Genomic DNA, 144179 nt, shown 5'->3' with positions numbered 1-144179 from the left:
CTCTAACTTCCAGACCCGTGCTCTTTCCACTAGACCACACTGATTGAAGTGGGCAAGAGAAGCAATTCCAAATTTTCCATGTACATTTGGATAAAGGGACCAAGAAATCTCTTTTGAGATCCCAGTAAAGCCTGGGGGCTGGGTTGGGGGGAGGCAAACCAATTCCTGTGGCTGCTCTTTCCACTCAGTGCGGAGCCAGTGGTGAGGGGAGGAAGAAGAATTTCCACAGTAATGGGGAAAATTCCAACCCCAAATTCCTTCAAGCCAGAAAGCACGGGCCCACGCTGACAGGATTCTGCTTCATGCAACCACACATGAATTCAGCTTCTTGAGAAGAATATTTGTCTTCGAAGGAAAGGGTCCATAGATGTTCACGTATGGGAATTAGGGATGGTACTTGGATCAGTCCCACATTCGTGTGAGAGCGATGAGTGTGAATATAACCACTAACTCTACAGTACCCCCGTCAGATTTTTATATGCCCACAGAGACAACGGGATGAAAGGTCAATCAAAATGACACGTGTTTATAGCCGATCGCTTTCCTGGATGTTTTCTCCATCTAGGATATGGAGTTAACACTTGCTAGATTTCAAATTATGGGTTTAAACTGAATTAAAACTGAATTAAAAACTCTGTGTGTGTGTGTGTGTGTGTCTGTGTTCACTGTGTGAGAGAAGAGGCAATATTTTGTAATTTGGAAACAGCATGGTGTAATGGACAGAGCACTGGACTGGGAGTCAGAAGGTCATGGGTTCTAATCCTGGCTCTGCCACTTGTCTGCTGTGTGACCTTGGGAAAGTCACTTCACTTCTTTGTGCCTCAGTTACCTCATCTGTGAAATAGGGATTAAGACTGGGAGCCCTATGGGGGACAGGGACTGTGTCCAACCTGATTTACTTGTATTCACCCCAGCACTTAGTACAGTGCCTGGCACAAAGTAAGTGCTTAACAAATACCAAATTGTTATTATTGTTATTAAATCAGCCATAAACATACATCAGGGCCCACCAGAAGAAAAGTTATTATATCTCCTCATGGGCTTCAGGATGCTTAGTATAAGGGAGGTGGGTGGGAAGTGCCTGAGTCTATATTAGCTCTCAGCTAGCAGAATTGACAGTAACTTTATCTCAAAGAGTAATGTAAATGGAGCTCTTAAACCACCAGGCAACCTTTTGCAGAGAATTGGACGGATGCCAGTTCTTCCTCTCAGTGTTCTCCTGCTAAATTGGATCCAGATGTTTACATAGAATAAAATATTAACAAATGTTTCCCAGGGGCAACCAATAGTTATTGAGTGAGTGCATTAATAATCTAGACCCAAATTTCTTTAAGGTGTCAACCAGGACTTAAGACAGCAGGGACATCCTGGCTATTTTATCATTATTATTATTAAATAATGCAGGCCGTATTATTCTAATTTCAGTTTTGGGTGCCATCTAAATGAAATACTTGCCTATGTTAGCAATGAAAAGGTCATGCCTGAAAACCTCTGTGAAAGCAGTCATCCTTCATGTGGTGTAAGCTTGCAGTTTGAATCTATCATTATTTCGATTTCATTAATTTGCTTCTCCCTATGTCTAGGATTCTTCCTTTGCCCCCATTCCTAACAGAAGCAGCTGAAGGTTGTGGTGAATCCCAGCCAGGACACATCCAATTGGGTGGTCCGCAGCTTACGGCCCCTGATGGAGGGACACGCTTGTGAGAGGCAGCCTGGCCCACTGGATAGAGCACGGGCCTGGAAGTCAGAGGATCTGGGTTCTAAACCTGACTCCGCCTCTGGTCTGCTGTATGACCTTGGACAAGTCATTTAACTCTTCAGTGCCTCAATTACCTCATCGTTACCTCATTCCCCAGGTTGAGGGGAATCAATCTAGTCACACTACCTTGCTCTCATGCCTCTTGCAGTCAACTCTTTGTTCTTGCCCTCACTCTTGCCTGGAATTCCCTCCTCCTTCATATTCAGCAGACCACTGTTTTTGCTACCATCAGAGAAGCGGTGTGGTCTAGTTGATAGAGCCTGGGCCTGGGAATCAGAAGGACCTGGGTTCTAATCCCGGCCTTGCCACTTGTCTGCTGGATGACCTTGGGCAAGTCGCTTCACTTCTCTGGGTCTGTTTTACCTCATCTGTTAAAAGGAGATTAAGACTGTGAGCCCCACGTGGAATGTGGACTGTTTCCAATTCGAGTAGTTGGTATCTATCCACTTAGTTTAATGCCAGGGATATAGTAAACCCTTGACACATGCCATTAAAAAAACAAAAACTCTACTAAAACACATAAAGCACATCTCCTCCAGGAAGACTTCCCTGACTGACATCCCAATTTTCCACTCGATTTTCCTTCCCTTCTGCATTATCCATGCACGAGTCCATACCCCCTAAGCCCTTTGCTACTAAACTCCCCACCCAACCCTCTGCACTTCCATCTATATCCTTATATTCTGCTGCTGTCCCTAATTATAATTAAATTGCATGTCTGACTCTCCATCTAAATCGTAACCTCTTTGAGAACAGTAGTCATGCCTATTTTACTTTTCCAAGTGCTCAGTACAAAGCTCTGCACCCAACTGGTACTCAAGAAATACCACTGATCAACTGGTTGATCTATTGAATGACCCTCACCAGCTGACCAGTTTGGTTTGAGACTTGCATCCCGCCTTAAAGATAGGAACTATTCCCTGCTGCTACAGAAGGCATTGACCTCTGCCTCTAGGTCCCTGGAAGGTTGTCCACCTGTCTGGATTTCAGCTGGTCTGCCCCCTGTCCAGTGAGGATACAGCTCACTCTTCACATTTGGCATTTTTGGTTTCAGCATCCATCCTCCCTCCAAGGGGAGCTCTACATTCTGGGGTTCCTCTGGCAGGTCCCAGACCTGGGTGCGTTTCCTTTGTGTACCAGGAACCTGGGAAGGGTATGCAAGACTCTGGAGCCAATAATAATAATAATGATAATTTTGGAATTTGCACTTTCTATATTTGCTGTTGTTGTCTTATGTTGTCGAGTCATGTCTGACCCATAACGCTGCCACTCTCTCAGAGCACCCCACTTCCAAATGCAATCATTCTGGTAACATATCCATAGAGTTTTCTTGGTAAAGATCTGGAAGTGGTTTACCATTGCCTCCTTCCGCTCAGTAAACGAGTCTCTGCCCTCGACTCTCTCCCGTGCTGCTGCTGCCCAGTAGAGGTGAGTTTTGACTTGTGGCAGATTGCCTCCCACTCGCTAGCCACTGGCCAAGTTAGGAATGGAATGGGTAGGCCTCTGCTTGACTCTCCCTCCTGCAGTCATGACTGGTAGAGTACTGGAAACTCTCCAGGTGCAATCCTGAGAGGAGCTCCAGAGCTTCGCACATAGTAAACACTTAACAGAATACCACTAGTATTATCATTATTATCTGCAGAGACCTTTCCTCTGGCCTTCTACTGTAGGGAAGCTGGGGGAGGTCAGAGGACTTGATGGAGCGAAGCGGGGAGGGGGATGGGGTCTACGAGTTGGAGTGGATAAAAGGTAATCGGTTTGGACACTCTCCCTGTCCCACTTGGGGCTCATATTCTTAATCCCCATTTTACAGATGAGGTAACAGGCACAGAGAAGTGAAGTGACTTTCCCAAGGTCACACAGTAGACAAGGGGCAGGGCCGGGATTGGAACCCAGGTCCTTCTTACTCCCAGGCCCATTCTCTATCCACTAGGCCAGCTAAGACTGGAGGGGGTCAGGGGTACCTCCAGAAAAAAAGGTCGAGGTTCTAAGGGACTTGGATGAACTTCTGCAAAATGGTGCCCCTAGCATCATTCTGTAAAGCAGCTTGCCTGATGTGATGCAGCTGATGTCACGGGCATCAGTCAATCAAACAATCATACTTATTGAGCACTTACTGTGGCAGAGCACTGTACTAAGCACTTGGGAGTGTACAACAGAGTTGGTAGACACATTCCCTGCCCACAATGAGCTTACAATCTAGAGGATCTTATTTGTAAGTCTTAGCTGTCTGTCTGCTGTCCATGATGACCACCTTTAATTCTAGCGCATCTAGGGTCCTGGGAGCCAGGAGGCCCAGGAGCCAAGCCAGAAGGCAGTGCAGTTCCCAGTTCCCTATTCCAGTGGCTAGAGTAAACAGGAGAGCCAGCTGAGGCAGAGATCTAAAATAAGAACAGGCTGATGTAAGAACAGGCTGATGTGGTCTGATGCCTTCTACATTAGAGTGTAAACTCCTTGTAGGCAGGGACCATCTTATTTTCTGAGCACGTCAGCCTGCATGAAATGGGCACTCAATAAGTAACAGTATTGGTTCTACTAGGTGAGCGAATATCCAGGCAGCTGCCCGTGAAGTCTACTGGTCCTCCAGACCTGGGTAAATGGAAATTGAGGCAGGATCAGGTTTTCTGCAATTAAGACTCACTTCACGATCCTGAGATGTCTCCTGACTGTACGCTCCTTGTGGACGGGGAATGCGTCTAGCAATAGCATGGCCTAGTGGAAAGAACATGGGCCTGGGAGTCAGACCTAGATTCTAATCCTAGCTTTGCAATTCATTGCTGTGTGACCTTGGGCAAGTCACTTTACTTCTCTTTTCCGCAGTTTCCTCAACTGTAACCTGGGGATTCAATACCTTAGACTGTGAGCCCCATGTGGGACAGGGACTCTGCCCAGCCTGATTAGCCTGTAGATTCCCCAGGTGCTTAGAACAGTGCTTGACACATAGTAAGCACTTATCAAATAATAATAATAATAATAACTCTGTTGGATGGTACTCTTCAAGAGCTTACTACAGAGCTCTGCATCCAGTAAGCACTCAATAAATACCATTGACTGATTAAGTGGTTGGACAGGCATATTTCCCAACGCATACTTTCTTCTGTAACTTTAAGCTCTACTATCCTATTTCAATCAATCCATCACTCAATTTCAACAGTTGGTCCTCACTGACCTCTGTACAGGCGGTTGCCACAACCCCAGCTATTGGTTGGGCCGATGTCATAAATTTAAGGCTTGTTCAGTGTTTACTCTCTGGCAGAACCTTCTCCTAAAATGCCCGTCATTTGACTTCGTTTTTAAATCAAAAACCTATGCAGTTAGGGCGGAAAACACAGCAGCCGCTTTAATCTGCCCTCGGCTCCCCCGTTTTAAGAAAGGATAACCACTTTCAAAGAAGGGTCAAGAAAAGAGAATTCACCTTCCCGTAGCCTCAGCGAAGGGTTAGTCACCAAGCGACACTACTTGGCTTCTCTGTAGATGAGGCTGACGTTGAACTGGACAGACATCCATCGGAATCCAGGCCAGGTTTTTGAACTACTGGAGGGGAAGAAGTTCCACTTTAAGGCTGATTCCAGGAATTGTGCCAACACGGTGCATGATGGAACTTGACTTTATTGCTTTTAGCTGGCTCTCGTAGATTCCCAGAAAGCATAGACATTTCCTGTAAAAACAGTATTTCCCAAGCCATCTTCAAGGAGACCCCTGTGTTTTGCAAGGCTGGTGAAGCCTCTATTTGTATTTCTTCATGATTTCTCCCTGCTCCCGATCTACTTCCCTCTTCGAGACCCTATGCCTCCCAGCCTCTCTGTGTTCCCCTTTAGGGAGTTTCCTCTGTTGCCCGTCTCAATTGTTGAAATCAAGACAACCTGAAAAATGTTTCCTAGGGAGGGAAAGATCTGCACCATGAGAAATTCATTCAGTTTCATCTCCTGTTAATGCGTGGGTAGAAGCTAGAGTCTCAGAGACAGGAGACTTGGTTTTCTTCACCAAATGATAATAATAATAATAATGATGATTGTGGAATTTGTTAAATACTATGTGTCAGGCACTGTACTACAAGCAAATCCGGTTGGACGTAGTTCTTAGTCCCACACTGGGCTGACAAGAATGGAGAACAGTAATCGACTGATTGAATCCCCATTTTATAGATAAGGAAACTGAGGCGACAAGAAGTTGAGTGACTCACCCAAGATCACACAGCAAGTGGCAGAGCAGAGATTAGAACCCAAGCTCCTTCCACTAGGCCATGCTGCTTTCTAAAGTGCCGCCTCTCCCGCCCCCCACCAAGGCTTCAGTTTCTCCATCTGGAAAATGGGGATGTGATAGGAGACATTGAGCGGACCTCAAGGGACTCTAAGTGTGCTAAAAAAATATCGCTTGGCGAGTCTAAGCTTGTCAGATGAGTAAACTCTGCTTGAGTATAAAACTGGCATTTTGGGAGGTACCTTAACTCTTTTGGGCCTCAGGGAATCTTCTCTGGGATGTTACATGATAGAGAGGGCACTGTGCATGTATTTTTTTGTGTGTGGTATTTGTTCAGCGCTTACTATTTGCCAAGAGCATTGTTCTAAGCACTGGGGTAGATACAAGTTTATTAGGATGGACACTCTCCCACACAGTGGAAGGAGGGGGGGTTTAATCCTCATTTTACAGATGAGGGAATTGAGGCATAGAGAAGTTACGTGACTTACCCAAGGTCACTCAGCAGACATGTGGCAGAGCCAGGATTAGAACCCAGGTCCTCTGACTCCCAGTCTTGTGCTCTCTCCACTAGGTCACGCTGCTTGTCATCACACGATGGCATCACACAGTATGGGAGAGGTGAGCGAGGGAAGGTACAAAGGGGTTGAGGCTGCATTAATGTAGAGCTGCAGATACACGGCGTTTGACTCTGTAAATCTCTTTCAAGGCCCTAGCTAGGTTGGAGAGGAGCGACGTCTCGGCTCCTGGGATTTGTTTGGCAAAGGACCGACCATCGTCCTGTTGGAAACCTCTACCCTCTCTAGTCTTGCCCCCTTTGTCGTTCCTTCTATGTGACTTCCAGTGCTGTGACTGCAACCGGGAATTTGAGCCTTTCCCACACCACCTTCCTACACCACAGCATGAAGCTAGGGCCAGCTTCAGGCATTTGGCAGCCCTGAGGTAGGGGAAAAATTTGCCCCGTCATCCTGTTTCTGGGTGATGTCATCGTGTTACAAGGGGAGAAATAGTACGGCCCAGTGGAAAAAGCACAAGGCAGGGAGACAGTTCATTCGTTCATTCAGTTGCATTTATCGAGCGCTTACTGTGTGCAGAGCACTTTATTAAGCACTTGACAGAATGCAGTATGACAATAAACAGACACATTCCCTGCCCACAAGGAGATCTGGGTCCTAATCCTGGATCTGGGCCTCAATTTCCCCCGTTGCAAAATGGGAAAGAAATATCAGTTCTCCTTCTGTCTTAGACTATGAACCCTAGATGGGAGGAGGACTGTGTTTGATCTGATTGCAGCATCTCTACCCCAGTATTTAGCATTGTAGTTGGCACAGAGTACAGGTTGAACCAAACACCGACCATTTCCAAATTACACTGGGCATGCAGCGTAACTTAATGGAATTTTATGGAAGTCTGTTCAAACTCCCAACCAAAGAGTGTTTCTCCAGATCCTCCATGCTCCAGAGTCAGTGAGTCGTTCACCCAGGTCCCCGATGACACAGGTGCAATTTCTGATCCAGGCCGAGGCTTTGCTGCTTTTAACTCCCGGTGGGTGCCACACTTCCTTGCCGATTGAAGCCCAACCAGCATGAGATTGAGGGGTGCCAGGGTCCTGAGTGAAAAGAGCCAAACTCCATGATAAGCATTCCTCTTGACCAGGTCGAAAGGACGGGGAGAACACTAAGTGGCTCTTAAAGTCAGCCACCGGATGATAACGGTGTGAATGAAGCTGCTCCCCCAAAAGGAAAGGAAAGTTTTCCCACTCATTGCAGGTATTCAAAGCCCCTTGTCTTAAAGCCTTCAAGTGGAATGGATAAAGAGTGAAAGTTGCTGTGTTTGCTTGAAGAGAAATACAGTAAAGAGAGAAAGCAGCGGTCTGGCTAATCGCCATTCCCCTCAGAAACGTGTCCTTGCTTTCTGCAGGAGTCTAAACTCACTTTTCAGCATCTGCCCACTTTCCTTTCCATTTCCCTGGGAGTGGAGTGGGGCAGAGGAAGGAAACATGAACATTCCTGCTTCTCAGAAGGGGAAACCAAGGCCCAGAGAAAGACAAACCTCCAGCCAAAGGCAGAGTAGGTCCCACCAACCAGGATTCTGGACTGTCCGGTTCAACTTCTCTGCCCTGGTCCTTAGAACCTAGTCCTTGGGGGCTTGGATGGGGGGCATGGAGATTGCGTGAAGGACAAGCGTGCATGAAGCCTGGGGATTCTGATGCTAATGGTCATTTAGTGAGTTAGGAGGTGGGCCTCTTCTTTTTTATGGTATTTGTAAAGAGCTTACTTTGTTTCAAGCACTGTCAGTCATTTAAATTCTTTGTGGCTCAGTTACTTCCTCTCTAAGATGGGGAATAAAACCGTGAGCCCCGTGTGGGACAGGGATTGTGTTTAGCCTGATTATCTTGTATCTACCCAGGACAAGATAATCGAGTTGGACACAGTCCCTGTTCCACACAGGGCTCACGGTCTAAATCCCCATTTTACAAAGGAGATCACTGAAGCACAGGGAAGTGACTTGCCCAAGGTCACATAGCAGGCAAGTGGTGGAGCCAGGATTAGAATCTAGGTCCTTCGACTCCCAGGCCCGTGCTCTTTCCACTAGGCCGCACTGCTTCCAATGCCCTCCGTAGGACAGATCGGAGCTCTCCATATCTCTGGAATGACTTAGGCTAAGTGAGAGGGAGGAAGCACAGTCTAAGGTAAGAATGGAAGCTCAGAGCTCCAGAATTACTGTGGCTCCATTTTCCAAAGGCCAACTGATACCTGGATGGATAATTTCCCAAGATCCCAGTTTGCTCCCTGTCATGCTCGAGCATGGGCTCCCAGTTTCCCCGGTTCTTTCCAGAATGCTTCAGCGCCAGTCCCTCCTCCTCCTTTTCTTCCTCCTCCTTCTCTTCCATCTGGTCTGTGCTTTTAGGACTCTCAGTGTGGTACAGCCAGGGCTTCTGTAGCTCTTGGATTTCCCTGTATTTACATGGGTGGTTTACTGGAAAATGGGGCTGAGATTTCAAGCGTCTGAAGAAAATCTTAGAACGCATATTTATCTTGCCTAGAATAGTCTACGTGGAGGCTTTTCATCCCGTCTTTGCTTTTAGTGGCTTTAGATACCTTTTCTCCAGCAGAACTTTTTTTAAGGATGGATTTGGCAGGTAACCTTCGGATATACTGCCCAAATCTGAGCTGGTCAAAGACAGAAATACTCTGGGTAGCTAAGCTTTTCAATGAGTACATCAGTGGTACTTACTGAGTGCTTACGGAGTGTCGAGCATTATGCTAAACGCTTAGGAGAGTACAATACAACATAGCTGATATACACATTCCCTGCCCAAAACGAGCTAACCGTCTAGAGGTGGAGACAACTTCCAATATGGAGAGGATTTCCCTTAATCGGCTTCTGGGAGCGAGAAGGCAAAAGGAGAATCCTCTGTCCTTGCGGGCAGGGAAAGCGTCTACCAACTGTTATATTGTACACTCCCAGGCGATAAGTACAGTGCTCCGCACACAGTAAGCATTCAACAGATATGACTGATTGATTGATCCTACCTGCCATTTTAGAGTCCCAGGACCTCTCCACCACAAACCTCCTTTCCCACGTCTCTAGACTGTAAGCTCGTTGTGGTCAGGGAATGTGTCTGTTTATTATATTATATTATACTCGCCCAAACGCTTAGTAAGTGCTCAGTAAATACAATCGACCGACTGACCGACTGCCTAGAAACCTTCATTCTTGGTCCCCAGGTTTCAGGCCTTCTTTGCCTACAGAAAATCCTCTCCTTTCCCTTTGTTACTTTATCGCTGAGGAAGAACAGAGTCTCTTTCCAGGAGGAAGAGAAATTCCTGATTTACCAGCAGGTGAGATCACCACCCCAGTAGACTGGTAACTCCCTGAGGGTAGGAACCTAGCTTTTGACTTCTACTGATGTCTCAAGCATTGCTCTGCACTCAGTAGGTGCCCCCAAAATATCAGTGAATGAAATGACTAGAAATAAGGAATGGCAGCACTGTGGGTAATGAAATTCCCAGATAATTCAATCACCTTTTTTCAGCCAAAAGCTTCGTCATCCCTCCATAAAATTCCCAGATAATTCAATCACCTTCTTTTAGACAAAAGCTTCATCATCCCTCCATAACCTGACTCGTGACAGAGACTCGGCAACTATTGATTGGAATTTCCTGTTTGTCCTCTTCCCTTACCCACCTATGGCAGGAGGTGTTCAAAGGCAGTGAGCAGGAAGACGGAGGAGGATGGAGAAGTAGGAGGAGGGAAAAAGAGGGGTCTGGATAGTGTACAATGGGAGCTGTCACGATCTGGTTGTAGGGAGGTATTTTTACCCCTGGAGTGTTAAGCTGCGTGGCTCTGATCCAGGCGGAAGGCCTCCCTGGAAATGAAGTGGCAGGATAAACGTTCCAGGCTTTGGAAGCCATTGGGGTTGACTGATAAATGCCAAAAGATGAGTGAGGATAGAGGATGGCTGCGCTGCTAAGGCAGGAGCTTGCTCTCTTTTTAATAATGTTGGTATTTGTTACGCATTTACTACGTGCAGAGCACTGTTCTAAGTGCTGGGGTAGATACAGGGGAATGAGGTCTCACGTGAGGCTCACAGTCTTCACCCCCATTTTACAGATGAGGGAACTGAGGCATAGAGAAGTGAAGCGACTTGCCCACAGTCACACAGCTGACAAGGGGCAGAGTCGGAATTTGAACCCATGACCTCTGACTCCCAAGCCCGGGCTCTTTCCACTGAGCCATGCTGCTTCTCTGCGTTTTGCTCCTGGCCACAGCCGGGATTCAAGGGGAAGATGGTTGGCGATCACCTCGTCCCCCATTTTCTCTGGCTCTGAGCGGGAGAGACGGGGGTAGGGAGTCAGTGGTGGAAGTTGAAAATCAGGACTCTCTACAAGGTAACGGGGGAAGGGAAGGACAGAAAGAGGAGGAGGAGGAGGAAGGGAGCATCTATCCACTATGCTCCTCCACTATGGGCCTCCCCTCCCCTAGGAACAGTGTGCTAAGAACAACCCTGAGTCTTCAAGGATGGGGAACATGTGTGTGGGTAGAGGGTGGAGAGGTGAGACCCCTTTCCTTTCTACCTCCTTGGGTCATGGTGTTGAGGGAGGGGTTGCATGAACAGAACCTAGCCCCTGAGTGGGAGGCCGAAGAAGCTGAGGTGTCAAAGGAGGGTGAGGGGGCTTGGAAAAGCGGGGTGAGGAGGGAGAGCATGGCAGTTGTGTGAAGGAGAATTGGGTATGAGACTGTGAGCACCGTATGGGACAGGCGTCCGATCTGATTACCGTGTATCTACTCTGGGGCTTAGAAAAGTGCCCGTGCTCTTTCCATTAGGCCATAGTGCTTCTTGAAATAAGTACCTAGGTAATTCAAAAGAAAAAACCTTTTGACCTCAGCTATCTAGCTAGGTAAGGCAAGAGAGTTTGCCAGGGGTGGTAGGGATGAACGATCTGGGGGTTCACTTCTGTTCATACTTGTCCCACCAAGACCCAGTCTATGTGTGGGAGGCAGGGATGTTGATGGGATGGGCTGACAGGGGACCCATGATATGAGAAATTGTCCCAACCTGACCCCTAGAAGAAACCCCTAAAGAAGCCCTCACCTCACCTGGGGAGGACAGAGTAGCACAGCCGCCATGGCAAGCAGTGAGGCCTGGAAGGGTGGCCACCCCAGGGGTTTCACATTTGTCCAGGTGACTTGCAGAGAAGCAGCATGGTCTAATGGCTAGATCCCAGGCCTGGGTGTCATAAGGACTATAAGCCCGTCATAGGGCAGGGACTGCCTCTATCTGTTACCGATTTGTACATTCCAAGCCCTTGGTACAGTGCTCTGCACATAGTAAGCGCTCAATAAATACTATTGAAAGGATCTGATCCCGCCTCCAAGCACCGTGGCTCAGCAGAAAGAGCCCGGGCTTGGGAGTCAGAGATCATAGGTTCGAATCCCGGCTCTGCCACTTGTCAGCTGTGTGACTGTGGGCAAGTCACTTCACTTCTCTGTGCCTCAGTTACCTCATCTTTAAAATGGGGATGAAGACTGTGAGCCCCACTTGGGACAACCTGATTATCCTGTATCTACCCCAGCGCTTAGAACAGTGCTCTGCACATAGTAAGCACTTAACAAAAACCAACATTATTATTATTATTATTGCCTACTGAGTGACCTTGGCCAAGTATGGCATAGTGGATAGATCACGGGCCTGGGAGACAGAAGGTCATGGGTTCTAATCCCGGCTCTGTCACTTGTCTGCCGTGTGACCTCGGGCAAGTCACTTCACTTCTCTGGGCTTCAGTTACCTCATCTGTAAAATGGGGATTGAGACTGTGAGTTCCACGTGGGACAGGGACTGTGTCCAACCTGATTTGCTTATCTCCACCCCATCGCTTAGTATAGTGCCTGGCACATAGTAAGCACTTAACAAATACTGCAATTATTATTTCTAGGCTCTGGGAAGTGAGTTCTTGGACCACAACCCAAGACGTTCCTATTGGATGATGATGCTGGACTTCCCAGGAACTGACCAGCCCCTCTGTGCTCACCTGAACAAGGGGTGGGCCTTACAAGAAGTGAGGAGGTGGGCATTTTCCAGGAGGTGTCTTCTATGGAGAGAAAGAGGAGTCTGTGGGGGATTTTGGAGAATGGCAGGGAGTTAGGCAGACCAGCAGTAATAATGATAATTGTAGTATTTGTTGATCACATAATATGTGCCAAGCAGTATGCTAAGTGCTAGGGTAGAAACAATATAATCAGATCAGATACAGTCCCAGTCCTACATGGGGCTCACAGATTACAGGGGAGGGAGAACAGACACTGAATCCCTACTTTACAGATGAGGAAACAGGCACAGATAAGTGACTTTCCCTAGGTCACCCAGGAGGCAAGTATCAGGGCTGGGAAACAGAAGGGAGTAGAGGGAGGAACAGATATGGGGCACGGAGAGGGTTCAGAGCTGGGAAATAGTCCATCTACAGCACCAGCATAGGGGCCAAAAAAGGAGGCAGGAATTTAAGATGGGGTATGAGGATTGCAAGAGCTGTTCTCCCTCCCAGTTAGACTCTGAGTCCTGTGAGGGGCCTGGCCAGGGACTAAGCTTGATCTCATTGCATTTTCTCTATCCCAGGGCTTAAAGTTAGCACAGAGGAATTGCTTAGCAAGCACCTCAATTAGCAGTGTAGCCTAATGGATAGAGCACGGGCTGGGAATCAGAAAGGCCAGAGTTCTAATCCCTTCTCTGCCATTTGTCTGCTGGGTTCCTTGGACAAGGCACTTAACTTCTCTGGGCCTCAGTTCCCTCGTCTGAAAAATGGGGAGTAAGACTGTGAGCCCCATGTGGGACAGGGACTATGTGCAGCCTGTTTTGCTTGTATCCACCCCAATGCTTAGTACAGTAACATGGCACATAGTAAGAGCTTAAAAAAGCCACAGTTATCAATATTATTTATTATTATGAGAGCTAATAGACCAGAAAGCCAAGGTTCAGGGTCTTTTCCACACATATTAGAGCCCTGAGCAAACTTGGGAGTCCAGCTCAAACAGCACTGGGAATCACCATCTTCATTACCCCCAAGGAGGGGGCACCTCCAGGATTTCAGAGAGGGGTTGCCATCGCCACAGAGGGTGGGCAGGATTCTCAGGGAGCCCGAAAAAACACCTGAAACAAGCGCTGTTTCTCAATGTTTTCAGTAGACAGCAGAGAGCAGCAGAAAGATGTTGTTAAAGAATGAAAAAGGAGCAGATTGAGGACTCTGCCCAAGGAGGAGAAGAAAAAGGGCTAATGCCCAGACGGCATCACAGGCCTAATTAAATTCACAAGGCAAATGGTACCTGAGGTGGCCACAGGCCCACAGAGAGAAGCCAAACAACCGCGGCTCTCGTATTAAATGGAAACACAAGGCCTCACAGCAGCCCTTCCCTCTCCCTTCCAATCTGCTCTGCCATGAAATCCGAAGCCAGAGCTCGGGAAAGCTTTTGTTTACAATGAATATAAGGGACATAGGGGTTGAAGGCCCCGAACAGTCCATCCCCGATCCAGGCTAGGTACGTGGTCTGGAGGGGAGCCAGAATACAGCAGCTGGGGGACGTTTGAGGGGGAAAAGGAGGGGAGAAGATGATTAAGGAAATGGAAAGGATGATTTATGAGGAAAGATGAAAGACACGATGTCTGTAGAGTTTGGCTCAGCGGTAGCAAAGGTGGCACAGCAGTCTATAGATATTTGGAAGGCAGAAACACGTACGAAGGGGAGAGGAATTATTTGGGCCGGTACATAATGTTGGTATTTGTTAAGCGCTTACTATGTGCCGAGCACTGTTCTAAGCCCTGGGGTAGACACAGGGGAATCAGGTTGTCCCACGTGGGGCTCACAGTCTTAATCCCCATTTTACAGATGAGGTAACTGAGGCACCGAGAAGTTAAGTGACTTGCCCCAAGTCACACAGCTAACAAGTGGCCGAGCTGGGATTCAAACTCATGACCTCTGACTCTAAAGCCCGTGCTCTTTCCACTGAGCCACGCATGGAGTGGAGGGGTCTCTGAGCATCACAGGATGAACTTCAAGAGGGAATTGAGGTTCAATGTGGTCTGACTGTAATCTTGTTGGAGGCAGAGAATGAATCTTTCACTTGTGGTGTACTCTTCCAAGCACTTTTTAATAATGTTGGTATTTGTTAAGTGCTTACTATGTGCACAGGACTGTTCTAAGTGCTGGGGTAGATACAGGGTAATCAGGTTGTCCCACGTGAGGCTCACAGTCTTAATCCCCATTTTACAGATGAGGTAACTGAGGCACAGAGAAGTGAAGTGACTTGCCTACAGTCACACAGCTGACAAGTGGCAGAGCTGGGATTCGAACCCATGACCTCTAACTCCCAAGCCTGGGCTCTTTTCACTGAGCCATGCTGCTTGCTCTGCATTCACAATAAATACCACTGATTGATCGGGAAGAAGCCAGATCAGTTGGTCCATCAGTGGGATTTACTAAGCACTTACTTTGGACAGAGCACCGTACTAATTGCTTGGGAGAGTAACTTCCCCTCTAGACTATAAGCTCATTGTGGGCTGAGAGTGTGTCTGATTATTATTATATTGTACTCTCCCAAGCACTTAGTACAGTGCTCTGCACACCGTAAGTGCTCAATAAATACGATTGAATGACTGGATATAATATAGAGTTGGTAGATGCATTCTCTGCCCATAAGGAGCTTACAGTTTAGAGGGAGACAGACATGTTCTCCCTCCTACTTAGACCTTGAGTCCTATGTGGGACAGGGACTGTGTCCAACCTAATTGATTTGTATCTACCCAGGGTTTAGAACAGTGTCTGACACATAGTAAGCACTTAACAGATACCACAGAACAAACAATAAAGCAAAACATGAAAATAAATTACAGATCTGTACATAAGTGCCAGGGGGGCTGAGGGTGGGATGAAAATGAAGCATTTAAAGAGTACATAGCGTAAGCAACACAGAAGGAAAAAGAGTAGAGGAAATGAGGGTTTAGGTGCTGGGGGTGCTGCACCTAAGGAGATGTGATTTTAATGAGGCTGTGAAAGTGGGAAGAGTGGTGGTCTGGCATATATGGATGAGCAGGGAACTCCAGGCCAGAGAAAGGATGTGGGCAAGGAGTTAAAAGAGAGATAGATTGACATGCAGTTAGTAATAATAATAACAATAATGGCATTTAAGCACTGTGCGAAGCACTGGGATAAATACAAACTAATCAGGTTGGACACAGTCTCTGCCCCATATGGGACTCACAGTCTTAATCCCCATTTTACGGATGAGGTAACTGAGTCACAGAGAAATTAAGTGACTTGCCCAAGGTCACATAGCAGACAAGTGACAGAGCCGGGTTTGGAATCCAGGTCCTTCTGACTCCCCGGCCAGTGCTCTATCCACTAGGCCATGCTGCTTCCCGTGTAGGTTGGAACTGGAGGAATGAAGCACGTGGGCTGAGTTGTAGTGAGAAATCAATGAGAAATTATGGAACCGGCCTCCTGCAGGAGAGAGGTCACCAGCATCATCTTTAGATGCTAAACTCCTCCTGTGTGCAGGGCATCTGGGGGACCCCTAGAAGCAGCATGGTCTCATGGAAAGAGGACGGGCTAGGGAATCAGGGGACCTGGGTTCTAATTTCAGCTCTACCACTTGCCTGCTGTGCCACCTTGGGCAAGTCACTTCGCTTCCTGGTGCCTCAGTTTCCTCATCTGTAAAATGGGGATTCAACACCCTATCTCTCACCCTTTTAGACTGTGAGACGTCTGTGGGACAGGGACTGTGTCTGACCTGGGGATCTGGTATCACCCCCAGCACCTAGAACAGTCCTTGGCACCTAGTAAAAGGTGAACAAATACCACGATTATTATTGATTATTATTTCATATATCATCCCTGCCCTTGATGAATCAGAAACTCCACTGAGTAAGACCTTTATAAGTGGCCTGGAGAAGGTAGCAGAGAAGTCTTGGGAGGGACCCAGGGAATGATGTCTCTGAGGCAGAGACATGGAGAGTTCTGGATCTGGGAGGATGGGAGGTAGTGGCGAGTCAAAGGAGGCAGGGAAAGAATCCGGTTCTACTTTCATTGCTAAGATCCACCCTTATCTCTCCGTCCAAACTGTCACCACATTAATGCAAGTACTTATCCTATCCCGCCTTGACTATTGCATCAGCCTCCTTGCTGACCTCTCTGCCTCCTGTCTCTCCCCACTCCAATCCATACTCCATGGATCGTTTATCAAAAAAAAGTTCAGTCCACATCTCTCCACCCCTCAACGACCTCCAATGGCTGTCCATCCATCTGCCCATCGGAGAAGGAGCGTGGCTTAGTTGCAAGAGTCCGGGCTTGGCAGTCAGAGGACATGGGTTCTAATCCCAGCTCTGCCACTTGTTTGCTGTGTGACTTTGGGCAAGCAGCATAACTTCTCTGTGCCTCAGTTACCTTATCTGCAAAATGGGGATTATGATTGTAAACCCCACGCGCGACAAGCTGATTACTTTTTGATTACCTTACTTAGAACAGTGCTCAGCACATAGTAAGCACTTAACGAATACCATAATTATTATTAGTAGCATTATCCACCTCCGCATCAAACAGAAACTCCTTACCATAGGTTTTAAAGCCCTCAAACAGCTTGCGCCATCCTAACTTACCTCACTATTCTTACTACAGCCCCCGACCCCACACCCCACTCCTCTAGCACCAGCTTACTTACCGTGCCTCGATTTCATCTATCTCGCCACCGACCCCTTTCCCACATCCTCCCCCTAGCCTGGAACTCTCTCCCACTCCTTATAATAATAATAATAATGATGGCATTTGTTAAGCGCTTACTATGTACAAAGCACCGTTCTAAGTGTTGGGGGATACAAGGTGATCAAATTGTCCCACGTGGGGCTCACAGTCTTCATCCCCATTTTACAGATGAAGTAACTGAGGCTCGGAGAAGTTTAGTGACTTGCCTAAAGTCACACAGCTGACAAGTGGTGGAGCGGGGATTAGAACCCATGACCTCTGATTACCAAGCCCAGGTTCTTTCCACTGAGTCACGCTGCTTCTCTAAGACAGGGACTTATACACCAGACCACTGTTCTCCTTCCCTGATTTAGCTCTCTTTTTCCCAGCTCGTTCTCCCTTCTGAATCATGAGTGCGTCATCTCCCTTCGTCGTCTGTTGTGGGTGCTTAGTACGGCGCTCTGCACACAGTAAGTGCTCAGTAAATATGAGTGAATGAATGAATGGGACTGCAGCTAGGAGCTGACACCTTCTAATTATGCTGGTCAGCCCAACTCCCTGCCATTCTCCAAAATCCTCACAAGCCCCTCTTTCTCTCCACAGAAGACACCTCCTGGAAAATGCCCACCTCCTCACTTCTTGTGAGGCTCACCGCTCGCTCAGCTGGGGACAGAGAGGCTGGTCAGTTCCTGGAAGTCCAGCATCATCATCAAATAGGAACATCTTGGCTTATGGTCCAAGAACTCACTCCCCAGAGCCTAGAAATAATTGCGGTATTTGTTCGGTGCTTACTATTTGCCAGGCACTATAACTAAGCATTGGAGTGGATACAAGCAAATTGGGTTGGAGAAAGTCCCTGTCCCAGTGGGGCTCATGGTTTTAATCCCCATTTGACAGATGAGGTAGCTGAGGCACAGAAGTTATTATTAATAATAATAATAATAATTGTGGTATTTGTTAAGCGCTTGCTATGTACCAGGCACTGCACCAAGAGTGGATAGCAGCAAATCAGGTTGGACAGAGTTCCTGTCCAACATTGGGCTCCCAGTCTCAATCCCCATGAGTCACCCCGACTGCCCTGGGCCCCGGCCAGGCCTGGGGTCCGGGCACATGGCTCTGGTTTCAATCGAGTCTGGCTCCCAGCCAGCTGGAGCAGCAGGTGGAGGCGAGCCCCGGGGAGTGAAAGGCCCAGACACAACACGCGATGAGTCAAAGGCAGAATGGAAACTGACTCCATTTCCATGCTTTTGTGGTCAGAGGAAGATTCTGAGAACCATCCCCCGTGACCCGGACAGATCTGCTGCTGCTGCCTGATTTTCTTTTTGCTGGCTTGAAAGCGCTGCCAGGCTTGAGACTCTTCTTTTTCAGAATATTGACCGTTCCTCCCGAATCACCCATCCCACTCCACCTATTAATGGGGGAAAAAAAAATCGGCCTTTCAGCAACCATCCTAGGGTTTACATGTTAGGCCATAGGGTCACCTTCCCTAAAAGGTGGTCTAAAGGGAGAGAGCAGGATAAAGAATGAGGATACCTGGGGGCTGTGGATCTGAGGCAGGGATGGGAGCTGGCAGTGTCTGGTCATCCAAGGAGAGCTCCTGAAGAGAGAGCACTGGGGTTCCCACTCTTTTGACATGGTGGTTTTAGGCAGTTATGCCCAAATATTGTATGGTCAGAACCAATTTTCCTATAGGAAGAATGTTACAAATTAGGTATCGGTTTCTGAATCAATAATCGGGAGAGGTTGCAGTAATGGTATATATTGAGACCTACTGAATGCAACGCACTGCCTTATAAGTGCTTGAAAAAAGATCGGATATACTGTTTAACCAAACGCCCCGGGATTGTGTTTTCAAAAGAGTACAGGTGAGTAATATAGCTACATTCACGTTCAGCATGTATTTTGAGTCAGAGAGCTTCCACGATTGAGTAGCCACCATTTACATCACTGAAAGTAAAATGGGCATGTCGCCCCTTCCCGGTGACTCCGCTTGGCAGTCTGGTAGCCTCTTTCCCTGTCTCGACATTCTCCCCCCTCGCCTCTCCCCTCCTGCCCCCTATAAACTTCCCCCTCATTTCTCTCACAACCGTGGGATTTAAAATGGTTTCTCCTTGGTTCCCGTGTTCAGGGCCATGTTAAGAGAAGCTCAGGACCGGCGCTCACCCATTTTACAAGACCTCCACGTGACACGCGCTACAGATGACGTCACATGCGCCACTGTGTGAAATCATACATGGCATGGCTGGATCGTGTCATCGCGTGGCAACCTGCTTATCATCATCATCAGTGGTATCGATTGAGTGCTTACTGTGTGCAGAACATCGTACTAAGTGCTTGGGAGAGTACAACAGGGATGGCAGGTATGCTCCCTGCCCACGATGAAATTAAAGTCTCTCCACACAACCTCCCTTCAAATCCCACAGACCACAGCTCTCCCCAACTTCAAAACCCTACTGAAAAAATAAAAGCTTACACACACACACACAGCTCCATGTATTTTAGCATTGGTGGCAACATGAGTAGCATGGAGAGGGGAGGAAGGGAGGCTCTCCAGGCTGCAGCTGGAGACGCTGAAACTCTGAGCCGCGGTGGTTGGATGGGAGATGTTGACAGAGGAGACAGCATTGATGGCCCTGGCGACCAGCAGTGGCAATGGGAAGCCGGAAGGTGACCACGGAGGCACCATGGGGGTGAAAGACAGTGATGGCAGCAGAAGGCACTGGGAGGCGTTGGAAAGTGAAGGTGGGAGGCAAGTAGTAGGTGGTGGTTGGAAGCATATGCAGTATATCCCAAACCTCCCTATTTTTTTTAATGGTGTTTATTAAGCACTTACCATATGCCAGGCACTGTACTAAGCGCTGGAGTAGATACAAGCTAATCAGGTTGGACGCAGTTCTTGTCCCACTTGGGGTTCACAGTCCCCATTTTAAAGAGTAGGTAACTGAGGCCCAGAGAAGTTAAGTGTCTTGCCCAGGGTCACCCAGCAGACAGGTGGTGGAGCTGGAATTAGAATTCAGGTCTTCAGACCCCCAGGCCCACACTCTGGCCACTAGGCCACTTCCCCATAGCAGCAGTGTAACGGCAGAGGGAGGGGCTTCCAAATCCCCTGGAATTAAGCTTGCAATCATCCAGCCCTGCGCTTGGGTCCCTCCTGACCACATTACCCAGGCCACCGGGACCAGAGTTGTAAAGGAGGCTAATGCTGTAAAGCCCAAACCAATGTGATGCAAAGTTAAAATAGGGTACAAACTTAGAAGCGCTTTTCGTGCCGCTCATCTTAACTCAAGATCTCTTAAATTCATTTATTAAATCGAGGACTGCACCACCGTGTGAAGTCATACATGGCCTGGTATGATGCTGTCACCTCATGGCAATGTACCTCTCACCATCATCTTCATCATAAATGGTATTGATTGAGCGCTTACTGTGTAAAGAGCCCTGTACTGAATGCTTGGAAGGTGGGGGCTTACATAAAACCTAGTGGGAAAAGCAGAGGCCTGGGAGTCAGAAAGTCCTAGGTTCTAATCCCAGCTCCACCACATGTCTGCTAGGTGAGCTTGGGCGAGTCACTTCATCCCTCTCTGCCTCAATTTCCTCATCTGTAAAATGGGGATTAAGAGCCTCATGTGGAACAGGAACTGTGTCCGTTGTGATTAGCTTGTATCTACCCCAGTGGTTAGTACAGTGCCTCGCACATAGTAAGTGCTTAATAAAGACCATAAAAAAAGAGAACTCTTCCTTGATTTGGATGTCTCGCACCTGGACTCCTTCTTAGCTGACCAAACTCCAGCCCGCTGGAATGCAGATATACACTGGTTTCAATTTCCAGCCATGTGGGAATTTAGATGAGAGACTTCACCCTAAGGGCCTTAGTTTGTCAATCTGTAAAATGGGAGGTAGTAACCCCCAGGGCTCCGCCAGGGCTCATTAGGGTTTCTCCAAAGCTTCTGGGCACATGAGTGAAAGTGCTAACTTTGCTTTCCACTGGAGCTGGGTACTGGGCCCATTTTCCAACTGGAGCCTTTAGCCAGGAAAAAGAGACATCGGGGCCACCTGGGTCATTTTGGGTGGAGTGGGTGAGGAAAGCCACCTGGAAATTAGCAAATGCACATCAAAGCTACTGCTGGGGAACAAACATTGCTTCTTCAACAACTGTTGGTGCCAAAGTCTCACTGGCAACCAAATGGATCCCAATTTGGCAAGAAAAAAACCCCACTGACTTGATCAGAGGTGATGGGAGAGAAATTAGAGTTCCAGGGATAATGTCTTGGAGAAGCAATTAGAACCACCAAAGAGTAGCAGTTGTTCTTTGATCTCAGCAGCCCCAGTAGAAAGAGTAACACGGGCCACACCAGAGATTCCTTCCCAGTACCCCTCAATGACCTGACTTGAAAAGCCAATCCCCCCTACCCTGGCCACTTGGGGAAACTGTGGTTTTTGTCCCCAAAGTACAAGAAATTGCCTTTTACCTGGAGGAGAAGCAGCATGCATTTACCTCATCTGTAAAATGGGGATTAAGACTGTGAGCCCCATGTGGGACAACCTGATTCCCCTATGTCTACCCCAGCGCTTAGAACAGTGCTTTGCACATAGTAAGCGCTTAACAAATACCAACATTATTATTATTATTATTATTCACTCCATCCTTGGCCCCACAGCACTTATGTACATATCTAGAAATTAGTTATTTATTTTAACACTAATATATTTGTTACACACTTACTATGTGCCAAGCACTGTATTGAGTACTACTAATAATAATAATAATAATGTTGGTATCTGTTAAGCGCTTACTATGTGCAGAGCACTGTTCTAAGCGCTGGGGTAGACACAGGGGAATCAGGTTGTCCCACGTGGGGCTCACAGTCTTAATCCCCATTTTACAGATGAGGGAACTGAGGCACAGAGAAGTTAAGTGACTTGCCCACAGTCACACAGCTGACAATTGGCAGAGCTGGGATTCGAACTCATGAGCCCTGACTCCAAAGCCCGTGCTCTTTCCACTGCGCCACGCTGCTTCTCAGTACTAGGGTACTAGGGTAGGGATGAGATAATCAGAACCCACATAGGGCTCACAGTCTAAGTAGGAGTGAGAACAGGTATGGAATCCTCATTTTGCAGATGAGGGAACTGAGGCACAGAGAAGTGAAGTGATTTGCCCATGGTCACACAGCAGGTTTGTTGCAGAGCTAAGTTTAGAACCCAGGTCCTTTGACTCCCAGGCTCATGCTCTTTCCAGTAGGCCAGAGTACTTCTCTATCTTCTATCTATATGTCCTCCTCTAGACTATTAATGTCTGTCTCCTCCTATAGAATGTAAGCTGGTTGTGTGCAGGCCACATGTGTACTAACTTGGTTGTAGTGCACTCTCCCAAATGCTTAGTTCAGTGCTCTGCACACAGTAAGCACTCAATAAACACTACTGATTACTTGACTGATGGATTAGCGGGAAGAGCACGGGCCTGGAAGACAGAGGACCTGGGTGCTAATCCCAGCTCTGCCACTTGTCTGCTATGGGACCTTGGGCAAGTCATTTGACCTCTCTGGGCCTCAGTTTCCTCATCTGTAAAGTGGGGTTAAAGTGGGGGTAAAGTGGGAGTAATCCCAGCTCTGCCACTTGTCTGCTATGGGACCTTGGGCAAGTCATTCAACCTCTCTGGGCCTCAGTTTCCTCATCTGTAAAGTGGGGTTAAAGTGGGGGTAAAGTAGGAGTAATCCCAGCTCTGCCACTTGTCTGCTTTGGGACCTTGGGCAAGTCATTCGACCTCTCTGGGCCTCAGTTTCCTTTGTGTAAAGTGGGGGTTAAATGCCTGTCCTCCATCTCCACTGAGACATGGAGAATGTATCTGGTACAGTATCTGATTATCTTGTATCTACCCCAGCCCTTAGGACAGTGCTTGGCAAGCAGTAAACGCTTAACACATGCGGTTATTATTATTCTTTGCAATAAAACAGTCTCTTTAACCCTACAGTTGGGTTTGCATTAGCACCCGTGACACCTCTGAATTCTCCCAAGTATGGTCCTCTGCACACAGTAAGTACTCAGTAAATATATTTGGTGGATAGATTAATTGATACAACAGAGTTGATAGACATATTCCCTTCCCACAAGGAGCTTACTGTCCAGAGCAGGAGACAGATGTGAGGATTTTAACTTGTACCTACCCCAGGGCTTAGAACAGTACCTGGCACACAGTAAACACTTAACAAATACCATCATTATTATTATTATTTATTACATCAAGCATAGATCCGTAAATGCTGTAGGGCTGAGGGTGAGCGTCAAGTTCTTAATAATAATGTTGGTATTTGTTAAGTACTTACTATGTGCAGAGCACTGTTCTAAGTGCTGGGGTAGATACAGGGTAATCAGGTTGTCCCACGTGAGGCTCACAGTTAATCCCCATTTTACAGATGAGGTAACTGAAGCACCGAGAAGTTCAGTGACTTGCCCACAGTCCCACAGCTGACGAGTAGCAGAGGTGGGATTCGAAGCCATGACCTCTGACTCCAAAGCCCGGGCTCTTTCCACTGAGCCACATTCCTTCTCGAGTGCCTAGATAATGCAGAAAAGAGAGGGATTAGGGGAAATGAGGGTCTAGCTGGGGGAAGGCCTCTTGAGGAGATGTGATGTTAATAAGGGTTTTGAAGGTGGAGAGAGGGGTGATCTGTGTCATATATGATGGGGAGGGAGTTCCAGGCCAGAGGGCGGATGTAGGCAAAGGGCTGGTGGTGAGACAGACAAGATCGCAGTACAATAAATTGGCTCTTTTTCTCTAACTGAACTCCTTCTTCCTATATTGTAAATTGACCTATGCTGCTCTCCTCCATCCTGGTTCCTTTAACAATAACAATAATAATCAGGGTATTTGTTAAGCGCTTACTATGTGCCAAGCACTGTTCTAAGTGCTAGGATAGACACAAGATAAACAGGTTGTCCCATGTGGGGCTTACTGTCTTAATCCCCATTTTACAGATGAGGTAACTGAGGCATGGAGAAGTTGAGTGACTTGCCCAAAGGCACACAACTGATAACTGGTGGAGTCGGGATTGGAAACCATGACCTCTCACTCCCAAGCGCGTGCTCTTTCCACTAAGCCATGCTGCTTCACTGTACTAAGCGCTGGGATGGATAAAAGCAAATCGGGTTGGATATGGTCCCTGTCCTATGTGGGACTCTCAGTCTTAATCCCATTTTACAGATGACGCAACTGAGGCACAGAGAAGTGAGGTGATTTGTCATACGGCAGACATGGTGGATCCGAGATTAGAACCCATGACCTTCTGTCTCCCAGATCCATGCTCTGTCCACCATGCCATGCTGTTTCTTGGTCAATATCTCCCTTCCTAGGTCAATACCTCTTTTCCCTTCTACTTGGACTGTGTGTCTGACCTGATTATCCGGCGTCTCCCCCAGTGCTTCTTACAGTCCCTGGCACATAGTAAGCGCTTAAGAAACACCCTTTGTTATTATGATTCTTAAGTATTTGTTGGGCGGGGCCGTCTTGAGAGAGAGATGAGAAATCCAAGGTGTCCATCGTGACTCATCCCACACCTATCCTTCACCCCTCCCCCGCCCCATTCTCCTATTGCCCCTGGGGAGTTTTTGCGCAAGCACTGTGCCAAATTCCCACTCGGTTAATGAGATTCCGCCTCCTTTCAACCCTCCAACCTGCTCAGATGGGCGAGACGGTGATGATATCCTCGGCTTCCTTCTGGCCAGCCTGAAAAAACCAGGAGAGAGTGAAAGGGGTGGAGGGGGAGGGGAGCTGATTTCTCTGCCTGAAATGCCAGCTCTTTGTATATGGGGAAGGGTCTTCCTGTTTTCGCTCTCAATAATTTCTCAAGGGCTCTTTGGCTATAAAGTGGTAATCACGTCTGAAATCATCAGAGGTGGGGCAAAGGAGTTTGGGGAGAGAAGGAGAGAAAAAGACTGAGTTTCTCAAGGATTCTTCAGCAATAAAATCATGATGGTGTCTGAAATCATCAGAAGTTGGGAAGAGAAGGAGAGAAAGACTCCCGCAGGGTTCAGACCATCTAGGGAATCTCTACCCGCAAGACAGAGTCTTGCCATTTGAAGAAACTGATGGGTTTAATAATCTGGAGGACCACCAGGTGCCTTCTCTGCTGCAGGGCTCTTAGTCTCTGGGCTTGGATTCAGATTTTACACTGCAAGAAAAGGTCCCGGCCACACAGTCGCGCAGCCACAAGGCCACGCGTTTATCACCGTCCCCCAGGGAGCAAAGTCTTTCTGGTCTCTTTGACTGGCAAGGCCATAAGGGCAGAGGATCAAAATTGTGTGACACTGGGCATCGCTCACACCAGCGCCTGGACCTGGCGTTCCGTCTCCCCCGCGGGGAGGAAGCCGGACGGTCAGCCCTTTTCCACTCGGATGAAGCAATCGGGTAAAATGAAAACAGCCGTGGGGAGGAGCTCACCGCTGGAAGACTGCAGAGCTAAAGGCCGGGGGCCAGGCAAGCAGCAGTGTATGAGTCTCTTGACTCATATTCATGTCTGTGACTCTCTCTAGACTGTAAGCTCATTGTGGGTAGGGAATGTGTCTGTTTATTGTTCTATCGTTCTCTCCCATGTGCTTAGAACAGTGCTCTGAAAATAATAAGCACTCAACATGATTGACTGACTGGCTTGACCTGGGGATCACGAGCCCAGGAGTGCCATGGCAACAGAAGCCATTGTGGAAGGGTTATGGCTTCTCCTGAAGGGATTCTTATGAGGAAGGGCCAAGTTTGTTCATTCATTCATTCGTATTTATTGAGCACTTACTGTGTGCATAGCAATGCACTGAAAACTTGGGAATATATGATATATAGTATAACAATAAACAGACACATTCCCTGCCCACAGCTAGCTTACAGACTAGAGGAGGAGCCTGGATACAAGCAAACACTTAGTGGTCTTCATTGAGCATCTAATGAGATGGAAGAAAACAACACACTTGGGAGAGAACACTAGAAGCAAAACATTCCCTGCCCTTAATGGGGGAGGTACAATCACAAATTCCAAAGCCCACAATCAAGACACACTGGTTCTTCATACGGGGTGCCAAATTTTCTTCTAGGCAGGTCAAGCTGGTTCTCCAGATGTAAGCTCGTTCCTAGATTGTAAGCTTGTTATGGGCAGGGGACGTGTCTGCTTATTGTTATATTGTATTCTCCCAAGCACTTAGTTCAGCGCTCTGCACACAGTGAATGCTCAATAAATATGACTGACTGACTGAGCAGGGTACAGTGGCTACATCCCCGGGATCCATTCATTCAATAGTATTTATTGAGTGCTTACTATGTGCAGAGCACTGTGCTAAGTGCTTGGAATGTACAATTTGGCAACAGATAGAGACAATCCCTGCCCAGTGATGGGCTCACAGTCTAAATGGTCCACTCAACAGCAAGGTCACAGCTGAAGCAATGTACTTTAAAAGGTTTTCAAACTAGGCCTGGCAGGAGAATTGTTGGGGCAGAAGCAGAAGCATAAAACTACAGTCCTCATGAAGCAATGGGGCTGGTTTCACCTTTGCTTTCCGGAAGCTAACGGGGCATTCTGGGAGGGGAACGAATCCTCTGCCAACAGTGGGAAAGCCCTGCTATTCCTGGGAGAGGCAGGCTCGAGGATCTGCCGGGGAGTTTCACAAGACGTATTTCTATCTGTATAACCTCTGAAGCTAGGGTGTGAGATGCTGTCCTTAGGGGCATCAAGGGCAGAAGACAAGCAGCAGAACTGAGTTTTCATTCATTCATTCATTCACTCATTTATTCATTCAGTTATAATTATTGAGTGTTGCAGAGCACAGTACTAAGTGGTTGGAAGAGTACAATACAACAATAAACAGTCATATTCCCAGCCCATAATGGGCTTACAGTTAAGAGTGGGGAAGACAGACATCAATACAAATAAATAAAACTGCAGATATGTAGCTAAGTGCTGTGGGGCTGGGATGGGGAAAGAGCAAAGGGAGAAAGTCCGGATGATGCAGAAGGGAGTGGGAGATGGGGAAAAGTGGGGCTTAGACTGGGAAGGCCTCCTGGTTGAGATGTGCCTTCAATAAGACTTTAAAGGGGGGAAGAGTAATTATCTGTCGGATTAGAGGAGGGAGGGCATTCAGGGGTCGGTGGCAAAACGGGCAAGATCGAAGCGCAGTGAGAAGGTGAGCGCTAGAGGAGAGAAGTGCATGGGCTGGGTTGTAGAAAGAGAGAACTGGGGTGAGATATAAGAGGGGAAGGTGGTGGAGTGCTTTAAAGCCAGTGGTGAGCAGTTTGACTCATCAGTAGCTTAATCCATTACAAAAAATGATTAATTTTATAAAACATATCATTCATCAGTGGTAGTGACTGAATGCTTAGTGTGTTTACAGAGAATTTAACTAAGCACTTGGGAGAGTATAATCGACACGATCTCTGCTCTCAAGGAACTCTCTATCTAGCGGAGAGTGGGGAGAAGTAAGAGGGAAGAGTTAATCAAGGAATCCTAGCAAACTGACAAGACACAGAGGAGGGGGGGAGTTGAACACCTCCGGGAGAGGTGTGGGGCCAACCTTCGACAGGGCCTTGTTTGGGCGGGAAGGGAGAGAGGAGACATCCTGTCTGCTGGGAACACACCAAATTGGCCTTTCTTCCTGTGTCCTCAAGGAATAATAATAATTATGGCATTTGTTAAGCACTTACTATGTGCCAGGCACTGTACTAAGCGCTGGGGTGGATACAAGCATATCAGTTCCTGTTCCATGTGGGGCTCACATTCTCAATCCCCATTTTACAGATGAGGAAATTGAGGACCAATGAAGTGAAGTGACTTGCCCAAGTCACACAGCAGACAAGAGGTGGAGAAGGGATTAAAATTCCTGACTTTCTGGCTCCCTGGCCCATCCACTACGCCACTTGATTGGGGGTCTTGGGTCTGGAGACTCTTCAGGCAGGCCTACTCCTTCCCCCAGCCCCAGATTGGGTACAAGGGTGATGGTGGGAAATGAACCCTCAATCACAACTCCCACGGGCCCTCCTTATAATGTGAGGCTCCCTCAGTTTCTACCGACTCTACTGTATTGTAATCCTAATAATAATAATGTTGGTATTCGTTAAGCGCTTACTACGTGCAGACCACTGTTCTAAGCACTGGGATAGATACAGGATAATCAGGTCGTCCCACATGAAACTCACAGTTAATCTCCATTTTACAGATGAGGTAACTGAGGCACCAGAAGTTAAGTGACTTGCCCACAGTCACACAGCCGACAAGTGGCAGAGTTGGGATTCGAACTCATGACCTCTGACTCCAAGGCCCGGGCTCTTTCCGCTAAGCCACGCTGCTTCTCGCTGCTTACCCAGCCAAGCACTTACTACACTGCTCTGCACACAGTAGGCGCTCAATAAATATCATCAATGGATTGACTGATAAAGCCTTCAGTGACTGGCTTACCGGCCACTCAGGGAAGTGACAGCCCAGCTGGCTCAGAGGCTAGCGACTGACAGGGCACAAGACTTGCTTCTGGCCTGAGGGAGAAGCCAGCTTGCTGTCCCCATGCTTCTGAGCATCCCCATGAGTGGACATCACTGCCTGATCCAATAATTATAAGAGTAATTGTGGTATAGAAGCAGTGTGGCTCAGTGGAAAGAGCACAGGCTTGGGAGTCATGGGTTCAAATCCCACTCTGCCACTTGTCAGCTGTGTGACTGTGGGCAAGTCACTTAACTTCTGTGTGCCTCAGTTACCTCATCTGGAAAATGGGGATAAAGATTGTGAGCCTCACGTGGGGCAACCTGATTACCCTGAGTCTACCCCAGAGCTTAGAACAGTGCTCTGCACATAGTAAGTGCTTAACAAATACCAACATTATTATTATTATTATTATTATTTGTTAAGCGCTTACTACGTGCCAGGCACTATACTAAGTTCTGGGGTGTATACAAGCAAACAGGTTTGGACACAGTCTCCCTGTGTTATGTGGGGCTCACAATTTCAATCCCCATTATACAGATGAGGCAACTGAGGCACAGAAAAGTGAAGTGACTTGTCCAAGGTCACACAGCAGACAAGTGACTTAAATTAGAACCCCTGACCTTCTGGCTCCCATGCCAAGCTCTATCCACCATGCCATGATCTCTGCTGAGGACCCACAAACTCACTTTCAGGAGGTTCTGACAGCACACCCATTGTGTCCTCTGTGGAGAAGGGCAGGGTTGGTTGATCGTTTCTATGACTGTCTCCCTTTCTCCTTGCGTCCCCATCTGTCTCTTCCTCTTTCTGCTTCAATGCCTGTCTCTATCTGTGTGCAACTATTTCCCTTTCCTACCTTTTTCTCCCCGTTTTTAGCCCGAGACCATTTCCCCTTCCCCTCCTAAAAACCTTGCTCCCATCCCAGGTTGAGTTCCGGAAAACAGGACGGCTTTATGTTACAGTTAAATTTCCTCTTCCATCCCCCAAGTTGGAGATCCTCCAAAAGGAGATTTCTACATCGGATGACTCTGCGGTAGCACTTTTTACCCCGGAACCAGTGAGCAGAACTGGGCATCGGTTCCATGTTCCTGAGGGCAGAGTTCCTCTCTGTGAGACCTCATCTGGTAGGGAACTCCAGGGGTAATGATAATTATAGTAATTTGGCATTTGTCAAGCGCTTATTATGTGTCAAGCAATATTCTAAGCGCTGGGGTGGATACGAGTTAATCTGGTCGGACACAGTCCTTGTCCCACAGGGACACACAGTCAAAGAAGGAGAACAAGTATAATCTCCATTATACAGCTAAAGAGATTGAGTAAGTAGGTCATTTATTGAGCGCTTATTGTGTGCAAAGCACTGTACTAAGTGGTTGGGAGAGTACAATATAATGAACACATTCCCTGCAGACAACAAGCTTACAGTCCAGAGGGACAGGGAAGTTAAGTGATTTGCCCAAAGTCACACAAAAGGCAAGTGGCAGAGCTGGGATTAGAACCCAGGTCTTCTGACTCCCAGGTCTGGGCTCTTTCCACTAGGCCATACTCCTCCCCATGTTGTTCAACTCCCTGCCACTCCCATTTTACCATGTTCTACTTGGGGGTTAGGAGGAGGACGGTCCACTTTGCCAGGGGCTCGGCTTTAAAGGCTCTAGGCCAAGGGGCAACTTCAAGTGTTGATCCTGTCTCGGAAAAGGGTGGCAGGAAGTGGGGCAGGAATGGTAAAGATCCAGGGCTGACTGGGCTATGGGTCATCCCCGCTTCCACCTCGCTAAAGGCCCCTCCCAGCAGTGACCATCTGGAGAGAGTGCTGGTTGCCAAATCAATCGGCGTTTTCTTACCTTTGGCTGCTGCTCGTGTGCTTCGCCTCCTGGCAGGGGCGCTGGCCTCTTGCCTCCCCTCCAGATGGGAGGGCGGGGGTTCAGTGGGGAAACAAGGCCGTGGAGGGGAAATGGAACAACTAGCCTGCAGTTGGGCTTTGGCACTATGTGAATTAATCCACCCTGAGCCCGGGCCTGAAAGACATCAGCCTTGACGAATGATTATAATTCTGGTATTTGTTAAGCACTTACTATGTGCCAAGCACTGTACTAAGTGCTGATATAGATATGAGATAATCAGAATGAACACAGTTTACATCCCACATGGGCTATCAGTCTGAGAAGGAGAGAGTACAGGTATTGTAGAGGAGAAAACTGAGGCACAGAGAAGTTAGGGGACTTACCCAAGATCACACAACAGGCAGGTGGAGGAGCTAGAATTAGAACGCAGATCTTCTGACTCCCAAGTCAGTGCTCTTTCTACCAGGTCTGTTGCATTCTGAAGCAGCGTGGCTCAGTGGAAAGAGCACGGGCTTTGGAGTCAGAGGCAATGGGTTCGAATCCCAGCTCTGCCACTTGTCAGCTGTGTGACTGTGGGCAAGTCACTTAACTTCTCTGTGCCTCAGTTACCTCATCTGTAAAATGAGGATTAAGACTGTGAGCCCCACGTGGGACAACCTGATTCCCCTGTGTCTACCCCAGCGCTTAGAACAGTGCTCTGCACATAGTAAGCGCTTAACAAATACCAACATTATTATTATTATTACAATGAAACATTCCAGCCTGAGACCTCAGCCGGCACTTCCCCAACCATTTATTCATTTATTCATTCCATCGTATTTATTGAGTGTTGACTGTGTACAGAGCACTGTACTAAGCACTTAGGAGTGTACATATAGTGATAGACACTTCCCTTCCCACAGCAAGCTTACAGTCTCCCTCGTCCCAGCAAAATAGACTCCCAAGGCAGCTGTCAGAACAGAATAGGAATAGTTGAGGGGGGTGGAAAAGAGAGGGAGAGAGTGTGTGAGTGTGTTTATGTGTGTTTAAATAGGCTGGAGGTTCAAGGGAAATGTTTGTTCCTTTCAGGACATTGCGGTCGCCTGGGTCCTCCCACAGGGGGACCAGTGGGGCAAGGGGATGATGACCTGACCCTCAGCCAAATCATCTCTCCCTCTCCCCCTACCCTCCATGAGAGGCTACCCAGTCAGGAGACACCCAAGCGCAGCCTCCCACCCCTGTCTCCAGCCTCCAGGGCCCGGTTCTGAATGCGGGACTTCCACACCTCAGTGCCCTGGTCTGGGACGCCTTCCTCCCGAGGGCCTGAGAGAGATGAATCACGCACCCCTCCCCACATCACTGGTGCCTCGCAGGTGACCCACCATCCCAGGGCTCTGCTTCTGCACCTGCCTCCCCTCTTGATAATTATTGTAATGGGGGTATTTGTTAAATGCTTACTGTGTGTCATGCACTGTTCTAAGAGCTGGGGAAGATACCAGCTAATTGTGGGACACTTTCTGTCCCACATGGGGCTTACAGTCTTAATTCCCATATTACAGATGAAGTAATTCATTCACTCATTCATTCATTCAATAGTATTTATTGAGCACTTACTATGTGCAGAGCACTGTACTAAGTGCTTGGAATGTACAAATCGGTAACAGACAGAGACAGCCCCTGCCCTTTGACGGACTTACAGTCTAATCGGGGGAACATTGAGGCACATTGAGGCACAGAGACGTGAAGTGACTTGTCCAAGGTCACACAGCAGACAAGTGGCAGAGCTAGGATTAAAACCCAGGTCCTCTGACTCCCAGGCTCGTGTTCTTTCCACTAAGCCATGCTGCTCTTCCATGACTTCTGTTGCTCCAGGTGGCAGAAAAGCTGCAGTTTTTTTTTTTAATGGTATTTGTAAGGCACTTACTATGCATCAAACACCGTTCTAAACCCTGGGGTAGAGACACGTAAATTAGTAAATTAGGTTGGACACAGTTCCTGTCCTGCACGGGGATCACAGTCTAAGTAGGAGGAACAGAAGAACTGAGGAACAAAGGAGTTAAGTGACTTGCCCAAGGTCACACAACAAACATTTGGCAGAGCTAGGATTAGAACCCAGGTCCTCTGACTCCCAGGCCCAAGCTCTTGCCACTAGGTCATGCTGCTTCTGGTTGGGATGTTTTATGGAAGAGAGGTAGTTTTCAGGAGATCTGGCAGAAGGAGACCCTCAGAGCCAGGATTGGGGAGGCCTCAGTGACCGGAGAGTGTAGTGGGAGAGGAACAAGAACAAGGTGACAGGGAGAGAGCTGATTTAATGCCTTAAAGCCAGCAGTGAGTTTTTCCCTGATGTGGAAATCCCATTTTTGAGAAGGATTGGGGGTAGAAAATCACAGAACAATGTTTTAGAAAAAGGATAGGAGCAGTAGAGGGATGTGTGGACTGGAGAGGGGAGAGACTGGATGAGAGAAGAGTCAAGATGACATGGACCAGTGAGATAAGAAGTTTCCGCTTGATGCAGACAGGAAGATATAGGCTACCACTGGAGGTTGTTGAGGAGTGAAGAGAGGGGCAAAGAAAAATGTTCATAAAAATCAATTAGGACAAAAGAGTGAAATATGAATTGGAGAGAGGAAAGCCTGGATTGGAAAAGCGCCTGAACCAATAGATCAACAGTATTTACTGAGGGCTTACTGTGTGCTGAGTATGGCCTAGTAGATAGAGCACAGGCCTGGAAATCAGAAGGACCTGGGTTCTAATCCTGACTCTTCCACATGTCTACTGTGTGACCATGGGTAAGTCACTTCACTTCTCTGGGCTTCAGTTACCTCATCTGTAAAATGGGGATTAAGAGTGTGGGACAGGGACTGGGTCCAATCTGATTAACTTGCATCTACCCCAGTGCTTAGAACAGTGCCTGGCACATAGTAAGCACTTAAATACCACAATTATTATTATTTATTATTAGCACTGTACTAAGTGCTTGGGAGAGTACAACAGAATTGGTAGACCTGTTCCCTGGCCCCCACGAGCTTATAGTTTAGGTGGGGGGACAGAGACATTAAAATAAATTATGGATATGAGAATAAGTGCTGGGGAAATGATAGCTTAGTTGGGGAAGGTCTCTTGGAGATGAGGTATTAATAAGCCTTTGAAGATGGGAAGAGTGATGGTCTGTTTGATATGAAGGGGAAGGAAGTTCCAGGCCAGAGGGAGGAAGTGGGCAAGGGACCAGTGACAAGAAAGATAAGATCAAGGTAGAGTGAGAAGGTTGGTGTTGGAAAAGCAAAGTGTGGCTAAGTGGCAAGAGCACAGACTTGGGAGTCAGAGGACATGGGTTCTAATCCCGGCTCCACCATTTGCCCGTTGTGTAACCTGGGCAAGCCATTTAATAATAATAATAATGTTGGTATTTGTTAAGCGCTTACTATGTGCCGAGCACTGTTCTAAGCGCTGGGGTAGACATAGGGGAATCAGGTTGTCCCACGTGGGGCTCACAGTCTTAATCCCCATTTTACAGATGAGGGAACTGAGGCACAGAGAAGTTAAGTGACTTGCCCACAGTCACACAGCTGCCAAGTGGCAAAGCTGGGATTCAAACTCATGAGCCCTGACTCCAAAGCCCACGCTCTTTCCACTGAGCCATGCTGCTTCTCAACCTCTTTGTGCCTCAGTTACCTCATCTGTAAAAATGGGGATGAGTCTGTGAGCCCCACGTGGGACAACCTGATTGTTTTTTATCTACTCCAACATTTAAAACAGTGCTTGGCACATAGAAAGCACTTAACACCATCATTATTAGTAGGAGAGCAGTGAGGTAAAATAGGAGGGGACAAGATAACTGAGTGCTTTAGAGCCTGTGGTAAAGAGTTTCTGTTTGACGCAGTGGTGGATGAGCAATCGTTGGAGGTTCTTGAGAATTGAGGGAGATATGAACTGAACACTTTTTTAGAAAAGTGATCTGGCCAGAGTTAAGGATGGACCAGAGAGGGGAGAGACAGGAGACAGAGAGGTAGTAGCCTGGGAGAGATATGATAAATTCTTGGATCAGTGTGATAGCAGTGTGGATGGTGAGGAAAGGGTAGATTAGAGAAGTTCTGTGTCAGGAGAAGCCACGGGATCTGGGTTGGAACAAATTCACTCCGGCCGTCAGGAAGTTCCGGCCTCCCTCCTCCAGGATATGTATAAATGTTTTCCCTCTTCAAGGCCCTGGTAGAACTTGGCTTGCCCATTCCCTGCTCTTGGGGTCCCTTTGGCCACAACCTCAGACTTCCAGGTAACTGAAGGCTTTTGGTCCTTGCTCCTCTGTGTGCCAAGTCAGTGTTCTCTCTAACACCCCAAGCAGGGCATCGGATTCTCCGGTCTGCCGGAAGGCCTGCTGGGTTGGGCAGTGGCTCCCTGTTGTGCTACTGGCCTTCTGAGCTGTGAATGGAGTACTTCCTCTCAACTCTCATCATGACGTGCAGGTGTGAGAGCTCTCCTAATCTGCACGCACTCATCCTTCTCCAAAATCTAGGATGTTCACTACCCGGCCCGGGGCCCAGCTTTGCCAGAACTCCCACCGCCCATGGCCGTTTCTCGTCTGGTCAGGGATGGAGACCTCTCACACCTGGAAGTCTTTCCCTTCCTCTAGGACTTCTTGAACTCAACAGTACCTGCCTCCCTACTCTCACACATGACTTCTTCCCCTCTTGCCTGAACTGCAATGAGTTCTGACCCTGTGCATGCCCCAATCCCTGGAGCCTCCTCTAGAAAAAGGCCTGTGGTGGGTTTTCAAAGAAATCAGATTGGGCTTTAATGCAGCCAGTCAGTTCTTTCCCTATTACCTATCCTTGATCTTCTCCTACTACAATCCAGCCTGCAGACTTCGCTTCTCTTATACCAACCTACTCACTGTGCCTTGGTCTCCCCTCTCGCTGTCTACACTTCGTTCACACCCTCTCTCCAACTTGGAACTCCATGCCACTTCACATCTGACAGACAGACCAGAATCCCATCTTTAAAGCTGTACTAAAATCACATCTCCTTCAGAAAGCTTTCCCTGACTAATCTCTCAGCTCCCCTTCTTATTTTTCCCCCCTCCTGCATCATCTGTGCACTTGAATTCACATACTCCACAGCATTTATGGATATAGCATAATAGTTATTTCTACCTGCCATGTTATTTAAAATCTGTCTCCCCAAGTAGACCTTAGCTTGTGATAGTATCTAATTAATAATAATAATTGTGGTATTTGTTAAGCACTTACTGTGTGCCAGGCACTGTTCTAAACACTGGGGTGGATACAATCAAATCAGGTTTGACACAGTCCCTGTTCCACGTAGGGCTCATAGTCTTAACCCCCATTTTACAGATGAGTTAACTGAGGCACAGAGAAGTAAAGTGATTTGCCCGAGGTCACACAGCAGACAAGTTGCATTCTATCAGGTGCTTAGTTCTGCCCAGAGGAAATTCCATTGGTAGACCAGTGTGCCCCAGCCTCTCGTCATCATCACTGTGCTTGACCACCAGCCTCTCTTCACTCCCATAAGTGACTCTGTGCTCCATTGTGAATCCCAGCATCCCTCACTGTATCCCCAGCCTACAGCCAGATCCCCAGAATTAGCTGGCCCGGCCCAGGCAGGTTGAGATTTTGAGCTGCTTCTGCGGCTGCTGACCTGCCCCAGGTCTATCTCCGACTGCTGCTCTGAGGTCCTGGACCTTGCCAGGGAAAATCCCCCGGAGTCCCCCACCACCGTTAGACCTTTCTCTTCCCTCCACCCCCATCGTCATGTGTGAGAGGCACTTATACTGGGGCCGGTGAATCAGAGGGGTCTGTCCCACCCCCGCATTTACTCTCCGGGCACTGCGGTCACCCCCAATCCCAGCTCCAACTCTCTGAGGGTCTCCTCCCAACCGCCCTCCACGGGCCACCCTTTCGCTGGCCCCCGGGGTTCCCTGAGGTCAGGTATCTCAGGGCCTTGGAACCGAGGCCCTGCTTTCCCCGCTCCTGGGCGGCAACGGTCTCCCTGCCCCTTCTGGCTTCTCTGGCCACATCAACCCAGCGTGGCTCAGTGGAAAGAGTCAGAGGTCATGGGTTCGAATCCCGGCTCGGCCACTTGTCAGCTGTGTGACTGTGGGCAAGTCACTTAACTTCTCTGTGCCTCAGTTACCTCATCTGCAAAATGGGGATTAAGACTGTGAGCCCCACGTGGGACAACCTGATTCCCCTGTGTCTACCCCAGCGCTTAGAACAGTGCTCTGCACATAGTAAGCGCTTAACAAATACCAAACATTAATCCATCTTAATCAGCCTAGTCCGACCAGCTCCAGGCTGTTCTCGTCCACCTCTCGCCTGGCCCACCATGCTTCCTGGCCTCTCTCCCCTACCTCACCTGCAGCATTGATATGGGCCTTACCTGCATTCTATCTCTGACAAAGTTTTCGGCCCTCATCTGCTTCCTGTACGCTTCACGAAGCTCCTAGATCTGTGGGATCAGGGACTCGTGTTTTTCACAGGACTTCAACTTCTCCAGCTCCAGCTGTTTCTGAATCTGCTACCTACCTCCCTCTTTCTCTCGCCACCTCTTTCCCCATCCCCTCTCTCTCTCTGACCTAGCTGAGGTTTCGTGCAAAGGAGAGAACACTTCAAATGATCAGCACCTTTCCCCTCTATCGGGCTACCTTTGCTCAAACAAGCATCAACAATGGGACTTGTCATTTTGGAGAACGGCTCTCGGGCCTTGCGTAGTAGTCTGGGGACAGCCATCCTGGCCAAACTCCCAGTTCCTTTCCAAGTCTGAAATCGAATTTCCAAAATCTTTATTATGCAATTAAGGTCAATCCCCCTTTCGTCCCGAAACTGAAAAGTAATCGAAGTGCAGCAGTGCAAAGGAACTTCTTTCTAGAAGGAAAATATTTCGTTGCAAGCACTGCAGTTTTGTTTTTGTTTTTCCTAATCGGGTCTTCTGCTGGCCTCTGCCGGCCGTTTGTAACATGGCCTCTGCTAACTTCGGAGATCTTTCCAAACCTAATCCTCTGCCGCTCCCTAGGCGCCACTTGTGATGTTGCCTCTCAACCTTTTTGGTTTTTTTGTTGTTCCTCTTTCCCCGGAACAAATCGCTCCCTACTTCCAGGTGGCCATTTCAGGGGTCTAAAACCCATGAACTCCTGACATCAGTGGGAATGCCCGTGGCCTCTCAGGCCTAAATCCAGGCCGGGATGGTCCCGGAGGTCATTGAGCGTTGCTCCAAGAGACAATCAAACCATTTCCTCCAATAGGTCTTCCCTGACTAGGCCCTCCCTTTCTCTTCTCCTGCTCCCTTCTGTGTCACCCTGACTTGCTCTCTTTATTCATCCCCCCTCCCAGCCCGACAGCACTTAGGTACCTAATGGTAATTTATTTATTTATATTAATGTCCGTCTTACCCTGTAGACCGTAAACTTGTTACGGACAGGGACTGTGACTGTTCATTCATTCATTCAATCGTATTTATTGAGTGCTTACTGTGTGCAAAGCAGTTGCTGTATTGTACTCTCCCAAGTGCTTAGTACAGTGCTCTGCACACAGTAAGCGCTCAATAGATCTGATTGAATGAGTGAATGATCATGTCTGCTGAGTTCTAAACTTCCTCCATTCTCAGGATTGACAGAGTTGGGATTCCCTGCCTAGAGAACCCCACCCATGAACCCATTTGCCCTCTGCCATCATGTCCACCTCTTGTTTCTCAAACAATCATCCCTCTGCTGGGACCTCTTCTCCCAGGGCAGGCTACAGGAAGACCCAGAGAAGGGAAGGAGGATGTTCTTCCTCTCCCTCACCTCCCCAGGCAGATGTGTCCTTCCTCCACCCCAAGCCTGGGTTGCAAGACAGTGAGTGTAGAGCTGAATAGGTTTTTAAGGGATGCCTTGAAAGTGTTATTCATGCCTAATCAGGGAAATAATAGAACAGGATTCCCGATCCAAACCAAGCTTCCCTTTCTCTACCATTTTTCCAAAATCCCCTAGGACTTTATTTTTTTAGAGGTGTCTTGGTGCCCATGTTCTTCTGGTCTTTTCCCCACCTATCTTGGGTTACCCAGTTTCAACCCTTTCAAATTATTCCTTTAGGCTCTTTGGGTGCCAGGTAGGTCTGCTGCCCTTGATCTTCATCAGGAGTAAGGAACTGGCTCCTCAGGGGTCCTAACCACTAGACTCCAAACCTTCTGGTGGTGTGGCCCTCCAAAATTGTATGAGAGCCCTTTATGCTCTGGGTCTGCAAGAGCTGCAGCTCATTTTTGCTCCCCAAAAGGAGGGGCTCCTTCCCCACTTTCCTTCTTTCCTAATCCTTTCCCTTGACTGGCTGGGTTCCCGGTAAAGATACCCCTATAAATGCCTAGTGGATAATCCAATTAACCTCCCCCCACACCTGAGGGAGTGAGTCTTCTTCCTTCCTCTGAGTGTGTGGCTACTTAGACTAGGAGCCCCTTGTGGGACAAGGACTCTGATCTGATTATCTGATTCTGCCTCAGCATTTAGTACAGTGCATGACACATAGTAAGCATTTAACAAGTACCACCTTATTATTGTTACTATTATTATTAATAGTAGTAGTAAGCGCTTATGTGGTGGGGAAGCAGTGTGGTCTAGTGGTTAGTGCATAGGACTGGGAGTGAGGACCTGAGTTCTAATCCTGAGCTCCACCACATGTCTGTTGTGTGTCCTTGAGCAAGTTACTTAACTTCTCTGTGCCTCGGTTACCTCATCTGTTACATGGGGATTAAGACTGAGAGCCCCACGAGGAGCAGAGACTCTATCCAACCTGATTAACTTGTATCTACCCCAGGGCTTAGAATAGTGTTTAGCACATAAGTGCTGAACAAGTACCATTATTATTATTAGTAGTAGTAAGGACTTAAACACCAGAATTGTTATTATTACTTTGTGTGACTGCCACGTGGTTACACTTCACACCCAGAAACTGGGCCCACAACTCCTACTTGGACAGAAAAGTCAACAGGAAACAGGCAGAACTCCAGCAGAGGCCCTCTGACCACACAGGTAGAGGCCTATGCAGACATAAAAGGAGAGAATTCAATGTAGAAACTCTCCCCTCCCCCCAGGAGATCACAAAGGAAGACCCTCACATTTAGAACTTGAACCTAAAACTAATACATAGAATAGAAATGGTGACAGGACGAATGAAGGGCCATCAAGGAAGCCCGTCAGAGTACACTGGTAGAGAGCTAGGAGTCATACCTGTTTTCCCTCCTACCTAGACTAAGAGCCCCATGTGGGACCTGATTACATCTATTCCAGTGTTTAGTACAGTGCTTGACCCATAGTAAGTGCTTAACAAATACCCCAATTATCAATTACTCTCCCTAGTGCTTAGTACAGTGCTCGGCACCAAGTAAGCATTCGATACAATTGATTGAAAAGCCAGAAGAAAATGTGCAGAAACCTTGCAAGTGACTCTCGGACAGTTGCCTGATGGAGCTCTAGGACAGACAATGGGAGCAGGGGGAGATCTTAATGAAGAATCTGCCCCACCCCCACCCCCCCATATGGATTAAAAGGGAGAACTGTCACACCTAGGTGGAACCTAAGAGGACTCGGGCCGAGCTCTAGGATGGACTTCTTGGAGATAATTTAATATTTGGTCCCTGAGGGGAGCAGAATGGGAGAGCTCACAACCAGAAATCTGACCTCAAACTCCTACCTAGAAAGATACACCTGCAGAGAAGCAACAAGACCTAGTGGACAGAGCACGGGCCTGGGAGTCAGAAGGACCTGTGTTCTAAACCTGGATCCGCCACTTGTCTGCTGTGTGACCTTAGGTAAGTCAAAACTTCTCAGGGCCTCAGTTACCTCATCGGTAAAATGGGGATTAAGAACGTGAGCCCTATGGGGGACAGCGATTCTGTCCAACCTGATTTGTTTGTACCCACCCTGCGCTTAATGCAGGGCCTGACACATAGTAAGCCCTTAAAAAATACCACAATCATTATTACTATTACTGTGGAGAGCCTTCCAGCTATTCTGGAAGCGATCTAGGCAGAGAGAACAGGGAGAACCTCCTAGGGGAGCAAGTGAAACTCTACCCTTAGAACTCCAACCTCAGACTCATTCACAGCACAGAAATGCCAACAAGATACGTGTAAAAGAATGTCAGAGGACACTGGAGAGGTTAAGGAGAATCACCGGTGGTGGTGAGAGGGTGGGTGTTGATTATGTAGAACCCCCTGGGGAGATCCCACCTGGAGAACCCCAACCTCAAACTCATTCCTGGAGCCCCAAAGCCAAAATGATAATACAGAACCCTTGGGGAAAATTCTCAGAGGATGGGTAGAGCAGTAGGACAGACTTCAGGAGGAGGTGGTAAGGTGACCCGCCCTGCCTCTTCCCACCACCCACCCCTATCGGAGGTGGCTGGGGGGAAGGAAGGGAAAGCCCTGGGAGCCAGGATGACCACACAGCTTGGACACTGGCCCGCTTGGGGCCTAGGGCAAATCACTCCACCCCTCTGAGACTCGGTTCTGCATTTAGGAGGGATGAAATGCCTGCTCTCCGTGCCTTAGATGGTGGGCCAGATGGGCCAGGGACCAGGCCTAACGGGTTGCTCTCCTTGGACGGAGCTCACCTGTGGTCAGACTTGACAAACCCCTGGTGGAGAGCCCTGCCTCCTTTGTGGGGGTAGAAGAACTGATGGTGGAATGCTTGCAGTAGCGCCTCACCTCCTTCCTTCACCTCTCCACTGGGATCCACCCTGGGGATCACCCGCATAGGCTTCGCACTGCGGGGCGATGGCCCTCCTGGCCAGCAGGTGTGATGAGTGGCCTCTGAAAAGTGGGAATATCCTGTCAAACCCTTCCTGGGGTCGCTACAGGGCAGAGTGGTCCCTGGCTGCCAGCCACCTTGAGTTCTTCCCCACATAGTCAACCCAATACAGATCCCTGGTACTCGCAGGTTTGGAGGCTGTGGTCAGAAGGTGGTAGGTGGAGGAGTTGAAGCGTGGGAAACTGGACCTCCTTCACCTTCAACTCTCCTTTCTTAGCCATATGTTGCATCAGCCACTTCAGGACTCACACACATTTCATCCATGTCTGTTTTTTTTAAAATGGCATTCGCCAAGCACTATGTTCCAGGCACTGGGGTCGATACGAGCTAATTAGGTTGGACACAGTCCCTGCCCCGAATAGGGCTCACAGTCTTAACTCCAACTTTATAGATGGGGGAAACTGAGACCCAGAGAAGTTAAGTGATTTGCCCAAGGTCACACTGCAGGCATATGGCGGATCAGGGACTAGAACCCAGGTCCTTCTGACTCTCAAGCCCGTGCTGGACTAGGTGACACTGCTTCTATATTTCTTGGTTTCATTTTCCTGCCTCTTTTTCCTCTACCTCCTCCTGATCCCTCTTTTTAGCCACACTCCCTGGAAGCTTGCACCTGTCTCTATTTTGAGATTCAGAAAACGGCTTTTGCAAGACAGGTGGTTAGGCCTGCCCCATTCACTGACGGTAAAGGGGAGAGGGGAGATGAGGGACGGACAGAGAGAGAGAACACTGCTGGAAATCGGAAAGGTCCATTTGGGATCCAAAGGTGTTAGTTTGATCCCATTCTGAGACCATCAGCAAGGGCACTACATTAAACAGAAGCAGTGTGGCTTAGTGGAAAGAGCACAGGCTTGGGAGGCAGAGGTCACGGGTTCTAATCCTGCCTCCATCCCTTGTCTGCTGTGTGATCTTGGGCAAACCACTTAACTTCTCTGTGCCCCAGTTACCTCATCTGTAAAATGGGGATTACGACTGTGAGCCCCACATGGGACCACCTGATTACCTTGTATCTATCCCAGTGCTTAGAACAGTGCTTGGTACATAGTAAGTGCTTAACAAATACCATAATTATTATTATAATTAAACCAGACCCTCTTACAAACAAAGGTAAGCAGTATGTGCAAAAAGCATGACCCTAGGAGTCATAGGACCTGAGTTCTATTCCAAACTCTGCCACTTGCCTGTTGTGTGACCTCGGGCAGGTCACTTAACTTCTGTGTGCCTGATTCCTCAACTTTAAAAGAGGGTTTCAATATTAGCCTGTGAGTCCCATGAGGAACAGGGACTATGTCTGACCTGATTAACTTGTATCTACCCCAGCACTTCGAACAGTGCTTGGCACGTAGTAAGCATTTAGCAAATAGAATTTGAAAAAACATACACGACCACCACTTCCTGGTGGGATCCAAGACCTCCAGTAAATCGTATCATCAGAACTCTACTCTTCCTTCTCCTCTAGACTATAAGCTCGTCGTGGGCAGGGGATGTGTCCACCAACTCTGTTATATTGTACTCTCCCAAGTGCTTAGTACTGTGCTTTGTACACAGTAAGCGCTTGATCAATACAATCGACTGATTGTGCGCAAACTTTCTCCTTTCCCCTAAGCCCCCCTAAATAATCCACCCTCAGGAGTCCCTGACCAATCCCTTCCTCCCAATTGTCACCCACCCCTGTATATATGTTAGTTTATTCCATTCATTTATTTTTGCTCATTTCCTCCCCCTTCGCATCGGACAGTTCAAAGCACTGCTCATCTTCAAAGCCCTTCTGAAATCACATCTCCCGGGGGCTTTCCCAGTTTCAAATGTCCCAGTTGCCACTTCAGTGCTTGTGTGGATATAGGCACTTGAGACACTCTCAACTGTCCCTAGCACTCAAGTACCTACCTCCCTTCTTCTTCCATCTGTAATTGTTTTTAGGGTTTGCCTTTCCTGTCATATTGTAAATTCCTTGAGAGCAAGGATCAGACCTACTAATTTTATTGCACTCTTTTAAGTGCTTAATTCAGTGCTGTGCGGTCAGTATTTGAGTAGACACTCGAACGCTAATTAGATCACGCTATCCCAGCTCATAGCAAAAGTACAAAGAGATAAGTGTAAATTATATGGAGAATAGGTGAGTGCTTGGGTGGATAACCATAGCTGTTGAATTGGATGCTTTATTCTATCAGCCTGTTCTCCCTCCTCCCTTGACTGTGAGCTCCATGTGGAACAGAGCCCATATCCAGTCTGACGTACTTGAACTACCCCAGCATTTAGAACAGTGCTTGATGCAGATTAAGTGCTTAACAATATTAGTAATGATAATTAGTAGGATTTATTCAGCACTTATTCTATGCTGAGCACCGCGCTGAGTGCTTAGGAGAGTATAATAGACACAATTTCTCCTTCAAGGAGCTTACAATCTAGTCTCAGACGCTTCGGTGTCACAGAAGTGTTGAACCGGCAGAAGGTGTCGGGGAGGGAGGTGGAAGATTAATTTGGGAAGGCCTCCTGGAGATGGTTTGCAAAAAGATAGGAAGGCTAGGGATTCAGTAAACGTGACGGGGAAGGGAGCAACAGATGAATGGCGCGATGAGAACGAGGTCCAGTGAGTACATTTGCCTTAGATTTATTCCTTGTGGTTGATGTGAGAGAATAGCAATTATTAAGACTTGAAGGTTCTTTAGGGTTGGGATCACACTAATTATCTTTCGCCGATGTTCCTCACATAACTGATCCAGTCCTGTGCAACACATTCTACTTTTCTCTCACGTACCTGTCTTCCACCCACTTAGGCTGAGCCCTCTGTGGGCATAGATTCTAATGGAATTGACTCTCACCAGTGCTTAGCACCCTGTATGTGCTCAACATACGCTATTACTAAATGAGTCTGATCAGAAGATGGGTAGCGTTTATTGTCTAAGGCTGGGGGGGTAGCCCCATTGGTGGGTGGAACTGGAGAGTGAGAGTTGAGTGTGGAAGCCAGTAAACTGGTTACTGTGGATGCTGACGTCTTCAGGGACCAGGGTGGGTGCTGGGGCAGGGAGGAGAAAAGTTAGAGTCATCAAACCCGGCTGGAAATAGTGATGGGTTCTGGAGTTGACTTAGCAGGTGTCTGGTGGAGATAGTGTGGACTTTGATGTGGAAGAGATGGTGCAACAGATTGGAAGTAGCATGGTGGAAAGGAGCAAGCTGACCTTTCCTTCACCAAGTGTTGTGAGGCAGTGCAAGAAAGTGAGACCCTCAGAGAGAAAAGAGAGCCAAGCTTTGGCAATGGGGAAGAGGTGAGGGGATTTGGAACAAACCCAAGGTGAAAGGGAGTTTGTTCACGGAGGCCTGCGGCGGGGAGGTTCCACAAGGCAGAGGCCGGAACAATATCTAGGAGGATGATGGTCGGAGCCACAGAAGGGAAATGTTGACCTGCTTCACTTGCTTCCACTCTTATTTTCAGGCCCTGGCCCATCAATCAATCGTATTTAGTGAGTGCCTACTATGTGGAGAGCACTGTTCTAAGCACTCAGGAAAGTATTATACAGATTTGGCAGACACATTCTTTGCCCATTAGGAGTGTAGAAGGGGAGATAGACATTAAAAGAGTTTATGGACATGCGCAGGAGAAGCAATATGGCCTATTGGAAAAAGCACGAGCCTGGAAATCTGAGGAGGTGGATTCTAATCCCGGCTCGACCACGTATCTGCTGTGTCCCCTTGGGCAAGTCACTTCACTTCTCTGTGCCTCAGTTACCTCATCTGTAAAATGGGAATTAAGACTACGAGCCCCATAATAATAATGATGATGACATCTGTTAAGTGCTTACTTTGTGTCAGGCACTGTATTAAGCCCTGGGGTGGATCGAGGTGGACACAGTCCCTGTGCCAGGTGGGGCTCAGGGTCTCAATCCCTATTTTGCAGATGAGGTAACTGAGGCACAGAGAAGTGAAGTGACTTGCCCACGATTGCACAGCAGACAAGCGACGGAGCCGGGTTTAGAACCCATGACCCTCTGACTCCAAGGCCCGTGCTCTATCCATTCATTCAATAGTATTTATTGAGCGCTTACTATGTGCAGAGCACTGTACTAAGCACTTGGAATGTACAAATCGGCAACAGAGACAGTCCCTGCCCTTTGATGGGCTTACAGTCTAATCGGGGGAGACAGGCAGACAAGAACAATGGCAATAAATAGAGTCAAGGGGAAGAACATCTCATAAAAACAATGGCAAATAAATAGAATCAGTGTGATGTACATCTCATTAAACAAAATAAATAGGGTGATGAAGCTATATACTACGCCATGCTGTGTCCAACCCAATTTGTATCCACTCCAGCACTTAATACAGTGCTTGGCACATGTAAGTGCTTAACAAATACCACAATAATTAGCAGTGCTGTGGAGCTGAGTGTGGGTGAATAGCTAGTGCTTAAAAGGTACAGATTCAAGTGCACTGGTGACACAGAAGAGAGAGTAAATAGGGAAAAAGGACTTAGTCAGGGAAGGAATCTCGGTGGAGATGAGTTTAACAAGGCTTTGAAGGTGGAGATGAGTTTAACAAGGCTTTGACAGATGGGATCAAGGTACAGTGAGTAGGTTGGCTTCGGAGAGGCGGAGCTTAAGAGCTGGGTGGTAGAAGAAAGTCAGGGAAGTTCAATGGAAGGCGATGAGCTAATTGAGTGCTTTAAAACTGATGGAAAGGATGTGGCGGTGGATGGGCAACCCACGGAGGTGATTGAGGAGTGGGGAGATGCAAAGTGATCATTCAGAAAAATGATCTGGGCAGCAGAGTGAAGGACTCGAACAGGGAGAGACAGGAGGCAGAGAAGTGGCTGATGCAGCTGTCGAGTGGGATAGGATGTAGCATGATGCAGCAGAAGCAGCACGGTGTAGTGGAGAGATTACGGGCCTGGGAGTCAGAAGGTCATGGGTTTTAATCACAGGTCTGCCACTTATCTGCTGTGTTGACCTCGGGTAAGTCACTTAACTTCTCTGGGCCTCAGTTGCCACATCTGTAAAATGGGGGCTGAGACTTTGAGCCCCACGTGGGACAGGGACTGTGTCCAACCTGTTTACCCCCAGTGCCTGGCACATAGTAAGTGCTTAATAATAATAATAATTGTGGTATTTGTTAAGTGCTTACTATGTGCCAAGCACTGTTCTAAGCACTGAGGTAGATACAAGGTAATCGGGTTGTCCCACGTGGGGCTCACAGTCTTCATCCCCATTTTACAGTTGAGGTCACCGAGGCCCAGAAAAGTTAACTGACTTGCCCAGGGTCACACAGCCAAGTGGCAGAGTTAGGATTCGAACCCCTGACCTCTGACACCCGAGCCCAGTCTCCTTCCACTCAGCCACACTGCTTCTTTAAGCCATAATTATTATTATTATTGGAGCGGCATAATAGGAATTTGGATCATTCAATAAATGCCAATTACTGAACGCTATGTGCAGAGCATTGTTCTAAGCCCTTGGGAGATTACAATAGAAGATTATTAGCAGCAATGTTCCCTGCCTATAATGAGTTTACAGTCTAGAAGACGAAGAGCAAAGAGGGGCGGATTTTAGTAGTGTGAGGGTAGAACAGACAGGATTTGGTGGCAGGTTGAATCAGAGAAAGGAGTCGAGAGTAAAACCAATACTACTGGCCTGTTTGACAGAGGACAATGGTGTGGTCTACAGCATGGGCAAGACAGGGTGGCAGGGTTTGGATGGGAAGATAAGTTCTGATTTGGTCATGTTAAGGTTTAAGTGTCGGAGGGACATCCAAGTAGAGATGTCCTGAAGGCACGAGGAAATGTGAGACTGCAGAGAAGAGAGGTGAGGGCTGGAGATGTAGATTTGAGAATCAACTGTGTAGAGAAAGAAATGGAAGCCATGGGGATGAATGAGTTCTCCAAGAGAGAGGGTGTAGCTGGAGAAGAGAAAAAGACCCAGAACCGAGCCGTCAGGGACTCCCACGGTTACGGGCTGAGGCAGAGGAGTAGCAGGTGAAAAAGGCTGAGTGGCGAGAGAGAGAACCGGGAGAGGACAGTGGCAGTGAAGCCAAGGTTGGATGATGTTTCCAGGAGAAGGGGGTGGTCACGGAAGCTGACAGCTGAGAGGTCACGGAAGATTGGCCTACCCTCATTCACACACTCTCGATGCGCAGCAACACCTCCCACCTCCCAAATCCCCTTGGTCAGTTGGGTCCGGCCCGGGCTCTGATTGAACTGTGGAGGTTTTCCCTCTTCCCAAGGCAGCTTGGGCCCTCTGAGAGTCACACCTGGAGAGTTTCCGGTATTCTACCAGTCTTGACTACAGGAGGGAGAGTCAAGCAGAGGCACACCTATTCCATTCCTACCTTGGGAGGTGGCCAGAGAGCGGAAGGCAATCTGCTACAAGTCAAAACTCACCTGTGCTGGGCAGCAGAGGTGTGGGAGAGAGTCGAGGGCAGAGATCCATTTCCTGAGCAGAAGGCGGCAACGGTAAACCACTTCCGTATTTTTACCAAGAAAACTCTATGGATTCACTACCGGAACGAACGCGGATGGAAGTGGGGCGTTCTGGGAAAGATGTGTCTGTGGCGTCACCGTGGGTCGGATACGACTCGACAGCATGAGACGACAACAACAACAAGGTAGCTTGGTAGCCTTGCTTTGGCTGAGTTCTTTCAACTCCACTCTCTCTGCCAAGTGAGAACTGACAGCCGGCCCCATGTGGAGGTCTGAACCCTCCGGGCCAAGGGGGGGGGGACGGTCGGCTGGCACGGCTGGAACCTGCCTTCGGGTTCTCCAGGGAGTGAAAGGAGATAATAATGTTGGTATTTGTTAAGCGCTTACTATGTGCAGAGCACTGTTCTAAGCGCTGTGGGGGATACAGGGTCATCACGTTGTCCCACTTGGGGCTCACAGTCTTCATCCCCATTTTACAGATGAGAGAACTGAGGCACAGAGAAGTGAAGTGACTTGCCCACAGTCACACAGCTGACAAGTGGCAGAGCCGGGATTCGAACCCATGACCGCCTCAGCCTGGTTACCTCTTGGTGGGAGGCTGCTGAGCTTCCACCACCGCCTAAGACTCCTGCCCCAGGGGTAAAGTGCTGGAGGAGGAGGAGTTGGAATAGCTACTAGTCAATATTTGGGAGGTCCTTCCCAGTCCAGGGCCCCATTTCTCCGCCTGGGGGAGGAGGGAGCTGGAGGCTCTTTGGGCCAGTGGAATCTCTGTTATGGGTTGGCCAGGGAGAGTAGATTTCAGCCAAACTTTGGAACTGGGACTAATGAAACACCCTAAGAGCAAGACTGATCAGAAGACTTGGTTTTAGGTTTGGCTCAATTTCTCCCTCTTTCTTAGCTCCAACCCTTCGGGCCTTGGGGAAATTTTTCAACAGAGCAAAAACGAAACAAAAATTCTCTCCAAGGAGGGTGGAGGTGAGACCACCGAAACACTGCCAAGGAAGGTATCTTTTGGGTTCCCTACCGCAGGCTTCAGTCTTTCCTTTGAGACATATTCACCCCAAGTGTCTCTTTCCACCCGGCAGGCCTTAGTGGCCCTAGAAACCAGAGCCGGGGGTGCTGTACTCCAGAGGAGCCCGCTAAGAAAGGGCAAGGCAATGCTCTCCTTTGCCTGTTTCCCAACGGAGTTGGACTGAAATCCAGGTCTGTTTCTCAAGCCTCCCTTGTGTTTATCTCAGTGTGGGCTCCCCAGTGAAACCGATTCGGAGAATTTGATCTTCTTCAAGCTTTGGCTACTACTAAAGTTTTTGCTAAGCTTGTTAAACATTTCAAGTTGGGGTGCAGTCCAAGTTCTCTTCATTTTAGGGGGAAAAAAAAGTATTCATTTCAACTCAAGCATCTGGGAGGTTATATAACTTTTTTTTTTATAGTTTTTGGTATCTTGACTTTGTGAAATGCAGGTCTTCAGCTCAGAAGTTACCTATATCCAAACCGTTCACCTCGCTGACAGAATCTACCCCGAAGTTCTGATCGGCTCCTCTGGCAGCTCAGAGCCACCTTTCAGTCATTTGTTTTGGACTCTCAAGGCGACGCTAACCGTTTCTCCCGAAACTCTTAAAACACTGAATCGGGTCTACTCCCTGTGCTGTTCTCTCTCGAGTGCTTGACACAACGCTCTCCAAAGAGTAAGCTCTCACTGATTGTCAGGCCCCCCTGGACCTTCTCTAGCCCACCAGGAGAACCCGTCCAGGGCTGAGCCTTCCCAAATCACACCCTTCTTTGTGAAATGCTGCGGCCACCTCTGGCTCGCCGATAATGGGCCTGAAGTGGACTCTCGGCACCCAGCTTCCTTCGCTGGAGCTCCTCCAGAGCCTGAGCTATTCCCCAGCCGGGAGGCAGGCACCTCTGGTAACTGGGAAGGTGGTTGCTCCTCAAAATAGCCTCTGAGACTGTGTGTCTTCCAACCAAGGAGTAGCTTCTAAACTGGCGGCCTTGGGAGTAATAGTAATAATAATAATGTTGGTATTTAAGCGCTTACTATGTGCCGAGCACTGTTCTAAGCGCTGGGGTAGACATAGGGGAATCAGGTTGTCCCACGTGGGGCTCACAGTCTTAATCCCCATTTTACAGATGAGGGAACTGAGGCACAGAGAAGTGAAGTGACTTGCCCACAGTCACACAGCCGACAAGTGGCAGAGCTGGGATTCGAACTCATGAGCCCTGACTCCAAAGCCCGTGCTCTTTCCACTGAGCCACGCTGCTTCTGAGTAGCTGGCTTTGCTCTGCGGCCTAAGTGGAGGGCGGAGCATGGCTAGAAGAAATGTTTGCCTTGGAGTTAGGTAAGGGCATTCATTCATTCATTGATTCATTCGTGTTTATTAAGCACTTACAGTATGCACAGCACTTTCCTAAGCTCTTGGAAAGTACAGTGGCCCAAGGGGCAGTGGCCTAGTGCCGGTTCAGAGGTGCGAGTCCTTTGACAGAACCAAATTTCATTTCCCTGAAGCCAAGCCGCAAGAAGTAAATCTAAATGGTAAGGCTTCAGATTGTAAGCTTGTTTTAATAATAATAATAACAATAATGATGATGATAATGGCATTTAAGTGCTTACTATGTGCCAAGCACTGTTCTAAGCATTAGGGGGGATACAAGGTAATCAGGTGGTCCCACGTGGCGCTCACAGTCTTAATCCCCATTTTACAGATGAGGTAACTGAGGCACAGAGAAGTTAAGTGACTTGCTCAAAGTCACACAGCTGACAAGTGGCAGATTCAGGATTAGAACCCATGACCTCTGACTCCCAAGCCCGTGCTCTTTCCCCTGAGCCACACTACTTTAAGTGTTTTGTGAGCAGGGAATGTGTCTACCAGCTCGGTTCTACTGTACTCTCCCAAGAGCTTAGTACAGTACTCTGCACACAGTAAGCACACTGATCAATTTAACATTGGGCCACTTGTCTTTCTCACTGTCTCTTTGTCCTTCTTAAATCTGGGTTGAAGTCAGATGCTAAAATCACTTTCTCAGGGATTTTTTTTGACCATCTGCAAGCACTGAGGGAGGGGCAGTGGGGCTTACCGGAAAGAGTACGAGCCCGGGACTCAGGGGACAGGGGTGCTAATCCCAGCTCTGCCACCTACCTGCTGTGTGACCTTGGACAAGTCACTTAACTTCTCTGTGCTTCAGTTTCCTCATCAGCAAAATGGGGATTCAATACCTGTTCTCTCTCCTACTTAGATTGTGAGCTCCGGGTCTATGACAGGGACTGTGCATGCCCTGACTACTGCTGAGACTGTGAGCCCAGGGATTGTGTCTAACACTATTTGCTTGTGTCCACTCCAGCACTCAGTACGGTGCATAGAAAGTATTTAACAAATACAATTATTATTATTATTCAGGGGCTGAGGGCGGCCCTTAGGTAAGAGAGGGGAAGAGCAGGAGAAGAGAGATACTAACAACAATAACTGTCGTATTTAAGTGTCTACTGTTTGCCGAGGACTGTACTAAGCTAGGAGAGCTACAAGTTAGTCACGTCACACAGGGTCCCTGTCACACAAGGAGCTCACGGACTAGGTGTAGGAGGGATCACCGATATTACCTGCTTTACGGATGAGGAAACTGAGGCACAGAGGTGAAGTGACTTGTCCAAGGTCACACAGCTTGCAAGTGGCAGAGCCGGGATTACTACATAGGTCCTCTGACTCCCAGCCCTGTGCATTTTCCACTAAGGCCACGGCTGCTTCTGGAAAGTTGAAAAGAGATTCACCTAACCTGTCCTATGTATACGAAAGGGAGGTTGCGGAGTTCCCATTAGGGAAAGTTTCAGATACCGGATAGCAACTGGTCTGGGCTAGCGTTGTTTAGGATTGGTTTTTTCTTGAAGAGACTCCTCCTAGACCTGGGGATCGGGAGTTAGAACAACGGCTATTCGGGTTCGGTCATCTCACCTCTCAGCGGGAGAAGTGAGGGAAACAAATCTGGTTCAAGAAAAACAGGAAAGTTTTACTGCATAAAACATTAATAATATATTTTAATGAAAAAAATCCTTAGTTTCATGTTTCTATTCAAAGACACTCAAAACTAGTTTTTCCCTGCCCTCCCCCGCCAACTGCACCTCAATTTTTGACTTTATAATAGGACCAGTTTGGAGGATTTTTTTTTTTTGTATTTTAAACCCTTTTTTTTTTTAAAGATTAAACAACCAGGCTAGCAAAAAGGTACTCAATACATACTTTCCTTATATCAAACAAGCTAGTATTTCAATACAATGTAACTATACAGAATATATACATTACACATATGATCACAAAGCAATCACTACAAGGCTCAGAACAGATTTGAAAAAACATGATATTCACATTGATTACAATAACTCTAAAAATGATTGTAACGTTGAAACGGCACTTAGTTTACAAAAAAAGTCACAAAAATATATATATAGCCACCAAGAACTATGGTTCCGGAAAAATACTAATAGCCAGATACTAGTATATAAAATGTGAAGTGTATTTAAACATCGTATACATTAAAAAAACAAAACCAACCCCAAACCAAAAAAACCAAAAAAAAAAACACCTCTTTGTCGAAAGTCAAACATGCCAAGTTAAACTGAGCTGTGGCCACGGTCACCAAGAGAAGCTGTACTGTGGATGAGATGACTGGATATAGAGCTGGTGACGTGGGGACTGACACAGTTGCTCAGGGTACACAAGGACACCCACCGGCTTAATTAAATTCACATTTCCCACCCCCCCACCCCCAGCAACATCCTCCCTCCGGGGTTTCACCGAACGCCGGGGCCCGGAATGAGCGCGGATGGCGTGACGGGCCGCGGGGAGAGATCGCCCCGACCCCGCTCCCTCGTTGCCGGGGGCTGTAGGTAAAATAGTAAAGCATGCATCAGCGAAACGAAGCGATCCCAGCCATCCAGCGGGAAGACGGCGCGCGAGGGACAGTTTCCGCCTTGGCTGGCTGAACTCCAAAGAGCTGCGGGCTTGAGGTCAAGCCTGGTCTATCCCCTCCTCGAACTACTGTGGCAGCAGGTGGGAAGGTCCAGAACCCAAAACACAGTGTGACCGAAAAATCCATCTTGTGGCACAAAGACATTCCCCGTTCTACCCCGCCCCCCTCCCCGCCCTTCACATCTGTCTCTTCAGAACATTGTGCACCATCCACCACTGATTTCTTCTAGCGCCCTCTGACTAGGCCCTGCGATCTCTACTCCACGCACCCCCCCACCCCCAGTGAAGCGGCCATGGAGAAGACACTACCTACGCTCCCGAGAGTTAAATTCAGTCTTAAAAAAATGGGCATTTTATAGAATAGAAAACAAAAGAGGTCTCTTCTAAAAGCATCTTTCACAAATATATAGATATATATATATATTTTTAAATATTAAAATAGGTGACCTAGGACTTTTATAAAATGGCTTTTGAAAAGATGGTGTATGTGACAGCGGGACATACACAATCCTCCAGGTTGGGTAATAAGGTGCCAAAAAAATGCCCTAGAAAGAGGCAGGCAACATCTGACATGCCAAGGGGGCACCAGCAACCACAGAAAAACTAAATGCTCTCTGAAATTCAGATCCCCACCCAAAAGTCAAGTTTTTACTCTATTTGGGACCATAGTTCTCTTCACTTGGAGAAAAAAAAGTCGTTTAACTTTAAGCATCAGAAGCCATCACTTTGTAAACAAAAATGAGCAAAGTTCACGGTCTTGCTTCCTAATATCATTTCTCGCAGACACCCGGAAGGTGACGCAGTGCTACTATCAGAAATCTCAGCAACTCTTCTCTCGGTATGAGAGACCTTACATTAATGTCTGCCAACTTGAGAATTTATTAATTAAAATAAGAACTGCAGTGAGAATTGAGAAGTGCAGCGCACTCGGGGAAGTAGACACATTCTAAAATAGCAAATGACCGGAGGTGCCTAAGAAGACCAGCCTCCTTTTGAAGTGAGCCCGGCTTCCACTAACGCCAATTGCAACTTAATGCCCAGTCACCTGACGGACTTTGGTATCCCACAGTTCCCAAAGGAGGACGGTGGTCATCTGTTCAACAATTTTCACTGGGGGTGGGAAGGGGGACTTTCCCAAAATGGTGTTACCAGATTCCACCTGGGGCTGGGTGGGGCATGTCCCTTAAATTTAAGAATTTAATCAGTGTCGAGGTCTATAAGCCAATAAACTCAGTTTTACAGGGAAAGCCAACAATTGGAGGATTTTGGAATGTCGAGTAAACAAAAAGCCCTTGGAAAAAATAAGGATAAATGAATCTGTGTTTACACCCATCTGTTTGAAGGCCAGAGTGCTCTAAGTCATTCTGTACGATGATTTACACTGCAACGGCAACTTATCCTAGGAGGTTCAGTCTTTAGAAAATGCTTCACGACTCATCTTTATATAAAAATCTTTACGTGTTTCACTGAATCCCCTGATATTTGTGATCTGTCATAGTTTCTTCCCCCCCCACCCCAACCATACCAACGCAGCTACCCAGACAGTGAAATGTTGCAGGGCAACAGAAATAGAATGCCAGTTTGGGAAGAGAGTTAAAAATGCACTAACTTAATATTAGAAGGCAAAATATGACTGTGGAACCTATCAGACATGAGGGGAACATTCTTCTTTCTTGTCTGTGCCTCACATAACCATGATGAATTGGGGAGGGTGGGTGGGCCGGAGGATGATGGTAGAGGGATTATCTCAGTTTTTATTATTATTATTAATAATCGTATTTGTTAAGCGCTTACTATGTGCCAACCACTGTTCTCTAACACTGGGATAGATAAAAGTTAATCAGTGTGGACACAGTCACCTGTCCCATGTGGGGCTCACAGTCTTAACCCCCATTTTACAGATGAGGTAACTGAGGCACAGAGAAGAGAAGTGACCTGTCCAAGGTCTCAGAGCAGACAAGTGACAAAGCCAGAAGTAGAATCCAGGTCCTCCTAACTTTCAAGCCCATGTTCTAACCACTAGGCCAAGCTGCTTCTATGGATTGGACGTGCCCTTTCCCCGAGCCAGGATGGCCCTTAGGTTCCAAGCAAAGTGTTTCGCTTTCTGAACCATCTCAGCCAACTGACAATATGGCACAGACCGAGGACCTCCCACCTTAACGTGCACAGGTCATACTCTTTTATGGCTCCACGGGGTAAGGTTTTGGATAACTCTCACCTGTCTAAAAGTGTGGCTAAGGAAAAAGGAAAAATTGCCTAAAGAAAGGTGGGTCCCACGTTTCACTCTCTGATGCACTGACCGTATCTTATGCCAATAGCCCTTACGGAAAAATAGATTTTCCACTCAAGCAACCCTCGAACTTGCCCCTAAATGACAATGCGGACCGAAAACTGCCTACAAAATGAATACTGTTAATACATGGAATTCTGCAAACCTTACCCATTTCATATATACAATTTCAAAAGGGACCAAACATTACTCTGCAGATATTTTTCTCACTGTACGGAGATGAGAGAATTAGAACAGAACTGACAAATGTGATTTGATTTCCAAAACTCCCTCAAAAGTTTCAAGTGGAGAACCCCAAGGAAATGAGAAGCAATTTCTCTAGTGCTGGTGGGGTCCCAGCGAGGAGAGGATACCGACTACAGACAGCTTTGAGGTGCTTCCGAATAACAGAGGCAGAAACAGATTCTCTCAGGGCACTTGAAAGTGGGATTCACCTTTTTCGGCCTCCAGAGCAGCTTTTAGTACCATTTGCTGATGCAATATTTTCCCCCAGAGGTCCAAAAGGGTTAATGCTGCTTCCAAAGGTGCCCAGAAGACGATAAATGCGTCACCCCACAGTTTGGTCAGTGGGTTAACGACACGTTCGACTTACAAAACGGGTACTGTTCAAATAAAGACGGGCAAAAAGTTTTAGCAGTCAATGGGCAGTAAGAGACACATTCACAATGAACTTTGTCAAATATAAGTCTTAAATTTATTATATCACTGACACATTTCACTGCTTAATCAAAGTAGGATTGATTTTACCCCCAAACTCTCTTTTATGAAAGTAAAATTGGAAATTTGATTGGATTACAAATTCTCTGAAAGACCTAAAATTAGGATTAAAAGCGAGCCCATCAATTAAATGATTTCAAGAATGATCACTCTTAGAAATGTTTATCAGCAGATCGAGGCAGCCCTCTTGCCCAAGGCAATTTAAAAGGTCTGGGATAAACATACTGGTGATATGAATGCCGTTGTGCTTTTTGGGGAATAAAGGGTTGGACAGCAACAGAGACTGAGTTTTAACAATGATATCGCCCCGATCGATTCTTCCACTGCCACGGGAAGTAGTCACTGAGAACAGGATGAACCTAATCCGGCAGCTCCGAAACATCTGGCATTTTTATTCACATCTAAAGGTCCACTACAAATTTGATGATTGAAGGATGAAAAGGACTAGTTTGAATGGAGATCATTTAAGAAAGGCAGTTTCCCTTGTGCTAAAACTTTAAGCCCTTTGAAAGTTGGGTATGTCACTTCAGGTTCACCTTCCTGGGACATCGGGAGGAGACAGCTGCATTCAATGTCCAAAACGAGAGAACATTTTGATGTAGTTATTTTTGGAGAGAAAATACTTTAATAAGCATCGCTATAACTGACTGGCTCTTAATCACTACTATCAATACGAAAACTACTAGGCTTACGCGGCTCACTCCATCAGATTTTTCACATCCTCTTGAGAAAAATCCTCTTCCGTGCCTTTCAGCAAAAATAAGGCGTCATCGCTATCAAAAACAGCCTCTGATCTTGGCTTTCAAAAACCCAATCTCAGAAAATGAAAGGCACTAAATTCTCCCAGAACACGTGTTTGGGGGACCGAACGCCGGTAGGCAATTTGGAGTGCTCTTTGGACCACACGTGGCACTCTGGATAGAAGGTGGGGGTGCCCGATCCTGGCCCACTGGGATGGGCGGGGCTGATCAGGGCCACAACCCCCTGGCGTTGTAGGAGAATTGAGTGGACCCCCAAACCTTCGCATGTCAATGTATAACCTCAGTGACCTAGAAACTATGCTCTTGACTTGCATTCTTTTAGCAAAATACTTGTTAAAACTCTCACTGAGTAAAATCTAGCGAGGAAGTAATCAAAGCACAATCAGATACACTTAAAAGACCATCTTTATAGAAGTCACGGGGTGTGCTAAAATTTGGGCTGCCGACTTTCCATAAAACCCCAAATCTTTGGAATTCACAGAATTTACCAAACAGAAATCACTGCTCCTTGTTGACACGCACCAGCAGTGCTCTGCTCTTAAGGCAAAGTACGCCGTGAGCATGCTATGAAAGCAGCCACGTGTTCGGGCCACCGACCCCTTTAGTGGCGGAAAGATGTTAAAGAGAAAAGGTCTTACTTAGGGAGGTGACCTCCGCTTCTCCCTCCAAACTTAAAGAAGCCACCTGATCCCTGCTGTTACACAGTGCGGGGAGGGGAAAGCTAAGATTTTTTGAAAAAGAAAACAGGGGAGATGGTTCTAACATATCTCCCCACTCCTTCCCCAACCCCTTGGTGTTGGGCCAAACTTTTAGGCGAATGGTACTGCTTCCTTCCTCATCTTGGCTCTTATAATTTCGTAGTTTTCTTTTTTTTTTAAAAAAAAAAGATAAGTTTCTTTCAAAATACTATGGACGAATCAAGACAAACTCACGAGGAAAACTACAAGAAGAACCCTTGCCTTGTCCAGCCAGTCGAAGCTGTGCAATAGCAGCCCAGTCCACTGCAAGTGTTCATGAGGGTGGACACTAACACCCAGATAACATCAACAACAGAGAAGCACAAATTAGTGGAAGGCTGCTGTACCTGAAATTCTGTCAGGCTTGGTTAAATACACTTTGTGGAAGCAGTAGAATGCCACTGGCTTCAAGGGAGTTATGTAGGGAGCTGGTGCAAGTTAGGGTGAGGGAGGTCAGAAAATATGAGGAATATAAAATCATATTCAAAAATCTTTGGAATGTTTAACAACAGTTTAACTTCACCTCCCTGGGGGACTGACCTGTGAAAACTGGAAGGTATTTGGTGTGGTTACGTGTTTTTGATTAGGCAGCAAAAAGAATATCCCTTGTTAGATGTTAGAAAATCTGAAAAGGAATGGAACAGAATTTGGTCAAATTGAAAATGGGCAAATTTTTCTTTTGAATCACAAAATCGCTAGCCTTGCGGAGTTGACTCGAGTCTCCCTTTAATTATGCACCTTGCTGTTATGTCCCAGCTCTCCGTGACCTCCAGTGGGTGTTCAGACCACAAGAGCTGTCGACGCCATTTGGCGATATGGGTCCAGAAACAAAAGTACCACTTTCTTTGTGAAACTGAGGATAGTGATGTTTAGATGGCTCCGGAGTGCCCCCACGCTAACTAACAAAAATCCCCAGTCTATTATTGGGAGTTAATTTCCTAATCAGCGAGACAAACTGTCACCAATTTAAGGCTTTACACGCTATTTTGGCCCTTATGGCAATTCTCCGATCGGTGCGGACAGCCTTACAAATGTCAGACGATCAACGCGGAGCCTTTTGTAAATCCAGAAAAGTGGAACTGCAAACCTTTTACTTTATTTTTAGCATCACGCGTGGAGCAGTAGATACGGCCTCTAATAACCTTGGAAATGGTTTAAGATGATTTGGATCAGGGGTAATTTAGCACTGTCAAAATGGGCTTTTTGTAAACAATTCCCCAGGCTGGGTAAAGAATTTGGCCTCCACTAAGGATTCCTTTTATTTTTCTGAAAAATCCAAGACCGTACATTAAAAACTCCCTACATTACCAATATCTATGTATTAACGCAGAAGAACACCAATATTTTTTTCTTCAGTAAATCTGGTACGGAACCATCAGCTGCTGGAAACGGCAGACTGTAAATTGGGCAGGAGGTAGGGGAGCCCCACCAGGGAAAGGCACTCCGGATGGGGCAAAAGTCGGGGTGGCTGGCTGCCTGGATCATCTGGCCCAGCTACACATCCGGGTCCCCCATCACCTGACAGCACTGTCCAGAGTCCTGCTCGCCGGGGGGCGGGGTGGGAGGGAAGGCTCAATGTAAGCCTCAATCTATTAGTTGAGGGGAAGTAAGGGAAAAACCCCCCACAAATAAATCACTATTGAAAGGCCCCCATAAACTGGGTAATTTCCACCAGACCCTCAACCTCTCTAGAAACACTCCTACTGGGAAGAAAACTGATTTGGATTAGAAACAAAAGAGCCAATAATCAACAGTCACAGCTTAGGTCATTTCTGTGTGTGTGTGTGTGTGTCTCTGTGTGCGTGTGTGTGTATACAGAATTGCAGAATCCAAATGGATGTGTTAGACTTGGACTTACTCTTCTCACTGCCTACCTCCACTCGTGACTTAGTCATAAGCAGACCATTGACACTTTTCCTAACTGAAGCTCCTCGCCTTCCTCCGCATAAGCAAAGCAAGAAATAATTTCTTACTGGGGAGGGGTGGGGGTGAACCATCAAAGGAGGGAGTATTTGTCCCAGTATGAATCTACACGTCACAAGAGACCATAAAAAGGTTGATGAAGCTTCAAAAAGGCAATTCTGTTAAATTTCAGAAATGTTTACACACAACCATTTGCCGGGAAAGCTTTACCGTAAACACTTGAAGAAAACAGCAGGCGTCACTACAAAATGTCACTCCAGGTTCCAAGTAGAGGTTTAGGCACCTACTCAGGACATTGGTTAAAACTCTACTCAGCCATTGATTTCTGATGCATACCTGCATCTTGGGCAGGTTAGGGAGTCTTCAGATTTCTTCTTTACCCAACGGTGTGTAGCAGTGAGAAACTTAACCTGCCCTAACAGTGGAAGAAGAAATTCGTCAGTGTCTTAGAGTCAGTTGGTTCTCTGGAAGTGTATCACAGCTTCTATTCTGTTTCGACATGGTCTTATTGTGCGCTCGGTCTTAAAGAAGTGATCTCTCAGTCGTGAAAATGTGACATCTGTTGTCGTTCTCTAATTAAAGCATAGCTAGCAAAGTAAAAGGGGAATTCTTTTCCCCCAACCCTTTTTTGTTTGGTTGGTTTTTTTTTGTTCTTTTTAAATTAAATTAAAAAATATACAGGACCAAGCACAGGCACTTTCCAAAAAACCAAGAAATGAAGCCAAACCGTGAAATTACTCAATAGTAATAGAAGACAGCTCTGATTTTGGAGGGTCGTCTCTGGCTGCCTCAGCGCTGGCACTGGTCTTTGGCTGTTCTGGTACATCTTCCTCCTTTTCTGCCAGCCCACCGAGAGAACCCAAGGGGAAAGTGCTTTCGCAATTTTGAGTCGACGAGACCTGTGAAATGACAGGCATTTGGACAGAGGAGTTGCTTTCAAAACTGTGTTCTCCAAGCTCATATTGAACAAGGGTCTCTTCCTGCTCCTGATTTAAGTAGTCCGGCACTAGGAAATCACTAGACGAGGGACAAAGGATGAGAAGACAATGTTACTTTAAAAAACAGCAAATCCAGATAAATCCTTTTCCTTAAGAGTTAACCCCCAAATGCCTTTTGGTGACAAGAAAGGTAATTCGGAACCGAGTAACCCAGGGTTTCTATGTAGCCAGATTCTTAGCTGAAGATTGAAATTCAGTTCTTCACCATGGGCAAACAAAACACTCAGCTTTATGTGTTTTTATTCAACTTTATCTACTAGGTTAATTTTCCTCTGGACGTCTAATGGTCATTATAGGCAGGGAATTCATTCAATTGTATTTACTGAGAGCTTACTATGTGCAGAGCATTGTACTAAGCACTTGGGAGAGCACAAAATGACAATAAACAGTCACATTCCCTGCCCACAACGAGCTTACTGTCTAGAGTGGGGGGGACAGACATCAATACAGATAAATAAAATTACAGATATGTATGTAAGTGTTGTGGGGCTGGGGGGCGGGGGAAGCAAAGGGAGCAAGCTGGGGCAACGCAGAAGGGAATGGGAGATGAGGAAAAGCGAGGCTTAGTTTGGGAAGACCTCTTGAGGGAAATGTGCCTTCATTAAGGCTCTGAAGGGGGTCTGCTAATTCTTTCGCATCATACCCTCCCACAGCACTTAGTAAAGTGATCTACACATTGCAAGCGCTCAATAAATACCACTGACTGCTTGATTAATAACCTCTTTACAGTTCAAAAACTGGGAATGGTTTTCAAATGCTTTAAAAAGTAAAGGACCTTGAGCCGAGATTCGTGGACAGATCCAAGGGAAAATGGTTATGAACTTCTCAAAAGAATTCTGGATACTACTCTGTGAGAGGGAAATGAAAATAGGTTGATAGACACCCTTCTTATTTGGAAACACACTACTTGAAACTGTGCTGGGGGACAGACAGCACTGTGATTGGGGCAGGAAATGCCAGCGTGTTAAATTTCAAGTCTTTAAACATAGAAAGAACTTGAGGGGGAAAAAAGGAAAGTGAACTAAGTAACTAATGGGCTGAACAAAAGTCAATGGTGAGGTCTCAGGGCTGGAACAGGACTATCAAGGTGATTACATTGGAAAAAAAAAGATTTAACAGGCAGATCATGGAAACCACAGGCCTCTATGCTTAATTCGAATGCCCCGAAAAATAACAACTGTGGGCACCACAGATTCACCTGGACAGTGACATAGAAAGGGTGCTCACGCATGAGGTGGCAAAAGGGCAATCCTCTCAGAGAGGACTAAAATTTAAAACAACTTTGAAAAATTGGACAGGCAGTCAGAACCTGAAAGGATGAAGGTCAGTAGCAATCAGAACAGAGCAGTAAAGGATAGAGGAACACAGAATACAGAAGAGAGAAACACAAAATCATCACACTGGGAGAGCCTTTCAGGGATCATCTTGCTTCTTGGCATGTGAGTGGCTAAATCAAATATGGCACTTCTTGTATATTTAAGATCTCCCATGGCTGCTACTGTAATTTTGGTTAGACGTAAAGGCAGCTCAAGAATTTTTCTTTCCTACTGCAATTTAAACCATTTTCTACATTTTCAGTCCTCCAAGGATACGGCCATAACTGGTCACTTGTCTCCAAAATAATCTGAAAACTGTTACTGGGTTAAATCTCTCAAATCAGACACAATACTCTCAAATGAGGCTTTGGTAAAGCAGAGTAGTGGATTTTTTCCTTACTACTCTATGACGTATTTTAGACACTCCCTTCCTGAATCAGAATACTGGTTACTGACATATTCACGTAGGGGTTGACTACTGTGTGTCCCCTCTCCATGCCCCATAGCTTGATACAAAGCCTTGCTTATCCTTTCTCCTTTATTCCTGAGTCAGCTACATACGTCATTTCCCTGAATATCAATTGTATGGCTACTTCCTACTACTATGTCTCCCTTCCTGGCTAACTGGAGGGAACTGGTGTGGGATGTAATCAAAAGCTTTTCTAAAGTCGATGGAAAGTGAAATGTGAGCTCCTTCTGGGCATTTCTTGATTTTGCTTTTCCCAACCTCTTATTATAGTGTTCTGCACCCAGAGGTGGGGACTCAAGAAGGGCTATACTACTCATAGATAAAATCTCTTGGTCTACCCAGCCTGTAACTACTATGCAAGAAATTTGAAGGAAAACAAGATTATCAAGCAGCAGGCATTGGGGATAGAGCATGGGTCTGGGAGTCAGAAGGTTGTGGGTTCTAATCCTAGACTCCGCCACTTGTCTGCTGTGTGTCCTTGGGTAAGTCACTTCACTTCTCTGTGCCCCCATTTCCTCATCTGTAAAATGGGGATTAAGACTGTGAGTCCCACATGGGCCAGGGACTATGTCCAATCCAGTTTGCTTGTATTCACCTCAGAGCTTAGTACAGTGTCTGGTACATAGTAAGAGCTTAACAAATTCCAGAATTATCATCGAAATAATTAGGCTTTGATTATTCAAGTATTTCGGGCAGAAGGCTTTTTTTTTTGGCGGGGGGGCTGAAATCTGCAGATCAGAGGCTACATAGCTATGTCTATAGAGTCACATTCAGGAATAGGAGTCCCACGTACTCTTAAATAGCCTTTCAGTTTGAATATGAGTAGGGATTGTTCTTTAAATTCTTCGTTCTTTAATTGTTCTTTAAATTTATCAATGGTCAGACTCTAATAGCATAAGGAATCTAATTTTGGTTTCTAGTGTATGATATCTATAGAGCATCCACAAGCTCGCTGTGGGCAGGAAACATGTCTACCAACTCAGTTATATTGGACTCTCCCAAGTGCTTACTACAGTGCACACAGTAAGCGCTCAATAAATACGACCGACAGAGTTGATTTAAAGGAGCACCATTAACACGCCCAAAAAGGGATCGAAAATAAGACTATAAAGAAAAGCAAAAGCAAATGGGGATATTTAATGACATTCACCTATATGAAAGGCAATCTAGATGAAGAACAACCTTCCAATTCCACTGAGGGCCAGACGAGAGGAAACCAGTTTCTGCTTACCCAGGGATTTTTTTAATGTATTTATTTGTTTAGAGAAAACGCTGTCACTTGAACATTGGATGGAAGATCGGGGGAAGTTGTAGAATCACTTTCTCAGGCATCCAGGCACAATAAGCGAGTGCATCGCCTCTCATGAATGATAGAGGCGCAGACCCGGATAAACTCTCCTGGGAGAACTTTGGGAACTCACTCCTAGCCCCGGAGCCTGTAGAAAGGTGGGCCACGGAGGCAACCACTGCATTTTGGGTCTTTTCACGTCAAAGAGGATTGCAGTTTGTGCAGTCCCCTCTCTCGGCCAGAGTGAGAGGGAGAATGGTCAGCCATGGGCCCTGCTCCAGTTTTTTGGCCTCTGTAGGGTTTAGCCGTAGATTCCAGTCATTCTAGAACTATCCTATCTAGAACCATCCTTTCCTTGACATGTCTAAGGCTCAAGGGCCCGGCCGGATCTGTGTCGTCGTGCATTTTTACCCACGGAGGAGACTCAAGAGCTTAGAAGTGTAGAATATGCTTATTCCACTGGATTTTTCCAACTATCACCTACATTGTATTTCTGGTGGCTTATTATCTTAATCCCAGAAGTAATTAATCTTCAAACAACAATATGGGTAATACTAGATTTCAATTAAGAAACATCTCCAGCAAGGAGATCAACTCAGTGTGGTGGCAGTAGAAGATTTTCTTTGTTATTATGGAAAGAATCAGGCTGGGCACTTAAAGGATACTCGACTACTCCTTACCCTGGCAAAAAGGCTGCCATGTTATTGGGCATTTTGGTAGCAAAAACCTAAAGATCAATGTGCTTTTGTTCAGCAAACCGGATGCTTGACTAAGACGCACATGCATCCTCCAGTGCTTTTACGAATCCTGTACAAAGAAACCACTGTATTCTCTGACCTGTTTTTGCAAATAAGCTATTTTCTATACTGGCAAAGTGCAAGTAGACACAATCAAGGACAAGGAGGAAGGAAGAATGATCATCTTTAAAAGGAAAAGCTGACTAGACCTTATATAAAGGAGTCTTCCTCCAAAAGCTCTTCAGATTAAGTCTTTGATGCTGTAAAGTAGCCACTATTTTATCTGCTTCAGTTTAGATATGTACCTATATTTCTTATTTTCAGGTTAGGTGACTACACACTGCAAGACTGAAAAATGCATAGCCCCCATTCAAGGCTTTCCAATCCTTCTGAGAGTGATGCAATTGACAATAATAATGTTGGTATTTTTTAAGCGCCTCCTATGTGCAGAGCACTGTTCTAAGCACTGGGGTAAAGGGTAATCAGGTTGTCCCACGTGAGGCTCACAGTTAATCCCCATTTTACAGATGAGGGAACTGAGGCCCAGAGAAGTGAAATGACTTGCCCAAAGTCACACAGCTGACAAGCTGCTGAGCCGGGATTTGAACCCATGACCACTTCTGGTCACTAAGTTGAGGCTTTTAGAGTACTCACAATTTAAGAATCCCAAATGGCACAATGCAAATTATTCTTCCTAGACAATGAGTTTATTGATTATTTGCTCTTATTTTAACCCAGCCCTTGCTCCCCTTTGCTTAGAGAGAACATTGTGGGCCAGTTAAGGAATTGCAGTAGAGATGTGAATTAGTATAACAACACATGATGACCAGTCAGCCCTTTCACAAGCCTTTAACATGTTCTGCTTCTCGCTCCTACTCCTGACAGGGTCTCTCGGGTCAGAAAAATTCGTAGTTCATCCATTCTCAGTATAAGTAGGGTACTGGGAAGAAATGGAAGAACTGAGCCTTAGTCTGAGTGCCTTCCTGACTTTGAGGGCTTCTGGTTCCGGACTGGGCTCTACCCTGAGTGTTTTGGTTCCTCAGGTGAAGCTTCCTCTTTCCCTTTTTTTGGTAAATCCTGAAACCTTTCGCTTGTCCTCTTTCTCTCCTGTTCTTTTATTTGTGATTTAGGAGGTAGGGGTGGGGGTGCTTGGCAACGTGTGTGGGTTAGTGTTGCCTTTTTCCTCACTGCATTCCTTTTGAATGGATGTAAAAGAGGGGATGATATGCCAAATTAAATTGGCAATGGAATGAGAAGTCGGTGAAAGATAGAGGTTGGTGATCATTTCTGGAGAACTGCAACGTTTGGAAACTTTCCAAAATCCCAGAAGACTTTTCCCTACACAGGGATGTCATTTAAATTGGGGGGGGGGGGGAACGCGGAAATCCTGGTTTTACTTAATATCTTCAATTGTTAACTGTGAACAATGAAAAATTCCTTATCTCAAAAGATCATTGGATTTCTCATATAAATACACAGCATATGTAATAAGGCTAGTCAGCCTAAAATCTGTGTATGTAGCAGTAGATCATATAAACGTCGGTAATGAAAATTTGACAACGCTTTACTCAATTCAGTGATTCACTGGTATCAGCTTCCAGGAAGCCCTCATATATCAGGAAGAATGAAGTCAAATATAGGATGAAACCAGGAATCAAAGGAAAATGGCTGTCAGTTAATCTTTGAACTACAACCCTGACGTATTTGGGAGGTCAATATCAAATGAAATCGTATTTCTAATTAGGAGAAAAAAGTATGTAACGTAACAGGCTTATCTACGCTCTGAACTGTGACAACTGTTAAGATGCAAATAACTGTGTTTATCGCATAATTAATAACAAACAGTAATAATGATAATAATGGCATTTGTTAAATGTTTACTATGAGTGCTTAGCATGGCTCAGTGGAAAGAGCACAGGCTTTGGAGTCAGAGGTCATGGGTTCAAATCCTGGCTCTGCCACTTGTCAGCTGTGTGACTTTGGGCAAGTCACTTAACTTCTCGGTGCCTCAGTTACCTCATCTGTAAAATGGGGATTAAGACTGTGAGCCCCACGTGGGACAACCTGATTCCCCTGTGTCTACCCCAGTGCTTAGAACAGTGCTCGGCACATAGTAAGCGTTTAACAAATACCAACATTATTAACAATGTTCTGCACTTAGTAAATGCTCAATAAATATCACTGATGGATATGCCAAGCAACGTTCCAAGGAGCATACAGGGGAAAATCATGTTGGACACAGTCCCTGTCCCAAATGGGACTCATGATATAGATAGGAGGAAGTTGGATTTCATCCCCATTTTTTTAATGGTATCTGTTAAAAGCATTTATCATACAGCAAGCACTGTTCTAAGCACTGGCATAGATACAGGATTATCAGGTTGGACACAGTCTCTGTTGCATATTGAGCTCAGTTTAGGTAGGAGGGAGTAGGACTTAATCCCCATTTTACAAATGAGGAAACTGAGGCATAGATGATTCAAGTGACTTGCCCAAGGTCATCCAGCAGAAAAGTGGCAGAGAGGGGATTAGAACCCAGGTCATCTGACTCCCAGGCCTGTGCTCCTTCCACTAGGGCATGCTGCTTCATTAAAAGAGGCACACGACATTCAGAACCCAAAATCAATACGCAAAAGATAAATAAGGGAAGTTCAAGGCCATGAGGAGAAAAAACTCCTGAAAAAGAAATTTGGAAAGTGCTGAGATGAATAACCTCCTTAAAAAGAGGCATCTGAGTGAGAGGCATGGCAATACTAGAAAATGAATTCTACAAAATATGACAGGCACAAGTCCAAGTCCAAGGCACAAGTTAGTAAAGAACAGCTGCCAGGGGAAGTCAGAAATGTTCCCTTTACATTTTTTTTTTAATATCCTAAGGTCCTTTAGGGAAAGAGGAAACAATGGAAACAAGGAAAGGAGTGCAAGTCAGGTGTCTGTACAATTAGGGGAAAAAGAATGAAACGAGTTTTAAGATAGAATATAGCATAGGGTGCATCCCACATTTTGCCTGTCAACCCAACCCAGCTAATACACTAAATGTAAACAAGCATCCCCTGAAAAAATCTGAAATACAGAAAAAATGGCCAGTGTCCATTTCCATCCTGAGACTTAAGTCATTAAATATCGTTCAGCATCACCTACTACAATCAATAGGCATTTAACACATTTTCTATTTATGATTTATAGACAGGAGAAACTGGGAAGAATTCTTTTCTTCATCACCTTTTCTTGAGCATTAAAGTACCACTGAAAGGATAAATGAGCTGGTGACTGCAACCCTCCCATCCCCAAAATCTTAGTACTTGACATTAAGAAGTCATAGGTACACATTTTAATACATTTTTATAGAGCAGATCAGAGATTACGGACAGTGGGGGTAAAAGTGGATGGGACTGCAGTTAGCTGGCAACCTGACAGAGCACGACAGGTTGCCCTGAAAGCAGGAAAAGAGAGTTTAGAAAAGCAGTTTCCCTGGTTAGGTTTTTGTTGTGCACCTCACCTGCTCTGGAAGTAGTTTGCTAGCTCTGACGCTTCATGGTTCAGACTCCGCAGGTGCACGATTAAATTTCCAGAGTTGGTGAACATGGCGCCACATGTTTTGCACTCGTAAATCCTAGGCTTGCGGATAATATGCCGGGAAACCCGCATGTGGTGTTTATATTCCCCGAAGGAAGTGAAAGTGGCACTACATATCTGGCACCGGAAACAGCGTTTACCTTCGTGCTTCAGGCGATGCATCTTTAGCGAGTAAGCCCGGGTGAACTTTTTCCCACAGCGGTCACACTGAAATGGTTTAATGCCTGTGGGGTGACAGTGTGAGACAGGGTTACTTGGAGAAACAAGTAATGGTTTTTGTCTGTTGGAGGAAAGAAATATTTTGAGGTGAATCCCGCCCTGTCAAATGGACATTTTATGGCAAATCGTTGTGCCGCTTGCGCTGACAGCGTACTCTCCCAAGCGCTTAGGTCAGTGCTGTGCACGTAGAAAGTGCTCAGAGAAGCAGCACGGCCTGGTCCTGGGTTCTAATCTGGATCCACCAGTTGTCTGCTGTGTGATCTTGGGTAAGTCACTTCACTTCCCTGGGCCTCAGTGACCTCATCTGGAAAATGGGGATTAATACTGTGAGCCCGATCTGGGACAGGGACTGTGTCCAACCCAATTTGCTTGTATTCCCCCCACTCCCCCCAAGCACTTAGGACAGTGCTTGGCCCAGAGTAAGTGCTTAACAAATACCACAATTATTATTATTATTAAATCAACACAGAGCATTATAGTAGTGGCAGAAAACAATTACTCAAAATAGTCTTAACACTGCATGTGAAATGCTTTACAAAGCTAGGCTAATTCACTGTCTCCTTCAAAGAGTCATTTCTAGGAAGAGTCAACCGGGTAATAAAGGCTCACAGCAGTTAGCAAGAGATGACAAAACTCCTTTCTAACTTTCCCAGTTGAACGGACTCTAACTATGCATTTGAATCCGGTCACGCTGTAGCGCTCCCAGGCATATTCCAGATGGCAACCGCTGCAGAGAGAGACAAACACACACACACACACACAAAAAGCCCGGCCCCATGTTTTCGATGAGGGCCACACTCCCCACCAGGGCTGAAATGAAGCCACCGACAGGGAATCTGCTCATGGTTTGTCAGATTTTGAAAGCGTGGAAGAAACACACCCCTGAGCAGACAACCAAGGAAGTTATCGGAACTGAGGAACCAACTTAAAGGAACCACTTAAAAGAGTGGCTGCAGATATTGATGAGTTATTTGCATTCCCATCAAATGAATCTTTGGCCAACGAGGACTTTATCGGGCTTCATGGCTGCAAGATGCCCCAACGGATGAGAAAATGTTATGGTTTTGTCACCACCAGCTAAAGTCTTGGGATTAAAAGTCCTGCATCAGTTTTCATGAAAGCAGACGAACTGCTAAATATGACTGAAGCAGACCTTAACGGAGAGAAGAGTTCAGAGGCGAAGAGAGGTTTTCAGGAGTTAGCCGGATACCAGGTATTTTCATAAGAAAGATAAATTCTTCGCTAAAGTTGAAAGTCCAAACGTTACAGTCACAGTAGACGAGCTTCTACTTCTGCGACCACGGGTACGGGAATTTCATAATTAACTTCCCAAGGAGTTGAAAAACGGATCTTAACTTATAACATGTTAGGTCATTAGGAAAATGCAACCTTTTATACAACCACATTTTCAAGGAAAACAACCCGGGTGTATCACGGGTTACATCTGAACTATATATTCTAATATCTGTGTTTTAATGGAAAATGTTTGATGGTTTGCTATCCCATTTTTGCGATGAGAAATGAGGAAAGAGAAGCACTAAAGTGATCTAGAGAAAGTCAAAGTGACAGTTCTGCTTCTGGCATGTGATTGTCCTGGAAGAGCTTTGGTATATTCTCAGCAGCAAGGCCAGTAGGTTGGGATATCCACTTTGGACATCCTCCTGCTGCAGTGAATGGGCCAGACTTCATCAGCTTGTTCCCGTCAACTCTGTCACCCACCTCCAAGAATGCATCTAAGAAAGACATAACAACGGCAGCTCCTTGATTATGTCACTTTTTGACATTGGGATCTGATGGACTCTCACTTTACTGCAGCAACGTGAATGCTCTCCTCTACACCGACAGGAAACAGAACCTTTTACAAATTCTGTGTCTTCCAAATGACCCAGAACAGTTTTTCTGAGAGCCTCAAAAAGAAACGTGTTCATATAAGTAGAAGTAAATTCTTCCATGAAGCTTCCAAAATTTACTTCAAACCATTAACTGTCCATTTTGATGTTTCGCGTTCTTCGGTTCATTCAAATTTTCAGAGTCCGATTACCCAGGCTTCTTTCCTCCGGCCCCCTCTCTTTAATCCCCCTGCCTTTCTTTGGCTTATTTCACCACTCCAAAGTACATCCCCAGAAAATGAGCAGGGGAAAAGAGCATGGGGATGAAAAGCCAACCCCTTTTGACACTTATTGGCTAGTCTCTGAAAAAATTGACAACTGGGAAGTTCACTGGAATTTTCAATTACGAATGATTTGGGGATTCTGTGCCTCCCAGTTTTGAAGGCCACTTTTTTTCTAAAATAAAAGAGAACATTTTTTTAGCTCCATGTAGTCATTGTTTTATGAAATGAGTTTAGGGAGCAGTGGTGGCTCCCCTTTGTGGGAAACGGCGGTTGCACAATGAAAACAGGACCTTGGGCACCCCCTGGGACTCTCCTCTACTCAAGCCACCTTCCTAAGCGGGAGGGGGACTATGACAAGTAGTGTGGGGAGACCCCTGAGAGGTGCTCACATCAACAGAGTTCTGGGGCTCCCCCCTGGTGCCCACAGCAGCAGGGACAGAAGAAAGAGTGGTCATGGAGGGGGTACCTGCGTGAGTCAGGGGGAGGGACATTGGGAGGAGCAGCGGGCTTCTCTTACACTGTTGCTGTTGGTTTTGGTATTTGGTAAGAGCTTACTATTTGCCAGGCACTGTACTAAGCAATGGGGTAGACAGATACAAGTTGATCATGTTGGACAAAGTCCACGTCCCACACGGGGCTCAAAGTTTTAAACACCATTTTACAGATGAGGTAACCGACGCACAGAGAAGTTAAGTGACATGCCCAAGGTCACACAATGGGCAAGTGGAGGAGCTGGGATTAGAGCCCAGGTCCTTCTGATTCTCAAGCCCAGGCTCTATCGACTAGGCCATGCTGCTTCTCTCCAGGACTCCCACAGTGCCAGAGATCTGGAAATGAACAAGTGGCATCTCTGGAGCTTGGGAACACTACCCAAGGGACGACCAATTTTATCAGGCCCCACTGCTACACTCCTAAATCCATAACAACATCAGTGGAGTAGAGTGGTGACTGTAAGCTTCTTGAGGGCAAGATCAGAACTACTAAAATTAATTGCCGTCCAGTTGTTTCCAATTCATATAGACTCCAAGGATATAATTCCTCCAGAACGCCCTGTCCTCTGCCATAATCCGCAACCTTTCTAACGGTTCTTCCGTTATCGTTGCTGTGGTCTCTATCCATCTAGCTGCCGGTCTGCCTCTTCCACGTCTTCCCTGGACTTTTCCTAGCATTACTGTCTTCTCCAGAGAATTAGTCCTCCTGATTATGTGTCCAAAATATGCTCATCCAAGTCGAGTTATTTGGCCTTCCAAAGACCACTTTAGTTTAATTTGCTCTAATAGCCATTTGTTTGCTTTTCAGGCAATCCATGGTATTCAAAAAAGTCTTCTTCAACACATTTCAAAGGAATCGATGTTCTTTCTATCCTGCTGCATAAAGTAGGTGCTCAAAAAAAACCTCTTGGTCGATATCGGACTACTGAAAATAATACTTTAGGTTCACAGAGCACCTTCTTTCCAGGTACGTTGGTGATTTAGAACTACTTTCTTGCACTGCTGAGGCAACCAGGTGATCACCTCAATGATCATTAAACCATCTTAAAACTGGCTTTCAGTCTTGGCTTTGAAGTTTTCTACCAGCTGCCTCCCTCTTATCCATTCTCTCTTCTCCTGTTTATCTTAGCCCTTCCCAACACCAATCACCTATTCATGCCTTTGCTTTTGCATAGAACTCACTTCCATAACACATTTGCCATACTGAATCCTTCCCTCTCTCACCTCCTAAATAGCCACATCCTCCTCTTTCCCGATCATTCCACTCTACAAGTCACCTTTACAACAGAGGTCTTATCTACTTAATTGCTTAGTTTTGTTTGTATAATTTGTATCTATGAGCTTACTCCTTTACTGCACATCATCTGCCTGTTTTTCTCCCTGTTAATTGCAAGCTTCTTAAGAGCACAGATGGTGTTTTTGGCCTCTGATGTGCCCATTATAATGCTCTTTTTAAGCAGCTACTGGTGCTCCTGATAATGAGGGAGTGTCTGCATACTCTGTGTTATGGTAGTTACTAAGGACAGGTACAACCTTTAACTCAGCACGGACTAGAATCCACATCTTACACCAGCCTCTGGTATTTTTTCAGATTAGAAAAGTTGGTTTTAAGAGGTCATCATGCTCCTGGTTTACCTAGACTCTTTCCCTTTGCCCTAAGAAATTTAATGTGGGAACTACAAAGCTAGTCAGCAAAAGGGCCCTACAGATGAAAAATTACAGTAGGATTCAAAGTCTTGATGCCCTGAATATGATGGTTAATGTTCCAAATAGAATTACAATACCTTTAGAAGCCAAAATACTTCAATCGACTGAGGAAGATTTATAAGAAGGGCTTTTTTTCCAAAGTTCAGAAACCTCTATTGGGTATAAAATCTAAGAACGATCATTTATCAAATGAAAATTTATGTGACCTCTAAATTACCCACAAATACCACAGAGAAACTGACATTACCTGAGTGGATGAGCATGTGCTGTTTGAGGTTCTGAATGCGGGTGAATCGTACCCCACAAGTTGGACATTGGAAAGGCCTATCTGGACCATTTGGGCTTGGTCTTTCTGTGCTGCTGGTAGAAGGAGCAATGTAGAGCTGGTAGGGGTATTGAACATTTTCCAATCTAAAAGAAAGAAAAAAAAAAGGATCCAAACTTTCACTTACACGATGGTTAAGACAAACACTAAATGCCTTTCAAATACGTGTTTAATAACTGGTAGAGAATAAAATCCTCCTCCTGTAGTACTGAACAATCTGTACAGCTAATTCAGAATGCCCAGAATCTTGTTAGCCCTGACATGACTAATATACCACCAGAAATGTTTTGGCATATGGTAGTCACTTAGACAAAGAGCTTCCCTGAGCCCAAAGATTTCTCAGCGGCACATTAGCATTCATTACACTGAAATGGTTTATAATTGCTGGACATAAAATCCCATGACAGAATATAGTTGCATTTCACAATCTACATGTCTTCTCATCTACTCAATCCCTGGGTTGATTCCTAATTACCCATTGTAGATTTCATGTGTAGTAAGTTTGAAAACCATATTTTATGGAGAATTAGATTTCGCTTATCTAATTACAAACGTCACACTTATGGAAATGTAATCCAGTAAAAACAAAATGTAGAATCTACATTCTACCCAAGATTATAAAACACAATTGTGAGATTTGGGCCTCCATCCAACCACTACATATTATGGAAGAGTGTAAACAAGGACACAGTGAACTTTCCAAACCAGGACTTTCAGTCAGAGTAGGAAATCTTAAGAGGCTGAGGGCAAGCCCAAGAGTTCTCACCCACACTGCCCTTGATTGTTCAACAGCTTCTTTCCGCTTTTTGGAACCATGTTTCCCTCAGCCGCTCTCCCTAGTGATACCACATCCAAGTGTGGCTCACTTTAGATTTCTCTGTCAAAGTTCATACAAATAAATTCCCCATCAGTAGAATGCCTGAATTCACAGCACTTGTGCTGTTTTATTAGTAAAAGTTAGCTGAAACCCATTGAAAACTAGCTGCATTACTTCAAACCCATTGAGGCTTTTCAGATTTTTAAGCCTTCCCTCCCAATCCGCACTGGTCCTGATGCCACTGGGCACTCCATTAACTCTGGAGCTGCAAATGACTTGCCCTAAGGGATCTGGCCCTCCCATCACGTTAAAGCCAGTAAGAATTTCCCATCCTCAGGGGTGAAAGAATAGCACAACTCACCCAAACAAGATTCCAGCAAAAAAAAAATTATTACCCAAAGGGGTATATTATTTGGAGTCCCAGCAACTCTCCACCACGGCTGGGTCACAAGGGGAACCGACCCACAAGGGGAACGCCAAGTTCCAACCCTGGGAGGCGGCTTCAGAGAGTCCGGCATGGCGGGGAGCTGAGGTATCTGTATGCTGGGGGGTTCGTGAGGAGCAGCGTGGCTTAATGGAAAGAGCACGGGTTGGGAGTCAGAGGTCGTGGGTTCTAATCCCAGCTCCGCCACTTGCCTGCTGCGTGACCTTAGGCAAGCCACTTCTCTGTGCCTCAGTCACCTCATCTGTAAAAAATGGTGAGACCTTCTGGCTCCCTTCCTCTCTGCCATCACCACTGTTTGCCTTTGAGCTCTAGCTGAGGGATGCTTTGGGTAGAAGTCGGGGTGAAAATGGGGGCGGGGGGTGTTCAGGCAGGATGAGATCGGACAACTTCTGGCTAGGGTGGCAGGAGAGAGAAGGGGACAGAGGCAAGTAGAGGGAGGAGGAGGGAAATCTTGGGAGATCCTGGCCCCATAGCCCTTCTGTGGCCTGAATTGAAGACTCGTGCTTCCAAGCTATGGAGAGGCAGCTGCTCCAGGTGCAGGGAGAAAAAGTGAGGGGCGACAGGGGTCCTGGGTTCCTGTCTTCTGATCCCCCCTAACCTTTCCCATTTTTATATTTGGCCGTCTTAATCCAGCCCAGCCTGTGATGTCACCTCAAGAGCATGTGCGGCTCTTTAAACTGAAGCAAAATTCCATACAGAGAATCAAGATATTTAGTAGTTTATTTTACCCCCACCAACTGGTTAAAAATATTGGAAGGACATGTTGAGTTCTCCAAAAGGAAAGTGAAATGTGGTCACTGTGCACAATGACTGCGGCTTTAAGTCCGAGTGGGAACTCTTCTTAGAAAGCCGGGCTCAAATCAAAGGTGGCCATCTTAGGGCGGCCAAGCCTCACACACTGAAGAGCAGTAAACCAAAAGTATAATTTGGCTGAGGTCCGCAGATCCAAAAAAAATTCCTTGAATTTGGACAGCATGAAGAGAGTGGGGATGGGGTGAGGGGAGGGGTAGTGAGGGGTGGCAATAAGCCAGATACAGCTGGGCCAGGGACTGGGGCTTGCAAGCCAGAGTTTGGCCATCAGTGGCTTTCTAAATACTTTGAATTCAAACATTTTATTGTCTAAAAGTGACTTTACTTCTAAAGATCATATGTTATAAATTTAGAGCTGGCCTAGGGACTAATTTTCAGTGTGTGTGGACAGCAAACCTCATATTTGTCTGAAATGCATGGCTAATTCTGAACCACATCATGGGATACCAGCACCACACCATAATTCTGCCGCGTAGGTTTGGATTACCATTTTGTGGCCGGGAGCCAGTGATGGAGAGAAAATGGGACCTAAGTTGGGGTTCTGGGATCTGTGGGGGAGGGAGAAGGAGAGGAAAAGGTGGCTCTCGCTTATATCAGAGGGAAGCCCCGTGTCCTGTGGGGGCACAGTGGGTGGACCCCATCTGAACCACATTCAGGATAATAATAATAATGATAATAATGGTATTTATTAAGCGCTGTGTGTCAAGCATTGTTCTAAACGCTGGGGTAGATACAAAGTAATCCGATTGTCCCACATGGAGCTCACAATCTTAATCCCCACTTTACAGTTGAGGTAACTGAGGCACAGGGAAGTTACATGACTTGCCCAAAATCACACAGCTGCTAAGTGGCAGAGCTGGGATTAGAACCCATGATCTCTGACTCCCATGCCTGTACTCTTTCCACTAAGCCATGCTGCTTCTCTTGGGAAGGTTGGGCTAATTTCCCACCCACCATGGTCTTGCCTGAAATGCCCAAAGACTCCCCGGGGTACATGCTTAGATAATAATACTAATGGTACTTAAGAGTTGTTTTAAGTTTTAACTGGTTTTTTTTTTGTTTGTTTTTTGGGTAGGGGGAGGTTCTAATCACATTCTTTTGCAACTCTCCCCATTTAAGCCTATTAAGCCCTCTGTGGGCCAGAGATTGTGTCTGGTTTTCATTTAAACACCTCTATGCTTCCTACAATACTTTGCTAAAGCACACTGCAGGCATTTAACAAATGCTGATGAAATTAAAAACACCTCTAAAGTTATTGTAATTTGCTCCATTTTTGTCTGGAAGCAGTTTAGTGGCTAGGTTTCCATGCTTTGGGACTGGGCTGGCAATTTCCATTGATCCTATCCTGCGGAAATACTAGCTTTGGTTCATTTATCTGAGCTACAATCCAATGTTTGTAGGCTAGAAATTCAGACAACTCTGCCTGCTCTAAATAATTAGGGTATAGTTCCTGGCAAAAGGTTTTCTTTTGATGTGCAGTTTAGCAGAGCAAGCCTCTCCCTCTCAGAGGAGGGCTAAAGGAGAAGTCCTGTTCGTAGATTACACCATTTAGAGAAGTGTGAGATCCCTTCGGCAGGGTGGTCTGAGAGAGAACAGGCAATCCAGATGGTTGGGAGACTGCATGGCCTGGCCTGCAAGTCAGTTTGGCCCGGGCGAGGCCTCAAAATCCCCACAAGGTTGAGTCACTCTTCTCTTCTTCCTAAGAAATAATCTGCTGAAGACAAACCTAATGGGGAAATGCCTCGAGAGGGTATGCCCACAATCTAGGGAGGAAAGCACTCTCCCACTCCTGCTGCCAGTAACCCTCATCCAATGGCCAAACCAGCCTGCGGAACCACCCTCTGTGATATGAGCATGCACCTAAGCAGTTGGGCCGTTCGCAGGAGCCGGGTCCCTTCTACCGTGTTGACCCTGCCCCGCCAGCAACCAACTTAATTTCAGATCAGGTGGCTTCCAGTTTTCTATGTTGCTCTGGCTAGCCTGACAGACTTAGTGAACCTCAGAGCTCTGGCCTGGTCAGCGCTCTAAATGAAAGCGGGGAAGGGGTCAGGGGAGAGAAGAGACGCATACACAGGGGCACCTGCTGCTGGACCTCTAGAGGGTGGAGATTGAATCTCTGGGTGATTCAAGCAAGGACATCGCTGAAGCTTGGCAAAGCCAAGCTCAAAGAGTGCCTGGAGCAGATAACATCATTATGACCTCGTTCACCTTTGGAGACTCACTGGAGTGAGCCCAGATCTGATTCAACTTTCCTGATGGCTCCTTGGACTTGAGACAGCCTGGGACCAGAACTCCTTTGGCAGTGACTCACAATTCTAGGGCTGTCTCAACCCAAGATTGAAAAGTCTGTTGGCATACGTCCGATGGCCACCTACGACCACCACGTTATGGGCTGGATTCAAACCAGACTCGAAAAGCTCTTTTGACTTCATGACTATCATTCTGGCATTTGCCAAAATGACATTCCCTGGGACACTTCCACTTGCAATAGGAAGCTTTAGAAAGGCAGGGTTCTTATATACTTTCAGAGCTCAGAAGTATTTTAAAATGCAAGACTAACCTATTTGTAAATTTGTAGGCTCATTATGGGCAGGGAACATGTCTGCTAATTCTGCTGTACTGTACTCTCCCAAGTGCTTAGTTCAGTGCTCTGCACATAGTAAGTGCTCAATAAATACCATTGAGTTGTACGATAATTGGACTTGGCTAATTGTAATTACGCAGAAGATGACACCGCAAGGTCCGCTAGTTAGAAATGGCAGGATTGAGGGCATTCAGGAACTTGAAGGATTTGGATTTTTCCATTTTTTTTTTTTTGTGAATATAAGCCAAGCTCATTCGTATGACTGATTAGAATTACATTGGAACTATTAACGACTCCAGCTCAGCAAGAAGCAATGGGTGGCTGCTGGACCTCTCTTGCTCTTACTCCCGTCCAACACTCTGTGAGTTCCAATTCCACCCCTCCCTCCAGCCTTGGCATCAGCTGTACCTCCTTCCTCTTTGTCCCTCTTTGATCCTTCTCCCATTCCAGGAGTGAGGTGAGGAGGAGTCGGAGGAAGCTTCAAACTTAGGGAAGGTTCCAGGGGATGTGGTGGGGGAAAGCACCACTGCAAGGGGAGGAAAAGGGTGAGGGGAAGCCACAAAGATCCATGAGCGAGCAATGGGAGGTTCACTAGCAGAATCAATGAGAGCCAGGAAGGCAATCCATATCTCTTCCCTTCCTCCCCGCCCTCTTCATCGCCAGCTTTGAGACCACCATGCTTCTCAGGACTCCTCTGCCCTCCCCCTCTGGCCTGGTTCTCGTTTATGTCCCTTTTCAGTCCCATAAATGGGAAACGTCATGAAACTTCTTCCCATCAAATTCAACAGAGAGCACTTACACAAAGTCCATAAAAATCAATCAAGTGTACTTTGCTTCCCCAAAGAGAGGTGCATATATGCATGTGTGTATGTGTTGAGCAGCTAAACAGTCCAAATTGAAGTTGGTGCTAATTATAGCTCCGCCCCCAGAGGAGGAGAAGGATTTCACACTGTGTTGGTACATACCTATCGTCATCATCTGCATGAGCATTAGTGCCAGAGGTACTTTGAAGTGTAGGTAATCCCTCAGTGACCCCTTCATCTATTGAGCCTATTTAAGAAAGAAAAGATAATGCCTAATTAGAATCAACGAAGTCGAAGTCAGTCTGTTACAGGTAAACCATTTCCAGAACTGCTTACGGTTCAGGTACATTATCAGCAGACATTTTTTAAAGTTCAAAATGTTAGCCCAAAATGTATTTTTTCCAACCACCAAGATTTCTTAAATAAAACCAGGCTATTAATAATAAAGACTCATTAAGGTTAGAAACATATGATGATTTAAAAAGCCACGTGACTGAATAGTTGCTATTGCAAAAATAATTTAAGGAAACTTTTTGTCTTGTGTTATAAAGAGATCATGAATAATCCACTGCATTTAAAAGAATCTACGCATCATTATTAAAACAAAAGTTTATACATACCAATATCTTCAAGATCTATGTTCTATAATATATTCTATATGAACTAGGTTTGCCTGAGCATTTAACACCAACCTCCTGGAAAACCTCTCTTAGCAGGCTTTCCAAAGTGCTGCTGCTTTATTCTGTCGACTGAAATACAGTTTACGAAATTTGCTTTATGCAGTTTCTAGCTCAGTGACATTTGCTGGTGGGCACTTATTGAATACTATTTTTAGAAAGTGATTTGGGATGATTTTCCTCTTCCAGTGCCTGTTTACTGCATTTAACGATAGAAGGATTTAGATGAGTTCTTAAAGCCTAACTCGGAAAAATCTACGACTTGAGGACCGTAGCTCGCACCGAAAAATAGGAGATCTGTACAACAGGGAGAAAATGTATCTCAGCAGGAACAGTAAATGAATCCTTTATAGACAAGTGATGACATGTTTGAAAATCTACTTCAAATGTCAAGAAGGGGGAAGAATAGGAGGTTAAAACCACCAGAGAAAAATTAAAATCAACTGTTGCCTGGAACTGAACTTTAAATACCAACAGCGAAATTGAAGAAGGAGCTTTGGACGAACAATTAAAAAAACCTGGTTGCACTGAATTCTATTTAAAATATCAAAAGAATGTTTCAACTTTACATGACACTGCATAGGCACTACTTTCAGATGCCTAGGCAACGCCGCAGCTCCATAGTTGGCATAGCCCCTTTTGGATTAAAACAAGATTAGTTTATTTAAAGTCTCCTAACACTCCTGCCCAGCTTCACACAATTCCATAGGCACAAATCAACTCTTCCAAATAAATTCCTAACAAAGACAAATCATTTGTACCTAAAAAATGGAGCTTTACCTAAGATTCTGAAGTTCAACAGGAATAGGTCATAACTAGGCAAACAAATTCAATTAAGGTCAAGTCCAATAACTCTTTGGAGACTTTTGCTGAATTCTGGGACATTTTTTATGATCTGAAGAAAAGCTATTCTCTTTAAAACACAAATTTTTTAAAAAAGACTGAACTTAACAGGCTTTATAACGGGCACATGAGTACTATGCCCCAATTGTTTCTGTGAAGTCCATTATGCCCACTTTATCTCTCTGGACTGAGAAGGCCAAATTACTCAGGGCTCTAAAATTAGACATTGGGATGTGCTAGCGGCTGGATATCTTTTAGCTAGTTATTTAGAATACCACATTCGGGGCTTGGTTTAGCCTATGATTTGTTTTTGAAATTCAGAAAACATTGCAGTGACATCTCCCGGCAAACCAGATAATATGATATGGACAGATCAATCACTGTTTAATCAGAGCCCCATCCTTTGGGCCCCACCATTCGCACTGTAAGACGTATTGAGGGGTCACTTGCTGATCCTAAAAATAATGATAATAATAGTAATTGTGGTATTTAAGCACCTATTATATGTCAAGCAATGTACTAAGTATGGAGGAATATGCAAGACAACCAGTTCGGACCCATTCCCTGTCTCACGTTGGGCTCCCAGTCTAAGTAGGAGGGAGAACAGGTACTGCATCCCCATTTTACAGATGAGGAAATGGAGGTACAGCGAAGTGAAGCGTCTGCCCAAGCTCACCCGGCAGGTAAGCTGGCAGAGCAGGGATTAGAACCCAGGTGCCCTGCCTCACCAGCCCACGCTCCTTCCACCAGGTCACGTGGTTTCACACAGTCCGGTCATCACTGAGGGTCTGTTTTCTCAATATGTGGATTACCCATTTCCTTTCCTTCTTCGATAGCCAGGCTTTTGCCTGTTTCATTAATTAGCACTTGCACAATAGAGTGCACTGGAGAAAACAAGGAAATGAAACATTTTGCTACATGCTAAACATTCTCTTGAAGTTTCTGCACTCGGTAGGAATGCCATAAATTCCACTGACACATACAACAAAAATAATAAGTGTCATCTGTGCTTAGGGAATGTGTCTACCAACTCTGTTACACTGTGCGTAGTTCAAGAAGTGCATTTTGGGTGGTTGAACAGAGTGAGTTGTTCAAAGAGTGAGAATAAGGCAGTGGAGAAAGGGGAAAAATATCACACCATATTTGCCATTATAGTGAAAAGTCAATTTCCAGGAATGAACATGACCAATGTCAGCAGGGGAATGTGGATACCCAAGTTAGTTTTTTTTTTAAGTGACATATGGCTACATTCATTTCATTGCTTGTCAGTAAAATGACTAAAAAATGAAAGGCTTTGAAAAAGCTACGGACAATATTGTCACTTGCATAATTTAGAGGTTAAGTGCTTTATGGATAAAACTTAGCCTGTTTACTGGATATGATATTTTCCCCTTCCTTATTTATGCTAACATTTCCCTTCTTTTCACACTGGTACATGCATAGAAACACATTATCAAACATAAAAGTCCAGATCTACAAGGAAAGCACAAATGTCCCAGAAGTATGAATAGCTATGTTTTTGGAAATGAAAGTTTTTCCGTAAATGGGAGATCAATTTTGGAGGAATAGCAACTTTAAGAGATGATACTTGGTGAAACAAACATGATCAAAGCAGATAAGATTGGTACCCTTTCAACTGGGAAAGATGCAGGCAGAAAAGGGAGCGTGACTGAAGCCTACAAAGAGCATGAAAGGTCACCAATCCTGAATTGTGATTTTCCCAAATCCCACAATTTCAAGGCAAGAAGAAAACAAATCAAGGAAAACAGTTCTTCCAACAGCAGTTAGCAAGCATATGGAATTCGTTCCCACAGAATTACACACGAAGATGTGGCGTGGCCTAGTGGGAAAGAGCATGGACTTGGATTCTAAACCTGAAACCACCACTTGTCTGCTGCGTGACCTTGGGCAAGTCACTTGATTTCTCTGTGCCTCAGGTTTCTCATCTGTAAAATGGAGGTTAAATTTGTGTTCTCCTTCCTACTTAGACGTTTAGCCCCAGATGAAAAAGGGATTGTGGCTGACCTGATGATCTTGTATCTACCCCATCCCTCAGTCCTACAGCACTTACGTACACACATATCCATAACTTATTTATATTAATGTGTCTCTCCCTCTAGACTGTAAACTCACTGTGGGCAGGGAACGTGTCTACCAACTCTTTAGCGCACTCTCTCAAGCGCTTAATACATTGTTCTGCAAATAGTGCTCAACAGATACGAATGATTGATAGTACGTGCTTAACAAATACCACAATTATTATGATGATGATGATGATAATTCCCCTTCTTAAAAACCTCCAGTGGTTGCCTATCAACCTCTGCACAAAACGAAAACTTCTCACTCTAGGCTTCAAGGCTCTCCATCACCTTGCCCCCTCCTACCTCTCCTCCCTTATCTCTTTCCGCTGCCCACCCCGCACGCTCCGCTCCTCTGCCGCCCACCTCCTCACCGTCCCCTGTTCTCGCCTATCCCGCCGTCGACCCCTGGGCCACGTCCTCCGCGATCCTGGAATGCTCTCCCTCCACACCTCCGCCAAACTCTCTTCCCCTCTTCAAAACGCTACTAAAGCTCACCTCCTCCAAGAGGCCTTCCCAGACTGAGCCCCCCTTTTCCCTCTGCTCCCTCTACCGCCCCCTTCACCTCTCCTCAGCTAAGCCCTCTTTTCTCCCCTTTCCCTCTGCTCCTCCCCCTCTCCCTTCCCATCCCCTCAGCACTGTACTCGTCCACTCAACTGTATATATTTTCATTACCCTATTTATTTTGTTAATGAGATGTACATCACCTTGATTCTATTTATTTGCTATTGTTTTAATGAGATGTTCATTCTCTTGATTCTATTTATTGCTATTGTTCTTGTCTGTCTGTCTCCCCCGATTAGACTGTAAGCCTGTCAAAGGGCAGGGACTATCTCTGTCTGTTACCGATTTGTACATTCCAAGCGCTTAGTACACTGCTCTGCACCTAGTAAGTGCTCAATAAATACTAGTGAATGAATGAATGAATAATTGAGAAGCAGCATGGCGTAGTGGATACAGCATATGTCTGGGAGTCAAAAGGTCATGGGTTCTAATCCCAGCTCTGCCACTTGTTTGCTGTGTGACCATGGCAAATCACTTCACTTCTCTGGGCCTCAGTTACCAATAATAATGTTGGTATTTGTTAAGCACTTACTATGTGCCAAACACTGTTCTAAGCACTGGGGTAGATACAAGGTAATCATGTTGTCCCACTTAGGGCTCACAGTCTTCATCGCCATCTTACAGATGAGGTAACTGAGGCACAGAGAAGTTAAGTGACTTGCTCAAGGTCACAGAGCTGACAAGCAGCGGAACCTGGATTAGAACCCATGACTTCTGACTCCCAAGCTCGTGCTCTTTCCACTAAGCTACGCTGCATCTTGTTTAACCTCATCTGTAAAACGGGGATTAAGACTGTGAGCCCCGCGTGGGGCAGGGACGGTGTCCAACCTGATTTGTTTGTAACCACCCCAGTGCTTAGTATAGTGCCTGGCAGATAGTAGTGCCTGGCTAGTGCCTGGCTGAGAAGCAGCGTGGCTCAGTGGAAAGAGCACGGGCTTTGGAGTCAGAGTTCATGGGTTCGAATCCCGGCTCGGCCACTTGTCAGCTGTGTGACTTTGGGCAAGTCACTTAACTTCTCTGTGCCTCAGTTACCTCATCTGTAAAATGGGGATTAAGACTGTAAGCCCCACGTGGGACAACCTGATTCCCCTGTGTCTACCCCAGCGCTTAGAACAGTGCTCGGCACATAGTAAGCGCTTAACAAATACCAACATTATTATTATAGTAAGCGCTTAAATACCATAAAAAAAGGATGATTATTATTAGATCCGAGGAGGGTTGGATAGGGAGAGAGAGCAAAAGAGAAAGCTTAAGGTGACAGATGTTAAGAGAGTCAGCAATGGGGAAAGGGGGGCAAGCGGAGTGAGGGAGTCTGGGATGGCTGAAAATGCCTTCAAGGAGAGGGTGGGGATCTTGTTCCGTCCATATGTGTAGCGCATTGATAGCGCATTAAAGAGCAGTGGGGAAGAGTGGTCAGTGTTGTCTTGATAACTGTGTAATCCTTTTGAGAGTTACCCAAACAATAATTACAAAGTAGGGAGGTCAGGACCATAATGAGAAGATGTGAGAATAAGATAGATAGATAGAGAGAGAGAGAGAGAAGTACAGAGAGTCTAATTTACACCTTCTCCCTTTACCCCATGGTATCCTCTCACACCTGCAGGGGTAGGTGTCTGAGTCTGCACTGTTTCTCAGGCACTTTATTAGGCTTTTAATTCCTTCAGAGATAACCACAGAATCATCAACTCTGTTCACTCAAAGAAAAGGACTGAGGGGAGGAAGGAATGCTTCATAAAAATGATTTTTTTTTTAATCAACTGGTAAGAAGTGTGGCAGTGCCACCAGATTATTAAAGAATTTCCCAAACATGAGAACAATTCAGAATTGTCATTAGTAAAGCCCTTTGCTAGCTACAATGGAAGGTTCCAGAGTAACCTCGCAAGTTTCTGAATCCAGGAGTTTAAGGATCTATAAATTAAACCATTAAACATTGAAAGGTAAAATAATCTTAAATGCGACACTTCTCTGTGTTTTTCTAGAAAGCTACTTTTTCCTGTTTAGCAGACCGCTCCCTTCTGGCAATAACTGTTCTGCTTCAACAAATCCCGTTGCTCAATGCTGGGCTTTTCAAATCCTTGAGTAACTACCACGTATCAAATTCCCATGTTCAGGAGGATGAGAAAGCAGCACGGTCTAGCGTAAAGAGCACGGGCTGGGATTTTAAGCCCTGTTCTGCCAAGTGGCTGCTGGGTGACCTCGAACAAGCCATTCGACTTCCTGGTGCCTCGGTTTCCACATCTCTAAAACAGAGGATCAATAGCTGTTTTCCCTCCTACTTAGACTGGAAGATCCATGTAGGACACGACTGCGTCCAACTTAACTTGTATCTACCCCAGGGCCGAGTTCAGTGCTTGGCACAGAGAAAATGCTCAACAAATACTACTATTATTATTATTATGAGCATCTTCAAAACATAAGGAAAAAAATACAGTGACTAAAGTAAAGGAGGGATTTTAAAAATGAAAGCACTTCTATTGGAGGAGCTGGACTGTGTCATTCTAAAATGATTCTCCATGTTAAATTTCACGGTTTATATCTCTTTTCCTTTCTTCCCCATCGCTACTAATGCTAATACTGATAATTGTGCTATTTCTTAAGCGCTTCTTATTCGCCAAGAGTTGCACTCAGCACTGGAGTAGATAAAGGACAATACAAATAATTGGAAAAAGATGAATCCCTGGGGTGACTCCAAAAAAGCTCCCCCATTTGCTCTCCCAATACATTTCCTTCCTCCAACCATGTTTTGCAGTGCAACCCAGTTACGGTATTTCTGAAGAAAAGGTTCCCCTGGCGTCGAAATGAACGGGATGCTCTCGGTGGTGCTAATTACCCTTCCGCATTTAAATGAAGAGGAGATGATACCTATAGAGGATGACTGAGGGCTAATCAGAAGATCTTCCTGAACTTGTTCACTTCCGGGTACTGTCTGCTGATCGCTCAAGGAACTCTGAGATGCACTGACAGGCTGCGAAACTTCCTCGTGGACTTCTTCGTCACTTAATCTTTCCACTTTGACCCGCACGTCTTCTTCAGTCACCAATGGCAAGTTAGCCTTAGTGCTCTCACAGGTCACATAGTCAGCCATTCTTCTAGCTGCCTCAGAAGGGCCTGGGAGTTCTAAAGTCCTGGGGTTTTCGGCCTGCTTGGCCTTTTCCGACTGCAGCCTTCGATCAATTCCAAAAGGAAAAGTCCAGGGAAAAGATAAGGAGGAGTCGACTGGCTGATTTCTTGACTCGGAGTAGGGAGCTGAAGAATTCAGCACTTGGGGGGAGTTTGTCTGTGTGCTACACTTGAGGGGACTTTCCGGGGACATCACAATGTAGCTTTTACGCTTTCTGCGGGACTCTCGGCAAACGGGAATGGTTCTTTCTACCACACTGCATTCTGAAGAAACGGGAGAGAGACTGCCATCTCGAGAGGTAAAATTGCAGTTAGCACTGTTTTCTTGTCCTGTCTCTAGTCCTTTTTCTTGCTGGTTGTTGGGAGTATTCCATAAGATGCTTGATTTCATGAACTCCGAGCAGGTGCTGGCGACGCTGAACATTTGCATATAGCTGGCTGCGGCCAGCACGTCGATAATATTTTCTGTGTTAATTGACAGTGTTGCTGTGTAAGCGTACTCAAGGAGGGGTATGAAGCCAGTCACTGTTACGTGGTGCAAATCCAACACACTCTTGCTGTCATCCTCTGCTTGGCCAACAAGCTTGGTGCGAAAGAAATCACTGCACGCTGCCAAAACCACTTTGTGTGCCCGGAAGATTTTGTCCTGGACACGAATGGTGATATCACAGAAGTGTCCGTCGCTGCGAAGCATATTTAGCTTTCCAAGCATTTCCTGGCTGTGGGAAGGGGAACTATGAGTAAATGTTTTCACACCCATCTTTTCCTCGCTCTTCAACTAAAGCTCTTCAGGGATGCAAGTCGTTCTGCAATGACCTAAAAGACAGATAAATAAAAACATTTGGTTACTATCTTAAAAATGATGGGATTTTCTTCTAATGTAGGGAAATGAGATACACACATCTCAGGTAGTCTGAACTCTCAGAAACTTTCTTTGCAACGAAAGGGAATTTAAGGGGCTCAGTGCATATGTGATGCTGTAGGGAAGGAAACTCATAATATCCCCTCCAAACTTTCTTCAAACTCCACGTGCCTCCCACAAACAACTTTTCTACCCTTGTTGACAGAATCCCCTAATCCTCCCTGTCTCACAAGACCTCAACTTTGGCATCACCCTTGACTCATCTCTCGCCTGCAATCACATATTCAAGTCAGCCACCATATCCTGTCAGTTCTATCTTCACAACATCTCCAGAATCTGCCCTTTCCTTCCCCTCCACCAGTCCAAGCAGTAGTCACATCTTCTAGACTGTAAGCTCGTTATGGGCAGGGAACATATCTGCTAATTCCTTTGCATTCTAGTCTCCCAAGTGCTTAGTACAGTGCTCTGCAAGTAGTAAGCACTCAATAAAGACCACCGATTACTGACTGATTCGGTTTCAACTCCTCCAACCTCCCCCATCTCCAGCAAATTTCCCTCTGTTGCCCTCACTGCTCCTCTATAACACTGTTCCATGTACCTCTTTCCATTCTACAAAAGCCTCCAAAGGGTGCCCAACCATCTCTGCATCTAAGAGAAACTCCTCACCATCACCTTTAAGGCACTCAAATCAATTCCCTTTCCCCTACTTATCTCTTCACTTCTCTCACACTACAATCCAGCAGCTCACGTCGCTTCTAACACCAACCTACTCACTGTGCCGCGCTTCGCCACTGACCTCTTGGCTCCCTCCCTCCCTCCTGCCTGAAAATCGATCCTCTACCCATCATCAGAGCCCTACAGGCAAGCACTTAAATACCAGAATTATTATTACCATTGGAAAAAGTAAACTACAAATATAGACAGTAAAAACATTTTCCTATACAACGGTCCACTTTTTATTAAAAAAAAAATTTTAAAGTTCCAAATATGCAAAAAGCCACAGTAATAATTCTGGTATTTATTAAGCACCATTTATTATGTGCCAGGCACTGTACTAAACGCTGGACTGGGTACAAGGAAGTCAGGTTGGACACAGTCCCGCACAGGGCTCAGAATCTTAACCCCCATTTTTCAGGTGACCCAGAGAAGGAAGTGACTTGCCTAAGGCCACACATCAGATGAGTGGCAGAACTGGGGCAACATGTTTCAACACCATACTCAAGTACTACTACGACTCAGATGACAACGAGATGGGGTAACTAAAAAGATTATTGCGATGGAGTCTCTTGAGAACTGCAGTCAAGAACAGCACACTCAATGGTAGGGTTTTACATACACATGGTCAGAAATTTACGAAAAGGAACTTTGTGGGAGAACTGCAAGAAGTCATCTTAAGTTTACAAGAAGTTGAACCACTCCTTGTAATCCCTGTAGGATTTGTTAGACACTTAACTTTGGGCCAAACACTGTAGTAAATGCTGGGATAGATACACAATATAATCAGATAGGACACAAATGGGGCTCACAGGCTGTAAGGAGGAGGGAGAAGGGGTAAGCCTGTAACTCCCTCTAATCCACTAAGTCTCACCAAAACAGATAAAAATGGCCAAGAAGGCTTTTACTGATTGATCTACACTGATTTTATTGGTTGATAAAACTAAACGATAGTATTAGAGATATATAGGCAATCGGTACTGGATAATTCGTTTCCAAATTCAGCCCTAACATTCTGCAACATGATAATGATGAGGACGGTGGTATTTGTTAAACACTTAAAATTCATCAAGCACTGTTCTAAATCTGGGGTAGATACAAGTTAATCACATTGGGCACAGTCCCTGTCCCACAGGGGCTCACAGTCTAAATAGGTGGGAGGACAGGCACTAAATCCTCATTTTACAGACCTAGCTTGTCCCTTAGAAAAAAATATAATGCAGTAGAGACAGGATTGGCCCTAGGCTGGGGCTCATTGTGGCAAGTGACCCAAATCTAACCCCTTGGGGGGTCAGGCAGGGGAGGGAGGCATCCCACTTCAAAGTGGATAGGGCACGGTCGCACATCCAAGGCAGCCCAAGCTCCCTAGCTTCCGCAGAGGTGGAGAAGAGATGGTTGCAGGAAGGAGGTGACCAGGCCTTGCATAGCAGCAGTTCTCCAGTGCCACGTCTGGCCAGAGGAACAGAGTCCCCCAGGGCAAGTGCCCTAGGAACTGGTTAGGCCCGGACCTTCTGCCACCTCGGGGGCCTACTCTGGCCAACTGGTGCAGGGTAGGTGGAAGACAGAGAGGCAGTCACATTGCCCGAGTGGCTCTTCCTGCAGCCAGGCAGTGAGACTGGCAGAGGAAATACCACCTCCTCTAAGGCCATCTAGGAGGTCCTGCCCGGTGTAGTCAGCTGGGGGGCAGGGTAAGCAGAAGTCCCCGTGGCAGCGTTCCTTCCAAAACATTGCGACTATGGATGGGTGACTGATGGATTTGGGATTGGTCTGCCAAAACGGCGAGGAATCTCACTGTGGGCACGGAACCATCTCTGTTGAATTGTTCTCTCCCAAGCACTTAGTACAATACTCTCCACACAGTCAGCTAAATACCACTGATAGATTGACTCGGGAACACACTCCTTTAGCTGTAAACTGCAGCTCTTATTGTTCTAGTTTTCTGGATTTGCTTTGCTATAGATCATCACTTTAATCCTTCTCTGCGAGCTCATCGCCAGAGTCCCTGTTCTTCTTTCCCCTTACGACTGTGAACCCCCGTGGACCTAGGCTGACTTTTCCCCAACACTTTGCACTTAGACAGCACTCTGTACCTACTGAATGAGACTGACTGATGTCGGATGGGGGAAGATTAAGGGCAGAGTTTGCACCCTCTAAAAAGCCCACCGCACCTTTCTCTGCCACATGGCAGGGCCCTGAAGTGGGTTTGTGGCCCCAGGCCCCTCACTCCCCTGGGGCGGCTCTTGAATGGAACTGTCCGATTATTCTGCAGCAACATAAAAACATGAATTCAACAGAAAACGCCTGCCTTCCTCATATCCGACAGAAAATTACTCTCTCCCTCTATTCAAACTCTTATTGAAGGCAGATCTCCTCCAGAGGCGTTCTCTGAATAAGCCCTTTTTTCCTCTTCTTCCACTCCTTTCTGGGTAGCCCTGACTCACTCCCTTTATTCACTGCCCCCACCCCCAAATGATCTGAGAAGCAAAGTGAAGTGTGGACTGAAGTGGGAAGAGCCTGGAGGATGGGAGATCAGCTCTAGGCCTGATGCAGTCAGTAGTCACCCTGGGATATGATGAGTTCCTGAACCAGTGTAGTAGCTATGTGGATGAAAAGAAGGGAGCATCTAGTCTGGAAATGTATATGCGTATATGCTCTCGTATACCCCCAGATTCACTCTGTCACCAAATGCTCTTGGTGACACTATTTGGTGACATTAAGCATGGGGGTTGAGAGGGAGAAGTTGGGGATGGTTACCGACTTGAGGGACAGGGACAATAGCAACAGTGATGAAAAAGTTGGTGGAGGAGAGGATTTAGGAGGGAATATGAGAAAAGAGAATTTCTGTTTTGGATTTGTTGAATTTGAGGAGGTGGTGGGCCTTTCAGGTAGAGATGACCCGAAGACAGGAGGAGTGAGAGACTGCATAGGAGAGAGGGTTAATAAGAGAGGTTAGGAACAGTGATGTACATTTGGGAGTCTTTTTTTATGGCATTTGTTAAGTGTTTACTATGTGCCGGGCACTGTTCTAAGTGCCGGGGTAGATATAAGCTAATCAGGTTGAACACAGTACGTCCCACAAAGGGCTCACAGTCTTAATCCCCATTTGACAAATGAGGTAACTAAGGCACAGAGAAGTTAACTGACTTGTCCAAGATCACACAGCATGCAAATGGTGAAGCCACGATAAGATCAGAACCCGTGCCCCTGACACCCAGGTCCATGCTCTATTATGCCAAGCTGCTCGGAAATGATGGTAATAATAATTGTGGCATTTATGAAATGCTCAACTATATGAGAAGCACTGTGGTGTAGTGGAAAGAGCATGGGCCTGGAATTAGAGGAACTGGATTCTAATCTTGGTTCCACCACTTCTCTTCTGTGTGACCTTGGGTAAGTCACTTCACTTCTCTGTGCCTCAGTTCTCTCACCTACAAAGTTGGGATTCAATACCTGTTCTTCTTCCTACATAGACTGTGAGCCCCATGTGGGACCTGACATGAGGTTCTACCCAAGATAACTTATCTTCCCATCCAAATTCTGACTTTCCCATCACTGTAGACGGCACCATCATCCTTCCTGACTTACAAGCCCATAACGTTGGAGTTATCCTCGACTCCTCTCTCTCATTCAACCCACAGATTCAATCCATCACTAAATCCTGTCGGTCCCACCGTCACAACATTGCTAAAAGCCACCCTTTCCTCTCCACGTTAATACAATCACTTATCCTACCTGGCCTGGATTACTGCATCAGCCTCCTTGCTGACCTTCCGGTCTTGTCTCTCCCTACTCAGTCCAACCTTCACTCTGCTGGCCAAATCATTTTTCTATGAAACAGTTCAGGAGTTGCTTCACCACTCCTCAAAAAACTCCAGTCGCTGCCCATCCACCTCCGCATCAAACAAAAACTCTTCACCATTGGCTTCAAAGCATTCAACTGTCACTTTGCCCCCTCCTAACTCACACCTCACCACTCTCCTACTACAACCCAGCCCACACACTCGGCTCCTCTAATGTTAACCTTCTCACAGTGCCTCGAATTCATCTATTGTGCCGCCGACCACTCGACTCGCCCATGCCCTGCCTCTGGCCCGGAATGACCTCCCTCCTCAAATTCGACAATTACTCTCCCCCCGGCCCCCTTTCCAAGACTTTCTGAGGGTACATCTTCTCCAAGAGGAATTCCCTGACTAAGCGCCCCTCTGCCCTTCCTCTTCTCCCTTCTGCGTTGCCCTGACTTTCTCCCTTTGTTTTTCCCCCCTTCCAGCCCCACAGCACTTACCTATCATTAATTTATTTATTTAGATTAATGTCTTCCTCCCCTGCTCTAAGACTGTAAACTTGTTGTGGACAAGGAATGTGTCTGCTTATTTTTGTATAGTACTCTCCCTAGCACTTAGTACAGTGTTCTGCCCACAGTAATCGCTCAATAAATACGATCGAACGAATGAATACCCCAGTGCTTAATACAGCGCATGGCACATAGTAAGCATTTAAAGGCACTTTTATAATTATCATTACTATTCTCTGAACTTCAGATTCTTCAACTGTAAAATGGGGATTAAATCCTATTACCTTCCACTTAAATCGTGACACTGTGTCCAAACTGATTATTTTATATCTACCCCAAGTTTTAGTAGTAATAATGATAATAATAATAATTATTATAACGGTATATAAGTGCTTACTATGTGCTAGGCACTGTGCTAAGGGCTAGTACTTGCACACAGTAAGCGCTTACAAGTACCACGACACATAAGCCAAACATTGTGCTAAACCCTGGGGTAATAATAATAATAATAATGTTGGTATTTGTTAAGCGCTTACTATGTGCCAAGCACTGTTCTAAGCGCTGGGGTAGACATAGGGGAATCAGGTTATCCCACGTGGGGCTCACAGTCTTCACCCCCATTTTACAGATGAGGGAACTGAGGCACAGAGAAGTTAAGTGACTTGCCCACAGTCACACAGCCGACAAGTGGCAGATCCGGGATTCGAACTCATGAGCCCTGACTCCAAAGCCCGTGCTCTTTCCACTGAGCCACGCTGCTTAGATTCAAGATAATCAGTTTGAACACAGCCCCTGTTCCACACGGAGTTCCCAGTCTAAAAGGGAGGGAGAACAGTTATTTTACAAATGAGGAAACCGAGGCATAGAAGTGAAATGACTTGCCTAAGGTCACACAGCAGGCAAGGGGTGGAGCCAGGATTACAACCCAGGTCTCCTGACTTGCAGTACTGGGTGACACTGCTTAGATGAACGTGAGTGGATGGGGTCCTCAAGAGAGAGAGTTTAAATTAAGAAGAGAAGGGACTCAGAACAGAGCCCTGAGGGACACCCACAGTTACAGAGTGGAAAGCACAAGCGGAGCCAGTGAAAGACCCTGAGAAGGATCAGTTAGACGGGTAGAGGAGAACTGGGAGAGAATTGTCAGAAAATGGAAGGTTAGATAGTGTTTCTGGGAGAAGGGGATGCTCCACAGTGTTGAAGGCAAGCTAAAAAGATGAGGAGGAACCATTCCGAATAGAGTAAGTTAGATCTGGCAAGGAGGTCACTGGTTATCTCGGAGAGGGCAGTAGTGTGAACGGGGCTAAAACTTGACTGTAAGAGGGTTCCCGGGAGTTGAAGGAGACGAAGCAGAGACAGCACGTTTAAACGACCCAATTGAGTCGGGAGACTCGATTGACCCAACTGAGGTGGGAGAAGGGGCAATAGTTGGACGGGGCAGTGGAGTCCACAGAAGGCTGGAGAGGTGGAAGGAGGGAGAAATGTGTTTCAAGGCGGAGAAATGTGTTTCAAGGCAGAGAAGGACCTGTCAGCCGATCAGCTGATGAAGACGGCAATCATAGAGGGAAGAAGAGCAGAGGCAAATGACAAATAATTTTATTTATATAAAAAAGTCCCAGGTCAAGTTTCATTTATGTATGCCCAGTGCAAGAATGTATTAGTCCTCAAAACTCAGGGTCTGTATCTCATTGTCCACATAATCAGTAATAAAATAGAGTGAATAGATCAGATTACCACTGTGGAATTCCTTAGATATAAAATGCCACCTCAAGTGAAAATATCACTGTAGTACTGCTCTAAAGACCACTTTACAAGGTTGAGAAAAATGATCAGAAAAAGTTAGAGAGCAAGGAGGCTGTAAAACTAGGGCCGGTAGTAATAATGGGAGACTTGAGTCACCCAGCCACTATGTGAGGATAATTCATCCATATGACAAATGGAGCTGAGAGGTTTTCTGGAAAGGATAAATGACTGCTCCCTATAAGAGGTAGGTCTGACACCCACAAGCAATAAAAAAGAAAATGTACTGGGAGAGATCTTCTTCAGGAGAAGTATGAGAGTGCCAGGATACTGAAACAACTGCTAGTATGAAACCAAAAGCAAAGAGCAGAGGACAGGTTTTATGCTAGTGGTGACTGCTAATTTGAAGGGGGGGGGGGAGGAGAGAGAGAGTGTGTGTGTGTGTGTTGGGGATGGGGGTCAAGCACCATAAAGCCCAGGGCTTCCTTTCCACTGGGGTTCTAGGGTCCATGGGAGGTGGTTTACGGGTGAGGCCACCCCTCAATCTCCCCAAACACTGCTGGAGCTAAGACCTATTCCCCCAACAAGGCAGAGGTAAGTAGAAACCTCAGGAAACAAGACCACACCAGTCACAAATGAGCTATTATTTTTTGTGGTAATATTTTTAGTTTAAACATTTCCCCCTCTCTCTTCCTCATTACCTGTCTCACCCTTGACTCCCTTTAGACTGGGGAGAGTATCTAAATTAATGTCGACGCAGCCTTCCGTTCTTTAGCACATCATTAACACCTAAATCGATGTTGGATGGAGTCTCGCAATCCTGACAAATCACTAAAATTTAACACTGTCACAAGCTGGGGGGAAGGGAGGCCAGGCCAAAAAAAAAAAGGGCAATAGAACTATTTCATTTTAGAAAAGGCAACTAGAGTTAAGTGTAGGATCGGTGTTCTCTTAGAAAAGCAGAACCAGTTGGAGGAAGGACTACAGAATTTTTGAAATGGGAAATCATGCCTCTAACTCTTCGAGAATAAGATTTGAAATGTCCTCTCCAATGAACCCAACTCACTCACTCCCCTAACCCTCCACCAACCTTGTGCCACTGACCCGCAGCCTGGATGGCCTCCACAGTTCGCTTCCTTTGCTCTGGGGCTTGAGCTATGGAGCATTACTGGTGGAAATCCAGACACCAGGATGATCCTGTCCATCAGAAATCCACCCTCCCCGTTTTAACTCTGCCCTCTCCAACCTCTGGCAAAATTATTTCTCCACCCTTACTGACTCCCATGCTCACCTCCCTTACCAGCTGTTTATAATCTTTAACTCCCTCCTAGAACCATATGTCATCCACTCCTTACCTGGCCATTTTTTTAAAAGGTATTTGTTAAGTGCTTACTATATGACAGGCACTGTACTAAGCACTGGGGGAGATACAAGACAATTAGGTTGGACACAGTGCCTGTCCCACATGGGGCTCACAGCCTTAATCCCCATTTTACAGATGAGGGAACTAAGGCATAGAGAAGTGAACTAAGTGGCTTGCCCAAGGCCACACATTAGACGATAATAACAATAAAAATAATAATGGTATCTGTTAAATGCTTATTATGTGCCAAGCACTGTTCTAAACGCTAGGGAGATACAAGGTTATCAGGTTGTCCCAGGTGAGGTTTACAGTCTTAATCCTCATTTTACAGATGAGGTAACTGAGGAACAGAGAAATTAAATGACTTGTCCAGCGTCACACAGCTGAGAAGTGGTGGAGCCGGGATTAGAACCCACGACCTCTGACTCCCAATCCCATGCTCTTTCCACTAAGCCACACTGCTTCTTAGACAAGTGACAGAAACAGGATCAGAACCCAGGTCCTAACTCCCACTCCCATGCTCTTTCCACTAGGCCAGGCTGCTTCCCGTGGCCATGTACTATATTGATAAAAGTGAAACTATCAGGCATGATCTCCCTAAAATTTCACCTGCTCCACTCTAGACCCTCCCTCCTCTTGCCCCTTCTTCGACGCTCCCATCTTTCCCACAGTATTCATTCAATAGTATTTGAGCACTTACTATGTGCAGAGCACTGTACTAAGCGCTTGGAATGTACAATTCAGCAACAGATAACAGTATCTCAAGGGACCTTTTATCTCCTCTCAAAATCCACCTCCTCCACCTGCACCTATGACCCCATCCCTCCATACCATATCAAAACACTTGTCCCCGCTCCCCCTCCTCCCTCCTTGTTTCCACCTTTAACTGTTCACTCCCCAATGGCTTCTTCCTAACTGCTTTCAAACATGCTCATGTGTTTCCTAGCCTAAAAAAAGACCCCATGGCTCCCTTCAGTTACCACCCCTTCGGCCATTCCTCCGCAAACTCCTCGAGTGAATAGCTGACACCCTCTGCTTCCACTTACTTCCCTCGCCAACTTCCACTTCTGTCCCCTTCATTACAGGGACACAGGCCTCTCTAAGGTCACTAATAATCTTCCTGCCAAATCTAGTGGCCTCTACTCCATCCTAATCCTCCTCGAACTCTGAGTTGCGCTTTCCACTCTGTAACTGTGGGTGTCCATCAGGGCTCTGTTCTGAGGCCCTTCTCTTTTTAATTTAAACTCACTCTCTTGGGGACCCCAACTACTCACGTTCATCTAAGCAGTGTCACCCAGTATTGGGAGTCAGGAGACCTGGGTTGTAATCCTGGCTCAATATCATCAAAACAGATAAAAAGAATCAATACACATCATTAACAAAATAGATAGAATAATATGTATAAATATGCATAAGGACTGTGGGGAGGGGAAGGGGATAGAGCAGAGGGAGGGAGTAGGGGAAATGGGGAGGGGAGGAGGAGCAGAGGGAAAGGAGATCTCAGTCTGGGAAGGCCTCCTGGAGGAGGTGAGCTCTCAGTAGGGCTTTGAAGAGGGGAAGAGAGTTAGTTTAGCGGATGTGAGGAGGGAGGGCATTCCAGGTCAGAGGTAGGACATGGGCCAGGGGTCAATGGCGGGACAGGCAAGAACATGACTTACTGTGTGCAGAGCACTCTATTAAGTGCTTGGGACAATACAATATAATAATAAACAGACATTCTCTGCCCACAATGAGTTTACAGTCTAGAGTGGGGGAGACAGACATTAATATAAATAAATTAGAGATATGTACATAAGCGCTGAGGGGCTGGGAGGGGGAAGAACAAAGAGAGCAAGTCAGGGTGAAGTAGAAGGGAGGGGGAGAAGAGAAAAGGGGAGCCTAGTCAGGGAAGGCCTCATGGAGACACGCCTTAGATAAGACTTTGAAGGGTGGTGGGGGGGGATGAGGGTGCATGGGGAGGTAACTGCCTGTCAGATTTGAGGAGGGAGGGCATTCCAGGCCAGAAGCAGGACATGGGAGAGGGGTCAGCAGCAAGATAGACAAGATGGAGGCAGAGTGAGAAGATTAGCATTAGAGGAGCGCTTAATGTCAACGGTGAGGCGTTTTTGCTTGATGCAGAGGTGGATGGGCAACCATTTGAGTTTCTATTTCCCCCTCCAGACTGTAAGCTCCCTGTGGGCCGTAAACGTGTCTGTAACTGTGTTGAACTGTACTCTCCCAGATGCAAAGTACAATGCTCTGCACAGAGGAAGAGCACAATAAATACCATTATTTTACTGATCGACAGTGAGGTATAGAAACAAAAACAGCATCAGGTGCTGCAGAGAGAAAACATGTCAGCACAAGGGATAATCCTTGTAAGACATGACTTCTGTTTTCAAGGAGTTTATAATCTAGTGGGACAATACGCTATGCACCCAGTAGAGGCAAGAATAATCAGATCAGTCACAGTCTCTGTGCCGCGCTGGGCTCACAATCATTTTACAGACGAGACAACTGAGGCATAGAAAGTTTAAGTGACTTGTCAGAGGTAGAGCTGGGACTAGGAGCCATGTCCCCTGATACCCAAGATGCACGTTCTTTCCACTCGGCCATTTTGCCTCTCACTAGGTCATGCTGAGTTTACCATTAGTGACAACCTCTTCATAATCAGAGGAAAACTATTTTCGGGCAAGCCACATCATCAGGCTCAAGAGAGGTTCTAGATTGCTCACACCTGTTGGCCCATAATGGGTTACAGTGGAAAAGTGTGTAATGCAGAGGGAAAACTGAAGGATGCTATGAGGCACAATCCCTACAAACGAGGATCGATGTCAAGAACCACAACCACCCTCCAAGAGGCTATTTTCCCTATTTGCCCTCCCCTCTGCATCGCCTATGAACCTGCCTGTACTGCACTTAAGCACTTTGATTCTCATCCCATCTCCATAGCACTTACGTAACATATCCTTTTACTCTACTAATTTCCCTACTGTATTTTAATGTCTGTCCCTTCGTAGACTGCACACTCCTTGTGGGCACAGATGGTGTCTACCAACTCTATTGTACTGTATTTTCCCATGCGCTTAGTACAGTGATCTTCCCAACAGTAAGCCCGCAATAAATATTATTGATTGATTGATCACACTTCCTCCAAGAATGCCATTGCCAATTTTGAAAGTCAAAATCCTGGTCTGACTTAGTAATGACATTTTTTTAATGTTCTCATGTCTCTGAAAGGAACACAGATTTTCCCATAGCCCAAAATCAAGATACCAATTCACTGTTAGCCACTACATGATTTTCAAGTCTGTCTCCTCTGCTAGACTCCAAACTCTCTGACGGCAGATATCGTGTCTATTAATTCCCTTTAACTTTCCCAAAGCACCTAATACGGTGCACCACCCACAGCAGACACTCAATAAATACTGTTTAATAAGAGCGGGTTGCTCTTCCACATTTTCAAAGCCTTTTTAAATCGTAACTTCTCCAGAAGACCTTCCTCATCCATCTCTAAATCTCTCTTTACCTACCCGCAAAACTGCCACTTCAACCCTATCACGCCACATAAACACAACGTTTTCGGGACCAGAATGGCTATATACATGTCTTATGTACCCGGAACTACTTTGTCTGTCTGTAATTTAAGTATCTGCCTCGTCTGTTAAATCGTAAACTCCTTGAAGGCTGGGATTGTGCTCTCCCAAACTCTTAGTATATTACTCTGCACCTCACTCATGCTCAATAAATGTTTTACCTTGTATAAATGCTTTATCCTGTACCTACCTCAGTACTTAACACAGTCCTCAGGTCATTATTATTGATTGACTGACATATTTAGGCCTAGTCTGGGCACGTATTACCCCCTGGCACCAATTTCTTCTACAACTCCCTTGCCCTGCCTCTTTTCTTTACCAATGCCACACAGACTCCACCCCTCCACCTCTCATCTTCAGTAACGGGGTTGGAAATCCCACAGTTAGGTGGCTGAAAGTGTAGCAAGCAAGGCTGGTAAGTGGTTCCATCTCATGGTCAAATGAGGAGCATCTCACCGCTCAATCCTGGAACTGGATACCTGGGCAAAAGATTTCTAGACTTCACCTGCTCTTGACTTTTCAGAGTCCTAAGGGCAAAACCAGATGAAGCTAGTCATAGTACCTGTATCAGGCTCTGACTCATAAGTGAGGTTACGAAGGGGAAATCAGTCACACATTAAAGAGACCAGTTTGAATTGACTGATCAACTGCTGGCAGGAAGAGGAGCTAGAAGGGATGAAAGCACTAAGTCAGGTCCAGAGGTCTAATTATTAGGCTGGGTGACTAACCTTGAAGTGGAAATTTGATTGCTGGGTTTTACCCCATTATGAGAGCCCCTTTCGCCACATTCATTTGACATTTAATAAAATTTCTCTGACTAGAAAAGGTGTCACAACTTCCCAGAAACTTTATTAATCACACATTCTCCTTGAAATTTTTTTTTTATCATTCAGCACATTTTATCCACTCCTCGTATTACACACTAGTTTAGAAAAGAGATGTGTTTTTGTCCTGGAGCTAAAACAGTTTCATTAGGTATGCACGCATACAGCTACTGAAACCAATTTCAGTAGCTACATGTTATGAAGAGGAAAGCTTCTTAGTTTATAAAGAGACAGGTTATAACACTGCAATTGCAATATAGTTTGAAATGACATTTTATATTACTTTGGGGAGAAAAATATGATAAAATAAAGAAACACCTTGAATCCATACTAACAGTGAGAGCGTAGGAGTTTGAGAGAGGGGACGTGGGGGAAAATACATAAATTTCAAATTGAAATTAAATATAAAATGTTAATAGCTAAAAGGCCAAAACATCATGGTAAGATTTTGTAACCAGAACAGTAATTCAGCATTGCCCATCAGCCACTGTTTGTGTTAGGAATTGACCTGGGACACTATTTAGTTGCAACATATACAAGGGGTGGTTTTAGCACAGTCGGTCAATCGTATTTATTGAGCATTTACTGTGTGTAGAGCACTGTATTAAGCCCTTGGGAGAGTACAATATAACAGACACTTCCTGCCCACAAAGAGCTTACAGTCTAGAGGGGGAGACGGACACTAATATAAATAACTAAAATTACAGATTTGTACATAAGTGCTATGGGACTGGGGCGGGGGGGGGGAATTAATAAAAGAAGTCAGTCAGGGTGACGCAGAAGGGAGTGGGAGAAGAGGAAAGAAGGGTTCAGTCAGGGAAGGCCTCTTGGAGGAGATGGGCCTTCAATAAGGCTTTGAAGGGGTTGGGGGGGAAAGTAATTGTCAGATATGAAAAGTGAGGGGGCTCCAGGCCAGAGGCAGGACTTGGGCAAGAGGTCAGCAGCGAGACAGACAAGGCTGAGATACAGCGAGAAGGTCAGCATTAGAGGAGCAAACTGTGCAGGCTGGGTTGTAGCAGGAGAGTAGCCAAGTGCTGTAAGAGGGGGAGAGGTGATCGACTGCTTTAAAGCCGATGATAAGGAGTTTCTGTTTGATGCGGAGGTGGATAGGCAACCACTGGAGGTTCTTGAGGAGTGGGGAAACGTGGCTTGAACGTTTTAGCACTAAAATTGCCTGGGCAGCAGAGTGAAGTATGGGTTGGAGTGGGGAAAGACAAGAGGCAGGGAGATCAACAAGGAGGTTCATAGAGTAATCAAGGTGGGATAGGATAAGTGCTTGGACTAATGTGGTAGAAATTTGGATGGAGATGATAGGGCGTAGTTTAGCGATGCTGAGAATGTTAAAGTGACAGGAGTTGGTAGAGATTAATTCGTCTGAAGAGCTAACGGGAATGAATATTTAAAATTGTGCAGTTAGTTCATACAATTAAACACAAAATTATTTCAAATATTTAATACGTCTAGCACCTTAAAAACTTTTCAGATTGAAACGGCTGTTTTTCAGTAGTGTTTCACCAGTTCCATGGGAAAGTTTAGGTAATAAAGAAATTTAATTGAAGCTTGAATTTTAAAAAAAAGAAAGTATGATTTCCTTAAAACTCCCTCCTCCAACTAGGCCATAATGTGCTCTCCTATGTTATCTAGTGGATAGGGTATTGGCCTGGAGTCAGAAAGACCTGGGTCCCAACCCCAGCTTCTCCACTTGTCTGCTGTATGACCTCGGGCAAGTCACTTCAATTCTCTGTTGTCTTGGTTACCTTATCCCCTTAATGGGGATTAAGACCGTGAGCCCCATGTGGGACATGGACCGTGTCCAACCTGATTAGCTTCTATTTACCCCAGTGCTTAGTACACTGTCTGGCACAGTGTGCTTTACAAACACCATAAAAAAAAAAGAGAGAGGCCACAGGAGCAAGTGAAGGTGCAATGACTAGGAAGAAGCTAATTAAAGGCTAATAATGACTGTGGTGGAAGACTTGCACCCCCCAACTTCACTTTTCTTCCACCCTGTAACCCCTGATATTACACATAAGATGTCTACATCTTAAATATCTAAATATATATGGGGGTGTACATATGTTGACTATTACCTAGTAGTTTGGCTTCCATCAGCATCTCTCTCTCACCTGCTGCTCGCCAGGAGTCAAAAACTGAGATGGTCCCAGGCAAATGGCTGGGCTTCGCAATCACTAGACAGGCAAGTAAAACCACATTTGAAAAAAAAATACATGATCAGAATATCTCAAAACAAGATTACTCTTCAAACGGCCTGTGTAAAGAGCAGGCATTTATATTGAAAATGTTTTCATCCCAAGGTTTTTCGGGTACATTTTTGGACACGATGTTTCTCACTTCTACTCGGAAATCACCTCCTCCACTAACTTGAGGCCTTTAAATGGATGGGGCTCAGTTCCCAATCCAGCAGTCCTGGAGTGTGACCAGGTCTGCCCAGAATAGAAGCAGCGTGGCGCAGTGGAAAGAGCACGGGCTTTGGAGTCAGGGCTCATGAGTTCGAATCCCAGCTCTGCCACTTGTCAGCTGTGTGACTGTGGGCAAGTCACTTAACTTCTCTGTGCCTCAGTTCCCTCATCTGTAAAATGGGGATTAAGACTGTGAGCTCCACGTGGGACAACCTGATTCCCCTGTGTTTACCCCAGCGCTTAGAACAGTGCTCTGCACATAGTAAGCGCTTAACAAATACCAACATTATTATTATTATTAAGAGTGGCTGAGGAACGACTGGAGCAGCCCACAAGGCACTGGGCAAACCCGGTAGGGCATCCCCTTAAATGAGCATTAGACCCCTCAGCAATTAGGTTAAGTGCTCAAACACCACCATCTGAGGCACTTCCTAGACCTGGTCTTGGAAGGTTGCCGTGGGTGGTGGGGAGGCTGGCTGGCTACCCTGGCTTCCTCATTCGTCAAAGGCAACCAATCTAAGTCTATGGCCCTCTGAAGTTAAGCGCTCCGATCTGGAGTTCTAGATGAGCAGTGGTTTCGGCACCAACTAGGGCACTGAGGATCCGGGCCGCCCATCTATCGATAGTGTTTATTGAGCGCTTACTGTGCGCAGAGCATCATACTAAGCGCTTGGAAGAACACAATACGACAGAGTTGGAAGACACATTCCCTGCTGACAATGAGCTTACAGTGTAGAGGGGACACAGACCTTAATATAAATACTTCACGGATGTGTGCGTAAGTGCTGTGGGGTTTAGGATGTGGTGAATAAAAGGGACAAATTCGAGTGCAAGGGAGATGCAGAAGGGAGTGGGAGAAGAAGAGGTGAGGGCTTAGTCGGGGAAGGCTTCTTGGTGCTTTGAAGGTGGGGAGAGTGATCGTCTGGTGGATACAAAGAGGGAGGGACGTCCAGGTAGTAGACAGGACACGGGCAAGTGGTGGGAGGGGACGCGGCCAAGTGGTGGGAGGTGAGACAGACGGAGCTGATCTACAATGAGGAGGCTGGCATTAGGAGCAAAATGCCCAGGCTGGGTTGTAGTACAAAATCAGGGCAGTAAGGAAGGCAGCAGGCAAGTGATTGGGTGCTTTAAAGCCTAGGATAAGGAATTTCTCTTTGATATGGAGGTAGATGTACAACCACTGAGGTTCTTGAGAAGCAGGGAAACGCGGACTGAACGTCTTTGTAAAAAGGCCATTCAGGCAGCAGAGTGAATTGCGGACTGAAGTGGGGAAGAGACAGGAGGCAGGGAGGTCAGCAGGGAGGCTGATGCAGTAGTCGAGGTGGGCCAGGATAAGCGCTTGGAATAACGAGGTAGCAGTTGGCATAGTGAATAGAGCACGGGCCTGGGAGTCAGAAGGACATGGTTTCTAATCCTGGCTCTGCCACTTGCCTGCTGTGTGACCTTGGGCAAACCACTTCACTTCTCTGTGCCTCAGTTACCTCATCTGTTAAACAGGGATTGAGAATGTGAGCCACATGTGGGACAGGGACTGTGCCCAAAGTGATAAACTTGTCTACCCTTGCGCTTAATTCAGTGCCTGGCACACAGTAAGCATTTAACAAATACCAAAATTATTATAATAATAAATAACAGTCTGGATGGAGAGGAAAGGGTGGATTTCAGGCCATCCACACAGTCCCCCAGTTTTCATATTCATCCTACTTAAATCAATAAACAAAAAATTTGAAAGTGACAAACCAACTTACCTAAAGAAATAGATTGTTATGGAAAAAAAGATATGACTTGTTACAGTAAATATCATTCAAACTTGTCAAAATGATGAAAAGCCAGGCAAATCGAAAACTAACAACGGATGGAAAACAGCTATTAAACTTGGATTTTCGAACGTTAGTTTTATACCGGTGAGTGAAAAATATCAAGCAGACATCTACTCAAAATATCAGCTACATCCCAAAAGAACATGTTAATACTACAGATTTTTTTTGGTTCCACTGAAATAAGTCTGAAAAGACAGATAGAGGCCCCTAAGAGCCTTTTAAAAAAGGGTTTACCTTAAAAAATAAAATGGGCCTAGATTGTTAGGAGTCGGATCTCTTGGAAGAAAGAGCTTTAGGACGTCTCACATCAGGCTCTTCGGGGAAGGCCCAACCACCAGTTGTGTGAAACCCTCAAAGTCTGCCTCCTCTAATGTTTAAAAATAAACTAGAGTCCAGAAGAGTTTATCAATATCAATCTACGCTGAAAGCTCGCTGTGGGCAGGGAACGTGTCTACCCGCTCTGTTATTCTGAACTCCCCCATGCTTTTAGTACAGTGGTCTGTACGCAGAAAGCTCTCAATAAAAACCACTGACTGATTGATTACAAACAGGAACAGCATAACCCTTGGATATTTTGTAACTGTGATACTGGGCCCTAGACACAAATTAAATGTTCAGCAGTGCTGGCAGTTGCATGTTTTAGGTACTTTTGTCATTCTTTAAGCAGCAGCAAAATGGGGAAAATTCTCAAAATCCAGAGTCTTCCCATCCAATTTTCCATTCACACCTATTTTCATACATAGCAAAGTACGTACAAAACTTTTCCACAGTTGGCACATTTACCCAGTAGATTTTATTTGCTTTAGACACTGCCATTTAGCAGACATGCAGAATATACTTTACTGGAGTGACTCGATGGACTGTATTTATTGTACACTTATTGTGTTCACAGGGCTGTACTAAATGCTTTCGAGAGTACAAGAAAAGCAAGAGGCCCAGTTTCTGCCATTAAGGACCGCGCCCCAATCCAATAGGGAAGACAGACACAGATGATTTTCAAACAGTGGGAGCAGGAGAAAGAAGAACAAGACTAAAACTTTTGACTACAGGTATATGCCGAGTAAATAGATAAGTGTAAATAAAGATGGGGAGAGAGTCGTGGATTTGCAGATTTGAAGGGGAGGGTTGGTTCAGGCATGAGTAAGAAAGAGCATGGCCCAACGGATAGCACACGGGCCTGGGAGTCAGAAGGACCTGGTTTCTAATCCTGGCTCTATCACATCTGCTGTTTGACTTTGGGCAAGTCACTTAATTTCTCTGGGTCTCAGTTAACTCATCTGTAAAATGGGGATTAAGACCATGAGCCCTACGTGGGACATGGACTGTGTTCAACCTGAATATCTTGTATCTGCCCCTGTGCTTATAACAGCGCTTGGCACATAGTTACGTACTTAATATTATTATTATTGTTGTTAAGAGTGTGAACCAGGAGTTAGAGAGCTGTTAGGTAAGAGTGCACTGGTAGAGTGGATTGAGACCAAGGATCAAAAGTTTCTGCTTTATGTAAACTGAAATGGGTAAATATGGAAATTTTTGGAGACTCATGGGGAAACACGTGCCAAACAACATTTTAGAAAGATGATTAAGGTCACACAGTGTAAAACAGACTGGGTAAGGGTGAGGCTGCAGGAAAGGAGACCAGAAAGATGGCTGAGGCAATAGAGTTTATAGCGGGGTAGATGCCGTTTGGATGGTAAGGAGGGAGCTGATCGGGGAAGTGGTGTGCAAGAAAACCTGGTTGGATTTACCAAGAGACTGAAAATGAAAGTGACACAGAGAAGTTACGGTTGATTCAAAGGTCAAAAAGCAGGCACACGACTTGCTAATTTTAGAACTTTCTGGGTTAAGGGGGACTACAATCCAGCTGAACTTGTGCACAGATCCTGTCCTGCCCTTCCCCATATTTTCTACTGATGCTTGACCTGTCCCACTTTTGTAATTGCCAAGCAGAGGAGTAAAACCGATAGAAGAGAGGCCCTGTAAGCATTTATCACACTTACCACTGACTTAATACAGTAATAGAATACTCATAAGGAGGAATGGATTAGGTGCCTAGAGGTAAGGGAATGGAACTAAAGAAGCATAAAGCACAGGCCTGGGAGTCAGAAGGACTTGCGTTCTAATCCTGGCTCTGCCACTTATCTGCTGTATGGCTCTGGGCAAGTTACTTACCTTCTCTGTGCCTCAGTTACCTCATCTGTAAAATGGGGATTAAGAGTGGGGGCCCCATGTGGGATGTGGACTGTGCCTGACCTCACTGTTTTGTATTTACCCCAGTGCTTGGTACCTATTATGCGCCCAGCACATAATAAGCACTTAAATACTATTAAGAAAGGGCAATTTTAGGATTCAATCACAATTGAGGATTAGTACTTCAGGATTTTAGGTTTAAATTTTCTCTCATATTATGCTATCAAATCAAGGGTTGCAGAAGTTACCCCAAGAACAGTGTACAAAATGATCCACCTATATTTTGAAGGATAAATTCAGTTCTACAGGATTAAATTGGCAAAATCATTCTATTTTATAACGTTTGTCCTATACGATCTGCTACACCTTGAGCTGCATACTCTCCAAAGTAAATGAGAGTCCAGCTAAACGCACAATACAACTCATACTAATACTAAAACAGATAATGGCAACCAATTCATATATGTCCAAAAGTAGCCCATTTATCACTTAAGCACAATTAGAACAATAATTTTATAGACATCTGTTATTAGAGTCCCACCAAATGATAAGCAAAAGCCTCAACGGGCAGTTTTTAGAAGCAATCAATGGAAAGGGTACTTGACAGAGTCAGGACACCTGGATTCTGATCCTAGCTCTGCCACTGACCCCCTGTGAGACCCTGGGAAAGTTATTTAATTTCTCTGTCCCTAGTTTCCAATGTGTAAAACAGGGAATGCTCCTTTCCTGCTTCTCAGAGAAATTGTGAATATAGATAAGGTTATTTCTATGAAATGTTATGAGCTTTTAGGAAGAAACAAACTCTGGAAATAGAGGGTGATAATATTAAACTATTCAAAACAAGATAAATAATGCCCCAGGCTCTGACTGGCAGAGATGCGCGATGAGACCCAGATTTGACAGGTTTGGCACAGCCCGGAAGAAGGGTCAACAGTGGGTCAGTCACCAAGGGAAACCTGAAGGCGGCTGGATCTGGGACCGGATGAAAATGTTGAGGTTGGGGGGGATCCAGCGTAGTATGGAATTAATGCTCCTGGCCCAGCCTGGCAGTGGCAGGCAGGGGTCAGACTGCAGGGGCCAGTCATGGCAGTCCAGAGGTTGTGCAACTAGGAGACAGCCAGAGGTATGGAGGTTGATGAGGTCTGCCACAACGCACATGTGATGGGCTTTTATTTGACCATGCAGTGTTGGAGTCAAAATAGCTGTAAGTGGCTGGACCTGGATTGGACTGAGGAAACAGGCAGCCAGAGATGTGAACCCCAGGGCTGACCGGTAATACATTAGGTGGAGGGAGCTTGGTTTGGCCTGGAAGTAGAGGGCTGGCTGTAGGATACAAGAAGAGGAGGAGAAGTGGCAGAGGAGAGGGAGAAGGGGAGATGAAGAGGCCGGGAGAAAGACGAGAAAAGGAAAAGAGGAACAGGGAGAGGAGATAAGGACATAAGACAGTATAATCAACAAGGAGGAAATATGAGGGAAAATGGGCAAGAGAAACTTAGAAATGTTTCGTGAGTTTCCATGATGGCCTAGTGGAAAGAGCATGGTACTGGGCACCAGACCACTTGGGTTTTGGTCGTAGCTGTGCCATTCGCCTGCTGAGTGACCTTAGGTATGTCAACTGCCTTCTCTGGGCCTCAGGTCCCCCATCTGTAAAACAGGGGGAAGACAACAGCTCTCCCTCTCCCACTGTGGGATGGGGATCGGTCTGATTTCACTACCCTGTATCTGTTCAAGTGCTTAGCAGAGCTTGCTCATAGTAAGAGCTTAGTAAATACCATCAGCACCGTCAAAAAAAATTATCTGAGCACCTACTGGGTTCAGAGAACTGCACTAAGCATTTGGGAGAATATAACAGTTAGAAAACATGATCCCAACCTTTAAAGAGTTTATAATTTGAGAGGGAGAGACAGATGTGGAAATAATTTAGACAGGTAAAAGGAGATGTACTGATGTACAGTGTGGACACCTATTAGACACTAAGCTCGTTGGGGGCAAGGAGTATGTACTGTACTCTCCCAAGCGCTTAGTACAATGCTCTGCACACAGTGTGAGCTCAATAAATGCCACTGATTGCTATTAATGTCACGCTGTCAGTCCAGTGGGAAGACATTACTCTTGGGAACCAGGATCATTTGCCCTTAATGACCTTGCTATCTATTTCACTGGTAAAATGAAACCAGGTATCGCTTCCAAAAAATGTCACCTGGGCCTTTCCTGTCACTTCCTCCCCCTGCTCCTTCTTCCTAGCAGCATCTCAAGAGATGTCCTGCCTCCTCTTAAAATCTACCACCTATAAATCTGCCTCTAACTCCATTTGTTGATAGCTTCTTAAACACTTGACTCTTCCCTCCTTGACGACTCATTCCCCAATGGCTCCTTGCCCACCGCTTTCCAACATGGATATATATCCTCATCCTATAAAATAAACCCTCCCATGACACCACTGCACACTGCATTTATTGCCACCTACCACGCCTTTCCAAATTTCTTGAGCAAATTGCTTGCATTTCCTCTCCAATTCTCCCATGACCCCCTGAAATCTGGCTTCCATCCCCATCACTCCATGCAAACTTCCCTCTCCAAGATCACCAATGACCTCTTTCTTGCCAAATCCCATGGATTCTACTCCATCCCAATTCTCCTACATCTCTCTGCTGCCTTTAAAACTGAGGCTCGTCCCCTTCTCCTGGAAAAACTACCTTACTTTTGGTTTCCCTGATGCTTTGCTCTCCTGGTTCTCCTCCTACCTCTCTGGCTACTCTGCCTCTTCCCTCCTCCTCTACCTTCCCACCCCAACACACCTGGGGTATCCCTCAAGGCTCACTCCTGGGTCCCCTTCTATTCTCCATCTACATCCACTCCACTGGAGAACTTATTCACTTCCAAAGCGCTCTCTCGACCTCTCTCCTCTGTAGTCTCACATTTCCTCCTGCCTTTGGGACATCCCTACTTGGTGGTCCCACCAAAACCTCCAACTTAATATGTCCAAAACAGAACTCCCTGTCTTTCTAGACAAACTTTCTTCTCCCATGGATTTTCCCATCACTAGAGCCAACCCCTCTATTCTTCCTGTCCCACAAGCCCATCTCTAATTCATTTCTCTCATTCAACCCTCCTATCCAGTCAGTCACTAAATCCTGTTCTACCTTCACAAGATCCCTAGGATCCACCCTTCCCTCTCCATCCATACTGCTACTATGTTGCTCTGAGCACTTATCATATCCCACCTAGATATATTGCATCAGCCTATCCCCATCCATTCCTTACTTCATGTTGCTGCCCGGATCACTTTTCTAAAAAAATAATTCTGTACACACCTTCCCCACACCTCAAAAACCTCCAATGGTTGCTAATCCGCTTTCACATCAAACAGAAATGCCTTACGAATGTCTCTGAGGCACTTCATCAGAGCTCCCCCTCCGACTTTACCTCTCTGATCTCTTACCATCTATCAGTCACTGGCAAGTATTAAGTACTTTCTGTATTCGGAGCACTGTACTAAGCACTAGGGAGACTATAATACAACAGAGTTTGAAGATGTGTTCCCTGCCCACAAGAAGCTTACAGTCTAAAGGGAGAAAGACACATTATAATAAATTGCGGATGTCCCGCTGACACCTCAAACTACACAGGTCCAGAATGGAATTCATATCTTCCCATCTACACCCTGTCTTCCCCATGTCTTTCCCATCACTGAAAACATTACCAACATCCTCCTTATCTCACAAACCTCTAACCTTGGCATTGTCCTCAACTCATCGCTCTCATTCCACCCACATATTCTGTCACCAAATTCTATTGGTTACCGTCACAACAATGCTAAAATCTGCTCTTTCCTCTTCAAATTGCTACAGTGCTGATCCAAGCACTTACCCTCTATTCTGCCTTGACGACTGCCTCTGGCCTCCTCACTTACCTTCCTGCCTGCTGCCCGTCCCCACTCTAAGTCCAGTCTGCTGCCCAGATCATTTTAATAATTAAAAAAAAAAACTCAAAAAACCCAACATTCAGCCCACATTCCCCAACTCAAGAACCTCTGCTGGTTGACCATTCACCTCTGCAACAAACAAAGACTTCTTACCATTGGCTTTAAAGCGCACAATCAGTTTGCCCCCTCCTACCTTACTTTACTTCCCTCTGCTTGTCTATCTCGCCACCAACCCCCTTACCTTGCCCTCCCTCTGGACTGGAACTCCCTCCCCAACCATATAAGCCAGACCACCACTCTCCCGACCTCTAAAGCTTCATTAAGGTCACATCTCCTCCAAGAGGGCTTCCCCAATTAAGCCCTTTACCTTCCAGCTCCCTCTCTCTTCTGCGTCATCTGTGACCTTTGGGGCTTTTGACATTCATCCTACCTTCAACCCATGGCACTATGAATATATCCAAACATTATATATTTATTTATATGCATGTCTGTCTCCCGCTCCAGACGGTACAGCTGTGGGCAGGGGGCATGTCTACCTACTCTGTTATGCAGCACTCATTCTCTCAAGCGTTTAGTACAAGTGCTCTCTCTGCACACTGTAAGGTCTCCGTAAATACCACTGATTGACTGATGTGAACACAAGTGTTGTGGAGCTGTGGGTGGGGTGAATACCAAGTGGAGTGAATACCAAGTGAATACCAACTGAAAAACCACCTAGGGTCTTCCGCCGCAAAGACGAGCCCCATGGGAACAATGAAAAATAGCTGGCTACGGCAGGCAAAGACCACAGCGGCTCAAGGTGCTACAGTCCAGAATCGCCTTTACGCTGAAGTCACTTCAACCGAAAATCGGCCCTCCCTGTGAAGGATTTGGAGGCACACTGTGCAATACGCTGCACCTGTGCCTTCATACTGACTTGTTACAGTCCCCGCCCCAGAGGGAACGTGACTGTTGGCGACTTGTGAGCGGCTGCTTTACGAGCCACCAACAACAGAATCAATTCCCCTACCCAGGTTCTCAGTCCTGAGGACTCGGGACTGTGGCTTGTCCACTGTCCCATCATCATTAGAACTGAATTATATCTCATGATATCCAAAAGCACACGGTGGATTTACCGAACTTCCTACATGCAGACACCTTGAAATGAGCTGAGTTTTCCCTTCGATCATTTCACCTTATTTAATGAAACCACATGGATTAATATTTGAAGGTCTACTGGGTTCATGATTTGGTGCTGCACATTATCTCTCTATTCTAAATCTGGATGATGTACGAAGCAGTTAATTTAACTTCAGGCAGATCAACATAAAACTCAAAAGAAATGAATAGGGAACCAAAAAAGCTAGAGATAAAGACTGGGAAAAATGCATTTCATTTAAATGATTATTACAAAGAATACCAAAAAAAATCCACAAAAATTAGGTATTATACACTTAAGATTGAATAGAAACTACCTAGAGAAATACTCATGTCAGATAAACAAGGAAACGTGTGTGAATTCAATACAAATCTCAGAAAGGGAAAGGGACTTTTGAAACCTCAGAACAAGTTAAAACAGGATAGGAATGTGAGCCTTTGCTATTATTTCTTTAGAAACAAGTTTCTTTATACCAACGTATTTCACGTTTTAATTTTTTCTTGAAAAAATCCTGTGATTCCAGCGTGAACGTAAAAATCAAAGCCAACCTAAATAGAATAAAATGACTCCTTTGTAAAAGGAGTCATTTTCCAGTGTTGTAAAGGCATCGGAAGATAGCGTATTTTTTATGCTCCTCAACAATTCAATGTAATTGCTGTTTAACTCTTAGGAAATTATTTTGTGAGGAGGAGGGAACTTCTTTAGACAGATTTCACAGATTGAAAAGAAATCTTCAACGGAGGTGCTGTTCTGAATCTACAGTGGATAATGCAAGAGCAGTGGGATTATATGGCTATCCCGAGATCGCAGAAGTAACAAGAGTCAGTGACCTGGTCATTTTTGGATATGACTTTCACTGTGGACCTTTTCTACTATCAGTCATTTCTGAATCATTTCATTGTACCAGTGTTTTGATGAAAAAATGGGTAAATGCTCTTTATGAGCCAACCTTGGGACTTACAATTCAACTAGGTCCTGAAAATTATGCCAAGACAAAATGCTGCAAGGGGGAACCAATTTTCTCATAGGAACAAAGGTAAACGAGAGATTGGCTTCTGAAACACAGTTACCTCACTTTTATCAAATTCATGTTCTCAACCCACCACCAATGAGTAATATAACCAAATTCACATGCGTATATTCAGTTAGAGCTTACTATGTGCCAAGCACCGTTCTAAGCGCTGGGGTAGATACAAGGTAAGCAGGATGTCCTGTGTGGGGCTCACAGTCTTAATCCCCATTTTATAGATGAGGTAACTTGGGCCCAGAGATGTTAAGTGGCTTGCCCAAGGTCACACAACAGACAAGTGGCAGAGCCAGGATTAGAACCCATGACCTCTGATTCCCAGGGCCGTGCTCTTTCCACTAAACCACGCTGCTTCTCTATAATAATAAGCACTTACTATGTGCCAAGGACTGTTCTAAGCACTGAGGTAGATACAAGGGAATCAGGTTGTCCCACATGGGGCTCGCAGTCTTAATCCCCATTTTACAGATGAGGGGACTGTGGCACGGAGAAGTGAAGTGACTTGCCCAAGGTCACAGAGCAGACAATTTACTGATTTACTTAATCAGAAACAAAATAATAATAATAGTATTTACGCGCTTACTACATGCCAGGCACTGTAAGAATAATAATAATGATGGTATTTCTTAAGCGCTATGTGCCAAGCACTGTTCTAAGCACTGGGGTAGATACGAGGTAAGCAGGATGTCTCATGTGGGTCTCGTAGTCTTCATCCCCATTTTAAAGATGAGGTAATTGAGGCCCAGAGAAGTTGAGTGACTTACCCAAGGTCACACAACAGACAAGAGGCGGAGCTGGGATTAGAACCCATGACCTCTGACTCCCAAGACTGTGCTCTTTACACTAAGCAACGCTGCTAAGCGCTGGGGTGGATACAGGCAATTCGGGTTGGACACAGTCCCTGTCCCACATGGGGCTCACAGCCTCAATCCCCATTTTACAGATGAGGGAACTGAGGCCCAGAGAAGTAAAGTGACTTGTCCAAGATCACAGTGCAGACAAGTGGCTGAACCGGGATTGGAAACCATGACTTTCTGACTTTCAGGCCCGTGCTCTATGCACTACGTCATGCTGCTCAGTGGAAAGAACAGAGGCTTGGGAGTCAGAGGTCATGAGTTTGAATCCTGGCTCTGCCACTTGTCAGCTGTGTGACTTGGGCAAGTCACTTAACTTCTCTGTGCCTCAGTTACCTCATCTGTAAAATGGGGATTAACTGTGAGCCTCACGTGGGACAACTTGATTACCCTGTATCTATCCCAGCGCTTAGAACAGTGCTCGGCACATAGTAAGCGCTTAACAAATACCAACATTATTATTATTATTATATAATTATGTTATTTTTAAAGCATTTACTATGTGCCAGGCACTGTGCTAAGCACTGGGATGGATACAAGCATATCGGGTGTGTGGACCTTCGCTGGTGCTCTGCAATCAGGAAAATCCCTTATCCTCCACCTGGTTACTCCCTTCTCCTCTTCCTTATACTTGTTCTCCGATCTCCTCTCTCCTCTTTGAAAATGTTTTCCCCATTTCTCTACAACTGCTATTAATAATAATAATAATAATGATGATAATAATAATGGTATTTAAGCGCTTACTATGTGCAAAGCACTGTTCTAAGCGCTGGGGGGATACAAAGTGATCAGGTTATCCCACATGGGGCTCACAGTCTTCATCCCCACTTTACAGATGAGGTAATTGAGGCACAGAGAAGTGAGGTGACTTGCCCAAAGTCACACAGCTGACAAGTGGCAGAGCGGGATTTGAACCCAAGACCTCTGACTCCCAAGCCCATGCTCCTTCCACTGAGCCACGCTGCTGCTTCTTATTATTTTATTATTCTTATTATTAGTCCTCCATTCCCAACTCCTTCAGTTGTGACCGAACATAATAAAAGGAGCAGGTTCCATAAAGGAGGCTAGGTGTCATGAAGTTGAAATGGACATGCTCTAAAGCTGAAACATGGTACATTTACAAACCCTGGAATTCATTGTAACTCAAAATACTGCCTGACACCGGAGGAGTCAACTTTTCATTTTGAGGGCTGGGGCAAAAAGGGAAGAGAGATCTTAGGGAAGGTGGAGACTAGCAGGAAACAGAGAGCTCACAGGGCAGAAGGCTACCATTTTAGACCCTTTCTGCCCTGACTGGAATCTCTTAGGCCCTGTCAAAAACCTGAGATGAGTGAAATAGGGAGTCTGGTTTAAACAACTCAAACATAACCCCTTTACCCACAATAATGCTGGCACCTACGCTCCCTGAAAGAACATACAACTTACTAGTGGATTCTGGTTGGTTTTCTTGACCTCGTACTATACAAAACTGATGCTAATTCCAATCAAGAACACGACCCGTTTTAAGATTAAACATCTTCATTAATCTTTCTTCTTCTTGGTGGTATTTATGGGTTTCTGATTCAAAGAGCTATTCTAAGAGTCTTATGATAGTCTTTTGGTCTGAAAAATCTTAAGTTGGTGGAATTTTTGCTTTTAATTTGAAAACCATCAGCATGAATTTGAAGAACTAGGACATAATTTTCAGAACTTCCAGTCTTCTTTCTCTTTCTTGCTCAGTGTAATGAGGAAGGCTGAACCCTATCAACTTAGCTCTTAGTCTGTTATAATTTCCCACCCTTAAGCACTGCAATCCACTCTGTGGAGCAAAAATAAATGGAAGAGGGGGAAAAAAACTGCAGAATTCACATATTTTCTTCCTATGCAACGACAGTACATCCACTTCCGATATTCAGTAGCAAGTTAAATACAGAAGAGTCCTAATTAAGCAGACCAGTGCTATGAGGCATTGACTACCTGTGTAACTGCATACAATTAAGGAGAAATCGAAACAGGTGAATAAATATCAAAGTTCAATACATCAAAACTTTAAGTACCGTTAATCACGACCCATTTGCTATTTGAACTACTTTCCTTTAAATGTGGCTTAATTTTAAATATACACAAATATATTGTAGGAAAACCAGAAGCCACTGGATTTTTTATGTCATGTCACCTTTCCACGCCCATTTCCCTACTTCTCCTTCCCCGCCCATCACACACACACCCCTTTTATCTTTGGTTTTCCCATTTCCCTTTATGACTCCTTAGCCAGGCCTCTTTCGGTCTTCCGCAACCTTGTTTCATTTGACGTAGTAACTCTGATGCCCAGAAATCTACGATTTTAGGGCAAAACTAGAATTTTCAAGTTCAAATATTTTCTTAAACTTTTATAAGTTCACACTGGTAATTCGAATTCCACTGGGTTCACATTTCAACAGTTGATAAGAGTCACCTTTAACAGAGTATTGCATACTAGCAATGACTACATGAATTCACCTTTCATTTTTCCCAGTCAAAAACAGAGAAGTGAACCAACTCATTTCTTCCAAGCTTCAGCATCGTTTCATATTCCACTTCCTTTAATTTTCCCTTGGCATAAACATGTATTGCAAGAAAAGATTGACAGAGATTAGGCTGTTCTGTAAACCAATTCACTTGACATGAAAAAGGAATTAAATCAAATTTCAACACTCATGGACTAGTATTCATGAAAACCCAACTGCCCTCTATGCAATCAAATCAATTCATTTAAAACTAGATGTATTCCCCGCAAGGGTCTCGGAATCTGAGTGAAGCCAATACAGCCAAAAAGAACTAAACTCAGATTTCACCAGATTAAAAGGCCAAGCTCTCCAATTTCAAGGTACACGGTGAAATAAGGAACAAAGGCCTAACGATAAGACTTCAAATCAATGTGTCTACATATGAAAGTTAAAAGTTTGGGTGTCTTCCTACTCCGAAGAGCCGACAAAGCACCGTAAAGGGGCAGTGTGGCCTTAGATCAGGCTTGGGAGTCCAAGGACCTGGGTTCTAATCCTGTCTCTGCCAGTTTCTTGCTGTGTGACTGTGGGCAAGTCACTCAACTTCTCTGTGCCTTGGTTTCCTCACCTATAAAATAGAGATTCAATGCCCGTTCACCCTCCTACTTAGACTTTGAGGTCCCTGTGTGATGGGGACTGACCTGATTAATTTACTTCTATCCCAGCGCTTAGAACAGTGTTTGGCACAGAGCAAGTGCTTAACAAATACGATGATTACAATTATTATTATGCACTGGAGCTCAGGTCTTATGGTGGAAGAGAGATGCTAGACGTGGGGTAGGAGAAGGGAATGAAAAAGAATGCATGAGCTCCTCAGGTCCCAGTTAGACTGTGAGCCCATTAAAGACAGGAACTGTGACTAATCTAATAATCTTGTATTTAAACCAGGACATAGCACAGTGCTTTGCACATAGTAAACATTTAATAAATATTATTATTATTGGGAGTTTGTTGGTTTAAAGGAACCAGTTCCCTCAAAAGGGCTACTCCTGAGACCAATTTGCCCACTCACCTGCTAAACCTCCAAAACAAGGGCATCCTGGGTTCTTTCACATCTGGAAAATTGCCTAAGTCCAAGCCATTCCCCACCCTGAGCCATTCCGTCCCGCTCTAAGATTTTGGGAATTCGCTGCACTTTGTGAGACCTTCACTTGAGAAACCAACTGCCAGACTCCCCCATTCACATCCCCTCATCTCCTCTCAGTGGAACATCCTAACCCCTAAGACCTGAACATTCTCTTTCATCTGACTAGGTCTCCACAGCAAAACACTTTTCCTCTCCATTCTCACTGCACTCCACCCCCCAGGACACAAACACAACCAGCTGATCCCAAAACCAAAACACACAAACCTCTCTAGGATACCTCCCTTACTGAAGGACTCGTCGTCTCTTGGTCTCACCCCTTCCCTTGCACCCATCCTAATTCTCCTCAGTGAATCACTGGCATTTATTGAATGCTTACTATGAGTGGAACATCAGTACTCGACATTTGGGAAGGTACACTACAATAGAATTGATAGTCATGATCCCTGCCCATTTGGAAGTTACAATCTAGAGGGGGAGAGAAAATAAATTACAGACAGGAGAAATGGGAGAATACAAGCACTGTGGGGCTGGGATGACTCTCAAGTGTTTAAGGGATACAGATGCATTAGGAAGAGTGATTAGGGGAAATGAGGGCTAAGTCAGGGAAGGCCTCTTGGAGGAGACGTGATTTTAGAAGGGTCTTGAAGGGGTGGAAGAGTGGTGATCTGTTTGATTTGAAGGGAGAGCAAGTTCTAGGCTAGAAGAGAGGACTTGTTGGGCAAGGAAATGGCAGCAAGACAGACGAGATTCAGGTACAATGAGTAGGCTGTACCTAGGGCTGGGCTGTGGTAGGAAATCAGCAAGGTAAAGTAGGAAGGGGAAATTTGATCGAAGTGCTTTAAAACGGATGATAAGGAGTTTCTGTTTCATTCGGAGACAGACAGGCAAACCCTGAAGAGTGGGGAGATGTGGACTGAACTTTTTTTAGGAAACTACTCAGAGAATGTTGACCAAATCCCAAGAGTCGCTTCAAAACCACAAAAAACTCATCTTGCTTTTTGAATGTACGATTTACTTTCCAATTTGAGATGAAGATGACCCTCTATAAAGATGAAACAGTAATAGAGAGCAGCTGATGTTTGGTTTGTACAAATAGGAAGTACACCATTGGCATCACAAGTCTGGCCACCCTTCATCTCTTTTCCAGTTTTTCATTTTCTGAAGACTCAAATCAATACATCAATCAATTGCAGTTATTGAGCACTTACTGTGTACAGAGCACTGCACTAAACACTGGGGAGAGTACAATACAACAGTGGGTAGGCACGTTTCCTGCCCACATGGAGCTCATTCTAGAACTCAAATAATAAAAGCGCCTAGGTTTTCAGGAGTGTGATACTGGAACTCAGACTTAAGGTAGTCAAATCCATCTTCAGAAAACTTTCAGAATTCAGAGTGGAAGCACCTGAAAGGCTGACTGCCATGTTACTACTTCCCTTTTCCTTTCCCCAACACTGTGATGTATTTTTAATTGCCAGAGTTGACAAAATACTAAAACGTGTTCTGTTCTTGTATCTATAAAAACTATGCTTTTATTTCTTCAGGGAAAAATGGCATTAATAAAACGATGCACTCCTTCCACAAACTTCTGTTCTGTATGTGCCTCATACTTGGGGCTAGTGTCATGAATATGAAACGAGGTAAGTATTGATGATCTGTGAACAAATTGAGAAAACAGATACCAGTCTTTGCTTCAAAAGAAGGTTCCTGTATGAATAATAGAAGCTCATCTAACTCCATATTTTAATATAAGCAATCGCCATTCACTTTCCAAGAAGTCTTTAGAATGGACAAGACCCAACAACAGGTTTCAGTCGCATGGGAGAAACTACAATTCCATTTTAAAAGATAAGGGTGTGCAAATGATCAAACTGATTTCATTAACTTACATCATATATGAGAGAATAGTCAAGAAACCACACTCATGTAAGAAAATGAAGACTTATAGAAATGCCGTGACTGCCAGGAAATGAAAGCACCAGAGTTTTCGAATTCACACTGTGCTTATATACTTAAGAATGCGAATAGTGTAATTCAAATTCAGAAAGACCAATGATAACTTCACGTTGTTCTACGTTCCTTAGAAGAAAAGGAATACATATGTACCCTGTTATCATCGGCAACTTCATCTCTATTTTTTTCAAAATCTAATTAAAACATATCTTCTCCCTTGCACATCAATTTCTCTATACTTTTAGACTGTCAGAGGCCTTAATTTAGACCAAATAACTCTAAAATGTTTCCCTCTTCAACCTCACACAATTATACCATCCACTGGCTTCAAACTCAAGGAAATATTTTCAGATAGAAGTTGTAGGAAAGATCTCATACATATGAACCCTGCACTGCATCATACACATGGAATGAAATTCCTGGGATCACAACAAAGAAATCTGCTTCATCAGCCACAGATGAAAAAACTGGTGCTGATATATGCCAAAATAATAACTGTGGTATTTCTTAAACACTGACTATGTACAAAGCACTATACTAAGCATTGAGGGAGACTAGACAATCAGATTAGTCACAAACCCTAACCCACCAGGGGCTCACTGCCTACGGAGGAGGGAATCGCCACTTTCCAGATGAGGAAACTGAGGCAGAAAGAAGTCACGTTTCTTGTCTAAGGTCTTGCAGCAGACAATTGCAGAGCTGGTATTAGGCCCCAGGTCCCATGGCTCCCAGGCCCAGGCTCCTTCCATTAAGCCAAGCTGACAATAAAAGAATTGATGAGATCGACTGAGTGTTTTACAGAGCACACTACAGTAAGTAGGCACAATTCCTACTCTCAAGAAGCCTCTAAGTCTAACGGGCAGAGCGACACTAAAATAGATTTCAGATAGGGGAAGCAACCTAGTATAAGGATATGGTCATAAATGTTGGGGGGGGGGTGATGTGCGGGAGGGGGAGGGGAGGGAGAGAAGTCAATGTCGCATTTGAGCGCTTACGGTGGGCAGAGCACTGTACTAAGCACATGGGAGAGTGTAATCTAAGAGTTGCTAGACGTGCTCCCTGCTCACTTTGCTCTCACAGTCTTGAGGGAGAGACAGACATTAATATAAAGAAATGTATGCAAGGGCTATGTATGGAGATGAGGGATGGAGGAATAAAGGGAGCAAATCCATGCGCAAGGGCAATGCTGAAGGGAGTGGGAGAAGAGGAAAGGAAGGCTTAGTCAGGGAAGGCCTCTTGGAGATGTGCCTTCTTTAAGGCTTTGAAGAGGGGGAGTGTCTAGGTGCTTAGGGGGTGGGACTAAGTGCATGGATGATGATGATGACTGTATTTGTTAAGCACTTACTATGTGCTAGGCCCTGTACTAACCACTGATGAGGCATGATATATGATTTGCATCACCCCACTGAGTTTATGGAGCAACATGTGGCCTCTTAACACAGTCCAGCAACTCCTGAAAACAATTAGATATGCCACTTGAACAGGATCTTCTGAAGTTACTGTCCCATACCTGCTCTCCAGCTCTCCATTTCTTGCTCTTGCCGCCAACCCCTTCTTCCTGGGAAGCCCTGCCCTTCTTGTCTCCTTATGCCTCCAGGTGGAACGCTTCCTGGTGAAGGGCCGGGGGTGGGGGTGGGGGAGGAAGGTATTTAAGAAAGAGGATGGTGACAAAAGCCATCATTTTTATTTGGGTGAAAGGAGGGTGAGGGCTTGGAATACCATGCAAAGTGAAGGAAAATAAAGGAAAGACACACAGGCAAGTAGGCAGCGTTGGAATGGAATAAATAAAATCTTTGCTGAAAGGGAAGACGTGAGGTAAAAAAAGAAGAGTAAGCAGACAAATAACTCAATAGGAGGGAAGGTGGGGAAGCAATAAAATGGGAAAGGACAGGATAGGAGGTCACCTATGGAGGCCACCTCCTCCAAAAATATCTTTAACCTAAAATAAAAGATTATGGACTCCCCCCAAAGGATCATATTCTAGATTAAAACATACTGAGACTGAGAAAAAGAGTTTGGTAAAAAGAAACTGTACCACTGAGTTGCTGTTCAAAGACAGTTCATGGACAGGTACTGGCCTGACAGCAATCCAGGGTTGGTTTGAGAGTCGGGGTGGGGAGGGGGGCACTGGGGGTGTGTGTATGTGTATACACACACGGGGGGTGGGGTGAGGGGGGAAGAGAGGGATGGAGAAAAGAGAGATTTTCCTGCAAAGTTCCCACTCTTTGGTTAAGGCTTTGAAGGTACTGAAGCAATGGGTTAAAAAGCCTACAGAAGAACCTTTTTTAAGTTCTGTAATGACAGTCCTACAGGCATCTGGATCCGATATCAGTGGCCATCTGGCATGGCTTCTTGCCCACCTTTGGAGAGACTACACTTTCACATGTACAAAGAGAAAGAAGAATTTGCTGGGGGGAAAAAGGGAATGGCAATAAGTCTCATCTGCTGGTTTCCTCTCTTCTGTCTCAAGGCTGACGATCTGAAGCACCACATGATACACATCACGGTGAGTTTTCAAAAGAGAGCCCCTTCGGGGTCTGAGTTACATTAAGAAGGCGGCTTACGCCCAAACCTGAAAGTCACTAATACGGTACCAACGTTCTGAAAACAAGCTATGACAACATCACATTTGGTCTTCAAAGTGGAACAGAGCCTTACCCTGAAAAGTTTGTATAAAAGAATATTCAGATACCAATCCTATTTTATATCTCGAGAATGGGAAACGTCACAGTTTCCATTAAAAGGGCTCCTACGATGATCAGAAAATGATTAGGTCTTTTCACCCCCTCTACACTCTAGGTCTGCTGGGTGACCTTGGGCAGCTCACTTCACTTCTGAGTCTCAGTTATCTCACCTGTAAAATGAGGATTAAGACTGAGAGGAGCCCTGTGTGGGACAGGGACTGTGTCCAACCAGACTAACTTGTATCTACCCCAGCGTTTGGCACATAGCCAGCGCTTAACAAGTACCATTCATTATTGTTACTAAGTCCTTGAGGGCAGGGATCCTGTCTCCCAATTCTATTGTATTGTACTCTCCCAAGGGTTCAGTACAGTGCTTTGCACACGGTAAGTGCTCAATCAGTACCACCGACTGATGAGCAGCTATAACAATGGTACTTACTGAGCATCTCCTGAATGCCCTGTGCCCTGGGAAAGGCCAACAGAAGGAAAAGACATATTCGTTGCTCCCCACCCAAAAGGAGTTCACAATCTAATGGGGGAGATGTACAAAATATTTACAGATAGCTGAAGCAGCAGAAAGAGCAAGGATCATGTGAAGTGCAAGAATGTGGCAGGATGAATTAGACTAACCTCAATTAATCAATGGCATTTTTTGAGCGCTTATTGTGTGTGGAGTATTGTATATATATAAATGCTGAGGTTGGGTATCAATTAATAATAATAATAATAATAATAATAATAATAATGATAATGTTGGTATTTGTTAAGCGCTTACTATGTGCAGAGCACTGTTCTAAGCATTGAGGTAGATACAGGGTAATCAGGTTGTCCCACATGAGGCTCACAGTCGTCATCCCCATTTTACAGATGAGGGAACTGAGGCACAGAGAAGTTAAGTGACTTGCCCACAGTCACACAGCTGACAAGTGGCAGAGCCGGAATTCAAACCCATGACCTCTGGCTCCCAAGCCCGGGCTCTTTCCACTGAGCCACGGAATTAGTGTCTTTGGAGTCAATTTTAAAAGCCCCCCAGGTTCCCAGATGTGTTAAGCGCTCTCCAGCAACGACAGAGTGAAGGGCTAACCGATAGGTAATTTAAATACGATCATGATGGAAGAAGGTTGAAAAAAACCTTGATTCTATTCTCTTAACTAGGAAGGCTCACTGGCAATTTAAGTTTCATATAAGAGCTTGGCATGGGAGTCTGAGTAGATTAAGGATCTTTCTTTGTGCATTTGTCAATCTTCTTTTAATAAGATTTTTGAGATTTTCAGAGATGCCTTCGATTTCCGAGGTTGGTTTTCGGGAATAAAGCAAATCTACATCTAAGCTTATTTTTCCCTCCCTCTCTCTACCATTGTCGTTATACTGTACGACTCTATAGACATACCTTAAGTCTTTCAGGACCTGGCCAATAGAACCTGCCCTTAACTGCCCAATTCTGCTATGCCTGCTTTGGTCAGATGGTTTCCTCCAACCCCTTGGGTCTTTATTCTAGTCTGCTGGCTGTCTTTGTCCCCTCTCCCTTACATTTCTGTCAACAAGATTTCAACAGCACCACCACTTCATAACACACACATATGAAAAGAAACTAAGCAATTTTAAAGTCCCTTTCCTTCCACTCTGTTTGGATGAAAACGCTTCCCTTTCAGTCTATCCATTCATTCATTCAATAGTATTTATTGAGTGCTTACTATGTGTGCAGTCTACATCTGCTTCTGTCAGATCGCCAGTTTGCTTCCACAAAACATTACCAGTTGTGCTTTGGCTTAGATGTCTCCCATTCAACTAATGGCACATGAAGGTGCTTAGTATGTCATTTAACTGATATGGCACAACAACTTGGGCCGGGCAGTTGCCTAGGGTCACCATTTCTAGGCTCCGGTATTCCCTCTGAACTTCAGCTGTTTCTCTGCTAGCAGCTGAGCTCCAGGTCCAGCTGGGGAGACAAAGCCATTCCTGGTGTTGGGGAGAGAGTGAAGTTCTCCTTTTATGTGTTTCCCTGCTCTTCTTCCCAAGGTGGAAGAGATTCCCACCCCCCTGCAATTTTAAAATAAGCTGGAAGCTCGGCAGAGAGTGGCAAGTTGAAGACCTTTTAACCTTTTCAAAATCAAAAGCAGAATGTCTAATGAAGAATGAGCAAGCGATAATTGTAAATATAGAGTAATGCTGATTATTCTGTAAGAGCATGGATTTGGTTAGCCCATATTTTCTGACCACAAGGACAGCAAAGGAGTATAGGCCATGGGATCCTGCCCGGAAAAACAAATGGGCCTTGGGTATTTGTTCTTTGTGGTCCAAGTTCAAGATGGAGGGATCCCACCCAGATCAGAATGGGATGCAGGAAGCCCCTCCAGTTCTTTTATAATTTGGGTATGTTATAATAAGGAGAGGATGCCGAGTCCCCACTTAATAATCAGACTTTTCAGTAAAAACTGGAAACGCTTACAAAAAGAACCGAAGAATATTTTGATTTCCTAGTATATGCAGGAGGGAAAAAAAAGGCATAAACACAATATAGGGGATGACTGGCTCTGAGTGTGTGACAGAGAAGGACACAATGAACTGCTCACTAACTGAACACAAACCAGCAAAAAGTTGACTAACGCTGTTGAAGCAACAAACAGGATATGGAGCTGCACAAATAGGAATACAGCACATTGCAACTGTGAGGTAATTTTCTTTTTTTATGTAGTACTGATCAGACCCTTATTACAACTGTGGCCGCTTCTGGGCCCCACCAACGTAAGAACTGCAGGAGGGACTTGCAGAAAGATCAATGGAGAGACCCGATCGTAAGAGGATTGGAAAGTTGGGACTTAAATGTAAAGACTTCAGGAACCAGGATTATTCTGCGTGACAGAGATGTCTGAGAGATGATCCAATAATAGTCCTCAAGCATATGATGACTTAATATTAAGAGGTGCCAGCTATTCACTGCCAAAGGGGGGGAGGGGGAGAAAGCCACAGGACTTAAACAAGCGGGAAAGATTCAAATTAGATACGAGAAGGAACTTTTTTCTAAAAGTAACACTATTAAACCCGCAAATGACTGGATCGATTGCTCATTAATGGATCCCATTCAAAATAGGATCAATACTGACTCCTCTGGGACAGCTTCAGCGTAGCCTTTCTTGACCGAAAGTGGGATGGATAAAATGACATCTCAAGGGCCCTGCCAGCCCCATCTTTCTTTAACTCTACAATTAAAGCCTTTTGGGGATGATCCACAGGTCAGGTAGACAGTCCTATTTCTAAAATGTGCAAAAGGGACAAGGTGCAGGAGGTATAGAACTAGTGAAGCTTCAAGACAACTACCAAGTTTTGGAAAGTAAACTGCCCAAATTCCAGGAGTGTCATTAATATTAATATTTGGACCCAGCCTCTTATTTATTTGCATGCCTCCCCAGTTCTGACCTAGGGAGACAAAACTTCCTTCAATGAGGAGCCCAACAAATGTTGGCTTAGTTCAACAGTCAAGCAAAATTACTACTTGTCAAATACTCTAAGACTCTCTGTGTTTGGCTTATTTCTTTCACATCTTCCTTCAAAACCTCTCTGCTTCCTGCTGCTGTGATTGCTAATTACACATTGGATTAAGGGGAAGAGGAAGATCCCCTTTCTCAGCCTTGATTTTTCATCTGCTTTATTTGTTGAGTCCTGCTGATAAGCACTTAGCCACATTTTTTCACAGAAATCCATCAACCTGCGTATTAGCCAGTTTTGCAGCTCTGATAAGGATACAGACTCACAAAGGCCCTACCAATACTAGGACACACCATATTGCACTCTTGGGAAATGAAATGTTTTTTTTTTTCAGGATATGTTCACAAATTGGGAGTTTTCTAAAACTAGTAAATTAAAAAAATTCCTTGATATGCAAAAGTGGCAAAAGGCAGCTTAAAATGTGTTTTTTCTGGACTCCTCCCCTACAAATCTGTCCTTTTCTCTGCAGATGAAGATCTTAAAAGCAGTCCCCAACTGATTCAGAGAGTGCTTTGGCGTGCTAGTTTATCAGGTACTTTGATGCTTAGTCTACAGTCAATTGCTCTGGGTAGTTGGTAGGGAGTTTAACAAGAGGTGGGAAACATACTGCAAAATAATCTACCTATGCACACACAAATACACGGCCAACCCAGCCTCACCTGCAACTATTAAGGTTTGTGCTATTAAGTGATCATTGCAAGGAAAGAAAACTAGAATCTTCAGGGAAAAATACCCTTCACCCCCATGAAGGGTCTAAGGGCTACACTTTAAAATCTTGTCACCCAACCCCACTTCCTCCAGAAAGCATTCCTGGGAAGCAGCATGGCTCAGTGGAAAGAGCCCGGGCTTGGGAGTCAGAGGTCATGGGTTCTAATCCCAGCTCCGCCGCTTGTCAGCTGTGTGACCTTGGGCAAGTCACTTCACTCCTCTGGGCCTCAGTTCCCTCATCTGGAAAATGGGGATTAAGACTGTGAGCCCCTTGTGGGACCTGATGACCCTGTGTCTACCCCAGCGCTCAGAACAGTGCTCGGCACATAGTAAGCGCTTAACAAATACCAACATTATTATTATTATTAATTCCCACCACCCCACACTGTGTGTCCCTAGCAGTCCCTTACCACTTTGTGTACGGATCTACACACACTACTCATTTGCTAATGGCCATCTCCCCCCGTAGTCGGTAAGTTCCTTGTGGGCAGGGCCTGTGCCAAGGAACTCTGTTACATTATTGTACTTTACCAAGCATTCAGTACAGTGCTCTGTACCCAGGAAGCACTCAATAAATACCAGGGATTGACTGATTTAGGCATTTAATCTGTTCATCTTTCCAGACCCTTGCTACAGCCAGTTCTTAGGTCTTGGGCCAACAACTGGTAAATAATTTGAAAGTGCTTGTCTCCCCTAGGGGATTGTAAACTCTTTGAGGACAGACACGTTCTCTACTTCTAGGGCACACTCTCAAGCACTTCATAGATCCAGATCTGCGATAACATGGGTTTCTGTCACACGGTTTGGAGGTAACATAATGGGAGAAATAGAGGACATTCTTCCCACAACACGAGCATGTTCTCGTATAACTCGATTTTCAAGTCGGCAGAAACAAGAAGAAAGGTCACGGATGTGTGTGGGACTGGCTCATGGTGTCCCGTTGCTGAACTTTCCAACCTCTGACAGTCTCGCCGTGCTGTGCCACACTGAGCTTTGTGATTCTTTGTGTTTCTAATACAGTAAAACAAAAGGGATTAGCAAAAATGTAAAGCATTCCCCTAGTGGGGGACATAATAATATAGGAGTCCATGTACCTTAAAACCACCTACCCTCTAGCCCATGAATTCCCCATAAATTAATGGTAATGATGGCGTGAGGTTCCCCAAGGACCCAACTCTCCCGTGGCAAGATAATTTCCTGTTCAGAGCTCTGCAGGCGGCAGATGCTCAATAAATTACTTCTGGTGGATTCGTCTGGAGGTTTCAGGAAAAGACACTGAAGAAACACCTTCACGACCTGCTCAAAAGAGAACCCGTCTGTAAACCTTGAAGAATACGTCTGCGAAAACCCACGGGGTCCAAATAATTTATCAGTGACCCTTCAAGTTGGGCAGCTATATCTAACCCTAGCCAACATTCACACTATGGAGGAATGGAATTCCTTCATAGCACCAGCAGGAATCTATTTACCTCCTAAATCAAAATTAATTGCCTCACCTACGGATACAACTACAAAGGTAATCCAGTCCTAATAGAACTCGCTCCTTTAGATGCACTTTTATTTCATCGCTTTCAAACACACCCATCATTCGCTTTTTCGCGCCACCCCTTATTCTAGTTAGCTGGGTCAGCAATCAAGGCGACCAAATCCTAAGGGTTCATCGGAAGAAGGCCAAATAGCAAAGGGAAGTGTGGTGACACCGTTGTAGGAAAGGGAAAGCTCCTTGGCCTCTCAGATTTGGGGAGTGGGAGGGGAAGAAAGGACATGAGGGGCCAAGATGGGAGAGGGGCTGTAGGGCAAGAGGGCACGCAGAGGAAAGGAAGGAGCCATGAAGCAGCATGGCCCGGGCCTGGGAGTCAGATGGTCACAGGTTCTGATCCCAGCTCTGCCACCCGTCTGCTGGGTGACCTTGGGCAAGTCACTTCACTTCTCTGTGCCTCAGTGACCTCACCTATAAAACGGGGATTGAGCCTGTGAGCCGCCCGTGGGTCAAGAGACTGTGTCCAACCCGATCTGCCTGTATCCATCCATCGCTTAGGACAGTTCCCGGCACATAGTACGCACTTAACAAATAGCATGATTATTATCATAACTGTACTCTCCCAAGAATGGTAAAGTGCTCTGGCACAGAGTAAGTGCTTAATAAATACCACCGGTGATGATGAGGGCATGGAGGAACAGGGGTGGGAGGGCAGAGAGGGTATGACGGCAGGGCACAGAGGGGAGGCCACAGAGCGTTGAGGGGTTGAGGCACAAGGGGAGGGAACTACAGGTGGACACGGAAGGGAGGGCACGGGAGCTCAGGAGGCGGGCACGAGGGCACTAAAGGGAGGGCACAGGATCTCAGGGGCGGGCACGGGACCTTAGGGGGAAGGCCCGAGGGCACTAAGGGGAGGGCACAGGAGCTCAGGGGGCAGGCCCGAGGGCACTAAGGGGAGGGCACGGGACCTTAGGGGGCAGGCCCGAAGGCAGTAAGGGGAGGGCACGGGAGTTCAGGGGGCAGGCCTGAGGGCACTAAGGGGGGGGCATGGGATGTCAGGGGGCAGGCCCGAGGGCCCAGTGGGGAGGGCCCAGAGAGGAGGGCACGAGGGCAGAGCAGAAAGCCTAGGAGAGGGAGGGCAGGGAGGAAGAGTAAGGGGGTGGAGGGAGGAAGAGTGCCGATGGCGGAGGGGGCGCGTCCCCCTACCCGTGTCCTCCTCCTCCTCGGGGCCAGACGTGCCCTGGGAGAGGGGGCTCGTACACAGAAGACACTGGGGAGACGATTGGTCCTGGGTGGGGGGCTTCCCGTGGGGACGCTAAGCCGGGCACGGGCGGGGGTGGCCAGGGAGGGCAGAGGGAAGGCAGGGGTGGGCAAGGGGTGGCCGGGACAGGCAAGGGGTGGGCTAGAGGTGGGCAGGAGGAAGGCAGGGGGTGGACAGGGCGGGCAGAGGGTGGACAGGGGAGGGCAGGGCTGGGTTGGAGGTGGGGGGGGCAGAGGGTGGACCGGGGGGACAGAGGGTGAACAGGGGGAGGGCAGGGGTGGGCTGGAGTTGGGCGGGGGTGGGTGGGGGGGCAGAGGGTGGACAGGGGGAGGGCAGGGGTGGGCTGGAGGTGGGCGGGGGACACAGGGCGGATGAGGGAGGGCAGGGGTGGGCTGGAGGTGGGCAGGGGGTGGACGGGGGGGCAGAGGGTGGACAGAGGGAGGGCAGGGGTGGGTTGGAGGCAGGCAGGGGTTGGACAGGGCGGGTAGAGGGTGGACAGGGAGAGGGCAGGGGTGGGCTGGAGGTGGGCGGGGGGGCAGAGGGTGGACGGGGGAGGGCAAGGGTGGGTTGGAGACAGGGGGTGGACAGGGTGGGCAGAGGGTGGACAGGGGGAGGGCAGGGATGGGCTGGAGGTGGGTGGGGGGCAGAGGGTGGACAGGGGGAGGGCAGGGGTGGGCTGGAGGTGGGTAAGGAGGGCAGCGGGTGGACAGGGGGTGGACAGGAGGAGGGCAGGGGTTGGCTGGTGGTGGACAGGGGGTGGACAGGGGGAAGGCAAGGGTGGGCTGGAGGTGGGCGAGGGGGCAGAGCGTGGACAGGGGGAGGGCAGAGGTGGGCTGGAGGCGGGCGGGGGGGCAGAGAGTGGACGGGGGAGGGCAGGGGTGGGCTGGAGGTGGGCAGGGGGTGGACAAGGCGGGCAGAGGGAAAGCAGGGGTGGCCAGGGCGGGCAGGGGGTGGGTGTGCAGGCCGGGGCAGGGCAGAGCGGGACTTCCTCACCGGCCCGCGCGGGCGGGCGCAGGGTAGCGGGGCCGTGTCTTCCCTAGGGAAGGGGGAACGAGGGGTCGGAGGGGAGGGGAGGGGAGGGGAGGGGAGGGGGGTCCCGGCTCGTGCTCGCTCCCGCGGCCCGTTACCTCAGCCGGCGGCGGCGGCCGGGCCCGGGGGCGCGCGATTCCTCCTGGCGGCTGGGCCTGCGGGCGGCCCGGGGGAAGCCGTCCGTCCGTCCGTCCGTCCGTCCGTCCGCGCTGTCCCCCCGGCCGGCGGGGCCCCTATCTGGGGCTGGGCCGGCGGGGCGGCCGCGGCGGGGCCATGGCGGCGGGGCAGGTCTCTCCGTCTCTCCGAGGGAAACGGCCCGGGGGAGTGGGGGGGGGGGGGGGGGGCGGCCCCGCGGGTGCGCGCAGGCGCGCGCAGGACTGGCCGGGCGGCGCGCGCGGGGCGGGGGGGAAGGTGAGCGGCCCCGCGGGTGCGCGCGCGCGCGCGCAGAGGGCTGGCCGGGCGGCGGCGGGGCGGGCACGCGCAGCGGGGCCCTCGGCAGGTCTCGCGGGACGCTGGGGGGGGGGGCAGGGGGGCGGGGGGGGGGCGGCCGTTCTCACTCCGGCCTCGTCGGGGCCGCGCCTGGGGGGGGCGCGCGCTTTGTTTGTGTCCCACAATGCCCCGCGAGGGAGGGGAGGGGCCCGGCGGAGGAGGAGCGGGAGGGAAAGCGCGCAGGCGCAGTGCGAGCCCCCGCCGGGCCGCCTGGTCCACCGTTGGTCGGAGCCCCGCGGAAGGGGACGCGCAGTTTCTTTCATTTCTTCATTCATTCATCCATCCATCCATCCATTCATCCATCCATCCAACCAACCATCCATCATCCATCCATCCATTCATCCATCATCCATTCATTCATCCATCCATCCAACCATCCATCATCCATCCATCCATTCATTCATCCATCCATCCAACCATCCATCATCCATCCATCCATTCATTCATCCATCATCCATTCATTCATTCATCCATTCATTCATCCATCCATTCATTCATCCATCCATTCATTCAATAGCGCTGTCACTTGTCAGCTGTGTGACTGTGGGCACGTCACTTCACTTCTCTGGGCCTCAGTTCCCTCATCTGTAAAATGGGGATTAAGACTGGGAGCCTCACGTGGGACAACCTGATTCCCCTGTATCTCCCCTAGCGCTTAGAACAGTGCTCGGCACAGAGTAAGCGCTTAACAGATGCCAACATTATTTATTAGTATTTATTGAGCGCTTACTCTGTGCAGAGCACTGTACTAAGCGCTTGGAATGGACAAATTGGTAACAGAGACAGTCCCTGCCCTTTAATAGTATTGCTATTTGTTAAGCGCTTACTATGTGCAGAGCACTGTACTAAGCGCTTGGAATGGATAAATCGGTAACAGATAGAGACAGTCCCTGCCCTTTAATAATAATAACATTGCTATTTTTTAAGTGCTTACTCTGTGCAGAGCACTGTTCTAAGCGCTGGGGGAGATACAGGGTAATCAGGCTGTCCCACGTGAGGATCACAGTCTTCATCCCCATTTTACAGATGAGGGAACTGAGGCCCAGAGAAGTGAAATGACTCACCCGCAGTCACACAGCTGATGAGTGGCGGAGCTGGGATTCGAACCCATGACCTCTGACTCCCAAGCCCAGGCTCTTTCCACTGAGCCATGCTAATGATGGCATTTGTTAAGCGCTTACTTTGTGCAAAGCACTATTCTAAGCGCTGGGAGATACAGGGTAATCAGGTTGTCCCACGTGAGGCTCACAGTCTTCATCCCCATTTTACAGATGAGGTCACTGAGGCACAGAGAAGTTAAGTGATTCGCCCAAAGTCACACAGCTGACAAGTGGCGGAGTCGGCATTCGAACCCATGACCTCTGATTCCCCAGCCCTTGCTCTTTCCACTGAGCCACGCTGCTTCTCTAAAAACAATATTGGTATTTGTTAAGCGCTTATTCGGTGCAAAGCACTGTTCTGAGCGCTGGGGAAGATACAGGGTCATCAGGTTGTCCCACATGAGGATCACAGTCTTCATCCCCATTTTACAGATGAGGGAACTGCGGCCCAGAGAAGTGAAGTGACTCGCCCACAGTCACACAGCTGACGAGTGGCAGAGCCGGATTTAAACCCATGACCTCTGACCCCCAAGCCCGGGCTTATTCCACTGAGCCACGTTGACGATTGCATTTGTTAAGCGCTTACTATGTGCAAAGCACTGTTCTAAGTGCTGGGGGAGATGCAGGGTAATCAGGTTATCCCACGTGAGACTCACAGACTTCATCCCCCTTTTACAGATGAGGGAACTGAGGCCCAGAGAAGTGAAGTGACTTGCCCACAGTGACACCGCTGCCAAGTGGCCGAGCTGGGATTTGAACCCATGACCTGTGACTCCCAAGCCTGGCCTCTTTCCACTGAGGTACGCTGCATGAATCCTTAATTAATATGAATGAGTGAATGAAGGGTGTGAATTCATTCGATAGTATTGAGCGCTTACTATGTGTGGAACACTGTACTGAGCGCTTCCAAGTGCAAGGGCAGCACAGAAGGGAATGGGCGAAAAGGAATCGAGGGCTTAGTCGGGGAAGGCCTCTTGGAGGAGTCGTGCTTCTGATGATAATAATTATGGTATTTGTTAAGTGCTTGAAAAGCCCTTTTCTAAGCGTTGGGGTTCATACAAGGTCAGCAGGTTGTCCCACGTGGGGCTCACAGTCTTAATCCCCATTTTACAGATGGGGGAACCGAGGAACAGAGAAGTTAAGTGACTTGCCCAAAGTCACACAGCTGCAGCTGATAAGGGGCGGAGCATGACCTCTGACTCCCAAACCCGGGCTCTTGCCCCTAAACCACACCGCTTCTCTTCTAATAAGGCTGTCAAGGTGGGAGAGTGATACAGGTCAGAGGCCGGTCGGGGGCAACAGGTTGGCGGCGAGATGGAGCTGTGGGCAAGTCACTTACCTTCTCTGTGCCTCAGTTACCTCATCTGTAAAATGGGGAATAAGACTGTGAACCTCACGTGGGACAACCTGATGACCCTGTATCTACCCCAGCGCTTAGAACAGTGCTCTGCACATAGTAAGCACTTAAATGCCAACATTATTATTATTATGGAGGAGATTGAGGTACGGTGAGTAGGTTGGCATTTGAGAGGGGTGAAGTGTGCAGGCTACGCTGTAGTAGAAAATCAGGGAGGTGAGGTATGAGGCACCTTCTCAGGATGGCACCTGGAGAGTTTCCAGGACTCTGTTTCGGTTAATGGAGGGGAATCAACAATAATAATAATAATGATGTTGGTATTTGTTAAGCACTTACTATGTGCAGAGCACCGTTCTAAGAGCTGGGGAAGATACAGGGTCATCAGGTTGTCCCACGTGAGGCTCACAGTTAATCCCCATTTTACAGATGAGGGAACTGAGGCCCAGAGAAGTTGAGTGACTTGCCCACAGTCACACAGCTGACAAGTGGCAGAGCCGGGATTCAAACCCATGACCTCTGACTCCCAAGCCCGGGCTCTTTCCACTGAGCCACACTGCTTCTCCAATCAAGCAGAGGTCTACTAGGATTGGGTATTCCATTCCTAGCTTGGGCAGTGGCTAGGGAGTGGCGGGAAACCTGCTACAAGTCAAAAGTCCTGGGCAGTAGCGGCATGGGAGAGAGTCAAGGGCGGAGACTCAAGTTTACTCCTCGAAAGAAGGCAATGATAAACCACTTCTGTATTTTTACCAAGAAAACTCTATGGATACACTCCCAGAATAATTGTAGATGGAGGTGGGGCCTTCTGGGAGAGAGGTGTCCATGGAGTCGCAATGGGGTGGACGAGACAAGGTAAGAGGGGTCAGGGTGATTGAGTGCTTTAAATCCTATGATATGGATGTGGATGGGAAATCACTGGAGGTTTTTGAGGAGTGGGGAAACATGAACTCAGTGGTTTTGTAGAAAATTGATGTGGGCAACAGAGTGAAGTATGGACACAAGCAGGAAGAGACCGAAGGCAGGGAGGTCAGCAAGGAGGCTGACGCGGTAATCAAGGCGGGATGAGTGCTTGGAAGCAGCATGGCATAATGAATAGAGCACGGGCCTGGGATTCAGAAGGTCGTGGGTTAATAATAATAATAATAATGTTGGTATTTGTTAAGCGCTTACTATGTGCCGAGCACTGTTCTAAGCGCTGGGGTAGACACAAGGGAATCAGGTTGTCCCACGTGGGGCTCACAGTCTTAATCCCCATTTTACAGATGAGGTAACTGAGGCACCGAGAAGTTAAGTGACTTGCCCAAAGTCACACAGCTGACAAATGGCCGAGCCGGGATTTGAACCCATGACCTCTGACTCCAAAGCCCATACTCTTTCCACTAAGCCCGCCTCCGCCATTCGCCTGCTCCGTGACCTTGGAAAAGTCACTTCTCCATGCCTCATCTTTTGAGACTCTCCGCCTCACGTGGGACTAGGACTGCATTCAACCCAATTTGCTGGTATCCACCTCAGCGCTTCGTACTGGGCCTTGCACATAGTAAGCACTTACCAAATATCGTTATTATTATTAACTTGATAGAAGTTTGGATGGAGACGAAAAGGTGGATTTAAGAGATGTCGTGAAGGTTGAACCAACAGGATTTAGTGCGACAGAGAGATTGAATATGTTTATTGAATAATACTAATAAATAATAATTATGGTATTTGTTAAGCTCTTACTATCTGCAGAGCACTGTTCTAAGTGCTGGGGTAGATACAGGGTAATCAGATTGTCCCACATGGGGCCCACATTTTTTAATCCCCATTTTTACAGATGAGGTAACTGAGGCCCAGAGAATTAATTAATTAATGTTGGTATTTGTTAAGCGCTTACTATGTGCAGAGCACTGTTCTAAGCGCTGGGGTAAACACAGGGGAATCAGGTTGTCCCACGTGGGGCTCACAGTCTTAATCCCCATTTTACAGATGAGGGAACTGAGGCACAGAGAAGTTACGTGACTTGCCCACAGTCACACAGCTGACAAGTGGCAGAGCTGGGATTCGAACTCATGAGCCCTGACTCCAAAGCCCGTGCTCTTTCCACTGCGCCACGCTGCTTCTCGTGAAGCAGAGAAGTTAAGTGACTTGCCCAAGGTCACACAGCAGACAAGTGGTGGAGTCGGGATTAGAACTCACGAACCTTGACTCCCAAGCCCGTGTTTTTTCCACTAAGCCACGCTGCTTCTCTATGAGAGAGATGAGTTGAGGATAACACCAAGGTCATGGGCTTGCGAGACAGGGAGGATGATGACGTTGTCTACAGTGAAAGTCAGTGGGAGGATGGATTTGGATGGGAAGACAAGGAGTTCCGTTTTGGACAAGTTAAGTTTGAGATGTTGGTGCGATATCCAAGTAGAGATATCCCGAAGGTACGGGGAGGTGTTAGGAGACCACAAAAGACTGCAGACAAGGAGAGAGATCAGGGCTGGAGATGTAGATTTGGGAATCATCCTCGTAGAGATGGTTGTTGAAGCCATGGGAGCAAATGAGTTCACCGAGGGACTGGGTGGAGATGGAGAACAGGAGGGGACACAAGAACTGCGCTTTGAGGGACTTTCACTGGGAGGCAGAGGAGGAAGCAGCATGGCGTAGTGGGTAGAGGACAGGCCTGGGAGTCAGAAGGTTGTGGTTTCTAATCCTGGCTCTGCCACTGCTCTGCTATGTGATCCTGCACAAGTCGCTTCACTTCTCTGGGCCTATTATTTGTAAAACGGAGATTGAGACTGCGAGCCCCACGTGGAACAAGGACCGTGTCCATCCCGATTTGTTGGTATCCACCCCGGCGCTTAGTACAGTGCCTGGCACAAAGTAAGGATTTAACAAATACCACAATTATTATTATTATTGAGAGCCCACAAAAGAGACTGAGAAGGAGTGGCCAGAGGGTAAGAGGTGAACCGGGAGAAGACAGTGTCGGTGAAGCCAAAGCTGGCTAATGTTTCCAGGAGAAGGGAACGGTCGACAGTGTCAAGGGCAGACGAGAACTTGAAGAGGATTAGGATGAAGTAGAAGCCGTTGGATTTGTCAAGAAGGAGATCATTGGTGACCTTTGAGAGGGCAGTTTTTGTAGAGCAGAGGGGAGGGATGGAAGCCAGATTGGAGCGGGTCAAGAAGAGAATTGGAGGAAAGGAAGTTGGCAGCAGTAATAGACAACTAGGTCAAGGAGTTTGAAGAGAAATGGTAAGGGGAGAGATGGAGTGATACCTGAAAGGAGCAGTGGGGTAAAGGGAAATATGAGACATGACTTTCCTCTCATTTGAGGAATTTCCTCATTTCATTTCCTCTCATTATGTTGAATGAGCTGCCACAGGTTAGGACAATGAGTTTAATTCAAGATGGTTGATGTTAATGTAGAGCTGGAAGTGGTGAACTGGATGTTCCATTTCACTCACACACACACACACTCATTCATTCATTCAATAGTATTTATTGAGCGTTTACTATGTGCAGAGCACTGTACTAAGTGCTTGGAATGTACAATTCAGCAACAAATAGAGACGATCCCTGCCCAATGATGGGCTCACAGTCTAAACGGGGGAGACAGACAGCAAAGCCAAAACAGAACAAAACGAAACCAAGACAACATCATCGAGATAAATAGAATCAAGGGGATGTACACCTCATTAACAAAATAGGATAATAAGTAATATAAACAAATGAGCACAGGGCTGGGGGGGAAGGGGGAAAAACAGAGGGTGGGGGGAAGAGGAGGGGAGGGGGAGCAGAGGGAAAGGGGGGGCTCGGTCTGGGAAGGCCTCCTGGAGGAGGTGAGCTCTCAGTAGGGCTTTGGAGAGGGGAAGAGAGTTAGTTGGTGGATGTGAGGAGAGAGAACATTCCAGGACAGCGGTAGGACGGGGGCCAGGGGTGGACGGTGGAATAGGCGTGAACTGGGGATCGTGAGGAGGTGAGTGGCAGAGGAACGGAGCCTACGGGGTGGCAGTAGAAAGAGAGAAGGGAGGTGAGGTAGGAGGGGGCGAGGTGATGGAGAGCTTTGAAGCCAAGGGTGAGAAGTTTTTGTTTCGTGTGAAGGTTCATAGGCAACCACTGGCGGGTTTTGAGGAGGCAAGTGACATGCCCAGAGTGTTTCTGTAGGAAGGTGATCCGGCAGCAGAATGAAGAATAGACTGGAGTGGGGAGAGACAGGAGGAAGGGAGATCAGAGAGGAGGCTGAAAGTAATCCAGTCAGGATATTATGAGAGCTTGTACCAGCACGATAGCAGTTTGGATGGAGAGGAAAGGGCAGATCTTGGCGATACTGTGAAGGTGAGACCGGCAGGTGTTGGTGACGGATTGAATGTATGGGGTGAATGAGAGAGTTGAGTTAAGGACGACACCAAGGTTGCGGGCTTGAGAGACAGGAAGGATGGTCATTCCGTCCACAGTGATAGGGAAGTCAGAAAGAGGACAGGGCTTGAGAGGGAAGATGAGGAGCTCAGTTTTGGACATGCTGAGTTTTAGGTGGCAGGCAGACATCCAGGTAGAGATGTCCCGGAGGCAGGAGAAGATATGAGCCTGAAGGGAGGGGGAGAGGACAGGGGCAGGGATGTAGATCTGTGTGTCATCTGCATAGAGATGATAGTTGCAGCCATGAGAGAAAATGAGTTCACCGAGGGAGTGAGTGTATATGGAGAACAGAAAAGGGCCAAGAACTGACCCTTGAGGAACCCCAACAGTTAGAGGATGGGAGGGGGGAGGAGGAGCCCGCGAAGGAGACCGAGAATGAATGGCCAGAAAGATAAGGGGAGAACCAGGAGAGGACGGAGTCCGTGAAACCAAGGTGAGATAAGGTGTGGAGGAGAAGGGGATGGTCGACAATGTCAAAAGCAGTTGAGAGGTCGAAGAGGATTAGGATAGAGTAGGAGCCACTGGATTTGGCAAAAAGGAGGTCATGGGTGACCTTTGAGAGGGCAGTTTCGGTGGAGTGGAGGGGATGGAAGCCAGATAGGAGGGGGTCCAGGAGAGAGTTGGAGTTGAGGAATTCAAGGCAGTGAGTGCAGACAACTCATTCTAGGAGTTTGGAAAGGAAGAGTAGGAGGGACGATAACTGGAAGGGGAAGTGGGGTCGAGAGACTGTCCTTGGTAGATTGATGACCTGAGGAGGTCTTGGTAGAAGGAATACTTCCATTTAGTCTTTCAATTAAATAGTTTAAAACACCCGGCAACAGTTCTTTTTCCCCCCAAGAAAGAGCTTTTAAATATTTCTAAATGCACATGATCTGCTCCACGCAGACAGGCAATCTGAATAATTCAAGGTGCCAAGTGCAATTTTTGGTTTGAATGATCACACTGGGCCAAGAACATGGATCATATTTCCACTTCACTTTGCTTACGAAGGGAGGCAGTGCAGGAAAAAGCACAGGTCTGGGTGTCAGAAGACCTGCTGTTAATTGTACATTCCAAGTGCTTAGTACAGTGCTCTGCCTACAGTAAACACTCAATAAATACTATTGAATGAATGAATCCTCGTTGAACAACAAATTTTGGGCAACTCAGCCTCTCTATTCCGCTGTTTCCTCATCTTTAAAATGGGTATGATATTTCCTGCCTTTCCCTTTCTCACAGAGGGATGTTATGAGGACACATATGAGATAAGTAATGGAGAAAGACTTCGGGAAAAGAAATTATTATATGGTATAAAATTTGCGTAGGCTTGTATGAGGACACATATGAGAGAAGTAATGTAAAAAGACTTTGGGAAAAGAAATTACATGGTATAAAATGCGGGTTGAGTTGCCAGCTATATCTTCCTGAATGGAGTCTGAGGGAGTGGAGCTTCACCACGGATCAAGTTGGGAGTGCGCTCCTCAGACGATGCCACAACCCAAGGATTTGGGAATGTCGAGGATGGGGTTAAGGCATACAAAATCAAGCTATTACTCTGTCTCTCAGGGATGTCAGATAAATGGCCCAAGGAGTTTTCTCACTAGAATTGCTTTTTTTTGAAATTCAGAGTTGTGCAAGTTTTAGGAACACTTGGATTTTCTTGAACATTACTAATACAATAATACCCACCCATTTTAGCCACAGCTGAGATAGTGTTTAGTGGACTCTCTTCTGTAAGTCTATTCTTTTCCATCAGGGACAGAACAGTGGTTTGAAAGATCCCACAAAGTGGCCCAGGTTCCTTGTCAGACCTGAAAAGGGTAAAAGGAATGGGAGTTGGGAAAGCAGGCTTCTGATCTTAGCCCTGCCACTGATTTTCTGTGTGACTTTGGGCAAGTCGCTTAACTTTTCTGCGCTTCAGTTTCATTTGTAGAAGGAGAATGGAAATACCCACTCTCCCTACCTTTTTGATTTTGAGCCCCGGGTGTGATAGGAACTGACCTGATGGTTTTGTACATATCCCAGCCTTTAGTACCGTGCTGGACACATAGTGCTTAATAAATACAATAATAACAATGATGAGAGCCCGTTGTTGGGTAGGAATTGTCTCAATCTGTTGCCGAATTGTACTTTCCAAGTGCTTAGTACAGTGCTCTGCACACAGTAAGTACTCAATTAATACGATTGAATGAATGAATAATGACAGCGATTGCCAAGAGTGCCTTGGCTTTGAAAGTGGCTATGGCTGAGGAAACGGGGGGCCTGAGACTTCAGGAGCATAGGCCGTAAGCTTGTCGTGGGCAGGGAATGTGTCTGTTGACTGTTACATCTTGTTCTCCCAAGCATTTAGAGCAGGGCTCTGCACAGTGTAAACTCTCAATAAATATGATTGAATGAGGGAATGAATAAACCTGAGTGGAGGAATCAATTATAATGATTTGCGCGGTGGCAATGGCATTCATATGACATGTTCCTTGTGGGGCATGGAGTAAAAAGAGCGAGCTGGGAGATGGGTGCTAAGGGACTCACGCGTGTAAGCTCGTTGTGGGTAGGGAATGTGTTGTGTTGTATTGTTGTGTTGTTGTGTTGTACTCTCCCAAGCACTCAGTACAATGCCCTGTACACAGTAAGCACTCAAGAAATACGATTACTTGATTAGGGTTAAGATTGTTATTATATTTGCTAAGTGCTTTCTGTGTGTCAAGCATTATTCTAAGCTCTGGGATAGATGCAAGTTAATCAGTTTGGACACAGTCCCTATCCCACTTGGGACTCACAGTCTAAGTAGGAGGGAATAGGATTTATTTATTTATATTAATGTCTGTCTCCCCCTCTAGACTGTTAGCTCGTTTTGGGCAGGCAGTGTGTCCGTATATTGCTACACTGTATTCTCCCAAGCGCATAGTACAGTGCTCAATAAATATGATATAATGAATGAATAAATGCATATAATACCTTTTTTCAAACAACAGAGAAGTTGTAAGTGACTTGCCCAAGGTCACCCAGCAGTTGGCTGAGCTGGATTAGAAGCCAGGTCCATTGACTCCCAGGCCCGTGCTCTTTCCTCTAGGCCACTCTGCTTTTCATTTACCTCCAAAGTGTCCATAGTTTATTGTTGATGCTGTGCCTTTGTGCCATGACCCTGCAGGCAATTGTCTTGGTAGCCACTGTGGTCTTCGCCTAGAGTGTGAGCCAACTATTTTTCAGGATTCCTGCTGAGCCAGTCCACCTCATGGAGTGTCCCGGATGGTTCTATGGTCCAAAGCCTTCACCACCGATGGCCTCTCCTTAGCCTTAGCAGGACCTAATAATAATAATAATAATAATAATAATGTTGGTATTTGTTGGTATTTGGTATTTGCCAAGCACTGTTCTAAGCACTGGGGTAGATACAGGGTAATCAGGGTTGTCCCATGTAGAGCTCACAGTCTTCATCCCCATTTTACAGATGAGGTAATTGAAGCACAGAGAAGTTAAGTGACTTTCCCAAGGTCACACAGCTGACAAGTTGCAGAGTCGGGATTAGAACCCATGACCTCTGACCCCCAAGCCCATGCTCTTTCCACTAAGCCACGCTGCTTCTCTAGAATCCAGGCCCAGTCTTCTTTCATCGGACCAACAGCCCGGGCTAGCGATGGCTCTTTCCCAAATGTTCCCCATGTGAATACCCCTACACTGTCCACTTCCCCACATGTAGTCGCACTGAAGGAACCTGAGGTCTCAGCGGTAACCCCAGGAAGAGTGTAATGGCAGAGCAAAGGAGCAATGTTCTTCCTCCCCTCTGCCCCTCCCAGGCTGATGGGAGGCAGGGTAGGAGGGCCTCACTGTGACTTATTTGAGAAGCAGAGGGAACCCCTGCTAGCTTGGGCCCTAGAACACAAAGTTCCAGGTAATCCCTGAACCCATAATAGTGACTTTAAACATCTTCAGTCCATCAGACAGCCAACAAGAACTTAGCTTCGTACCAGAAACCTGGGGCCTGTGATGAAGAGTCGACTTAGTTTCTATCCTCAAGAAATCTATCATAGGAATCACAGTACTAATACTACTAATGAGAATGTATTTGTTAAGCACTTACTCTGTGCCAAGCACTGTTCCAAGCACTGGGGTAGATACAAGGTAATTAGGTTGTCCCATGTGGGGCTCACAGTCTTTTTCCCCATTTTACAGATGAGGCAACTGAGGCACAGAGAAGTTCAGTGATTTGCCCAAAGTCACACAGCTGGCAAGTGGCGGAGCTGGGAGTAGAATTTACTACCTCTGACTCCCAAGCCCATGCTCTTGCCACTAGGCCATGCTGCTTCTCAAGACAGGCCAACATTCTATTAACACAAATGTGAACACGTATGCACTATATCGTGAATAGGGCTAGTCAGTTGGAGAGCAGGTAGGACAAATCAGGGAAAGTTTCCTGGATAAATTGTAATTTAAAATGGGGAAGGGAGGTAGTCTGCCAGATCGGAGCAGCAGTAAGTACTTAATAAGTACCACAGTAATTTGTATTATTTTTATAAGGAAAAAACAGGGCTGAAAAATAATTATTATGGTATTTGCTAAGCACTTACTATGGGTCAAGCACTGTACTAAGCACTGGGGAGGATACAAGATACTCAGGCCAGACACAGTGGCTGTCCCACATGGGGCTCACCGTCTAAGGGGGAGGGAGAAGAGGAATTTAATCCCCATTCTGCGGATGAAGAACCTGTGACGGTGAGAAGTGAAGTGACTTACCCAAAGACACACATCAAGCCATGGCAGAGCCAGGAATAGAACCTAAGTCTTCTGACTCCCAGGTTCATGCTCTTTCCACTAAGCCATGCTGCTTCTTGATATTTCCAGTCCGTCATGCCTCTTAATAAAATATTCCCTGAATGTTCGCGGAATGCCCGTCATCGTGCTGGGAGTGAGAGGGAACCCAAGAAGAGATTAGATGGAATATAACTTGAATCCTCTTCATGCCATGCTGTTTGACCTCCTCTATTCCCCATGAAGGAAGTAGGTTCTCCCAAGACCTCAGTTCAGGTCATTATCTCTCTATCTCCTTTTTCTCAGTCACCTCTCTCAATTGCGCTGGGCAGTGAATATTTAGAATCGACCAGATTCTGGCTCCTTGAGGCCAGAGCTATTGTGTACCAACTCATTCATTCATTCAATAGTATTTATTGAGTGCTTACTATGTGCAGAGCACTGTACTAAGCGCTTGGAATGTACAAATCGGTAACAGATAGAGACAGTCCCTGCCCTTTGATGGGCTTACAGTCTAATCAGAGGAGACAGACAGACAAGAACAATGGCAATAAATAGAATCGAGGGGAAGAGCATCTCATTAAAACAATAGCAAATAAGTAGAATCAGGGTGATGTATATCTCATTAACAAAATAAATAGGGTAATGATAAATAGGGTAATGATAAATAGGGTAATAACGCGATAGTATTATACTCTTCAATCGCTTAGTACAGTGTTCTTTGACCAGTAAGTGCTCAGTAAGTGCCACTGATTGACTGACTGATTGATGAGCAACTGGATTCAAGGGACCTGGGTTCTAATCTTGGCTCTGCCACTTGTCTCCTGTGTGGCCTTAGGTAAGTCACTTAACTTCTCTGTGTCTCAGTTACCTCCTCTATAAAATGGGGATGAAGACTGTGAGCCCTGTGTCAGACAGGTTTTATGTCCAACCTAATTAGCTTGTGTCTACCCTGGTGCTTAGTACAGTGGGTGGTACATAGTAAGTGCTTAACAAATAACATTAGAAAAATAAATAAACAAAGACCACTGCTTGAATGACCGATGGATTGAACTGTTCACTTCTCCCTCCTTGGCAGCAGAGATTCCCCTATTAATCAATCAATCAATCAATCAATCGATCCATGGCAATTATTGAGCACTTCCTATGTGTAGAACAATGTAGTAAGCACAATACAACTGAGTTGGCAGGCATGTTCCCTGCCCACAGCAAGTTTACAGTCTGGAGAAGCAACATGGCTTAGTGGGTAGAGTATGGACCTGGGAGTCAGGAGGACCTGGGTTCTAATCCCAGTTCTACCACTTGTCTGCTTTGTGAACTTGAGCAAGTCACTTTACTTCTCTGGGCCTCAGTCATCTGTGCAATGGGGAGTAAGACTTGAGGCCCGTGTGGGACAAGGACTTAGTCCAACCCGATTAACTCGTATCTACCCCAGTGGTTAGAACAGAGCTTAGCAAGTACCATAATAATAATTATTATTATTATCTAGAGGGATGGTCCCATCTGTACATCTACTACTATGTCAGTACTATATACTGATATTACTGATATTACTTCTAACAGTCTACTGATACTTATAGTACATAGTACTATATACTGATAAATGCTTCTCTGTGCCTCCATTACCTCATCTGTAAAATGGGGATTAAAACTGTGAGCCCCACATGGGACAACCTGATTACCTTCTTTCTACTCCAGTGCCTAGAACAGTGCTTGGCACATAGTAAGCGCTTAACAGATGCCATAATTTTTTTTAACTACTACTGATGGGATCATCCCTCTAGATTGTGAGCTCACTGTGGGCAGGGAATATATCTGCCAAATCTGCTAGAGTTGGTAGACACAATTACACTTAGGAGAGTGCTTTGCATACAGTAATTGATCAAAAACCATGATCAATTGATTTTTTTCAAGGTGTTTGTATAGTGCATACTGCCAGGCACTTGCACTAAGCACTGGGGTAGATACAAGCTAATCAGGTTGGACACAGTCCCTATCCCATATGGGCTTTACAGTCTTAATCCCCAATTTACAAAGGAGGAAACTGAGGCACAGATAAATTAAGTGACTTGCTCAAGGTCACACAACGGACAAGTGACAGAGCCAGAATTAGAACCCAAGTCCTTCTGACTCCCAGGCCTATGCTCTATCCGTTAGGCCACACTGCTTCTCAGATGTTCAATTTTGGGGGTTCAGTTGAAATCTTATTGGGGCCACACCAAGGTAGACTTGATTCTTGGCAGAGCTGTATTCCTGATGTCCTTCTCCTCCCACTCTGACACATAGCTCCTACCCCAAGATTTAGCTCCCATCTCCTTTCCCCTTCTTGATGTTGGAAATTTTGTACTCTCCCAAGGGCTCGGCGCAGTGCTCTACCCAGATCAAGTGTTTAATAAATGCCATTGATTGATTTTGTAGAGTTGTCTTTCTGTCCAAAGACCACACTGCTGATGAAATGATTGTATCCACGAGTCTGCATGTCAACCTGAGAATCCTTGCACAGTGACTTTTGGAAAATATAGTAGTGCATCTTTTCTAGCCCCTGGTCATTATAGTGACCTTTGTTCAGATATCAACGGTAAGGAGGAAAAGGTACCCTCTACCACCAGGAGATCATGGGTTTGATTGGTTTTGCAATAGAACTCTCCGTTTTTCCACCCAAACCCTGTCCCTGCATGACTTTTCCATCACTTTAGACAGCACCACCATCCTTCCTGTCTCACAAACCCATAGTCTCGGCATTAGCCTTGACTCATCTCTCTCATTCAACTCACCTATTCAGTCTGTCACCAAATCCTATCAGTTCTACCTTCACAACATTACCAAAATCCAGTTTTCCTCTCTATCCCAATTGTTACTATACTGACCTAATCACTTAACCTAACCTGCCTTCTTTACTGCATTGGCCCTCTTGCTGACCTCCTGTCTCTCACCTCTCTAGTTCAAGCTAGAATCTGCAGCCCAGATCATTTTTCTAAAAAACCGTTCAGTTCATGTTTCCCCCTTCCTCAGGAATCTTCAGTGCTTGCCCATCCACTTCTATATCAAACAGAAAGCACCCAATCACCTCATTCCTTCCTATCTTACCTCACTGATTTCCTACCACAAAGCAGTCCAGTTGCTTTGCTCCCTAAAACCTACCTATTCTGTGTATTTTGATCCTGTCTATCTTTCCACCTCCCCTTGCCCATGACTTCCCTCTGGCCTGGAACTCCCTCCCACTTCATATCTAACAGACCACCACTCTCCCAAATCACATCTCCCCCAAGAGGCCTTCCCCGACTAAGCCCAAATTTCCCCTATACCCTCTCCCTTCTGTGTCATCTCTGCACTTGGGTTTGTATTCTTTCATTCAATCTTATTTATTGAACACTTACTATGTGCAGAGCACTGTACTAAGCACTTGGGAAAGTACAATATAACAATAAAGAGAGACCATCCCTGCCCACAATGAGTTCAAAGTCTGGGGGATGGGGGAGACAGACGTCAATACAAGTAAATAGGCATCAATACAAATAAATACAATTACAGATATATATATATATATACATAAGTGCTGTGGGGTGGATCGGGGTGGGGGGGAAGAGCAAAGGGAGTGAGTCAGGGTGACACGGAAGGGAGTAGGAGATGAGGAAAAGTGGGGCTTAGTCTGGGAAGGCCTCTTGGAGGAGGTGTGCCTTCAATAAGACTTTGAAGGGTAATTGGTGGATTTGAGGAGGGAGGGCATTCCAGGCCAGAGATAGGACGCGGGCCAGAGGTTGGTGGTGACACAGGTGAGATCGAGGGACAGTGAGAAAGATAGCACCAGAGGAGCAGACTGTGCAGGCTGAGATGTAGTAGGAGATAAGGGAGATGAGGTAGGAGGGGGCAAGGTGATGGAGAGCTTTAAAGCCAATGTTGAGGAGTTTTTTTGTCTGATTCGTACCTTTTAAGCACTTGATATTCACCCCACCTTCAGCCCCCCATATCTCCCCCTCTAGACTGTAAACTCCTTGTGGGCCAGGAACCTGTCTACCAACTTGATTGTGTTGTACTCTCTCAAAGTGCTCAGCACCATGCTCTACACATAGTAAGCACTTAATAAATAACATTGATTGATTGATTGATTAATAGTGGTCCATCCACAATCTCTTGTCCACTCTCCTTGTGCTCAGTGGAACACATTA

General features: G+C 46.2%; 1 protein-coding gene and 1 non-coding gene across 5 annotated transcripts; both read right to left on the bottom strand.

The window, feature by feature from the left end:
• Positions 1 to 3197: 3197 nt before the first annotated feature.
• Positions 3198 to 3335, bottom strand: LOC114815236. Its single transcript, XR_003763002.1, has one exon. It is a non-coding gene; the product is annotated as a small nucleolar RNA SNORA7 (small nucleolar RNA).
• Positions 3336 to 55562: 52227 nt separating this feature from the next.
• On the bottom strand, positions 55563 to 128162 carry ZBTB44 (zinc finger and BTB domain containing 44). 4 transcript variants are annotated; one of them, XM_029075021.2, is made up of 6 exons: positions 128061 to 128162; positions 84755 to 85828; positions 77893 to 77977; positions 72194 to 72357; positions 67340 to 67640; positions 55563 to 60049 (listed from the first exon to the last, which is right to left on the bottom strand). In XM_029075021.2, the coding sequence occupies exons 2-6, from the start codon at positions 85770 to 85772 to the stop codon at positions 59767 to 59769; spliced, it is 1851 nt and encodes a 616-aa protein (XP_028930854.1). In that variant the 5' UTR covers positions 85773 to 85828; positions 128061 to 128162; the 3' UTR covers positions 55563 to 59766. The 4 variants fall into 4 exon arrangements, with proteins under 4 accessions (XP_028930854.1, XP_028930855.1, XP_028930853.1 ...); XM_029075022.2 differs by lacking the exon at positions 128061 to 128162 and adding an exon at positions 118825 to 118908; XM_029075020.2 differs by lacking the exon at positions 128061 to 128162 and adding an exon at positions 100469 to 100575.
• Positions 128163 to 144179: the final 16017 nt, after the last annotated feature.

The sequence above is a fragment of the Ornithorhynchus anatinus genome, chromosome 11, assembly GCF_004115215.2.
Source record: "Ornithorhynchus anatinus isolate Pmale09 chromosome 11, mOrnAna1.pri.v4, whole genome shotgun sequence".
In the NCBI taxonomy this organism is placed as follows: Eukaryota; Metazoa; Chordata; class Mammalia; order Monotremata; family Ornithorhynchidae; genus Ornithorhynchus; species Ornithorhynchus anatinus.
Note: the sequence above shows the minus strand (reverse complement) of the source record. Positions and strands in the feature narration are given on the sequence as shown.

Excerpts from the sequence above, each read along its gene's own strand:
- ZBTB44 (XM_029075021.2), bottom strand. The coding sequence starts at position 85,772 with ATGGGTGTGAAAACATTTACTCATAGTTCCCCTTCCCACAGCCAGGAA. Across the intron at positions 77,978-84,754 it reads CCCTCAGTCATCCTCTATAG|GCTCAATAGATGAAGGGGTC; the intron begins GTATCATCTCCT and ends TTTCTTAAATAG. Across the intron at positions 67,641-72,193 it reads GCACATGCTCATCCACTCAG|GCATTAAACCATTTCAGTGT; the intron begins GTAATGTCAGTT and ends GTCACCCCACAG.